General features: G+C 38.7%; 9 protein-coding genes across 13 annotated transcripts in view; 5 read left to right on the forward strand and 4 right to left on the reverse strand.

Moving 5' to 3' along the window:
• edn3b (endothelin 3b) overlaps window positions 1-790 on the reverse strand; it is a 7,331-nt gene extending 6,541 nt beyond the window's left edge. The window contains exons 1-2 of the mRNA XM_084720020.1: window positions 303-790; window positions 1-184 (exon numbers count right to left, since the gene is read on the reverse strand). The exon at window positions 1-184 is cut by the window's left edge and continues 18 nt beyond it. Coding sequence (XP_084576146.1) covers window positions 1-184; window positions 303-339 — 221 coding nt within the window. The 5' untranslated portion in view covers window positions 340-790. The remainder of the gene's footprint in view (window positions 185-302) is intronic.
• A 9,951-nt stretch (window positions 791-10,741) lies between these two features.
• Window positions 10,742-14,830, forward strand: ttll9 (tubulin tyrosine ligase-like family, member 9). Its single transcript, XM_084721417.1, has 14 exons — window positions 10,742-10,855; window positions 11,430-11,476; window positions 11,557-11,649; window positions 11,740-11,851; window positions 11,965-12,150; window positions 12,264-12,332; window positions 12,442-12,532; window positions 12,709-12,749; window positions 12,841-12,928; window positions 13,213-13,271; window positions 13,409-13,605; window positions 14,018-14,131; window positions 14,370-14,494; window positions 14,642-14,830. Exons 1-14 carry the CDS (start codon window positions 10,841-10,843, stop codon window positions 14,710-14,712), a joined length of 1,308 nt encoding a protein of 435 aa, XP_084577543.1. The 5' UTR covers window positions 10,742-10,840; the 3' UTR covers window positions 14,713-14,830.
• Window positions 14,831-15,330: 500 nt separating this feature from the next.
• fam217ba (family with sequence similarity 217 member Ba) lies at window positions 15,331-19,630 on the reverse strand. Its single transcript, XM_084721418.1, has 4 exons — window positions 18,927-19,630; window positions 18,728-18,827; window positions 18,282-18,346; window positions 15,331-18,175 (listed from the first exon to the last, which is right to left on the reverse strand). Exons 1-4 carry the CDS (start codon window positions 19,031-19,033, stop codon window positions 16,738-16,740), a joined length of 1,710 nt encoding a protein of 569 aa, XP_084577544.1. The 5' UTR covers window positions 19,034-19,630; the 3' UTR covers window positions 15,331-16,737.
• Window positions 19,631-21,350: 1,720 nt separating this feature from the next.
• ppp1r3da (protein phosphatase 1, regulatory subunit 3Da) lies at window positions 21,351-22,881 on the forward strand. The gene has a single exon (XM_084721419.1). It carries the CDS (start codon window positions 21,406-21,408, stop codon window positions 22,585-22,587), a length of 1,182 nt encoding a protein of 393 aa, XP_084577545.1. The 5' UTR covers window positions 21,351-21,405; the 3' UTR covers window positions 22,588-22,881.
• A 2,984-nt stretch (window positions 22,882-25,865) lies between these two features.
• sycp2 (synaptonemal complex protein 2) lies at window positions 25,866-40,793 on the forward strand. Its single transcript, XM_084719869.1, is given in 30 exon segments — window positions 25,866-25,889; window positions 25,981-26,121; window positions 26,211-26,342; window positions 26,447-26,551; window positions 26,665-26,689; window positions 27,535-27,620; window positions 27,714-27,808; window positions 27,909-27,943; window positions 28,029-28,171; window positions 28,288-28,340; window positions 28,648-28,693; window positions 29,656-29,760; window positions 29,864-29,924; window positions 30,230-30,378; window positions 30,472-30,546; window positions 30,861-30,947; window positions 31,202-31,310; window positions 31,846-32,003; window positions 32,006-32,098; window positions 32,371-32,434; window positions 32,543-32,588; window positions 32,721-32,809; window positions 32,934-33,163; window positions 33,261-33,376; window positions 34,561-34,621; window positions 34,849-35,008; window positions 35,136-35,200; window positions 35,284-35,469; window positions 36,408-36,513; window positions 40,447-40,793. Coding segments are annotated over 30 exon segments (3,192 nt in total).
• Window positions 40,794-43,049: 2,256 nt separating this feature from the next.
• On the forward strand, window positions 43,050-51,115 carry LOC146325407 (synaptonemal complex protein 2-like). The gene is made up of 10 exons (XM_084720021.1): window positions 43,050-43,328; window positions 43,493-43,544; window positions 45,134-45,262; window positions 46,068-46,246; window positions 46,536-46,630; window positions 46,911-47,010; window positions 47,828-47,886; window positions 49,932-50,010; window positions 50,352-50,408; window positions 50,832-51,115. The coding sequence occupies exons 1-10, from the start codon at window positions 43,050-43,052 to the stop codon at window positions 50,886-50,888; spliced, it is 1,086 nt and encodes a 361-aa protein (XP_084576147.1). The 3' UTR covers window positions 50,889-51,115.
• A 204-nt stretch (window positions 51,116-51,319) lies between these two features.
• On the reverse strand, window positions 51,320-98,468 carry phactr3a (phosphatase and actin regulator 3a). Of its 4 annotated transcripts, none has more exons than XM_084721422.1 (12): window positions 98,175-98,468; window positions 68,975-69,139; window positions 65,466-65,633; window positions 64,042-64,254; window positions 63,177-63,405; window positions 62,643-62,896; window positions 61,228-61,381; window positions 54,801-54,856; window positions 54,340-54,401; window positions 53,566-53,706; window positions 52,433-52,509; window positions 51,320-51,962 (listed from the first exon to the last, which is right to left on the reverse strand). In XM_084721422.1, the coding sequence occupies exons 1-12, from the start codon at window positions 98,275-98,277 to the stop codon at window positions 51,947-51,949; spliced, it is 1,638 nt and encodes a 545-aa protein (XP_084577548.1). In that variant the 5' UTR covers window positions 98,278-98,468; the 3' UTR covers window positions 51,320-51,946. The 4 variants fall into 4 exon arrangements, with proteins under 4 accessions (XP_084577548.1, XP_084577547.1, XP_084577549.1 ...); XM_084721421.1 differs by having other exon boundaries at window positions 64,042-64,257; XM_084721423.1 differs by lacking the exon at window positions 98,175-98,468 and adding an exon at window positions 76,081-76,111 and having other exon boundaries at window positions 64,042-64,257.
• A 1,125-nt stretch (window positions 98,469-99,593) lies between these two features.
• Window positions 99,594-111,020, forward strand: pigt (phosphatidylinositol glycan anchor biosynthesis, class T). The gene is made up of 11 exons (XM_084721425.1): window positions 99,594-100,029; window positions 101,165-101,342; window positions 102,906-103,033; window positions 103,168-103,268; window positions 103,463-103,637; window positions 103,767-103,864; window positions 106,305-106,461; window positions 107,046-107,246; window positions 109,992-110,157; window positions 110,375-110,458; window positions 110,559-111,020. The coding sequence occupies exons 1-11, from the start codon at window positions 99,621-99,623 to the stop codon at window positions 110,806-110,808; spliced, it is 1,947 nt and encodes a 648-aa protein (XP_084577551.1). The 5' UTR covers window positions 99,594-99,620; the 3' UTR covers window positions 110,809-111,020.
• Window positions 111,021-113,530: 2,510 nt separating this feature from the next.
• On the reverse strand, window positions 113,531-115,142 carry wfdc2 (WAP four-disulfide core domain 2). Of its 2 annotated transcripts, XM_084720022.1 has the most exons (4): window positions 114,988-115,136; window positions 114,660-114,803; window positions 114,340-114,477; window positions 113,532-114,249 (listed from the first exon to the last, which is right to left on the reverse strand). In XM_084720022.1, exons 1-4 carry the CDS (start codon window positions 115,073-115,075, stop codon window positions 114,116-114,118), a joined length of 504 nt encoding a protein of 167 aa, XP_084576148.1. In that variant the 5' UTR covers window positions 115,076-115,136; the 3' UTR covers window positions 113,532-114,115. The 2 variants fall into 2 exon arrangements, with proteins under 2 accessions (XP_084576150.1, XP_084576148.1); XM_084720024.1 differs by lacking the exon at window positions 114,660-114,803 and having other exon boundaries at window positions 113,531-114,249; window positions 114,988-115,142.
• Window positions 115,143-130,516: the final 15,374 nt, after the last annotated feature.

Genomic DNA, 130,516 nt, shown 5'->3' on the forward strand with positions numbered 1-130,516 from the left:
ATGATATCCAAGTGGCAGTAGTAGACGCACTCTTTATCCTTGTAGGAATAACAAGTGCAGCGCTTGGCTCTGGACTTTGGCTCAGACAGCTGTGAACCCGCGGGTCCCCCGGAGCCAGACACCCTGCTGGAGCCCGGAGGACCTCCGGGGTTGACCGCGGATATGACCAAGGCATCGAAGACACCTTGCATTGTACAAGAAACACGTCAGAAGTAAGTTTAGTAGCCTAATAAACAAATAACTACATGAACATATAGGCTAGATGAAATAACTGTGTTGTTAAAGTTTGGTGCAGCTCTTACCTTGTAAGAGAATCAGTGCCAGTATTTTGAAAAGCATGATAGTATCCTCCTCCTAGTCAAATAATCCCAAAATGAACCATAGCCTGATGAGGATGCAGGGAACTGGTCAAATTAATCTCCCACCATCAGCATCGAGTGAAAATCCATCAAACTCAGTGCAGATGTCCATGTGCAGCTCATCTCATACGATCCAGATGTCAGAAGACGAATCGGGGGATGTTTGTCGTTCACTTGCTTTCATATTTAAAGCTCCATGTCAAAAAAAAAAAAAAACCCTACCTGTAAAACGCGCATTCAAGTGGGAGGAAGCTGCTGTTTCCTTTTCAGACTCACACAAACTGCTCTCCTGCAGAGCAGCGCGTTTTTAAAGGTGAGCTGTGGAGCAAAAAGCGCAGCGATGCTCCTCAAAGTCACTTCTGCTTCTAAAAGCCCAAATAAAAGATGAAGAGCTTTGTCGAGGTTTGAGTACACGCCCACACCTCCTTTAACACCCCCTCTATGATGTGCAGCAGCACTACAGTGTGTGTGTGTGTGTGTGTGTGTGTGTGTGTGTTCACTGAAGTACTCCACTTTTGTTCCTGCTGATGCATGACATGTAAAATATGATACAAAGATACAAAAAGATATCTTTCAGCGGCTCTTAACTGTGTGGGCCCCTGGGCCAATAATTATCGTCCCACATTAATCCAACTGTGAAATGAGGATATTTCCATTTTGTTGTTGCTGTAATTTACTAAACAGAACGGAACCACTTTATTGAAAGTACTCAGACTGATAAACACACCTTGCAATGTAATAAATCTGGTGCAAAGACATACTATATCTTAACTTAACATTTAGACACCTCTTTGTTATATAAACCTGTGCAGAAATGATCACAGCCTACCGAACGTCAGTTTAACAGAGGTGGGACCAAGTCTTTGTTCTGCAAGTCAAAAGTAAGTCTCAAGTCTTTGCACTCAAGTCTCTAGTCAAGTTTAAGTCCCAAGTCGACTGACAAGTTACAAGTGTGATATAGCGCCCTACAAACACTGTATGTTGCTAAAACATGATTGTAACATTTGTTTGTTCGTGATCTAGCGATGTTCCTGCAACATTACGCTTAAAGAGTTATGTTGCAGCAACATTCTGGCAATGGCACTGTCTTGTGACATCTTGACATTATAAAATGACATTGTCAAAACATCTCCAAGAATTGGTGGAAACGTTGGGGCAACATTTAAAATAATGATGACACTCTGGAATTTCACTGGCTAGGGTGCTACAGTGTTCACTATCTAAACAGGTTTGAATGGGCATTATCATGTATATATAGAGAAAAGAAAAAGAAAAAAGAAGACAATAGAGGGTGTTGAGTTTTTAGTTCTCCAGCAGATTCAGGGTTTTAAGAAATTGGGACCAGGTATTATGAAATATATGTCTGATTACTGTTAAATGCTGTGATTTGTTCAATTGAGAGATTTTCAGCCAGCTAGTCCAACCACTGTGCCATTGTTATTAAGTGTCTGTGTTTCCAGTTGAGCAGTATTGTCCTTTTTGCAGAGGTCGAGGTGATCAGCATGTTGTTGTGGTAATGGGTGTGAGGTCTTCTAAGAGGCAGTGGGAGGGAGAAATTGGAATGTTGTGGTCCAGCGTTTGAGACATAATGTTCTTATATTGTGCCAACAGTTTTGATTTGGTGTATATGACTATGCTGAGTGAAAGTAGATGTTTGTGGTGTTTAGGGTGAATTCGGAGCATATGTCCGTGGCTGTGAAGCCTATTAAGTGCATTCTGTGTAGAGTTATGTGTATTCTGAGTATGGTCTTATACTGAATGAGCTGTGATCTGGGGTTGCTTGTCATCGAGAAAAAATGGGAAAAAAAATTTGTTTCCAGTGGGTTTTATCTTTATTTGATAAATGGTTTTCCCAGTCTGTGGTGGGGACAGTTATGGAGTTTATGGTGCATTTTGACAGTGGTTTTCCTGGATGTTTACATTTCAAAAAGGCCTTTTATTAATGGTGGTGGTTGTAAGTTATCATGTGTGATACCTATTTTTGTACTGGGTGCGCGTTTTAGGTGTGGATCTTGTAGAAAATATTCTTTTACACATTCAAACTGCTAGATTAATTTGTTTTCAAAACAGGTATATTGTATTTTGAATTTTGAGTGTAATTCATTTGCCAAAAAAGAGACCAAACACTCAGTAAACAAAGTCAAAGATGAATTTGTGTTTTCTCTGTGACTTTATGATGACTGTACTTAAATATGTGTTTGTGTGCATGTGTGTAGTTGGAGTATCTTCACATCTACATCTGCATTTTGAGGCATTTTGGGTGCGGGTCAGATAGGGGCACAGACTCAGGGGAGTGTTTTTACTTCCCTCTTTTTCTTTTTACTCACAGGAATCCCAAAAGTAATGGAATGATTGACTACTTAAGTGCCTCACAGTCTGGTCTGAACTTGATTCTGCGCAAGTGCTTTGCTTGTTGTCTCTCAGCATGAGGACTAAAGGAGTGTCGGTGCAGGTAAAGCCGTCCATTGTGAGGCTGAAAAATCAGAATGAATCAGACAGGTGGTGACCAGATCTTTGCACCTGTGTGGTTTTGAAACTAATTGTTATAGACAACGGAGACAAACATAAATCGGTTCCAGTGATGGAGAGTGGAAAGTATGGAGGGAGGAGAAGATTGATGGCATACCACCTCAAATGTGGACGAGGAAGAGGTCACAAAACAGACGATGACCCTGAACGTGCAGGTAAAAGAACCAAGGTGTTTCATTACATAGAGTTCAGTGTGTCCTAACAGTGGAATGTTGTTGCCTGATTAAGTCAATGCTTGACCTCAGTCAAATTTAGCATGCATTTATTTTAACAAAGACCAGACTAAGGCTAATGATGGCAGCAGTTCAGGCCGGGCAGACTAGAAGAAGTGTTAGGGGATGATTGATTTGCAACAAAACATAAAATGGCAATAAAATTTTGGCGAGAACCACAACCTGCTCCTGGCACTGAAGTCACTGAAATTTATATTCCCAAAAGGACATTTAATAGGGGAGAGGCATCAATCTACCAATACTACTGATACAAAGTCTTGTTTTAAGCATTGATTCTAGCGTAAAATACTAACAAAAAATGCACATAGTCATTCTGCTGCTGTTGTGTGCTTGTGCACAGTGATCATATACATATTTCTTCATTTACCATCAAAAAATGTCTTTAAGCACGTCATTAACTGTGAAAAATACCCCAGAATCCAGAGACAGTTTTGCCCGCATATTTCACCTATGACCCCATATGTGATTAAATCTATGTCTACTATGTCTATACTCTCCAATCACTGTGTAGTAAGACTGGAACATATCTTATCACTGGATTGGCACCACTTTGATTCTATCAGATGTTTCCAGTATGTCATATTTTGAATGCCACACCACACACATCACATTTCTGAGTCCACATATTTTAAATATGGTGTGAGGACATATATATAATATACAGATATTTAACTTCATGTGTATGCAACATTAAATGTATCTGGACACAGTATGCTACGTGAGGTAAATGCCAGTCCCTCCAGGGAAGTTGTAATGTTGCAGACTAATGCAAATGTCACACATGTATGTCTCAATAAACTGTTGTTCATATTCAATTATTAATTATTACACAGGGTTTGTGATCGGTGTTGACATTTATCAGTGCTCTGTGCACTTGTATATTTTATAGTATTGTGCTGCGACTGAGTTTGAGATCCAAAAGGATTTTGCTTCATTGTGGAATACCCCCCAGGTGCATTTCTTCATTTACAAATAAAGCATGTTTTGTTAGAAGTTTTTATAATCCTGAGTCTTTTTGGTAAGGTTATTTAGAACAGTCAGAACAGAGCGCAGTTTTATTCTCTCTGGAGCAAGTTGCTTTGCGATTTTCACTTGCTCCTTCCATGAAATCAGGCACTAATGATCCAAAAAGTAAGCCTGCAAAATCCTGGAAGAACTGAAATGCTTGTCTAGTATTTAAGCTGGTATGATCCATATCGGAAAATCTCCACAGATGCTTGATCTCTGATCCAGATTCTTGTAAGAATTTAAATAAGATATTTCTGGATTCTGGGGAATTTTGTGCAGTAATGAATTGAGAATAGAAAAAGAAATGCGTCATGTTTGTCAAATTATTTGGTGGTAATATTATTTGAACAATGACAGTGATTAATTATGACATATTTTGCTCCCTAACATGATAGTTCATTAGCTGCTTTTAGCATTAAAAAGAATCAGTATCAGTATTGATATCAGTGATCCTGGCTCTAGTATTATTTCGTATCAAATTTTGTGATACCACCCACCCTTAACATTTATCATGTTATTAAAGCTAAAAGAGAGGGAGCGATCAAATGTTTGTCAAATTCATTTTCAATTTGGCTAAAAAATCAGTGTCATTAAATGCAATTCCATTTAATTGATCCATTCTGTTAATAAAACCACTGTGGAGTGTGAGTGTGTAAGTTGTTTTCAAGTTCATTGAACACAACACACACGCTGCATGAAGTAATGATGGAAGGTACTTGGGAATACCTTTGGGAATTTGACGGGGCTGTTGTGTGTACACAAAGGAAACTGACAATAAGTCTAGCGGGAGCTTTTATGCGGGTGCACCTACATTCTGCTCAGATCACTATTATGAAAACAAACATACCTCACTGAGCCTCCAACTCCAATTTCCTTTCACTTTGTGTTGCCTCCTGGGGCGATCATTACTATCAAACACCAGACTGCCATAAACAACTGGAGCAGAGAAAACCTGTTAATCTGTTTATATTGTCTATAATGTTCTAATCTGACTACCGTTTTCCCATCCCTTCTGGAAATAATGAAAATCCACTTAAAATGTACATTTCTGAAATAAAAGATTGAGTCTTCCCTGCTGATTTTAATGTACACACACAGAATTACACACACATTAGGGCTTCCCACTCACACACTCCCTGTGTGTTACATCCAGTAAATGTCCTGGATTTGTACTTGCTACAGAGGCATCCAGTAAACTTTGATGCATCTGACTCATGACTGCCCTCTGGTTCCTTCCCAAATTCCCTAAGGCGAGGGGTTTGTGCCATACCCCAGTTCTCTGGCACATTCCCCAAGCTGGGAAACAGAGAGAAATTCCAGATAAATGAAGACCATACTCTGTTTTCTTGCTCCTGACCAGAGCTATGGAGACAGAATGTTATCAGAAAGTTGACTGCATGTGGATTTTCCGGCCACACGATGCATGCATGCTCTCAAGGTATCATTTTGGGTTATTCTATGGAGGATCTGGTGCAGTGAATCTGATGCTGCAGTGTGAGTTCACATGATCTTGGGTGTTTATTTAGATTAAACAGGCCATGAAAATATAAGTGCATGGTATAAAATGCCCATGAAAATGTTGGTTTGGCTGATCAAGGCAATAAAATGCAGTGAGGTGGGAAATCTATGAATAGGCCTCATTTAAGTAGATTGTTTGTGCTTAATTCTCATTGCATTATGCCACACGTTTTACTGCTTAAATCGCTGGTGTTGTGTTCATTAGGAATGGCATTATAAAAAAATCCATCCCAGACATAACAAGTTTTCTGATATTTCCAGAATCTTTTTTCCTTCTGTTTTACTCCCAGCTTTACCTCAAGCAAGCAGACATATGGTTTCATACCATAACACATCTTCTGTATGTTCACTTTCTGCCTGCCAACATCTGCTTGTGTACTGATGAATGTAGCTGTCCTGTATCCACAGTAGCCAGCAGAGAAAAGCTCACTGGTGGACTCGAGGCTTAACTGGGAGACAACTGGGAAAGTAATACACGTCAGGGGGATCCCAGCTGCCACTTTGTCCTGTTTTTCTTGGCCTTCTCGTATGTTTTGTTAGAAAACATTTTGGGTGTGCAAAGCCTGGGGATTTGAAGACTCATTTACCTCAGGAGTGCGGTGGAGCAACTGAGGTAGAGAGGGGAGAAACAATAAACAGGTGGCATTAACATCTCAGAGGCTGCAGATATGTAAGCCTGCTGAAATGAACATGATTAGCTGTTGTCTACAGTGGTTCTACACATCTGATAAGGGTTGGAAAATTAAGCACAGAGAGTGTATTTCAACATAGAGGTACTGTTAACTGGAAAGTTTTTTCAATATAGGCAAGAGCCACACTACCTGCTCTTTATTCCTGACTTACCTTCTTAAAGACCAAGTATAATTCATTAAGATGTTATTAGATATGGCAATAAAGCCCACCATGAAGGCAGTCCTTTCCTGACAGTTTCTCAGTTATATTCAAACATAATATATTTGGTTAAAGGATCAGATTTATTTGCAGAATATGTCAAAAATGGAATATGATACCCATACACTGAAAGCCCAAATAAAACAGTGAAAGCAGTGGTTAGCATGAATGCCTCACAGCAAGAGGGTTTTGCGTTTGAATCCCTGGGGGCGGGGGCTGGGGTGTTTGTGACTGGGACAGGGCATTTCTGTATTGTGCTTGCATGTTATTTGCATGGGCTCTCTCTGGGTGTTCCAACTTCCTACTACAGTCCAAAGATATGCAGGTCAGTTGATTAATTTTCTCTAAATTGCCCATAGGTGTGAATGGGTGAGTGGTTGTTTGACCTTTAAGCGTCAGCCCTGTGATGAACTGCCGACCTGACCGGGGTGAACCCCGCCTCTCATCCAATGTCAGCTGGGATAGGCTCCAGCTCCCCTGCAACCCTTCAAGGATAAACGGTTATGAGTAATGAATAAATATTTGTTTTTTAAAATGTTAGTGCCTGGGCTGTCTTAAAATTTGACTTTGACGGGACAGAGGTAACAATGCTGCACAGGCCATTTTGAAAAAACACTGGCTCAAGATACAGCCTCTCGCATTTTGTACAAATTTCACAGTCGTCATACATTCTCCTACACGCTTGGAAGGGGAGGGTGAGACGAGGACTTTGTAATCTATAAGCTTGCTGCTAGATGTCACTAAATCCTATAAATTAGTCCTTTAAGTGATGATATGCTAGACAGAGACATCTGTCATATCACTTCTTGGCTTTATACAGTGTACAGATGATATGTATCGAGTCCCACTGTCCCTGCTACCTTGTCCTGCTGAACTTCCCACCAAATAGAACATGATTGCAAGGTGAGGATTATCGTACCTAAGTCAGCAAGATACTTCCTTTATGAGTAACAGCTGATGCCCCTGAATCCTACAGATTCCACGCTCTGTGGTCACCACTGAGGAGCATTTGGTTTGCCAGAACCAATTATTATCAGCCACTGGAAATTGTATGACCTGCAGGATGCTTCACAGTGAGTGGTGGTTTTGAGATTTATGCAAAACCCCACAACTTGATAAAATCAGCATTGTCAAAGTCAGTCAACAAGGTTCTTTCATAGAAAAATCTGGAAAAATTCTAGATTCATAATGACAATCGATCAAGTTGGAAGTTAACTTCGGAGCCATAACATGTGCTTTGTGTTTGAAAGAGACAAACCTATGGGTTGGTCCTCAAACACAATTTCCATTCCAAAATTCTATGGATGATGGAGTTGTTTTTTCCATGTTGCATAAGAAGAAAACTATAAGTGGTTAGCCAGAATCATGGGGATAATAGGTACAGCTACTTGTAGAGACTGATAGAAATTCTCTGGAGGGATAGCTGCCAAACCAAAAAATGATCAGACACAAATGCAGGAAATTTGCCTCAAAATAAAAACTTGCTGAGAGGTTGACCTCTGATTGGCTCGAATGGTTAAACTGATTATAGGGGTTAAGACATTTTGCGGAGACTGGATTTTGAAAGACATGAGTGAAAAATATGCTCTAAGGACTTAACTGTTGTCTCCCACGAGACACTAAGCACTCCATTTGAAAATGTGATTTGTAATGCTGCGGTTTTCATGTGAATGGAAACTCCTGGCAAAGGACTAGCAGTGATTGATAATGCAGTAATTTGAGTATATTGTGTTTAAATATAAAGGAGTTTGTGGTTGCCTCAAATGTTTTTACTATAGAGGTAGAAAACCCTGAGTAGCTGTGAGCAGCTGAGAAATTTAAATTTTTGGCTCAGATGCTCAGATGGTCTTTAAATAGAGGCCTTAAAGATACACTCAATAGGATCCATCTGAGCTGTTCCTATCAGGATGTCAAATATCAGTGTTTTGGACACAGCAAAACAATGACAACAAACAAATATCACTTCTATATAAAGATTATTTTTAAAAAAAGTGTGTGTGTGTGTGTGTGTGTGTGTGTGTGTGTGTGTGTGTGTGTGTGTGTGTGTGTGTGTGTGTGTGTGTGTGTGTGTGAATTTGTGATCCACTGACTCATATGATAAAAGGATGAGGTAACAAAATTTTAGGTCAAAGGTCAAATTCACTCTGGCATCATAATGTTCAGCTGTCTATCAGTCCTCTGTACTCTGTCTCTAAGTGAAGACAGCATGTTTCTCACTGGAAATTATTCACTGGAATCATACATCTACAGTGATAACTTCCATTTCGCCAACAAAATACACTTAACAGATGTCTACTAAATTCCTTCAAAGTTATAGGCCAATATAGTGATAAGTTCCATCCTAAATTCCTTCAGTCTTCAATATATACATGACATTAAATTAAATAATAAATGATATCGATAAAGTCTGACAGAAAACTGATGGCATCACAGACAGCTGTTTTGAATATGATATTAGTACTGACACATTTCACTAGATTTTAAAGTCTGTTCTAATACGCCAAATACCAAATATCCTATATGACAGCAGTTCCAACCAGTTCTTGTAACCATTATTTTGGTGATATGCAACAGCTGAAATTTCCATTCATTAAATACAAATAAAGCACTTGATTCTATAACATATCTGCATTGTAAGGTTTTGAGACTGGATTTCGCTCAGCTAGCAGAGCAATCCTGTTACACACATGCTGAGAGGTCTGATCTGTGTTCTCGTGGACACTTTGCTGGCGAGCCAAAACATGCATCCAATTCAATTTAAAGCCCCCGTAATTCTGGCCTGTTCTGATTATTTATGTCAGAGCCTAAGTATGGTTGATTGTTTGATTAGTGGTGGGTGGCTGAGAAAGCAAAAGGCATAGCAATCAGCACAGGAGATGATAATCTACACATTTGTTTATCTTTGCACAGGAATCTGCTTCAGGTACACAATATTGGTGTTTAAAACAATAAATGCAAATTATTTCAGGAACTGAGCATAGAATGAGGTGTTAGTATGTTTTATCAACCAGAAAATAATGAATTCCATACCCTGTACTCCAACCCACCATGATTTTATCACATAAACAACAACCTAAGGATCAATGAGACATCTGCCAGCTAATTTCTGCACACTGAAACAAGACAGGCTTCTGTCACCAAGAAACATAAACGGATTAGATAAAATCCAATTACTATTAGCTGATCTTCCTGTCATGGTAAATCACTGAGCCATTTGTCTCTCAGGTTTTGTCATCTTAAACCATAGACTACAAAAAAGTTTGCCGTATGAATCCATCAATATTGTTTTTGCCTTTAGGAATATCCTAATGATGCATATTATTTATTTGTGTTCGACATATGGCTTTAAATATTAACAAAACGTTTCAAGGACAAACAGTTCATGAAACAATATCAATATCTGTCTTTATTTTACGTAACATAATACCTTTGCTTACATCATAATATTACATGTCAGCAGAAATAAATCATTTATAGAATGCAGATAAATTTCTTGTTAGGCAAATCCAAGAAGGGATGGAGTTAATGGAGTAATCAGCTTTATTATGCATTTGCAGTGCTGAAACAAGCTGGCCTAATTATGACCTCAGGTCTATTTAGCTCCCATTCACACATCAAAAACACTGATAACAGTGTGTAGTGATTATCAGATAACATAACCCATAGGTAAATTGATATGTTAGTTGCTTTGATTAATGAGAGGCTCCGTTCTACTCAGTTAGGTGGGGTTTTGACGCCACTCAGTGGTGACTTCATAGTAAAGTCCTGGGTTGATGATGGGCATGATGTTTTTGCTATGTTTTAAGATATAATACATAAGGCACAAACATTTATCCACTTTAATAATACTGTTAATTCAGGTTTGTAAGCTGTGTGATATATTATTGATAGTATTATATGCTGAATGTTTTTATTTTGTATATATGTTTTATTGGTGTGAAATTGTGCAGCTCATCTGGAGATTACTCCATTCTCTTGAAAATAAAAATACAGTCAAAAAAAATACTCATGACTACAAACTTGCCTCTACTCTTTTTTAAATACATTTGTTATGTTATGTCATGTTATACTGAGAACATTAGACTATGTGGTTCATCTGTACTTTAGGAGGTTTTAATTTTTCTACGGAAGCTGCCAGACATTTCACCTTTGTCGCTTGGTCATGTCGTTACCATGACAACAGTTGTCAAACACCGCTAGGAGTGGCTAATTGCTAACGAGCTAACTGTTTCTTATTACTTTTCTATATTTTGAATAGAATTAACTATTCTAGTTTTCTAGTATTTCATAGTGTGCGCCTCCATGTCAAAGTATAAGGTAAACTGAAAGTACTGCGTGTACATTTTGTTGTCTTGTATGCTTATTCTGACATGATAATAGATGTCTTATAGCTACATCTGTGTTTTATTAGATAGCGTTAAATTGGCTCGCGACAGCAAAGCTCCAACTACTGCGTACGAATAATTCAATAAAGAGGAGATTCATAGCTGTACTAAATACTAATATCTGTTTAGGTCTTATGTAGTGGAGGAGGTAGTAATTAGCAAACCACTGGAGCTGCTAATAGACTACTAGAAGCCAAACACACGAAGTAAACACACGTGTTAACAATGATACTAATTAAAGTCCCGTTCCATATAGTGTAGCAGAGTCTTTTGACTGAATCAGCATATACACTAGCATCATCCTGACTCTGTTTGATCTGAATGGAATGGAACCTTAATTTGTATTATTGTCACACCAGTATTTGTTTACTGCTTTATTTCATGTAAAAATGGCTGCTGTTAAAAAGGTGCGATGTGTACTTTACAGCTGTTTGTAAAATGTAACTTTGTGCTCAAGACCATAGGAAATTAAACTAAACTTTGATTTGCTTTCTTTGCCTTTGCAGACATCTGGATACAACGGTTCATGTGACTACACCAAAACTGAGGAGAGGTGACTGTTGTTTTTAAATGTAAGTGTAAATGAACAGTTATTTGCAAGCGGTGGTAAACAGAGACAATGTTTCTCCTCAGGGAGGGAAGAAGTTGTGTGCGATACAAATGTGGCCTACTCAACACCATACAGGATGTCCTGCGCCAAAGACCCGGTTGGATTGAAGTCAAAGAGTGAGTACAGTTGTCTATTTATCATCACATCAGTTTCTCTATCATCATATTTGTGGCTTGAACCTGGTATCTACTCTTTTTTTCTCATAGCGATGGAGAGTGGGACTTCAACTGGTGTGATGTGGGCTGGCTTAGGGAGAATTTTGATCATTCGTACATGGAGGAACATGTAAGGATAAACCACTTTCGCAATCATTATGAGGTGAGGTAGCATAAGTCTAGCCTGGTTTCAGACCATACAATTGAGATTTTAACAGGAAGAGTCATTCAAATCAAAAGTCATATATTTTTTTCTGTTTATGTTTTGTGTTTCAGCTGACTCGCAAAAACCTCATGGTGAAAAACCTGAAAAGATACCGGAAAAATCTTGAAAGGGACGTTGGCCGCATGGAGGCATCCAAATGTGATTTCTTTCCCTGCACCTTTGCACTCCCCGGCGAATATCATCTTTTTGTAGAGGAGTTCAAAAGAAGCCCTGGCAGCACCTGGATCATGAAGCCGGTTAGCTGAAAACTAGTGGAATAAATGATGATGATGCATTTTCCCCAAAACTAAAATTAAGTTGTCATTAAATTGTATTTAAGTCATGAAAATTAACTGGTATGTTGTTTTAGGTAGCAAAGTCTCAAGGGAAAGGCATTTTCTTGTTTAGGAAACTGAAAGACATCATGGATTGGAAGAAGGTAATGTGCATTTATGTCATTAAGTAAGTGGGTGTAAATGAAATGACTAAAAACCGATATTTTATGGACACACCCACATATTCCGATTGATCATATTGTGCTCACACAGGATGGCACACGCTCAGAGGAACAGAAGGATGCAGCTCAAGTGGAAAGCTATGTAGCACAACGCTACATAGAGAACCCCTACCTGATTAATGGTAAACTGAAAAATACACTTACGTTGTTAATCCAGTTCAGAAAAATCATCAAATGTGCTAACAAACAAAATAAAAACATAAATTAATCATGGGCAAATTGTGAACAGGAGGATTAGTGAGCAGATAAAAGCTTTATACCCATGCTCATGTACTTTTTGTGCTTTTTGTTCCCACAGGCAGGAAATTTGATCTGAGGGTCTATGTGCTGGTCACATCAGTATGTACTACTAAACCTTGTAAATCATAATCTTATACACAAAGTAAATTTTGCTGCATGTCTGAATCTGTGTGTGTGTGTCTTTTTTCAGTATGTTCCCTTGAAGGCCTGGCTGTATCGAGATGGCTTTGCTCGCTTCTCAAGCACCCGCTTCTCCCTGAGCACCATTGATGACAAATGTATCCTTTTTTGGCAGTCATAACATTTTCTCTCCAATCATCTGAATGTTGACACACTTACATGATAGTCTGAGTTTTAAGTACCAGTGTGCCAGTCAATGTGCCAGTCGTCCCTTACCAAGTTGAAGCTTTGTCTTATGAAATATTCAGGCAAAGTCAGTTTTAAATAGGCCGGTTTGACCCAATTTCTGAGGCTGTTGTTCCTAATTTTGTCGCTTTCATCCACATCCCTGTGGTGATTACGCCATTCAAGCTCCCAAATTCTACTTAGTGTCTCTTTTCAGATATGCACCTCACTAATGTGGCTGTTCAGAAAACAGCACCAGACTATGATCCTGAAAAGGTGAGTAATTCAAGAACCTCACACAGACGTTAACAGATCATGTTACTGCAGATTTGTGTCATTTTCTGAAATGCATCATCTTCAGCAAATTCTATCTTCTCTTTTTTCTTGCATTTTTAAAATTTATCTCTAAATAGGGATGTAAGTGGCAGATGCAGCACCTTCGAAGATACCTGACTGCAAAACATGGCAGAGAGACAGTAGAAATCCTGTTTAAAGAGATGGATAACATTGTAGTCCGCAGCCTGCAGAGTGTACAAAAGATCATTATAAATGACAAACACTGCTTTGAGCTCTATGGGTATGACATTCTCCTGGATCACAACCTTAAACCGTAAGTGCTCGTACAGTCTACATGAACACATTCACTTACGTACACACAGGTTTGCATGCTTATAGATAAACCCAGAAGAGCACATGCACAGACAAGCGAACATTGCACACATTTGACTTGCCTTCCTGGATACTTGAAAACAAAGCAGTAAATCTGCTAGTGAGATGCTCCGGAAATTATGATGTATGAAAACCTCATAAATCTGTACACCATACTTTATCTGAAAATACTAATAACACACACGCGCTCAAAACAAGGCCTCTTTCACATGCAATTTTTTTCATCCAGGTGCTTCTGCCTACCTAACAGTCTGTCTTGGAACTGTTTGCTGTTCCTCGTGGATTGGCCTAATGCCGGCTCAAAAGGCTAAGTAAATGTTTGCTGAATGTCATCGCCCTCCATCTCTTTGCAGGTGGTTAATTGAGGTGAACGCTTCTCCGTCACACACACCTAGTAGTCAAGAGGATTACGAAATGAAGTGCCGGCTGCTGGAAGACACTTTGAATGTTGTTGATATGGAGGGAAGGTAAAGGCCTCACTCTCATCATGTATTTGTCTTTTTGTCATTAGGTGTGAGGGCTCTCTGACCCTCCATTTATTATAGACATGACATTCTTTATTGGTACTTTTTGAAGTACAATCTTTTGAGCCAGGATTATGGCATATTGGAGGAAAGAATCACCTTTGTAACAGACAATGAGTTCCTTTGTTTCTTTCTGCCATGCTAGTGTTGTGTTCTAATTATCTTTTTTTTTTCTCATTAGGCTGACTGGCAAGGAGAAAAGGGTGGGTGGCTATGATCTCATGTGGAACGATGGGCCTGTCTATAGAGAGGATGTCAACCTACAAACATTTGGCAGTTCATGTTTCACTGCTAACACACACCTAGGTAACCTGCCTGCTGCTAATGCAAAGTTTTTGGGACAATGAAGTCTGTATTTCTTGATGCAATTTGATAAATGTGCAAATGCATACATGCTTTCATCATTCTCTCATCATTGTAATTGCTGCAAATATATAAATTTCTTTGCTGCAGGGTGTTTGAATGACAGAGAGAAGCAGCTTCGTCGGCTTCTAAAACCGTTTCCTGGCCAGAAGAGGATGTAACACACTCATCATTTTTATGTCCTACCATTACAATACCTGGTATGTGTCTGGATGACGACAGGCTTCAGTGAGCTGAAATAACTCAAAAACATTAGTAATATTTCATACAGAATGATCTCTGTGTTGAGGGTTGAAATCTGAATATGCAAATGAATATAAACTACATATCCTTAAAACTACAGGAACATTGTAATATTTTCAGTTACAGAGTTCAAAGACATATATACATGTTTTCTTAAAGGCATAATATTCAACATTTTCCTAAAAAATAATGCATAGACTCAAACATTTCAATCATCACTTATGACCCACTAGAAGTGTGTGGTGGCGCCTTTATCTGCAGAGTCCCTGCCCTCTGCCACTATTTCCTTAGTCTCTCCTTAATTTGCTGTGCTTCAAATGCTCAGGACCAAACCCAAAATGTTGGTATTTATTATCCTGCCATCTTTCTGGTGCATTTACAAACAGCCTGGACAAATCCCGCTGATTCTACCTTTAAGAATGCAGTAATTGATGATTAATAACCACGTTAGTGGTTGAGTGTGTGATTTTAGCAGTGTCTCTCTAATAAAGAAGCTTGTCATGTGTTCAAAAGAATGGCCAATGGATCAATGTCTCTTGAGTGCAAAACATTTATTTCTATGCCTTACAAATACTTGCATTCAACATTGAGAAAATACATACCACAATCTTTCTGCGTGCGTGTCGACATAATGTACACATTTATAATAACATTGCCCTCCTGGCCCCTTATCTATGGCTTTGATACTTTACATGAATATTAAGTAAGGAGGTGCAATCTGTATACATATCGCATTATTTACATGAATGCAAGGTTCCCATGAATCAAGCGCACATGGTAAATCACAACAGATAAGACACTCTAATGTAAACACAGTGTTCTACAGACTTCAAGTATGCAGTGGAACATGATGATATTTATAACATTACCATGTTACAGCCTAACAGCTATGATGTGTGTTGGAATCCCATTGAATGATCAATGGTACAGCACAGTAGACATTAAGTTACATTCAGCTCTCTTGCTAAATATTTTCTTTTGTGCATGACAATGTAAACATAAAAATGACAATGATGATACAAGTCAACCACAACACTTTACATAAATATAACTATGGTATATAAAATTTGGAAAAATATGCATTTACATTCGTAGCAAACATTACACTGTCTTCAATGATATAAAGAGCTCAGCTCTATGCAAAATACAATATATTATCATAGACTACAATTCAAGCTGTTCAAACATGAAAAGCCCTTGTAACCAAAAATGTAATACCATTGCACAAATATATCTGAAACAAATTACATTACTGCGGTAACACCATCACTTGTCGCGCCTCCTTCTTTTTCAGCCAAAGATGCTTCAGCTGAACACACATCTTAAAACATGAGGCACCAAAGAAAAGACAAAAAGCAAACATCAAGTAAAGTAAGAGCAATGAAAACAAATACATTCCAACATCAAAAACTCCACTAATAACGGCGATGGTTGTATTTGATGACTAAATGTAATGACCTGTGTTGAACTTCACTATGAATTACTTACGCTGAAAGCTGTCCAGTAGTACAGAAGATGCTTATTTTATGCCTATTTCAACATTAGTAGCACACCGAGAGATGACTGTGCAGTGCAAGAGTTCAATTCACACTGAAGCTGTTTTTATAGTTCTACTAGTGTTAAAGGTCATAATGAGCCATCTGTCAAAACACAGTCCAACATTATGACTGTATATTTACTGTACATTTTGAATGAAATACAGTATGTATATATATATTCTGCTCTATTTAAGTGAAATCACTGCTGTTTTATTTCTATTCTAGCTGCTAAACCTCTTGTTAGTTTTGACCTTTTGAAGGCTGTACACCACTAACCGATTTAGACTGTTGTACAACAGTTACAACATGTTAGTATTACACAGATTACACAGAAAGCAAGCATGGTTTCAAGCTCCTGTACCAAGTAACCACTAAGTAAAGCACTAAACTGTATGTCTATAGGGGTTACTTTGCAACAAAGTGCACATTTTTTGTTTTTCCATTCTGCTTACTACTAAGTGGTGCTTTGGAGAGAGACTGAGGCTCTTTAGCAGCTCTTTTCATGGCAGTTTTATTAGAGGCCTGACCTCCCGCCTCTGTCCTCTGCCAGTCCTTCTCTACTACTCTCTTGGAGGTGACCTCTCTCTTGCTTGCAGCAAAAACACGTTTCTCTGCACCAGCTGCTTTATTGCAACCAGGCTCCTTTTTAACATCCGTCTCGGAGTTAGCTCTGACACGGCTTTTCCTCACCTGACCTCTACCGTTGGGGTTAATTGCAGATTCCTGGGGTTGCTTGCGGGCATTGCCTGCGGCCTGCATGTGCTTGAGGTGACTCCTTCCAGCTGAGGGGCTAACTGGGGTCTGGGCACCTCCTCCTCCGCCTTGAGCTCCTGGGCTCCTGCCTTCTGTGGAGGTTGCTCGGGTCTCACTGCTGCTCCTCTTCGCCGGTGCCCCAGGTCTGGCCCTGCGTTCGAGCAGTGGGCTGAGCCGCGAGTGGCGCTGGTAGGCATAAGCAGAGCAGCTTCCGTTGCACAGCGGGTAGCGGATGTGACAGTGAGGGCAAACTGGGAAGCGGGAGTGCTGGTGCTGGGCTGAGGCAGGTGATGGGGGGTTGTTGACAGGTGTGAACGGGAAGGTCCGCTGGCTGTGCCGCAGGCCTTTTGGGGAGTTGAGTCGTGACGGTGGAGCTGTGTGAGGCCTAGGTGGGTGAGCAGTGGTAGCAGAGGGGAACCCCTGTGGTCTCGGACGGCTCCCAGGTGGACGGCTGCTCTCTGCTTGCACTGTTTGGATCTGGAGCCACTCCAGTTGCAGCAGCCTCTCCAGGTACTTCTCTAACGGCCCTACAGGCTTGGGCCGGGGGGCACCGCGGCCCTCCGTGTGAAGAAACACGGCCAGCTGCCTCAGGCTCCAGCTGTTGAAGGGAGGAGGCAGAAAGTCTGGGTAACTGTAGCTGGGTTTCTCACTGTCGTCGTCATCACATCCCACAGTCCCGCGAGGTCCTGGGAAGTCCGGGGGAAAGTCATTACTGTTGATGACCTCAGCCCGGAGGTTGAGGTGAGGAGGAGTGCAGGGCGTGCAGGGAGAGGGCAACACGGGCAGCCTCTCAGAGTCCGACAGATCACTGGCACTATCTGTGTCAACATCCTTCTGGTTGTAGTGCTGCTGTAGTGCCTCTGGAGTGGGGGCTGGGGAGTGCGTTAGGGGCTGTGCTGGCATGTGTCGTAGCCCCGATATCGGGGAGAGAGGCAGGGAGAGGTCTCGCCGATTCTTCCCCATCCCCCCACGATTCGGCTGAAGCTCATTGCTGCATTGTGACAGACGCTGATTTTGGCGTTTCTCTTCTTTCCTGTGCACGGATAAGTGTTTGCGGAGTTGAGGTCTCAAATCTCCTTCTTCTTCAGGGCTGTAAAGAGACAGACGAGTGTCAGGAAAAGCTGTTGGGGATTTGGGGGATTTACTGTACGTAAAGCAAAGCATTCATAACACTGCAAACCCCTCTGCACACATACCTGGAGAGTTTGCTTGTGTTCCGTGTGGTGCCAGATTTGACCCTGCAACCTTTAGACTGTGCACCCTGAAAAACAATCATGATGGAAATTGTTTGATTATTTCTGACTTAAATATTACTTTTTTTCACAGCAGCCATATTGGAATGAAATAGTAGGGTAAACACAGATGTTACCAATCATTCTACTTAAAGTCCTGTTTTATTTTGTGTTGCAGAACATTTCCACTGAGCCAACATGCTCAATAACAGCATCTTGACTCTGTTTAACCTGAATGGAACAGAACCTTAATTAGTATCATTAATAACACCTGTCTGTCCTACCATTTCATCTAAAAACGGCTGCTGTGAAAAACGTCTGTTATGAGGAACATACCCCTCGACACACGCTGCAGCGTCATGTCAAAGGACATTAATGCTGAAACATTATCTCTGATGCCATTCACTCACCCTCTGCACTGCTGTCACCGTGTCCTTATCCTGACCTGGTCCTGGGAGGCCATTTTTCACTTGGCCCACTGCTTTCTTCATCTTGTTACCTTTCTTTGAACTGTAGAAACACGATAGTGGTGTGTCAGGCTCGATCTAACCCATGTCAGAGACGAAATATGACAACTTTAATTCTGTCTTACTGTAAAATGAGGCCTACCTGGCTACTGGTCCGCTATTTTCAGTGTTTTTTACCCGAATCTTCTCTTTGGAGACGACGCGTTTCAGTGTCGTGGATGCTGTGCGCTCCTGCATGATGGGCCCCATGTTGCAGGTCGCCAGAGGGGATGATGTTGTGAATCCAGCGCTGTCAAATGATACGGTAGCTAAAGAACCCAGCCGACATCTCGGATCAGATACTCTATTCTGAGAATGAGGCTAAAAACACCCATTTTCTCAAAAGTGCTGCAATGCATCATGCGCAGAGATGTCGACAGTCGTGTCTCCGCTGCAGGTTTTAAACTCGTTGTCCTCTTTGCCGTCGACTCGCCTCTCTGTTATTTAAACAATTAACAATTCAGCGGGTATTTTTTTTTAAAGAATTACTGACAGCAGACGCATCTTTGTTTCGACTGGCATCTTCACCGCCATTAAAAATGTAAGACGGGCAGGCAGCGTATACGCTTTGTTTGGCTCGCTGTCCCAGTCAGATAGGTTTGTTTACCTGCTGCTGACTGGCTCGCCGCTTGTGTCAAAGTAGGTATGCGCGGTGCATCATGGGACTTGAAGTAAAGACACGCAACTCGCCCTTTCAAACGGCACATGCAGACGGCCTTTTACGAGTATATTACTATTCATAAACAATGTATAATAAAAATGGTAAAACTACTGACGCGGCATTTAGGAAAATAATTTAAAAGAATTAAAACAACTACAGCTGCTGATCATAATTTACTCAATCTCCCATGCATCGTCACTTACACTCTGGTGCGTTTGCAGCTTCCTGTTAACTGCGCGCATGTAAGCAGATCTCCATACTTTAATCATGTATGTATGTTGCAGAGATGTGTCGGTGGTTATGAAGTACAGATCAGATTATGTGATTGCGGCCAATTGCGGAGACTCCGCGAAGCACGGAAACGCGTAGTTTCAGTAAACACTACATTAAATGGAGGATCAATGTGTAACTAACGCTTCATGTCTTTACACGGTGAGGAGATGTCAACGTTGTATTTTACTGAGGTACATTAAAGAGTTTAAGTAAACACTGTTAAGAGAGTACATAGTGGGCTGTATGCATTCAGACACGTACTGTCTCAGAGCACACGCCCTCCCTGTTCCTGCTCTGACTGCGTCTGTTTGTATACATTTACACCAAGAGGATAATTTTCTGTGTCAAATGTGCAGCACGTCATGCATTAGTATGTAAATAGTGTTAATTAATGTTACAGCTGGGTCATTATGCTTTTTACATATGGTACATTTTGGTGGGGATTATATATTGTGATATGAAACTGGGTATCTCTTAGATTTTGAATATCATTATATCGTGATGTGGCATAAGTGTCGTCTTGCTGTTAATTTTGACAGCAAAGTTTGATTTACTTTTGTCACTGACTTGACCAATATCTCATTTACTTTCAGTCATGTATTAGTCATCTGAATTGTTTTAGTTTTAGTCAGGGCTGCACAATTAATCATATTATTATCAAAATTTTTGATTAAGGAAAAATGTGTGGCAAAACATAATTATAATTAAGCACCGTAGTACTGCAGAGATGCATGGGCCTACAAATCGTTTTTTCCACAGGCAGTACAGACCCCAACAAATGCAGAAACATCATAGTTTGAATATAATTGCAATATAATTTTTCCCCCCCCATATCGCACAGCTGTAGTTTAAGCCTAGATTTAGTCGACTAAATATCACAAGATTTCGTTGACCTCTTTGAAATGCAATGCTTTATTTAAATGTTTCTTTAGAATTTCCAAACTCTACTTCTGGAAGAAACCTGCATTAGCCTGTTATTAACAAGTATACTGCATTTCTGCTCACTTTGCCAATGTATGTTTAACATTAAGTATGCTATACTTCTTCAAATGTGGATTATTCTTGTTACATATTTGTTTCATACCTATGAGGGCTAATTGCTAATCTGTGGTCAGGCCTATATATATTGGGTTAAATGTTCATATAGTATTTATTATAGACCTGCCCTTCCCAGTGTCCATGTATTCTTTTAATAATAATTCCAAAACTACAAACTATGATTTTATCAACACACCATCTCCAAAAACATTACTTCAGTAATTCAGTCTCTTTTTTGCTTTGGGCAGTATCCTCCTTATGGGCACTGTTATGTTCTGTAAAGTTACAGCGGGATTGTGACTTTTTTACTTTAACTACAGAGCCACTGCGGTTGTGTTTTTTACAAGTATTGCACATTTTATACTAAACAATTAACAGTTACTCCCCTACTGTTGGGTAGTTTAAGCTATAGTAATGCATCATCCTCTAGAGTATCATATGTTTGCTATTTGAGAATTTACTGTATGTTATTTTAGAGAAAATGTGTAAATTGAGATATATATATATAGCCATATTATCCAGACCAGATGCATTTTAGGAATGAATGTGACATTATTTTAATATGTTAAACTTTATTTATAGGTGAGCAGAAGACCAGCTCTCACACAACATGGATAGAGGGTGGTTTATTGGATATGAGAGGATTCCCAGAACAAACTCTGAAGAGCAGATGTCCAGCTCTTGCAGTGGCGTTTCAAGGCCCTGCAGGACTATAAAGCTGACTGAAATGCTTCAAGCTGACCAACCCAATGCAGCAAAGAAACCAGTTCCAATCCGCCCCCCAAGCCCCAGAACCACTCAGCCACAGGGACAAGAGCTCCACCGAAGTCTCTCCTGCGAACCCACCCATAAAGCTGTGTCACACAATATGGATAGAGGGTGGTTTATTGGACATGAGAGGATTCTCCCATCAAAATTTGAAGAGCAGATGTCCAGCTCTTGCAGCAGCCTCTCAAGGCCCTGCATGACTATCAAGCTGACTGAAATGCTTCGAGCTGACCAACCCAACGCAGTAAAGAAGCCAGTTCCAATCCGCCCTCCAAGCCCCAGAGCCCCTCTGCCACGGGGACAAGAGCTCCACCGCAGTCTGTCCTGTGAACCCACCCCTAAGCCCATCATCCGACAACGGTCACACTCTCTGCCCTCCCCGACAGACAAGAAGAAGCATTGCAGAAATGTTGGCGTCCGGTTTGTTGACTCTTTGGGGGTTGACCTGGAAGACATCAGGCTTTTCAAATCAGGAGAGGATCCATTTGTACCACATCATGTTACCTTTAGGTTGTTGATGGGTGCAGAGTTGGCAGACGGAAGGCATCAGGAGATATCTTCGCCATACCTGAAGCCGGTTTTTGCTCAACAACCTGGTGACCAGCCAGGATTCCTGCATCGTCTCCACAAGCAGAAAGTGTGTCTGGAGAGAGTCTTGTGTTTTGAGCTGGGTGTCATCGGAATCACCCAGGTTCTCAATTTGGACTTTGAGAAAGATGTCACAGCTCGATATTCATTTACAGAGTGGAAGAGCTGCACAGAAACAAAGGCCTCATGGGTGTCCACTGTCACCAAAACCTGGGAAGGAGGAGGGGGCCAATTCAGCTGTGACACATTTCGTTTCCACCTGCCTGTTCCTCCGGTCCTGCAGCCAGGAGCAGTTTTGCAGTTTGCCATCCAGTACAAAGTCTGTGGGGCTGAATACTGGGACAATAATGATGGAGAGAATTATAAGTTAGTTTGCCATAACTACAAGCTCACTGTGCCAAAAGAATGCGAGGATAGTATGGTGCACTTCATTTAAGATGCTGACTAAAAGTCGAAGAAATCTAGTTAGAGCACTTTATGACTGTTATCAGCAAGACCTATTAAAACGTGTAACTACATTGTAACATAAAATGATCATTTTGTTAAACTAGTGCTTACACAGGGTGTCTTTGAATCAAGTAAGGTTCAAGATAAACTGTCAACTCTGAACAGACCTAGCCAGAGTAACATTAACAAACACTAGTGCACTTATTTCTGATGCCAACTTCGTGCAAATGTTTTATCTTTGTGTTTCTTTGTAAAAAAAAATTGCACTGTAGTATTGAATTTTCTTGGCTATTTTAAAAAATGCACTTTATTGTTGTAGGAACACCTGCTGAAGTGATATCCACTGAGTGTTTCGTAAATATTCAGTGAAAATTGAAATGAATGCACCTTTTCTTCCAGCTGTGTATTTGACATAGAAAATAGTTTTGTACAATGTAGGAATTTGATCTACTGAAATATTTTGCTCTGTATTCAAAGTTTATTTTTGAGTCAAATGTTGTCAAACCAAATGTCTTGGCCATGCAATCAACACAATTTGAATATTTTTAAATGAATCAGAAATGAATGCTTATTTTGTTTAACAATAAAACACAATTGCACCTAATATTCAGATTGTTTTATTATCAATATTTGTAATTGTCTAATTTTTAAACTTACTTAAAGCTGATGTCGTACCTCCTCTCCTATCTGTCATCTACAGGAGTTCCCAAAGTTTTTATGTTAAGGACCTACACAAGAGATGCACATGAGACCACAATTTGGGAGGGTTTTGTCTTAAGGAATCCCTGCTGAGTAATTTATTTTCAGGTTTAAATAAAGATATTTATATTTCTAGTATTATTTTTGAATGTACCAACATACCACAACAAATTCCTTGTAAGTGAAAACCTACTTCGCAATAAAACTGTCTCTGATTCTGATATCACAGTACTTTTCAAGAAGGTGATTGAATGAATGAAAGACAGAGGCTGAGTTTGCACGCTCCACCACCAGTGGAAAAATTTAAAAAAAAAGTGGACGTAATTAGAACATGTACAGACTGTAATGGCAATTTCAAGTTCTTGTTTCTTGGTGCTGAAGCTGCTTGAGATTTCCCAACCTCCCACTGAGTGCACCAAGATACCAAGTCCTTTTGTGTTTCAAATTATCATGTCTTGACCTCTTAACAATGGGAACATCTGAACACAAAGGCCGGCAGGATGCTCCTTATGTGAGACACACCCTAGGGAGTCGGTGCCGGTACCTGACAAGGGAGTGTGAAAACACCCCTGAGCAGGATGCTGACACCCGCGGCAGACAGAGGGGTGTGAAACACACCCTAGAGGGCGTTCTTCAGGCATAAATGTTCAGGTTTTCCCATGTTCTGGGTCTTTCTACACTCTGACCGCTGGTGTGCTGATTGACCTTCTTTTGCAAAGGAAATAAAAACCTTGTCGGCTGGCAGAAGTCTCTATTTCATTATTCACCAGCAGCAGCAGGAGAAAATTTCTACAACAAGACTCACAAACAGACACTTACTTATTCAGAGAACATTCAGCATTAATTTGAACTCTGATAGATGTGAAATGGCCAAATGAAAACACCTTAAAATGTTTTTTAAAATGCTTTTTTAATGTTTAAGATTTGAAAGCGCAATGAATTGATGAAATAAATTAATGTTTGTGATTAAAAAGGTGTCTTCATTTTACAATATATTATTCAACAGTTATTAATTTTTAGTATTAAAATTAATACAGTGATGCCTTTTACAGTCATTGAATTAGTGTTGTGATAAACAATGCAGCATCTTATAATTACTGTAATAACACTTACAGTACTGTGGTACAGAGATTAGATCTACAGTAATCATGCTGTGAAATGTATTAACAGCAATTTACGAGCTAATTGCTGCCAGTAAGTTACTGTACATTTTACAGTATTCCTGTTAGTGTAATATTGCCTATTTAAGGAGTAATGTTTGATGAGATTGATTATCAGAAATTAATAGGTGTAAGAAATGCATTAAGTAATAAAATGTCTCTGCTATGGGTTTTTTGTTGTATTTTCTACATTTTATATATTCTAAAAACAATTTTATTTTAATGTCAATATTCACATAAGATTCTACACAAAAATATGCTATTTAATAAATTTTGATTTTTGTTCCTCACTCTGTTCCATTTAGATCAATTTATTCTTTGACCGACAGATGGCGCAAACTGTTTGAAAGGAGGAGGGACCGTAGTGGAAGCACTGTGGTGTGAATGTGTGGCAAATGTTTACATGGCTCTCCGGTCAGATCGGGGGGTCCCTTAGCAGAATTTGGACTGGCTCTGACAGCTGGCACACAGTGTCGTCACATTAAGCATAATTAATTAATTAAGTCCAACGTCAAGACAACAACAACAAAAAAGCTGATTAATAGAGACGCATACACATCTCGCGAGAGTTTCCTCAATCCGCGTGTTGAAGGAAAAGGCTTCCCGCGGTTTTCGCTGGACCCGGTTTGTCAGAGCTGTCAAATAACGGCATCGTGTCATGTTTTCTGTTTTCGACATCACGGTAAGTAATGTTGATGTCACAGTATGAAAAAATCCTATATCGTGTCCTTAATTATTTTAGTGACTGCAAGACCGGCTGCTGAACATTAACTTGGAAAATTAACTTCAGTTAGCTAGTAGCTAGGGGTAGAGCTAACAGTTAAATTTAGCTAACATTAGCGGCAGGTATTGTTAAATAGACATTGTTACCCCCAAACTACCAAGAGTTGATGCCATAAATGTGGCCAAGCAAACCTAGATAGATGTTGAATATAAGCAACCTAGAAATTGTTTAAGGTTAGGTTGTATCAAACTGAATGTACAATGGTAATTACATAAAGATGTAAAGTAGATTAATGTTCACAGTGTGAGACAGATGTGAGGGTTCAAGTGTCAACGGCTAATGTGCGAATCATCTCAATGTTACAAAGAACACTTCAGCTGTGCCAGTGTAAAGTCAAGTTACATAGTTTGGAGTTTCATAGACTATCTAAGTATGTAATGTTGACCTTCACCTATCAAGTCATACAAGATCAGTGATGGCGTGAGTACTGGAAAGCTGTCCTGAAGTAGAAGTATTGTTAAATTAATGAAATATTATTTATCTTAAAGTTAGAAATATTAACTAGTTACTTTTTAACAGCTGGCTTAAAATGCATCATCATAGCAGGCCTTCAATCTGAGCTTTACAGTCAATTAGAAGACAGCAGAGGCCAAGTGGCTGTAAAGCTGTTCCCCACAGGGAAGAATGGCACCAAGTCAGGACACACAGGTGGGGATGCAAACATTACAAACATTACTGTCATTATTGTTTTTGGAGTAATGGTGAAAAGTAAGCTTTGATGAACCCTTTTTATGTGCAGCTGGAGAAAGTCATTGATGACATGTTAAAGAGTGGGAATGGCCAAATACTGAATGCATTCTTGCAATCGGACGAATGTGAAGGAACCACCACAAAATGTTCTCAACAGTTTCTCACCAAACTGGACAAGCTTGTCAGCAGGGTAAGATGCAGCCCAGTGCACTCAGTGAAATGCTGTGATGCTCTGCTGCTAGTAGATTTCATGAAACCTTATCTGTGTTGTTGATGTAGGGTTTAGATGAAGAAAGTTCCAAATCAGCCAGTTTGGGCTTTGCTATCCTCTACAAGTGTGGGAAAAACCTGAAACTACCTGGTTGTTGTCAAGGACTATCAGGACTAATAACTCAAGGCCTTCTTAAAAAGATAAGTATACATCCAATGCATACAGGCACATAGCATTTGAGTAAATGTAATCTGTAATGTGTAAAAGTACATGTCCGTTGTTAATTGAACCTGGTTTTGTGCACATGGTGCAGTGGTTTGAGAAATGCAGGCAGCTGTGGATCAAGTGTGGCCCGCAATGGAGTGAGACCTTGTTTAACCTCTGTGAGGACTTCTTTAATGCCTTAATGGTAAGCCAATGTCTAATTGTTAAAGACACTTTGTATAATGAAACTGCTGGAACATGTACTACTCAGGTTAGTGCCCATAAAGTTAAATAATTTTTCTTTCCTCCCTTTTACAGGCAGTTCACGAGTCATGCAAAGATGGTACAGTTGTATATTTTTTATTTGTATTCCATCTCTAGTATGTATCGTTCGTCTTCAATTAGCCCTTACAGGAACCAAGTGGAAATTAAAACTAACATGCTTTTATTCCACTTTGAATCACTAAATGTTTAGAAAATTCATTATTTATCAAAACAATAGTATAGTCTCAAAGACACAGTAGTACTGGACACAATATTATTTATAGGCGAGTGTTAAATTTTTCTCACACTGACACTAGTGTCAAAATTTGTAATTTTGATCTCTATACCACCTGTTTGAGGGCACAATCACATCTGATGTTCTTAACATAATTTTGAGGTAATTCTGTTCCTGATAGACTGAAAGATTGTAGGAACAGATTCAGGTGGAAAATAATGGGAATTCATTATTAGGGCTGCAACTAAAGATTATTTTCATTATCGAATAATCTGCTGATTATTTTGATGTTGATTATCTTATTATATGAAAAAAATCTAGAAAATGTAAAAAAAAAAAAAAAAAAAAAAAGAAAAATGCTTACATTTCCCAAAGCCCAAAGACTCTTCATTTACTGTCATATGCGACAAATAAAAGCAGTAAACCTTACATTTAAGAAGCTGGAACCAGAAAATGCTTGACAGGTTTGCCTGAAAAATGACTGAAAGGGTTCATTGATAAGCAAAATAGTTGTCAACTAATCTTCTTTTGATTGATAAATTTACTAATCACAGCAGCTCTATTCATCAAAATGAGTATAAATATAAAGCAAAAATTTTAACACTTTCAAGAATCAAGAATCTCAGCAAGAAAAAGTTGTGCCTCCATTCACAGTATTGCTGCAAACATGTTTTTTATTTGTTTTGCAGGAACATACAAAATCACTGAGTCCTTTCTGTATCCTATTGGTCAGTTGGCAGTAGACCCCAGAATCTACATCCTCATCCAAAAAGAGGTTTGAAATAGTTGTATTGTTTTTTGGAGTAGCATTGAAATCATTGAGTTGGGTGTCAGCTCATAAATTAACTTGCTAATAATGTTCTAACAGGCTATTCATGAATTTAACTTAATTCTGGATGAAATCCCAATGGAGCTCAAGGAAAAGAAGAAGATCCTAACATCACAGGAGGCCTCAGATCTCATGTATATCATTGTAGTTTCCTCACAGTAAGGGTCATTATTACTCATCCTTTACAGTAGCCACACATTGTTGAACCTTCTGTTCCTCGTCATATGTCTGCAGGGTCAAGATGGCTGGTCAGATATTGGAAAGTGGTGGTAAGTTTTTTCCATGAATAATTCCATCTCTCTTCACCCAGAACTGTACATAGACAGAAAATTTCCAACACTCTCTTTGTGTCAGATTATGACCTGCAGATAGCCCTGATGGAGGCATTGTGCAGAATGGCCACTCCTGCCCAGAGGAAGGAAATGGCAGACCGATGGTTCAGCATGGAGCATGTGGCCACTGCCTTTGTCAAGATCCGTGATTCTGAGTTTGAGACGGTAAAAAGGTGTAATTTATCCAAGTGCATGTAATGTAACATAATGTGTTACAATATAATAACATTTAAACAGGTGCTCAGCTGCATAGAATTGAAAATAAATGTGTGTGATTTCAGGATTGTCGCAAGTTTCTGAACTTGGTGAATGGGATGCAGGGACACAGGAGAAGGTACACACATACCATAACTTAGTGCATCTTGAGACACGATCTGGGGAACTGTAGGGTCATTGGGGTTCCATTTAAAGTTATATCACACCCTTGACTCTAGCACAGTGAGAGAATGAGTATGAGTGACTGTTCTTGTCTTACCAGTAATGTCACAAACTTTTATTTTATTTTTAACATTATCTTTTTATAAAATTGATTTAATGTATATGGTATTTGGACTTTTATAGGACAAAGAAAGAGAACACTTAGGATGGAAAAAAAATGCACATTACTGAAACTGAATAACAATGTTCCCTCTGTACTATAGAGTGTATTCCTACCCTTGTTTGGAGGTTTATCTGGGCAAGTATGAGGTGAGTATCAACAAGATTTCTATAAATCAAAGAAACGTAAGAAAACCCCCCCACAAACTATAAATAAGTTACACTACTACTACAAACAGTAGTGAATGTCCAAAGACACACAGTAACAAGTACAGACTTTGTCTCACTTTGTTTACACCTGTGATCAAAATGTAATCTGTATCTTGAAAAATACATTACTTAGATAACAAGTTATCCGATCTTGCCTTTGTGTTTACACCTGGTATTTTTAATGCAGTCTTAATGTCCTCATTGAGATCAGGTCTCTGTCCTCCAGACCAAAACCTGTGACTGAGTAATTAAAAAATTAGTAAAAAAGGAACTGAACAGTGCTCCCATAAACATTTATTAATATACCACTGTGTGTGGAGTTTTGTAGCTTGTTGAGATATGGGACATTTTTTAGAAACTTTGTGAAACACTGTTTATGACATATTCTTAATTTTTTGCCCCCTTTTTTTAAATTGGCAAATGTAAGACATTAAGTTATTCCTTTCTTTGTATAAGAAAAAAATGTGTCAGTTTGCCCATGTGGGTTGCACTACTGTGTGACTAGATAAATTACATGCCTTGGTAACAGCAAATCAGCTGCAGATGAGAGCAGCACATATTATTCATTTCCCACCCGCATTGCTTTTCATTTTTCATGCAGTTGTGTTGAATAATGCATCTTTTGCTGCTTTCATGGCACAGAATAGATGTATAATTAGTAATTAGAGGCATGTTGTTTATGGATGCCAACACTTGTATGGATTGCATTTACACATACCGTAAGATCCTTGCATTAAGATATGTTTTCCCTTATTTGGATAGTGTGTACTGATACAGATCACTATTTAATACTATCCATTTTAAGTGTTGATGTACTGCATTTAAGATGGAACTAAACAAACCATAATTTACTCCTAGGTGTATAAGTAGATGTGTTGAAAGTATTGTGGTTATGTTGTCAGCTGCTGATGCCCACTGATGAGAATCTGGAAGACTTTTGGATAGACTTCAACCTTGGCAGCCGCAGCATCTCCTTTTACTTCTCTGTAGCTGATGAAGAAGCGCAGGTACCTCAATATCATTAATGAAAGTGAAAATCAAAAGGTGCAAGATTTGCATAATCAAATGTTGATATGCAGTACATCATGGAGTTGTTTCCACTTCAATTAGGACGGCCACTGGAAAACGATATGTATCACTGAGAATGACGTCCGAAGCTACACTGTCACAGGTAATTCAATCACAAATGTATTTATATTTACTGCAACTTTCACTCAAACACAATTGTATGTAGTTTATTATAGTATTCAATGCATCCATCCACACATGGATAGATAGCATTTATCAAAGCACAAAACCATATGCATTTTAATAGATTTTTGTGTTCTAAAGTCCTTTGCTTTAGTCAGAAAATGAGCATAACTGGTTTATTAACTGTGCTAAACCTAATGAAGATAATATCCTCTTTTGATGTGCATGTGACTGGCCAAGTATTGCTTCTGTTTAACAATAATACAGAATGTTCTTGATCTCCAGAGGAGGGAAAGAGGCACGTCTTGCACTTAACGCTGTCGAGTGTGGTGGTCGTGGGTGCGGTGGAAGGATCAAGTCTTATCATCCACTTCAGCTCCTTACTGGACATCTTGCAGGCTGCTCATAGTGTCTATGGACACAACAAACACAAAGTAAGATGGCTTATTCACTCCATCCTTATTGGCCACAATATTAATAAGAATTTTTATTTGGCAGTTGCATTAACAAGTGCCTCTTCCTGTTAGGGCTTTGTGGGAAAGACAAGTGCATCTGTAGTGAAGACTATAGTTAAAATCAGAATGGAAGAGAACAGCTCCCAGGTAATCAATTATCTCTTAACATAGCGTAAAATCATTACAAATGCCAAAATGTACTAAACTGGAGGCAGTTGGGACACATGCCTATTTATGGATGGAATAGGCTCTTTTTTGAGATTGACTAAGATCAAGTTGTGTTCAGTAAGTGGAATATGTCTACAGGCACAAAAAATCTCATGGCTGGTGTTTGGCCGTAGAAATAAGGTTTACATTAATGTGATATTATTGTATCAGTGGTGCATTAAAAAAAGAAAATGACGAGCAAACCAGCTGTTAAGAATTTTTGTGTATATGTACTACATGTCACTCTCCACCAGGTTGTTCCAGAGACTCAGGTCTCCTTTGGTGAAAGTGAGAAAAATACGGTCCCCTACCTTTTACCTGCCACGTCTGCACCTGTCCAGGTGAGAGTTTTGTACTGTTTTTGAACAGTTGTTTTGTCCAGTTTTTACACTATTTTGTATAAAAAGATGTCATTGAATGATACAGTACATGACACCAATATGCTTTTTGCAATAAAAGGTGACTAGTGGATTGTAACAACCACATCAGGTTCAAGTATACGAATGAATCATTCATTCGTATACCATTAATGTCATATAGAAGAGATTAATTTGAAAAAGTAATCATTTGAGTACCACATTTAACTTTAATCCAGATGGTGACTTCAGCCAAGATGAGGATTTCAGAGTCTACCAACATCATCTGCAGCAGTACAAGAGGAAGTGTGCATGGTTCCAGTTCCCTCTCTGCTGTTATGCCATCAAGTAGGCAACTCTAGAAATTATCAGGGATTGGTGTCACATCACATTTTGTGTTATTGTATTATCTTGAATGAATGCACGGTTAATAACAATAAGCAAACATTTATTTTGCATTAAATCCCCTTTACTATACTCTTAATATTACATGTTTCTCATTATAGAGCCGCTTGAATTTTTGGTTTGGTTTAACATGACCATGTCATGACAATAAAGGCCTTTCAATTGTTGTAAAAGACAACTAAAATCACAAAAAAAAACTTTTTTGTGATTTTAGAAAAAACAAACTCATGAGATGATAATTAACCAAACTAAGATGTCTTCAAAACTATTTTACTTGACCAATGACTTTTGTTGGCCTATGTTTTTGCTGACTTTTGTTGACAGTCAGTTGAAATGCATAGTCTTCATTTGACAAATTCATTCTTAACAGCATGTTCATATTCACATCCACAATATTGTAGCCTGGAATAGGCAGTTTGTCTTGCCTGACGGAAACCTCATCATGCTCAACTGTGCCATTGTTTTGTCTCCGTTTTAGACACTGCAGCCGAGGTTAAAGGAAAGTCGTCTCTGGAGATGGTACATTCATCTGATAGGAAAGGTGAATGTTACCTGGGAGAGTTAAAGATGACTGCTAAGACTGGCACTCATGGCACAACACCTAACAGCACTATAGCAGGTGGCATGACAGAGCAGGTACGCCATTGAATATACTGCATGCAAAATGTGATAGTGTACAGAGCACAGCTTCCAAACAGGCCAGCAAGAATAAACTTGACAAACACGAAAAGGTATAACGACCAAATTATTATGTGCGTAAATAAAGTTAAGTGATTATGTTGTGTCTACTTTTGCACTTTTTGAACTGTTCTCAGTGTATGATGGTACAATAGGACTAAACTATGAACACATTGAGATTTTTAATGCTTACTTGTGTTGACTGTTAAAATTAAAAGCGATCGCCCCTTTCCCTGATAATATTTGAGGCTGTATTTGGACTGACAGTCCTGCATGTATTTTACATGTTATTCCAGCATATTTGTTGTCTCTGCTTGTCCTACAGCACATACCACTGGCAAAGGCAGCCAATACGGTTCTAGCTGGACAGGGAGGAGAACAGTCTCTGGGTAGTGCATTGTTATAGTAACTTTTGACTTTGGCATATCTCAGAAATACAGCTACACTGTTAGTCTTCAGAGGCTTTTAACCCCACCAATGTTTTTTCTTACTTACAGAGCCTAGTTTTGTACCTGACACCCAACCCACAAGTGGGAGAAACATGTAAGCATAGTGAAAAACCTCTACACTGTCATCTACTGCCATCAGAGCTCAGATTGTTAATGTTATGTGTACTTCTGTTTACATGTGTATGTGTATTGTATAGCTAAACATGTTTATTTATTTAAATTTCAGATCTAACTTAAGCAAACTGTCAGTTTCTGAAATGCTTATGATGCCCACACAGAAAATAAATTATCTGCCAAGACCTGGTGAGCAATAAAGCCATCAAATATCTTCACTATCTCTCACTAAATATTTTGCATATCAAAAGCTAATAAAATAGACAAAACATGGCTAGATGCAAAATGTGTGTCATCTGACATTTATTTTGTTTGCCTTGTTCAGATTTGTCACAACAGCAGGAGCACCGGACCTCAGCACAGAGATTATCAGTTCCAGTTCACGGCCCAGTCAGCCAAAAGCGACGCCAAGCTGAACTCACCCAGGAGTCACTGAAAGTAGATGCTGCTATAATCAAAGCTTCAGCCAAGGCCTCCACAGCCAAAGTTCTGCAGGAGAAAACACCACCTAGTGTTGTGGTTGAAACTAACAGGGCCCTTTCGAGCAAAGAGAAGGTAAGAATTCTATAAGCGTTAAGAAGCTTTATATCACTTATAAGGTTGTTAAAAGTTGTATATTGGAATTTTCACACTTTCTGCTGTCACTACTCAGAGAGATGCAGAGGTTACAGGCAGCATGGTGAAGCTCATCTCTAGTCGATATGAGTCCAGAGCAGGAGATACTGCAGAAAATACCTTTCAGCGCAGGAGTCCTCCTTTTATCAGCAGGTATACACATTAATTATTGTAGAGCTACACAGTGTGCTGCAGGAATGAGTCCTAAAACCTGAAAATGAGTTACTATATTCATGCTTCAGTTCCCTTGTCTTGAAGTCAGTGAGTTCTTTGAATAGATTTTGATTAGACAGTTGAAATAAGGTTTGTGGTTAACACAAGCTTGAAAGATTTTCACATTTTTTTCTATGGCATAAAATACATCAGTTAATACCCCACTTTTCAAGGTTTTATGTGTCTTTAAAAAAAGGTGGTTGCTAAGAAGTGGCTAAATGAGACTACAGGTGTAGTTAATGTGTAGCCAGATTTTAGTTTTTTTATTTCTGGCATTTGCATTTGAGCAAAAATCATAAAGGGGGTGTCCTGAACAAATCATATAGGTATCCAATTTTTCCTTATTCTCGGCACTAATCCAAAATCCAATGGAAAAATCCCATTGGCTTTTTGTGGAGGGAACCAGAGTGATGCTGGTTGGCCTACAAAGTACTCTATTACATTGCACAGTTGTAAATAAAAGTTGCAACTGGCACCATAACTATGCCACTTCTTGGCTGTTTGTTTGCTCTTGTAATAGGTCGATCTTCAATATGAGCTGGTTACCAACAGCTAAAGTAAGTACTCATTACTTGATTTATGGTGAGGAGTAACTTTAAGTCACCTTTCTCTTGCTTCATTTACAAAAAAAGATCTTTATCTGCTATAGAAAGAATCATCTGGGGTTGCCAGCCTCATGAAATCCTACAGCAAGACTGCAACAAGCTATACAAGGCAGAGGTAATATAATTCAGATAAACTGTTTGGATATTCCAGTGGCTTTCAGTATATTTAAGGTTGTGTTTAATGCCCTTTTTTGTTGTACAGAAAAGATATTTTTGCATTCAACATTGAAGCACCGAGTATTGGGGTAAATATTACTGATGTTAGTTGTTTTATATATTTGGATAGATTATATCTAAGTATTCGGTATGCCAGTGTAGTGTTTAAAGCCTGTTTAATTGCTCATTAGGGAAAAGACAAAACCCTCATCAACACTTCTTCCATATCAAGCAGGTAGGTCAGACAGTTGAGAATGGCCTGTAGGTGTATTTGTCAAGAAATGCAACTTTTGAAACAGTGACATTTTGTCAAGAATTTTTATAAAGACTGTGTAATTTCATATTTCTCATAATGTTTGACAGTGGCATCCATGACTCCTTAGTACCCCTCAGCACAACAAAGAAAGGACAACCTGTGGCAAAGGTATGCTTTCATCGTACTGTTGTGTTTATTATTGTCATGTGCATATGCTTGCTGCATGTGTGCTCATGTTCGCTCTTGTCAGAATGTTTCGATTTTAAAAAGTTATTGTTTAAATCGGGTGCAGTTACACTGTAAAGATTTAAGTGCACCGTGTGTTAACCAATAAGATATCTTGCTGTCTTTCTATGTACCTATCACCTTGTCCTCCACTACCTTATGTGTTGCAGGAGAAGCGTTATGTAAAGAAGCATCTTTTCAGTGACACAGACCATGCCATGACAGAGGTCAGCTGGCTGAGCGAGTCAGGCAGGAAACCCAAACCCAAAGTTAACAAATACTCCAGACAGGCACCCATGAAGCCTAGAGCTGCGTCACCTCATGCTTCACGTAGGCCATTAGAGCTACACATTCATGTAGCTCACAGTCTGAAATTCAACATATTAATACTTAACATTTGCAGTTATTTAAACATATTAGTATTTCCGTAAACTGAATGGTCTTTCTTTCATTGCAGCTGAATCCCCAGCTTTATCCCCACAAACTGAAAATCCCATTAAGGGCAATAGAAAGTCCAATAAGGTAAAGTATTGTTGTATTGTAAATAATTTTACTGTGATGCACTATCTCAGTCAGCCACTGTGTGTCATTGTTGTTTTAATCAGAAGAAGCCCAACGTGAAGGAGAGAGTGGAGCAGCCAGAGAAGACAGTGAAGCCCACAGCAGCACCAATCAGACCACATGCAGCCAGCAGGAGGCCCCGGAGAGCTGCAGCCACCTGTACCAAGAGCTACAAGGAGCCGGACACTGAAGACAGCCAGTCAGAATCAGAGAAGCCACCTGTTTCCAAGGCAAGAGACTTCCTTACTCCCTATATCATATGCCACTTTCTCTTTTGTTTATCCACTTGTGAAACAAAGAATAGAATTGTTCTTATTATGATTGTATATGCCAATGAGACAAGGGATGCTAATGCTGATCAGAATATTTTACCTCCAATATCTATTTGAGCTACTAATTATTGTAGATCTGCCCATACCAATTACCATTTTGGAACTTTAAAGTAATGCTACCAACCAGTGGGGCTGCATGATAAATTGAAAATATACTGAAATTGCAATATGGTGCAATATCCACGTCACAGAAGCTGCATTTTTTTAATAATGGAAAAATGGCCTACAAATCATATTCTCCACATGGAGGAAAACATATTTGTCTGGTATGGACCCCAACAATTGTCACATTATAGTGATTTTATTATGCAACATTTTCCAGTGAAAATGAAAACTGGTGCAGAAATGATAGTTCCCACTAAATGTGAATCATATCACAATTGCAATATCTGTCAAAATAATTGCAATATGATTCTTTAACAATCTTGTGCATCCCTACAGACCAGATTGATTAAAGTCAGCATTACATATATAACTCCAAGAAATACAACAAATATTCATACTATCTGTCATGTAGTCTGTAGTGCAGTACAGTAAGTACTGTACAAACAGTACACCAGAAGTGAATGGTATGATATTACTTTGAAAGCCACATACCTTAAAATGTATGAGTATAGTATGACTATGATACATAAGAATTTTGGTTGGGCAGATCCCACATCCCTAGTACAATGCACATGAGCAAAAACAGAGATGGAATTCACTCTATGTCATTGGGTGAACACAGTTAACTATGTCTTGTGCAAAATTTCTATATAATATTAGAGAGATGGCAGATAATTACAGGGCTGTTGCAAATAAACAAAAATAATACTGTCTTTGTCAACTAACAATAGCACTCCTCCACTGATCATCTGGAGAATGCTGAGAGAACTCATGAAGTGGCTCAAGAGACGAAGAAAAAGACTGTCCGTAAACTAGCAACCAGACGCTATGTGAAAGGTGGGAGCAATCCTCATAGCAACCAGACAGAGTCAGTGTCAGAGGAGCCATTCACTTCCAAGGTAGAGGTCATTGAGTTTATATTATGTTATTCTGATCAAGTGATTATCTATTCTGCATACCATAAAGCATTGGTATGACTTAATATATCAGGAAACATATCCATATAACCACATACTTATGTCATCAGCATAGTCAGCAGCTTGCACTATTTTTACTGATCTGAGGCTGTGTTTGCATGTGAAATGTTCCAAACAGGCACACCATTTATTTTATATGACTTTGGTTGAATTTCATAATGTTACAGGGTTTTAATTAGGCTACAAGTCAAGCTAGAGAGCATGTATTAGGTAGCATCCATCAAGAATTGACAAAAATATTAATACAACTACATCAGAGCTCACTGAACATTACAGATGGATGGAGTTCTTCAAGTATCATATACTGTTTTGAGAGCTAATGTTTTTGACACAAAATCACCAGGGCAGGAAAACAACAATGGGTAGAAAATGGCAATGGCTGAGAAAGGTTCAGCTGTAGGGCAACTTTTCTCAATTGTGGAGCTTGTTGACAGACCACACATCATCTTAGTCTACCTTACTGAGCTCTGTACAATGTACAAAACTTCTTGTAAGTTGCTGATTATGTTGTTTGTGGTGTGATTGGATAGTAATATACATTTTTAATAGGGATGCACTGGTACCGATACCAACATCAGGTATCGGTCCGATACTGTACTCACATACTTGTACTCATACTCATAAAACTTCTCCAATACCTCACACACAATACCACGTCATGAAAAGTAGCTACTCGACACAAGTAAACATCTAAAATACCACCATGACGCAGAGTTCTAGACACTTACCCTCTTTTTTGGTCGCGTCGCAGTCCACATGGTATCATCCACTAATGACCTTGACAACTTTGGAAACTGTCCATAAATTTCCATGTAAGTCCATGTAAAACAGAAATAAATGCAGAGAATGCACCTGTAGACCGCAGCCAGCCGCTGTCTAGTAAGTCCCAGTGGGTGTAAGCTAGTTAATGCCGTGACTAATTAATCCAAAGATGAAGAAAAAACACTGCTGTCACCAGTCTGTAACCCTCTTTTCTTTGTGATAAGCTGCCACAACTTCTCTTTGCATAGTTACTCTCCACCAAAACTGTCTGACAGCACTGTACATGCAACTTTACTCTTTGGGGTCCACAGCAGGGTAAACAAAACTGCTGCACATGACACCGCACTCATACCTGTCCCCCCTAAAACAATGGAAGGTAGGAACTAATGAGCTCTTAGACAAGAGGGACAGGAAGAAGAAACTGTGTAATTAAAATACTAGTTAAAATGCTGTAAATGATAATGAAATAATTATCATATATAACATCATTTGTAAAAGTAAACTTAATTCTGCAAGTCCATAAAATGTTGTGAAATTATTATACTGAAATATATAATGTATACAGTAAACTACAGCTTAATAAGGAATACAAAATCAGTAAAGGAACTTACTACAAATAACCCCAAAATGTAATGTGTACAGTAACTATGGTTACACTTGTAGCAGGAAACAACAATGATGATTTGTTATATTTTGAAAGTGAAAAAAAAGGTATCAGTGTATCCCTAGTTTTCAGTGTGGTCACTGTGGGGATCATAATTGTATTTATAGTTGCAGAAACATGCCATTTCCTTTTTCTGCCAGCAGAAATATTTTGTAGTTCCAGCAGTGGAGAAGAGAAAAAGCACCTCCTCTGAGCAATCTGCAGATACCTACAGGAGACAGAAAAACAACAACCAGTCAGATCTGAAAAAGCTATCTGGTCTAAAGGTGGGAGCCCAGCACTCTATTTGGGTCACTCCAGCTTATTGTTAGAAAAATATTAGGCTTTGTGAATTAATTACATCTAATGATACTAGATTTATTGTTATGATTGACTGTTAGTGATCTCATTAGAAAATCTTAGTGAAAAAGAGTGTCTAAAAAATATAAACAATACTAAAAAAAAGTGTTGCCATTCCAGCGAAGATCTTATACATATCTAGATGCAGCATATTGTGTATAATGTAACATGGTGAAGGTGGAATAATATATATAAAGATGTTATTTTTTCACTATTTTATTTCTGGGAATGTGAACATTTGCTTTGTGATCCAGAATAGGTTTCATGGTTCTTGATCATGATATATAACAGAACCACTTTGTTTTTCAGCAGCAGAGGCCTGACAGTCTTGTTCCAGAAACATCACAGTTAAATAAGAGAAATGCATTGAAGGATTGCTGGGCAGCCTGCCAGACCTCTTTTCGTCCATGCCCTCCTTCCATCGAGAGGATGAGATGTAAGACTGTGGAAAGCCTCACACAGTTAGATAACAGTCATTTGACTCCTATGACATCAGCTAATGTCTGTTAGATCTTTCATGGTGGATGAAATGGTTTGTTAATCACATCATCATCATCACCATCACAGTGGCCACATACAGTATATTGATTGATAGCCCTCTTGACACTAGAGTTCCTAAACTTGTTTCCCACCCTCTTTGGACAAACAATGGACCTCATGCATGAATGTTGTCCTATTTGTCTCTTATATTTGTTCGTAAACAAAGCAGTAAGCAGAAAATACGAGTCCTATGTGGGATTCATGAAATGTGCACTGAAAGCCAAGTTTATTCTTACCCACCTGAGCGTTCTGATGAATTGCATGCCATGAAGTTTGCAAAAGCATATAGACACACCCCAATAAATCCGTATAAGGGCAGCAGATTGAAGTGCCATGTGCAAACGACAAAGCAACAAGCCACTGACATTTCACAGGTGATTTTAAAGTCAGAAAAAAAGAGGAAAGAAATGGAGAGGAAATGAGAAAAAAAGAAAGAAACTTTTCAACAGACATGGAGGAGCGGATTGGAGCAGTTTTTCTAATATTTCACAGCACAAAATACAAGTTGGCTTTTTTGTATACTGGCTTATGAGGGGTCCAGGTACATTTTGTTCATACCTTAGAACAAACGGGAAGTGTGAAAGTATTGATGAATGCCACAGAAGTTCTAAAAATTGTTAGCATGCACATTTTAAGATAAAATCAAAAAAATTTTGATAGAACATGTTTGAAACAATTCAGTCTCTGTTAATTATAGTATCAAAAATACCAGAGCTACTAAAAAATTATCTAAGAATTCATTCAAGACCTCAGTTCAGTCTTTGTTGGATATTGAAATTTGGCTTACAGCAAGACAGTGTTCTGTAACTTTTTATGTACAAGCATTGTGTACAGGTTGTTAAGTCGATAAAAGGTAAAAAAATAAAAATCCCATTTTGTGTGCCTTTTTTCTGTTTTTGCTTTGGTATCAAAAGAGGTATTGAGTATTGTTTTAGTATTAAGTATAGTAGATTGTATAGCAAGATAGCTTTTGGTTTTCTTACATAGTATAGTGCCCACTGCATGTTTATTTAGTTAGGTCAAGAGTGAATGAAGGCACTTGCTTTTGGAGATTATTCAGACTGATAGGTGGCCTCATTTCAGTCAAGTCCTCACTATTAGCTTTATTTTCGAAGGCCAGAACAAGAATTTGAATTTATCCAATAGATACATCTACAAAAGAAAATTCTTCACCTAAAACACAAATTGTATTTTTTTAATTTATTTATTTATTTTTACTTTGCCTGATCATTTTCAGTCATGAGATATTTTATATTAACTGCTGAAAAAGTGTAAAATTTGCAGATTAATCTACACTTGCACTAGATGTATTTTCTCATCACCTTTATGCAGAAAGTTTTTAACTGTTACATAAATGACCCTATTGCTCTCCAACCTCTTAGCTGTAAATTGATATTTAGAAAAGCATGTATATATTGACCTTCTACTCTCTGTCCAACTTCTGAGGCCAGCTGTTTGAACATCTGTGCTTATTTTGGACCCTCACAGCTGCAAAGAGGTCAGCCCCAATCATGGATCTGACCTGCTCCCCTCTCCTAACCCCGCGGGGATCCCCACTCCCTGCCTCCCCCGACCCTCCCTGCCAGGACACCCCCTCACCAATCCTGCTGCTACCCAAACCTCACTCTACAGTCAGCAGTAAAGGAAACTCCAAGCCCTTGTCCTCCTACAGTGCAGAGAAGCAGCGCAGCTCATCCAGGATTCAGTCCATCCATTCTGTCTCCACTCTGTCTTCATTGATCCCCATGGACACTGGACCTACTGCAGCAGAGGTAAAACAGCACCTCTCTGACACCTTACGAAGGCCCCATGGTCATATGCAGAGCCTGTGTTAAAGGTTAGATTTTAAGTGTAGCATAATACCACATGCTTCTGTGATACATATCTGGGCTGAGAGTATTATATATATATTATATGGATTCGCATTATCTTCTAGACATTTTAACGGTCTTCCTCTTTTCTACTGACTGGTGGGGAGTTCCCTGGTATTTAACATCTTTGAGTGATTCACACACCTTTACACTGCATGGAAGTCATTGACGTCACCTAGCAGTCATGTGAGAATGACATGAATGAAGGTGTGAATTATTAGACGCCTAAAGGCCTTCATAAACAGTAACCTAGAATTTCAGGAAGTAGGTCTGTGACCTAAACATTGCTGGTTGAAATTCCCAGACCAGCTGAGAAAATGCCGGTAGAGAGAAAAAGTAACACTTCTCTCTGTCAATAAACCATTTTTGGGTTTTGATGGTCTCCCTTTAAATTAATAATTTGAATTATTTGAAGGGGGGTTTATGAGGTACTTATCCATAGTGCGTGTATTACCTATGCTAGATGCCAGTTCAATAGCCAGTTGAATAGGAGAAGCAGAGAAGCGTACCTGCATGGACGTTGAGCAATGTTCTGTTGTGGACAGATTTTAGCCACTTAAGAAAATGCACATCAGTTTAAGTGCCCACTATATTTTCAGCATCAGACAGCCTGTTCTGACGGGAATATGCTGTTGTATAAGCCAAAAATCACTTTTTTCATTATGCTTAATAAGAGTCCATCAGCAAAATCAGTAATTTGCCCTTGCTGAACACAGGAGCTGACAGTCTACCACTGCCTCAGTCTGTTAATTTGGTTGTGTTATTGTGTGAGTTTGGTGTTTTAAAAGGTTAGTTTGAATTCACCAAAATCACACAATAACCCAAACAAACTAACAGATGGAGGCAGTGGTAGACCAAAAACTTCTGTTCTGCGAGATAAAATTACTGATTTCGCCAGTGGAGTCTGGTTCAAGGAAGGAGTGCAATATTTGCCTTAAATTTCAGTCATTTCTAGTCAGAAAAAGCTGTGTGACAGTGAAAATAAAGCAGTGAAAATATTCTAAATATATCATACACAAGATCTGATACTGATTTACTGTAGGTAATATGTTAAATATTGATAAGTACCAGTGTTTCCTCTAGGATTTTTTTCAGCAGCGGGGGCAGGCGTTCCGTTTCTCTTAGAGAAATATTTCAATAAACTCATCTGAAAAATGCAGTCAATTGTTACATAATGGCGTGTAGATATTAACGTTAGCCTAATACTATCAATTAGTTTACTCACGTTAGCGACACTGAGTTGGCACCGGGCCAAATTAACTTAAACTACCGATAAGTTATGTAACGTTAGCTGGTCATCAACATATTGTGAACGTCTGTTTAACTTGTAAAAATCTATGTCAAGTTATCTCAAGCTAATAACTTGACTTGACAATAATTTACCTCTTCTCCGGCCGGTAATTCGCTGCTTTATTGTTTATTTGTAATTCGGGAATTCGCTTCTCTGACTCTGCCCTGTCGCCTAGGTGCTTGACGTGCTTGACGACCACGCCCCCCAAACAACGCTAGCATCATGCAAATGAGCACGCGCAAGTATATTTCCATACTGAGCAAGATAGTTATCTGCAGTTTACCTTAGTGCTCGCAAGTACCCGACAGGAGTCTGTTTTGAAGGTGGAGAGATGCGGCGGTGGTGTATTTGCGTCAACAATAAAATAAAAAAAAAAGAAAGAAATTTGAAGGAGTGGCGGCTAGGATTTAGGAGTGGCGGGCCACCACTCCTAAATGAATGTAGAGGAAACACTGAGTACCGTATACAACCCCACTTTGAATAATCCACACTACACTGTCACATTAAGCAGTTTGGTAATGTTGAATCTCTAACTGCTCAATCTGGTAAGAGTTGTTCGGGGTAACATTAGAGGACCAAGGTTATACCAGGGCATTCTCAGGGGTAGACATGTGTAACCATGAGTGTGAATTTAACTTTCCCTGATAAATACATTGTATAATTATGTAGATAATGTCAAATTGCACATGATGATCTGAATGACTAAGTAGCATGAATGAAATGGCCTATATAACTCTGGGCAGAGCAGATAATAGTTCTGCAACACTTCATCCTTGTAATGCATCTAGAAAATGTCTTTATCATTTTACTGTCACTAATCCACGACAGACAAAATGATTAGATTACCACTAAATGAGGTGTCATATTTCTTCTTGTCCATCATTTTCTTATCACTTTCTGTCCCTCTCCATTCTATTATTTGTCTCCAGATGAGTCCAGTCCAACAGCCCTCACCACCTGGATCTCCCCTGACTCTGTCCCCTATGCCACTGTTGACATCCACAGTCCTTGAGCTGGACAAGCCAGCCATGCCCTCCCCTCCTCAGTCACCATTCCCTGAGGACACCATCAACGACGGCCACCATTACGGTTTTAGTAGAGTATCCTCAGTATCTCAGGTTTCACTGAGCCTGTCATCCAAACGGTCATCAGTGCTCAGTGATAGAGTTGAAGACAGTCCCACTGCTATCTTGGCTATCACAACAGAGGTAGGACTTTATCACACTTTGTGTTTTATGATTGACTGATTGATTATTATTGGATGTATAGATGGATGGACGGTTGGGAGCACTGAAAGACCTCTAATTATGAGTTATCAGTTATTATAATTTTTGAATACATGTGACTAATATAATAATGTCCATCCTGACAGACATCACCACCTCCTAACAGGGATGTAAAGCCTGCACAGCTTCATGTCTCAGGTAAAAGAACTTTTTGTGTTCAACTGGATTTTTGCAGATGCTACAGTTATGTTCCCTCTAGAACTAAATTTCATTGCATTAGTCAAGTACAGATTTCCTCAAGTGGGGGTTCCCCATTCAAAACACCAATCTGTTTTAGAGGAAACCCCTGTGTTAAGAAACAGTCGTACAGTATACTGCAGTGATTCCCATGTCGGCAAGTACAAGTACTTACATTTGGGTGCTTGCCGATACCGAGTACAGATACGAGTACTTAATAATACCATTTAATTTCTTACAATAACTTTAGAAACATGTTTTATTTTCATATTATTCATGATCATAAAAAGTTTTTATATGAAGTCGACACTTCTGTCCATATTCACACGCTCTCTCCCTTTCTCTCTGCTATGAGCCTGTTTTGTTTTGTTTTATTTTTTACTTTTACCTGGTTTCAGTCCATCAGCACTCGCTCATCTCCCTCCTCCTGTATTTCTATTTCTTTGCACTGAGCCAGTTGCCTAAACAGACATGCCTGCTTACATTGTTGGGTGACAGAAGCTCTCGTCTTCACGACTCTGATTCATTTCCAGCTGCTGATTCAAACTATTGGTCAGGCCAATAAGAACATGCGGTAATCACGCATTAAAAAAAATTAGTGGCGTTATTAATGCGTTAAGTTTGACAGCCCTAGTAACAAATCATTGTTGCTGTTTCCTGCTATAAGTGTAGCTATAGTTACTGTACACATTACATTTTGGGGTTATTTGTAGTAAGTTCCTTTACTGATTTTGTATTCTTTATTAAGCTGTGCAGTTTACTGTGTATGTAATATATTTCAGTATAATCATTTCACAACATTTTATGGACTTGCAGAATTAAGTTTACTGTTACAAATGGTGTTATATATGATAATTATTTAATTATCATTTATGGCACTTTAACAAGTATTTTAATTACACATTTACATGTGTAGTATTTACGTTTCTTCTTCATGTCCCTCTTGTCTAAGAGATGATTACTTTCTACCTGCCATTGTTTAGGGGGGGACAGGTATGAGCGTGGTGCCATGTGCAGCAGTTTTGTTGACCCTGCTGAGAACCTCAAAGAGTGAAGTTGTGTGTACTGTGCTGTCAGGCCATTTTGGTGAAGATTAAGTTAAGAAGTTGCAGCAGCTTATTACAAAGAAAAGAGGGTTACAGACTGGTGGCAGCGGGGTTTTTTTCTTTTTCTTTGTCTTTTTTGATGTTTGCTTGTGTTGAGTGGCTACCTTTTGTGACGTGGTATTGGATGTGGGGTATCAAATAATCACAAACTCTCTACAGGGGCATCATATACTTTAAGTATTAAAGTAAAAAAAAAAATCCATGAAGGGAGAAATAAGATCAAATGAACTAACATATATATAAGCTATAGGAACATCCTACTCAAGTGATCTAGAGGGAAAGAATGAGAGAGAAGCTCAAACCTGCTTTATAAATGTATGACCTGTATGTTAAATGTTACTGTGATCAAGTTGTTTATGAAATTAAGTGTTATTAAATAGGTTATTTGTCATTGTCATAAAAAAATAAATAAATGACAGAGGTAACTGTTGTTTCTTGTTGCAGGACCCAGTCGCAAGCGCTGTGTCTCCACATCCAATAATTCTGAGGAAGATGAGAAAGAAGAGAGGAAGAAAAGCAAGATTAGAGGACAGCATTCTCCACGGATGAAACCAAGGAAGTTGTTCAAGTCCTGTAAGACATGTTACTTTTATCAAGTAAAATAGTAATTCAGTCTGACATTTACAAATGTCCTGGTGAAATAATGTCTTGAAAAATCAGTTTCTTGCGGGCAGAGAAATGCACCCGTGAACCTCGGGAAAAAAAATGCATTAATCACTCTGTCTCTGTAATTAAGGTCAGCAGGAGCCCATGAGGGATTGAGTGACAGATTACCTCACCATTTACATACTTAATGTTGCACAGTTAACACACTGCAGAGGTCCTTAAATGCATTGTTAGGTACTAAAACATGGCCACTTTTCATTGTTTTACCTCAAATATTAGCAATGACTCCGACATGGGATAATATGTACATATATCTCCTCAGCTGGACCTCATGGTCAGACCCAGAGCTGGAGAGAGCAAGGCAGTTAAGGAGAATATGGAAACAAAGAAAGCAGGAAAAAGGGTAGAACCTTCAAAATTACCAAAGAAATAATATCAATATCACAAATCACAATTTGCCTCAGGGGTTTTACAGTCTGCACCGTATGTCTGTACAGTGTGTGTACAGAATCCTATTGTGGAACTGCTGTCCACTCATCATTAGTAGTGCCAAGAGCACAAAAGGTTGAGTTGTCTGAGAATAGAAGATGTGATACATGTTTTATGTATTAGATTATATACAACAACCAAGAGCAGAAAGTTTTTTTTTTTGAAGCAAACCAAGTGTCTTTATGATAGGCCTTGTAATACAATGAGGATGTTTATGTTTCTCTCTGTAACTCTCTGAAGTTATCCTCTCTAACGGGTCAGTGGATGTGTCTGTTACCCTCAGTCGCTGAGAGTGAGGTGAGCCGGGTGATGTCTTCCCACACTGTGAGCTCCAGTCACTGGGATGCTGAAGTTGGGGATAGAGACATGGACATGGAGGAGTATATGGAGTTGCCAAAAACTGCTGTAAACCCAAGTAACCTGTGCCAGCAGTTCAGCTCAGAGCTAAAGAAGAAGTTCCAGGTTAAACACACAACAACACACATATAAATAGTCAACAGTGCAGGAAAATACTGACACGCTACATTATGTTAATGCTTTTTTTCTGAAGTAGTTTCAGAATGCACACCACTGAAAATTATATGTGATTTGTATTGGGTATGTGGCTATGTGTGTTTTTAGATTTAATATATTCTCACAACCTCTTTTGTATACTTCATACTCAGATCTGTTTTCATAATCTTGAGCCACTGAAATGGTGCTTAATGATGGCCTTACTGAACCACTATCTATTCAATGTGTTTGTATTCAGAACCGTCATAAGATGATGGAGGTTTACAACAAGCAGTCTTTAAAGATGGTCCAGCAACACATCTCGTCCCTCAACACGCAAGTTACCAAATACAGGTCAGTTTATATGTAGTTAAATAAATTTTCCATTCACTGGTCACCTTGGCTAATTGCGCATTTTTTACCATCAAGATAGAGTATATCCTGATTTGATGGTGGGTTTCCCACATGTGTGTCTTAAAGAAAACGTAAATCCACAATCAGGACTCTGTCCCAAGTTTACTCTGATATTACATAAATAATATCAGATAATTATATCAGTGTCGTGTCCTGCAATCTGAAAACACTGTGTGCTTTTTATTTTAGATTTCTACTTAATTCTCTCTCCTCTGTACAGGACTCAAAGGCTTGAACAGGTTCGAGAGGTCCTGTTGGAAGAGATCAGCAAATTGGAAAAGGGTGACACTGTGCTGAAAAGCATGGAGAAAGACCTGACTGTATGTGACTCTCTTAGTTTGTATCCCTCTAAGACGCTCACCCTCTTGCTGTGTAACATTTTAGGGAAGAATATGCAAGTAATATCATCAAGAACAAAATATCTCTTCATACGATATTTTCTTAAAGGAACACTGTGTAACCCTAACATTCAAAAATGAATACTGCCGTTCAAATAGGAAGTTGGCCCCATAGACAATATATTAAATAGGTTGAAATCCTATTTAATTCACAATCTATGGTTGAAGTGAGTTGTTGTAACAAATGACAGTGAGTCCTACACTGTAAGTTGAGCTGCTGTTTATAACTGTCAATTGTCAATGTAAAGCTGAGCCTGTCAACCTGAAGACAGAAGCTCTAAAAAAAAAAAAAGCAGTGCTCTAAAAAAAAAACCACACACACTTTGCAGATGGAGTTCAGTAACTGCTTGTCTTACTGCCTACCAGACCCTGTTAAGATATTTCTCATTTGAAGTGTCATAAAAATCTGCTCCTTCTAAAAGATTATTAATGATTTCTTTCAGCTCATAAACAGACACTTACTTATTTAGCGAACATTCAGCATTGATTTCAATTCTAATAAATTAAATAAAACAGACGTTCTGGACCAGAATGGAAATTTAAAAGGAGAATAAGGTAGCTGGATGATAGCATGTTTCCTTAATCTCTGATGACATATTGTAGTTCTTTTATGATTTAATAGTAGTAGTAAATATATTACATATTTGTCTTTTAAATGAAACTCTGAGAAATACAATATATGCTCTTTATGTTGATTTGACCAGTGTCTGATCAGTGTTTGGTGTCTGTCCTCTCCCAGATGCACTGGAAAAAGCAGATCACGGCGTTCCATTCTTACAAGGAGCAAGAAAACAGGAGGTGAAATTTAGGCCTATGTGTGTATTTGTGTTTGTGAGGTTGCTGAAAGAGTCACATTGTTAGTTTGATGCTATTTTTCTACCACATTCTGATCAATGCTGTTGCCACGGGGTTAAACCCATTTACTCTGTGTAAGGCTGAATAACACACTTGTTTATTTGGTGAAACAGAGATGAAAAATATTGACTGGAAAATGCATTTTTTCCTCGATGTGCACCCAACAGGACAAGCTGTTTTTTTTGGAGGGATGTGGCCAGTGTATCATCATATGACTAATCTCATGACTAAGTTCATTGATGCTTATTTAGCAAGCTTTCCCCGACCATTATCCAGCCAGTCAAGGCTGTCCTCACTGCAAAGGGCCATCTTTCTATACCCATTTCAAATGGTATAATATCTGAATTCTAGTATTAAAAGTACCAGAGCTACAAAAAAATATCTAAGTGCTCATTCAAGACCTCAGTTCAGGTCAGTCCTGCCTGAAATTTGGCTTGCAGCAAAAGCACCCAGTGTTCATGACTTTTTCTGTGTCAGCACTGTGTGCAGGTTGTTAATAAAAAAAAGCTAGGATTTATTTTTGTTTTTACTGTGGCATTCTTCTCCTTTATACTAGTATTGTGTCAAAATTTAAAATGTTGGTATTGTGACTCTAATTCTAAAATTTGATTACATTACTGTGGATTTTAAAAATGAGTGAATGGCCACTCAAATTCAAAATCATCAACATGCCTCACCTCTCTCCATGCTTTAAGATGTATGATCCAAGTAGTGTCCTGTCAGACATGCAAGTTGTTAACAAATCTAATCTATCTGTCTGACTTTGCTCAAAATATGCAGTTTTTGAGTTGACGTCATTCGTTGTTCCCTCTGTCCATATATGACTGTCAGTTCCTTCTGTTGAAAAGCACTACAAATATTATCGCATTGCCTCACTGATTAAGAGAAGTGTGTTTATCATTAGATGGTTGAGCTGTGGCCTCTTTTTGGCCACTCTGCCATACAGCACAGATTTTACATGACATGATAACAGGATTGACTGCTGTCTCTGTGGCAAAGCCTTTCACCATATGTTGTCATCTTGCTGGGTAGTTACATCTTGACTGATTTTGTGGTCACATAAATGGACAGTGTAGAATTTATTTCTTATTTATATTTTTTCTGCTTTGCTTGACAGTGACTATGTTTACATGCACATTTATTTTCCACCATCACAATATTCTGAATTTAATACGGGTCACGTAAACAGCATATTCTGTTTGGATATTCCTAACTAGTCTAGTCCTAATCCTAAATGTAGCATTTTCTGATTGAGATGTGGGAGGTCCTGGTGTTATGCAGGTTTCAAGACCATTCTTTGGACATGTACACAGTGCATCTCATTTGGGGTTTTTAACCAAAGTTTGCAATACTCTTGCCTGTTTACAGTCAATTCTGCATTATAAACACACCAATTAACCAAAAGTCTGCAATGCTGGTGTGGAGATGCATGCACAAAAGAAAAGCCTTCATCTCTGGTCATCCTACTTTTAAGCATCAAAAACTTTAACATGTACTTGCTTTGTATATGATACACAATATAAGCTGTGGGATTCACATTATTATGGTATTTGGAGTATGCACAGCTGCATTTCAACAGGAATATTACTGGGATATTCATTTTCATTAGCCATGTAAACAGCTTAGTGGGACAAAGTAAGGGCAAAAACTGGAATATTTTGTGCATGTAAACATTCATTTTTATAAATGTGTTTGGTTTTCGGTGGCCTGGTAGCTCAGTTGGTGGAGCGTTCACCCCATGTACTTAGGCTGTGACTCCTCTGCAGCAGATGTGGGTTCAGCTCCCACCTACAGCACTTTGCTGCATGTCATTCCCCGACTCTTTCTCCCACTAGTAGTGGACTTTCAAATGCCTGAGACATTTGATGACAAAGGAAAAAGGAGTTTTTACATCAGTGTTTCCCCTTTAACCCATAGTATAGTTACATTTTTCCTTTACCTTCATCTTGTGTATTCTCCCACCTTCTTGTCTGTCTCCATCCTTCTAGAAATGAGATCCTGACTAGTGCCCTCGAGAGTAACGCGTCTCACAGCTTCGAGTGTGAGGAGAGAATATTCACATCGCAGGTCTGATCCTCAGGCTGAACTTCACAGCTGGCATCTAATGTGTGCTTCGTTGTGTTGTCCAAGTGTTAGACTCGTAATTAGCTGTGTGTAAATCCAGAGCTTAGTAGCTCTGAATGAAGAATCATCATTCACAGTTCATCTAATTTCGAAAAATAGAACATGTCACCTCTGCCTGTCAGTCTGTCTGTCTGTCCAGTCATTTTTCGCTGAGTGGCTTTTGCAACATTTTGCTTATCTATCTTGTTGTCTCATGTATCAACTTGTCCCCTTGCTTGTCCTGACTGTGTCATATTGTATGTTACCACCCCTGAAACCCCTGCTACTCTGCCTGCTGTTTTCAGATGTTGCTGATAAGGAAAGACATGAAGTCAGTTCAGGACAGACTCCTCAGTCAGATGGTGAGTAGACACGACATTAAAGTGACACTTCAGCGAGGATTAGAGCGGAACAATTAGGCCGGGTTTCTGTCTGCCTTTCATTTGGTGACCTTCGTCCTGTCAGCAGAACAATGCCCTTTTGAAAGCCTGTACATAACGTACAGTCTGGAGAGAATTTATGACTCAGATGATGCTTTGTACAGTTTCTAACTTATACTTCCCTGTCTTAACTTCTTTTTCTATTTAACTCTTAAATGTCATTTTATATTACCTTATATTACTCTTATATTGTGTTGCCTTTGGTTTGAGATATTTTGATGCCTTTTGTTTTATGTAAAATGCTTTTAATTGTCTTCTTGTTGAAATATGCTCTGCAAATAAACTTGCCATATCTTGCCTTGCCTTCTTTCCTGAATGTCTTTGTGCTTGTGTGCCTTTTTATAGCAAGAGAGAGATATCCAGAGTGTGAAGAGAGGTCTGCATGCTTTGTTTTTTCCCTGATGGAGCCAGGTTTTCAGCTGAACAAAGTCCTGCCAAAGGTCTCTACACTATCAACAAGGTTGTGTATTTCACTACATGATGCATGCTCTGCTGTGCACTGATTTCATTTCAAAGCGTTCGCCTGAAGTGTTGATTTTTGCAGGTTCTGCTTTTATTGAATGCTTATGTGTTTGGCCTATGGATGTGTTGTTGCTACATGTTTGTTTTTATCAGAAATGTTATGTTATTTATGTATTGTGTTCTTTGAAAACAAGTACAGAAGTTTTCTCCATGTGATATTTTAATACAAATTCCTGATTGATTTATATAGGTAAGTTAGATGCTGAAAAACTGAATACTTAAAAATGTTAAATGTATCAGTTGCTTTTCAATACCTCTTCAGTCTGATTCTTAGTTGAAAATAAAAACGGTTTGAAAAATGAGACAAGCCATTCTTAAAAAAGACCTTGTATTTTGAAGACAAATAGTGCTTACAAAGGTATTTCTCTTTTCAGTGAAGACATTGACGGTCTCATTCAGATCGACATACTGTATGTACAGTTAATATCAAATTCTTCCCCAAATACCACCTCCCCCAGACTGCACAGTCTTTACACAGTCCAAGTGACACATTATTCATCAGTTAAGAAAAGGTGAAGCTGGTCACATGCACAGCTTCCCTCCCACTACACGGATTCACACCGCCTTGTCAAAGGAGTCCATGAAATAGTACCAAAAAAAACCCAACACTGACTGAATGACAAGATTGTTTTTTTTCTTCCTCCTCTCTCGTCCTGAGAATCGGAGGCTCCACCAAAGTCCTCTTACACCAGCCAGCTTCCACGCAGCGACGTTCAGTTGTCTCCAGGACACACTGCCGCAAATATCATCGTCATCTTCTCTCCCACACCCGTGCCCTCACGCTGCTGATATGATAGTCAGGGGTGCTGGAAGAATGTTAAAGATGCGCTGAAGAAGAAAAGGCTCCAGGCTCTTTGAACTGTCACCGCTGAGCAGCTTCTAGCAGCTTCAGAAAATTTCCATGCTCAGCATTTCTTCACAGAAGAAACTCCCTGCTTTCACGGCCGGTGGAACCTGGAGAGACAAAAACATGCAGAGAGACTGTGTGAAAGGGGGAGAATTGCAAACCATGAGAGCAGAAGACGTCTTTGTCATCATACCTGGCTATTATTGCAGTTATTAATCATTTCTGCTGGGCTATTTTTAGCTCAGATAGTAAATGCGCTGAGAAGCTGGACATGTACTTGCATCCCATCATCCCTCTGGGTCACTATTACAACTCACAACAAGAACCCCTGCTTTCCTAAACAAGCTCAGCCAAGGACATCGTGGCATTTTATCATTTCTCTCTACAACCTCTCCAGAGGACAGCCTCCCCTACAGTACCGCCCACCCACCCCCAGTTAGAAGCACTCCCATCTATCTTTAGTTCAGCGGTGCTCTCTGGATGAGCAAGGAGAGCTAAATTTAGCCTGCTGCTGCCCAGAATAGAGCCAACACGCATTCCGAAACACATACTACACACACACATGCACCACACTGACCTCGTTAGGTGTTTGCTTGAGGCGTGCACTTCCATCTCGGTGCTTTTAAACTCGTTCAGCTCTTTTCGGATTGCAGCCTGTGGGGAGGAGGAAAAACAGCATTAGTGCATCCTTAAGTACATCCTGAGCCATCGGGGTACCTCAAACTCTGGACAGCAAAGTGACAGCAGGAGGAAGAGAAAATTTAATTAGCAGCATAAAAAACTAAAGAGGAACGGGATTTCGATCTCGATGGGTAAATTGGTAGGTCAGAAAATTTGGGGAACTTTGGAATCAGACTGGCCTAAACAGTGAACTTCATTTGCTGATAAACGTCACCGACATGACACGTCAAATAGTCTGACATGTTTAGTAGGGCTCAACAATGTTGAAAAATGTCCCTTTTGTGATTATTTTGACTGATGTTGCAATTCCAATATGATTTGCGATAGAGGAAATGATCATTTTTACATCATTACTCTCATTTTTATTAAATAATATTTAAATAATTATGGACTAATTTTGTGAGAATCTGTACCAAACAAAGATTTTTCATAAGTCTCTAGCATATGATGTGTTGGTCAGTGCATCTCTGCAGCCTGAAAGTACTTAAGCACTGCAATGATTAGATGATTAATTGATTACTTGTCAACTATCAAATTAATGGCCAACAATTTGATAATTTATTTATCAAGTATTTTTTAATTTTTTTTTTTTTAGAAAAAAATGTGAAATGTGAGTATTGTCTGGTTTTGTAACTCTTCTGTGACAGTAAACTGAATATTTGTGGGTTGTAGGTAAAATAACAAACATTTTTCAACATTTTTTTTTTTTTTTTTACATTTTCTAGAATTAAACACCTAATCCATCAGTTGAGAAAATAAACTACAATGAAAATAATAGTTAGTTGCAGCCCTACAATATTTAATTTAAAATAGTGTTTTGGCTTACATTACCTTTAACAAATATTGCACCTCCTGCAATTTGAAGACTGCAGTATCCTATATTGCAATTTTGATAAAATTTCAATTATTGTTCAGCCCTAATATATGGCTTTTATTTCAAAAAGTTTCTTTATTTGTCCACACAAATACACACCTTGTCGGTGTGCTCCCATAGCTCAGTTGGTAGAGCGTTTGCGTAAAAATACACACCTTGTCTGCTGCCGAGAGCCGAGTCCAGGGCTTGTCTGCTCTCCTGTCATAGTCCTGAGCTTTGGCCACCTCCACGTAGTCGCTGAAGCGGATCAGAATCTTTCTGTCTCGTAGCTCGTCTACTGTGGGCCGCTGGTTGAGCTGGAACACAAGACATTGGACAAACATTTAGAGCCTACTGCTATTCACTGTGAATTAACCACATTCTCTCATGTGCCGCATGTGTACAGTCATGGCACAAAATTAGCACCAGCTACCAGTCAAATGGCTGGTAAAATATGCAAATGAATGGTAGATTTGCAGCACTTGCCAGCCAATAATCACTAAAAATCACTAGCCATTTGGGCAGTGGACAGAATTTTTCACCCTGCGTACAATGTTCATTTGGTTGACGTTTTGGTGTTAGGCATCAGACACAAATGCTTCTAAATTAGCACTGTGTATTGGCAAGAATCTGGTGATACATATAATGTGATACTGTAAGCAAGGTGATATATTGCTATTTTTTTTTAAATCAAATTTTAGGAAATCTGTCATAGTATAAAAACACACCATTACATGTATGAAACCTGAGTTAAAAAAAAGTAGGGAAGATAAATAAAACTTTTTTGCAGGGGTTTAAACACAACACAAAATGAACCACTGCTTCATAAATGTGCAGGTGTCACGATAGTGTTTTGAGAATCGGTGCAGTATTGCAAAACATAATATCGCGATACAAAAGTGCATAGATATTTTCCAACACCCTTATTCTTAATATATGAAAATGTGTACCTTTCTGTTTAGCCGCTGTTTGATCTCCCTCCTCTCCTCCTGCTCTGTCTGGTCGTTTCTCTCTGGGAAAAAGAAAACAGACAAATTAGAAATTTGTTCCACTGTAAATCAGGAAGTACATATTATTATAAAGAACATAAAAGATACACCATGGTATTGTTTATTTAAATGATTATTGAGAATCACAACCTAAAATGTAATTAAATGTATGTATAATTTGTACATATATTTATGCTTGATTTAAATTCGTTTTCCAACAGGTTTAACTGTGCACTCATGCGTTCTTCTGCTCCTGAATAATGTACTACACTGGGCAGTCTGTGTTATTATTAATGCACTATCTTGCGATGTTGTAAGTTTTTTTGATCGGTTTTTTTCATGTATTTTTAAAATATATTTTTAATTTTAAATATTAGTAGAGAGTGTAGTTTGGGCACGTAAATCGGAGTGTTTGAGCTTACGTTTCAGGATGTTCCGACTCTCCAGCTCCTCCACATTCGGTCTCTGGCTCAGCCTCCTGCGGAGAAACACCAGAACCACGTTTTGAACCATTTTGACTCAAGCTGTCCCTGTCCTGTCCTCTTTAAACCGGCTGGAGTTTCTTCACTGTGCGCGTTCTGGAGAGGAACCCCCTATGTCTCCATCTCGCATCCAAACCGCGGCTGTGCTGCTTCGGCAGAGGCGCTCCCCACATCTGGAACGGTCGAAGTAGCGCAAATTCTCCCGTTTGAGAATCCTCCACCAGATTATTTGTCGGTTTCGAGCTGCTGCATCTCAGGTGCAGCCGCAGTATTTCGTTGAGTGTACACCAGCCGCTGCAGCTGGGCTCAGGCAGCTCCTCTCTACTACCCGCCACACACTACAGCCGCTTTTCAACTGGGTCGTGATGTGCTGCTGGGGCGCGACTTCCCTAGTTTCCCTGGTTACTGCATGCATAATTAGTAGGAGGCGGAGCCTAACGGGCTCACGGCATCCCCAGCCTCCCCCTGATGGAGATGTGCACTGGGCTACTGGCACACTCATTTTACCCACATTGTTGTTGTGCATCATTTTATTTTTAGTCACGTAAAGTACTATTTTTGTACAGTAAGGGAAATCATCTCATTCACACAGGGACTAAAATATATATATATTTTACCATAAGACTACCCTTACAAATGATCTAGAAATGGTTTAGAATTAGTTTATAAAGGAGGTTGAAAATATAAGCTGTTACAACACATTAGATAAAAGGACCCATTGCTTGCCAAATAGTGACCCCACATTTATCTGTATGGTCAGATCTCTTTGCTTACTCAAGCTTACTTCTCCACTAGACAGCATTTATGGGATACTGAGCTACTGGTACACTCGTTTTACCCATAGTGTTGTACCAGTTCATTTGAATTTTAATCACGTAAAAGACACATTTTTTAAAAGGAAGGGAAAGCATTTATTTAAATAAGGAGGAAAATGTGCATGTATCACTTTACTGTAAGCATGCCCTTATAAATGATATATAAATGGTTTATAATTAAGTTATTGTTAGGTTGTAAACCCTTTATAAATCATTAAGAAGTTGATAAACTACGGAAAAAACAAAAAAATTGACAGTGAGAAAAAACACAAATGTTATATCTTATTAATTATTAATGATTAATTGATTACAAGCATTTTCAACTATCTGTTAAGGAAAATGCACAAAATTTACAACCCTAATCCTGCTTCCATTACTTTGCCACAAGTGTCTGATAACCATTTAAGGGATCTTAGCAAAAAAAATGTGTTTATGTACATATTCTATTCTCTTCTGTATTCTGTACAAAGGGCATTGGTTGATATATTGATAGCCACATCTTTTACTCCCTAATACTGGCGTCAGCCCCAAAAATCCAAATAGCTTCATCAGATATTTGTCTCTCTCATTTAACCACTGTCAGCATATCTTAATAGTCAAAAAGATTCTTAAGGCTCCCTCTTGTCAGTTACAAATGTTAGTAACTCATTAGTAAGATTATTTTAGCAAGCAGTAACTGGATCATGCCAAATAGTGTTACAACAACAACTGTGTTATAACTTCTTTATAATTGTTTAATAATGATTTAAGTGTTTACATCTGCCTTCATAACCTAATTATAAACCATTTATAAATCATTTACAAAGGTAGTCTTATTGTAAAATGGCACTAATACTTGATTGATTCAAAATAATGTTGCCTATTTTATGATCTTATACAATTTCAGTATCTTCAGTATCTATGACGAACTTTAAACCTTCAGATCACACATCGTACATTTATTTCAAGCTGTCACGTTCCCTCGCCATCAAAGCACCTGAAAGGTCTCCAAAATCCAATGTTTTCCCGGAGTCCCCTGTGCGTGTGAACTATTCATGCTTTGTATAAATAATAAATGTGAGCTGCACAGCAGGGCTCAGCCCCAGACAGAAAGTGGCACACCCCGCAGCAGCACACCTCCAGAGGTAGAAAAGGACAGAGAGGGCAGAATGCCGCCACGCAGCAAGACTCTCTTTATCCCTTCACCCAAGGTAACACTGGACACTTTATAGTTGTGTCCTGTAAGAGATCAAAGTTAGGTCACATGGACCGAGACCTGGACACCTACAAACATGAGGCCCACTCGGGAAGATGGGCTCATGAAATCATTTTAATCCTCTAAACCGTGTTAATACTATTTTACTAAAGCCAAATTTGTGTCACAACAGAGGCCACTGTTTAAATGGAAAAGGCATCAGTAACCGACTGTATTACGTAATTAGAGTTTGTCTTAGGATTGTTCCCTACATCTCTTTGTGAAGCAACATTAGCAGAGGAAAGAAGCGAAACCACGCTTCTCAAGATATCTTTACAGTAATGAGCACAGACCAGCAATCAATCTATGTTAATTAACACACGCATGACTAGACGTCCAGGAATAGCACAAGGAATAATTCAATACTTTAACACTCAAGTGAATTCTCTTCTGAGAAGTAAAATTAAAATAGGAACAAAAACAAGAAAGGAAGTTGTCTAGAACATAGGTTTTGTAAGACTGTAGCCTTCCTCTCTGACAAAGCTCAGAAAAACATCAGTTTCACTCGATTCCTGGATGCCTTTGGGATCATGATTACATTCACTGAGGCTTCCCTGAAACTGTTTGAAAACCTTTTCAGCATTTTGCACATAGTCAGTCTTTAAGAATTTGAATCATTTCTATTTGCATTAGTATCCTTATCCTTTGTCAAAGGGAACCCTTTAGTAGTCTTTGATTAAATCAGGCAGGTTTCATGCTGCTATTCTAAAATATCATTAGGTGAAGAACAGCCCAACACTCAATTCCTGGATGCCTTTGGGATCATGATTATGTTTTTTGATCCCATAAACACTCAACAGTTAATCCAGGATAGCCTAATATTGCTGGTTGATATAATTCCAGTCTACATCAAATGCATAATAAAGGTCTGACTAGGAAAGTTGGAAAAAAAAACAGTACAACTTCCCCAAAACTATATCTCTGAACTATCTCTGTAACTAAATAATGCACATCTCTTTATTTCCTTTTGATAACTAATTTGTAGTTTTTTTTCCACGTACATTCACTGAGGCTTCCCTGAAACTGTTTGAAAACCTTTTCAGCATTTTGCACATAACCAGTATTAGTATCCTTGTCCTTTGTCAAAGGGAACCCTTTAGTAGTCTTTGATTAAATCAGGCAGGTTTCATGCTGCTATTCTAAAATATCATTAGGTGAAGAACAGCCCAACACGACTACTCTTTGGCCTCACGACTCTTTGAATACACAAAACGCAGAGACAAAATGTTCCCAGAGCTCTTACAGTATTACATTTTAAACAGATGAAACAGAAAATCACTTTCAAAGCCCCAGCGAATACGGCCATCCGCCGTATTATTGACCTGGTCGCCACGTTGCTTAGCAACAACACTTGGTATCTTTGAGATAATAGAGTCCTCCCGCAGAAATTCTCACTTCTCCCTAGCAACACACTAATGGAGATTTCACTATTACACACAGAGCAGTGTGTGCTTCACAGAGAATCTGTGGCTATTTTTAGAAACAGACCACCTTCGTCTTCATCGGCGAGCTGAATAAACCAGATATCACTGTCAATATTGAATACTATTTTGGTAGCAAAGTCAGATTTTCTTCTTTGTGAGACCAATGAATCACAAAACTTTATTACTCTGTGTTGATCTCAGGTGACAGATGATGGTTTGTTTTGGATAACAGAAAATGAGACAACACATTGACTCACTGCACCAGATTTTTCATGTGCCGCTTGCTATATCTGGGTTTAATTGCTGAAATAAGAGTATGAACGGTATCCCCAGAATACCATGATGACGCATAAAACGCCTGTTGGCATAAGGGCTCCCATTTCCCGCTCAGGATGTTCTGTAACAAAATGAGTTAGAATAGCAAGTCTGACTATGCCAGCCAAGGGATGGATGAAGAATCCAAACAAAGGAATAAAAACACGAGTGGGTGGCAGAGGCTTTCAGTCTTTTATATCAACTGCCAACTGTGCGAGGAGACGAAATTGGCCATTGCCATCTTTCTTCCATTTTCAAGAACTGTAGCAGGCCCCCTCCTGCTCTTCCTCCCCACCATTATTTCTGCTGATATAACTCCCTGACAACACATTTGTGGAGAGAGGGGGAGCGCACGGGGAGATGCATTATTGAACAGTGTCAGCGACTAAGATTAGAAACAGCCGAGTGTGGCTGCGGCGCGAGTGCCAGGCTGGGAGTCTCTAAAGATAGAAAGGTCATCTGTCACTGACACAATAGACAGACAAGGTGTCATTATCCGCCATAAGTCCTGATGGCGTTTTCTGCTTGATCTGCAGCAAATGCAACCGTAGCTTTTCATTGTGAGCTGCAGAAAGGATGGAGGGAAAAAAGGAGCAGATTGAATTTACAGTGGGAGTCACCCGGAGAAATCCAGAGGAGGAGTGTGATGGATTGTTTTGTCATTCAGTATGAATTCCCAGGGGAAATGAGCTTTTTTCCCCCCTCCTCTTCACCAGTCTGAGCTATATTTAGCCAGGGTTTCCTTCCAAAATGGTGCAGTGTGTCTTCAATTTATTCATATACACTACTGGAGGATGAAAACAGATTTTCTTAAATAAGCCTGACACTGTAGGTGAATGAATAACATTTAAATAACTTATTTAGAGCCTCAGGCTTATTGAAGTGATAATAATTCCAGACAAACAAGCAACAAACTTGAACCGCTGCCTTTTTTTGAAAACTTTTTCATTTTATACAGCCTATAAAATCCTGGAGCAGTGTAAAGGTTTTCCAGTATGATCCTTAATCCTCCTGAGATCATTAATTTATTATGTCCTTGTAAAGAAATTTAAGCAGCTATAAATCAATTGAACCCAGGTCTAGTGTTTTTATATAACAAGCACTCTCACCGCTGTGCTACAAGTGGACCCCAAGACCCTGCTATAGTAACTCTTATGCAAGCTCCAGTCGTGCTCCATCCTCACCTTTACATAAGCTGTTTGGTTGTGAACACCTATACATCTGTTCTCAAATAAACAATAAGAAATGTTCTTCCAGTTAATCTAAGAATAGACTGGAGAGGCAGTATTCTTAGTTGTCTCACAGACAGACGATAGATTTTGTTCTCTCAAAAGTGTGGGTGGCGCTCTGTGCTTGGCTGTGTTATTGCACAGCAGGTTATGTAACTCTGGTGTGTGCCCCAGTTTGATACGCTAGTGTTAAAGAACCTGGGTCTTGTGACACATTCACACATGAAACTGCTGCTGTCAGTCTTTGGACATTACATTTCTCAGTTGTCATAGAAAAGCCAGTTCTAGTAATGTACTGGCAGAACGGCACAGATGAAAACACCTGTTTGTACTTGTTGCACTCAGTCTATGGTTCTTTGAAAGCATGTAGGAATTTACTTGAAGATATAGTTTGGAGTCTTTAAAGTGGGGTTATATGAGGTGCATATCCATTTTCATTGTATCGCCTACAGTGGATGATGTTCGGCATGCCCCCTCTTAGCTGTAGCAGCATAGATGAGTGCCAGCATGGAAGCAAAGCAATGAGCTGCTGTGGACAGGGTCAGCAACAAAATGTATTTTAGCCACCTAAAAAAGACCCATCTAATGAAGATTAATATCACTTAAAGTGTACAGCTTTTTTCCAATGGGAAACAACCGTTACATAAGCCACGTATACCTCTCTCCAAACCAGACAAACTCTTTTGGTAAAAATAGTAATTTTACCTTGCAGTACATTGCTTAGTTTCCTACAAAAGTACTCCTGCTGCTTCTCCAAATTGTGGGTGTACCGAACACCATATACTGTAGATAATACACTATTCTTAAGTACCTCATACAACCCCAATTATAAAAATTCAAATTACCCCTTTAACATGGGTGTATTGTGCCAACTGTGACTTTATTCCCTTTGGATTGAAGAGATACACAATTTCCTCACACTGGAAATCTTCTTAGCTTTCAATAACATGGTTAAGTGCTGTGCTGGAATATAAAGGAGACGCCTCCCAGTAGGAGGGTTGGCCTTGAGTAAACATTAGTACACCCAGGCAGTCTCCTCTGAGCAGTAGCATCTCACACAACAAGTCTGTTCAAAACAATCAGTTAATCCCCTCAGATCCAATTTTTTATCTCACCTCCTCCAACTGTTGGCCATTATGTAACTGAAGCAATTAAGTATATAGGTTTACCCTGCTAAAATTCCCTACCCAGGTCTGTCCTGGATGTGCATTGTTTACACCATGATTAACACTCAAATTATTAACTACCTGCAGAGTGATATGAAGGGATTGTACTTAGGAATGTACTTCAACAAAGGCAAAGGGAGATCATAGAAACTGATAGAAATGTAGAGAAGATTTCATTACTTACTTGGCAAGTTTCATCTCAATCTGCTGGCGAATTTCTTGGCGCTCCTGGTCGCTCCTTGCTGGGAAGATATTCCTGTCCTCCAGCTCCTGCTTGCTGGGCCTGTTTCGTAGTTTGACAGCCAGCAACTCCTTCCTTAGCCTGCGAGGAAGTGTGCCTGCAACCACACATATACATATTAATACACATTAGAGTCTAACCTTTCCCTCGTCCCAAATGCCAATGACCACTTCATATTGACAAGCATCCGCATTAAGTGATTGTTATTTACAGTACAGTTTGGGGGTATTTCGACAGAGACACTTTTCATATCGTCTTTGCTCTGCCCTGCAGCAAGTTGGAGTTGAAATGAGACAATGACGATCAGGTTAAAGTCAAAGTCATTGCTCTGCTTTGGTCTCTGCCTAGCCTGGGAACCAGATGAATCTGTGAGCTCGTGTTTCATGTGCTGTGACAGATGTGACTGGTCACCCTCCTGTTCAGGGAAGTTTCCACCAGTCTTCGATCTCTTTGGGTCAGTTACAACCGTTTGATATGATGTCTGATAGAGGAGCCTCACCAGTCCAGATTTGAAAAGTCACATGTTTTGAGTGCAACACACCAGCCTGACAAAACTCAGGCCAAACGGTCTTAACTTGGCAGTACTAATCAAATATGAATCAAGACTCTGTAACAGCATTTCTTGCCTCAGATGTTTTCAGAAACACACTTTAGTGTAAAGTTAAGCTGTAATTTGAGAAAGTTTGTCCCCAGGACACCATTTTTTCCTTCTCAAAACCAGACCAAGTCCTGTTGAACTGAACCCTGGAGCGCAAGAGTTGGAGTTATCCAGGTAGAAACTGAGCCGTTTGTCATCTTTATACTGACTGACTGTCTGTGTGACCAATAATCAAATGGCATTTCCACCACATGACTTGTGTTTTTTGGACCATTTCAGTTTTGCTTCTGTACACGCAAACTGGGCCAGTTGGAAAATTAGAACAGTCTATCAATCTGGCATTGGTTCGATTCAGCTGCTGAGATGGATGTGTGGGTTTTAACCATATTTATTTGACCCTTTGTTAATATAAAAACATCAATTAGTGCAGCTTTAAAATGTGCAAATTCCCAAAAAAGTTTTTGTTAATTGGTGTGACAGCAAACTTGGGGCCTGAAAGTATTTAAGACAGGAGTACTGGTTGGTCTTGAGTGGTCTAGGCAAATTATAATTAACATGCTGGCAATGAGTGAAACAATGGCAGGGCTACATTTCCTACACTCACGTGTAAGCACACTCAAATTAAAGCAAACAGCACTTTAACTAAGGCAGTGTTTCATTTTAAATTCAACGTGTAGAGTACAGTGGCAAAACAAAAACGTGAATGTTGAAAGGCTTACAAGCCACCCCATGAATCACACTTTCAAGCTCTTCAACCCACCAGATATGACGGATTCATTCCAGCCGTCCAAGTCAGTGGGGAGGCCTGAGGTGTTGGAGAAGCACTGGTCCAGCCGCACATTCTCCTTATTCTCCTCCGCCTCCTTCTTGGGCCAGTCAGACCCACCGCCTCCCACACAGCCGCCACCCAGAGATGACGTGTGTTGGTTGTCAGAGCTGCAGGAGCGAGAGAGCCGGCCATCAGAACACCACAGCCGCGGGGGTGATGAGCCCTGCTCACACCCATCGTGGACACTGAGGAGACACAGGGACGAAGACAAATTAATATGGAAGTAGGAGGAGCTATGGATAACATCTGGAATTTAGATGTATAAGATTTTAAGGATGTTACTCTACAAAGCAACACTTCATATGCAGTATATTGTCATCATATCCTATAAAATGGGATATAAGCCAGCCTTAGTTTTAACACCAGTGATACAACAAACAAGGCAAAATATTTGGTTTCCTCAGTCCCACTACGTCAAAGTGAGGCTTACATAAACAGATGTATGGGGTCAACCTGAGGACTTACCTCTCCTGTCTGTTCTTGGAAGCGAAAGCTCTCTGCAGTTCCTCCATAATGCAGCTAGGAGGCATGGGAGGGTGCATCATATTACCTAGATGCGGGGACCCTGAGGAGTTGGCCAGGGGCCCTCGTAGCGGCAGGGTCATTGAAGACAGGCTTTCGGTTGCCCTGGGTGGAGGCTCCTTGGGGAGGTAGGAGTTGGGCAGGTGAGTGGGGAGCGACACAGGGCCTGAATCTGAGAGGGAGGCATGAGCAGATAAACACTGGAGGTTAATTAACAGAATCTCTCTTTCATCTTCATCTTTGTTTGCAGGTTCATGCAGGCTGGAGTTTATCTTAGAATACTGAGGTGGAGTTTGGGAAACACATTGAGTTTTCTTCTTAAGAGAATTTAGACTTCCAGCACGCTTGATTTGCACAGCTGTTTAATATGAGAGGAAATTTGAGTACCCGCAGAGTTTTAGGCCATGCACCCCCTTCAACATCCAGACTGACGAACCCCAAATTCCCCACACCTTAAACAAAAATGCATTGATTCTCTGCACCCCCCTAGAGGCAGCTAGCGCACTCCACTTTGGGAAACCCTGTACTACAGAAGTGTGGCTCCACCTGCCTTTGTCAAACTACAGAAGAAAATAAACAAATGACTAGAGAAAAGTTGATAAAATTAATACAAATTTGTGTAGCAGAACCTTTTCTTTTTTTTCTTCTTCTTCTTTCTCCTCCCATTAATCTTCTCATGACCCTTCAGATTTATCTTCAGAACCCCAGCTTGGGAACTGCTGGACTAAACTACAGACTACTTCCTTCTGCATGGTGATTCAGTTGGTGGATGTATTTCAATAGAAAGAAAATAGTTGATGAAGCTCACCATCTCCAGTACTCAACTGGGGCAGAAGTTTTGGAGGTACTTGTGGTGGGGACGTTCCTGGAGGAATCTCCTCCTCTGGTCTGTCTTCCAGCTGCTCTCCCATGTCCTGCAGCCCCTCAGGTAAATCCCCATCAGGGTGCAGCTCCTCGCTTCCGTCTTCATCCGGTAGCGATACATTCTCCTCCACCCGTTCACAGTCCTGTAGAGGGGCAGCTACTAGAGAACATGAATGAAGGGAAAAAAATTAATGAAATTAGTTATGCTGCACATATGATTTTTTAAAGATTGATTTTTATAGCATTTTTTCTATAAAAATATAAGAGACATAAGAGAGATGGAGAAACAAATTAAGTACCCCCTACCACTCCCCCACTCACAGCCCTGGTATGGTGAAAATTACTCCCTCATCCAACAATTGGAAAATAGAAAAAATAAAATACAATTTGATTTAAAAAAAAATGTATATATATTAATACAGTATATATTAGAACATTTAATGGCCAATGGGAACACAGGAGCTGTAAATTCACATTTTGCAGAATATAGATATAATGTAACTATTAAAAGTTTGACAACGGGTGGAGACAGCATGTGGATTTTATATTTAATAATAATAATGTAATAATACTATTTGGAAGATCAGGGCGGTTATACAGCAAATACTGAAGACAGTTGGGTTATAATTAACATGATTTTTCAAAAAAAAACAAAAAAAACACCAAATTTAATCTGATATAAAACTTAAAAAAGGTTTGGGCAGTAATAACTGCAATTAAAAACATGGGAGAGGTAATTTAAGCATAAATTGCAGATTCTGTTTTCTGAAAAGTGGATGAAATTAGACTATTCTGAATGAAACAAACAGTAAAGCAATTTATAGCACTTTGCCAAGCAGCACCGTTTCTACTGATGACAATTTCTACACTGTCCAGCTACACTGACATGCACTGTATTGTACTGGATTTGTATGTACAAATACAGATATTGTAGTCAGCAGATGAGAGTGGAGGCAAGGAATGTCACTGAATTGTCTTTGCTGCCCTCTTATGGTTGTAGAGGACTGATTCACAAGTGTCTCCGGGTTTCTTCTGAGAAATAAACTTAATGGTTTGCATAAATTATGTACACAATTAATTTGAACTCTTACTTATGATACATACATATCATTAATCAAATTATATCCTAACAGCAACAGGTTTTTTGTCAACTTTTGTGGCAAGAAAACAGCATAAAATCCAGACCAATCAGACTGGTTTCAAGCATTTTATCAAACTGATCAGAACAATCTTACACACACTCATATTGATCTACTATAAAGCTGAGGGAAAGACACCCAGCCACTTTACTAATCCATTTTCCCTCATCTGTTGCTTTTGCAGCTCTATAAAGTTCATTGATCAGTTGACAGAGAGAGACTGTCCTACCTGGAGGGTGGTGGTCCTCCTCAGGACCAAGGTATTCCACACTACTGACTGTGAGGTTTGGGTTCAAAGGTCCCCCGAATCCTCCGAGCAGGACTGCACCGTCTGAGCAGCAGCCCTGGGTGGGGGAGCTCGGGTCGTGGCATAGAAGACCGCTGGATAATGCTACATCTGGGAGAGGAGAAGAGGTGGAGAAGGATGATGGATGCTGTACCTCCTGTTGCTTCATTTCTTATTTTTCTCCATTTTGGCTGATCTGTATCTTTACAATGAAACAACATTTTGAGAACATTGTACAATATATTTCATGCATCATATATTTCATTTGCATAAAGTTAAAATGCCTTTACTTTATATGGCAAAAAAACTTAAAAAAAAAAGAGTTAAAAAATAACCTCTATATCTTTACAATGAAACAACATTTTGAGAATATCGTACAATATATTCCATAATTCTATTTTAGTTAGAGCAGCTACTGGAGGGATGCGTTGGGAAACACTGCAACAGACCTCTGATGCGACCATTTCCCTGAGTGACTTTCTTCATGTCACCTTGATTCAAGAGCACTCTCCATTACAGCAAGAGCATCACATTTAGCCTTGGGTTCAGCAAATATAATGCTACACATAATGTAGATACCTGCCAAGACTGCTTTTAAATGCAGACATACAAGGTGACTGTGAAAAAAGTCAATATTACTGTTTCAGTGGAACTGATCATATGCATTTCGTCATATATTTATTTATATACAGTATACATACATATCTCTGATGTACAACCTCTGGTGTTCATTCTGTCAAATAATATGTATTCATACTGTGAATTCCCTGCTTGTATCCTGTGCAACAAATCTTGCAACTATCCATTTCACAAGGCCATATAATTTATATTTTTTATTTCTTACTATAATGCTGTGTGTATGTGTATTATATGTGTGCAATTATTTTGTACAATTATCCCTAAATCTGTATAATAAAGAGGTGTATATTGTAGTTTGTGTATCTAGCTTTTTAATCTATATTTTATACTTTTTTTTTAGTTTTTTAAATTCTATTTTATTTGGATTTCTCTCTCTACTCACTCTTTTTCTAACTAACTTTTTGCTTTTTATCTTTGAGGTGCTGTGACAAGTGAATTTCTCATGTGGAATCAGTAAAGTTTTTTTTATGTTATTTTATCTTATCATTAATATCATTATCATTTTATAAAATTCAGATGTGCAAATTAATGATTGGAAATGAACTATAATTAAAAATTAACATATGGAATTAAAGGGGTTTTGTTTTATAGCTTTCTCTGGTACCATTATATTCCTGTTGCAGAGCTAAACATCCAAATTTTCAGAGAAATAAATACCAGGCAATGTTTGAAAAGCCCCAGAAAGTCATTTATCAAAACTTACTGCTGTTGTGAAGGTATTTCCAGGTTCCTAAATGACTCATTTACCATCTGGACAGGAAACTGTTTACTGCACAATAAAATTTCTAAATCTGTTTCCAAAGTTTTGACCTTGTTTTCCTCATCTATATAAAGACGGAAGCCAAATCATTGCTCAGGTTATACAATGTGAACTAAACTTAAAGCACTTTATTATCACTTGTATGTTGAGGTAATTTTCTATTAGTCTATATTTTCCAGCAGAATAAGACGTTCATATCATGACTATCAACCCTCCTGATTTTCCCAGGAGACTCCTGTTTTTCTTTTCTCCCTATTTATGGCAAATCTTCACAACTTTTTTCCCTTTTCATGTCACTCTACACTGTGTATAAGCCCGTCCTCCTCAGTGTGTGAGAGACGGGGAGAGAAATGTTGAGTACTAAGAGAAAGAAATACTCAAATTTCAGATGTCAGTTTTAAAGGAAAGGGGCACATTTTTTCTAACATATCCTTAGAAAACATTTGTAAAATATCCATTTTCTGTGTTACTGTAATCAAATTTAACATTGGACTAGGTAAGGCTAAATGCTGTGGTTCCACTGTTTTCCAGCTAGTGTCACTTACAGGTCATCTGCATTCTGAAACCCAACATGTTGGTTTCAAAACATCCTCCCTATTTTTAAGGTCTCAAGGTTGGCAAGTATGATTCATATTTTTCTTATGTTGTTCAAAAAAAGCAAAGAAAAAATCATTTCTGCCTTCCTGGAAAGGAAATGAGTCACCACTTGAAAAACTGTTTGAAAATACTTTTTATCTTTAAGCAGAAATATATATTTTTTTTTTATCCAGAAGGTTAGACGAGTCCTCAAGGATTCTGGAAATACCTTCGTAACAGCGGTAAGTGTAAAAATCAAATAGCACCAATTTCTGCAAATCAAAATTAAAAAACATAACTCAGTGTTGAGCCAGCAAGATCTGCTTGATTGTTTCTTCTCAGCTTCTCAGCTCGGGTGTCATTATAAATTGATGAAGACGGACTTAATTTGAACAGTTGGAACCTGATTTACATCTTTTCACATCTTCTCCTACTAAAGTAATTCTTTAAGCAGTGGTTCCCAAATAGAGGTCTGTGGCACTCTGCCAGGAGGTCCATGGACAGTTTTCAGATTCATTCATTTAAATTATCACGATATAAAAACATGTGTGTATTCACTTTTTTCAAAAGGCATATTATTCAACAAATAATATTTTAAATCTATTATAGTTCATAGATTAGATTCTCATCTGACAATCTATAATTCTTAATAAATATATGTATATGTTTTCCCTCCACCAGTCAAACATGTGTCACCCATTATTGGTGGAAACCGGCTCTCTATACATTTCTCTTGGGTTGTTCTTTCACACAACTAAGTAGAAGTGTAAAAACAGGGATGGAAGTAACAAATTACAACTATTCATGTTATTGCAGTTAATTCTTTCCTTTTAGGAACGTGTGCTTTTCTGAGTATTTTTTACAAGCCTCTAATTTTACTCTTCCTTAACTATGCATTACATTAAGTAATCTATTTACTTTATTTCAAATTAATTCAGTTTGAATTAATATCCAAACCTTTAATCTGCATTTTTGTAGCCAGAAAGGCCATCTGACCAAAAAATGACCAATGGAAACCAGGACATACAGACAAAAAAAAAATGCCATAGCTGGCACAATTTGAAGAGGTGACCACTGATGCAGGAGTTGGGAGTAATTAAATTTTGGAGAAACAGAAACCCCTTTTGAATGAATGCCTGCTATTGATAATGCATTAAACATCAACAGTTAAAAAGTAACTAATACTCTGAGTATTTTTGGAGATGAATACTTTGTACTTACACTTAAATATTTTTTAACACCAGCAGTTCTACTTGTAGTTGAATAAGATTTTTCAGGAACGTAACACTTCTACTTGAGCAGATTTTCAGTACTGTTTGATCGTTCCTTCTCATTGTTTAAATCTGATTATATCTCATTATATCTTCTCACCCTAATTCATTAGAGGAGATGAAGAGAAATGTTGGCATGTGAATGTGTGTGCATCTGTTTGTGGATGTGAATGTGGTAATTTACAGCCATCCATCAGGCTCTATACCTGTTGAACTCTGCTTGAGCTTCTCATTTTTCTTTTTCCTCCACTTCCAGGGCTTGAAGATGCGCCCCAGGGTGGCCAGCTTGCTGTTACGTCGGATGGGTGGAGTGTGGACCCCCGTCACCAGGCAACCGGTCCTCAGCACCCTCTGCTGGTCCACCAACTCTACTACAGGGACAAGGGACGTGGAAAAGAAGCCCAGAGGAGGGTCGAGAGTTGGCACAGGAGGATGAAATGAGGTGAGGAATGAGTGGGGAGGAGGAGAAGCAGGAAAAGAGGGGGCAAAGAGTGTGATGCAGTATGGAGGTGGGGATGGAAGGACCAAACACACAGAAGTAGACAAGAGGAGACAGAGAAATAAGGAGAGACAGAAACCAGAATACAATTAGTATGCTCACCTTACTGAATAAACCATGATGGACTCCGAGTGCCGTGAACAGATTGAATTAGAAAGACTAATTTGATCACAGCACACTCCCTCACGGCTGTTATTTCCCAAACAATCTCCTCCTACCGAGCCATACGTCAGGTTTCAAAATAAATAACTCTCTCACAGTCTGAATTTGGAGGGAACATAAGAGCGCACAGACACAGACAGACCTCAGAAGACTACAAACGATGCTTTTCCCCGGAGACCAACAGGTGTGCCAACCTCACCGCTTTCCCAGAAACACCATTAGACTCGACTGCCTGGTAAAACAGGGCTGAGTGTTTTACTGTGTCAACCTTCATTTTTCTAATACAATTTTTCTGCTCCTCTGCTACATGTACGTATATGTTCTCTGTCCTATAGCTCTGCTCACACACAAGTGATCAGTGTTTTCAGGAGGTGCAGTATCTCTGAAATATGTTCCATAATACAGAACAGGCACAAACCATCTGTAGCATACGGTGAATTTCACCATTTTTCATATTTTCTTGACATTTTATAGAACCAAACAACTTATTGATTAATTAAGAACATAATTAACAGTCAAAATAATTCTCAGTTGATCCACTTGTGTTCATGTTCATGTTGTGTTCTGCACGCAAGCAAATCTCAGGATTAGATGCATAATCTCATTTTCAACAATCACAAGTGGAAAACAAAACAGTATAAGACACAATAATATACAGTATAACATAACATCAACAAAACAAAAATAGCAAATAATCAAGCAACCAAATAACCCATGTCATGATGTCCAAAAAATAATTTAATCCGGCCCACAAAGTTATTTTTAATTAATTAATTCGTTTTTCTAGTTGTTTCATAATAATAATAATAATAATAATAATAATAATAATAATAATAGTCATTAGTCATTTTTAGGAAGAGTATTAAAGACAAATTCAAAGTGTCAGAAGAGTTGCTGAGTCTGTGTCCAGCAGGGCTACCTAAAGAAATGTATAGCAACTAAGTGTGATGAAAATATGTTAGAAATGGAAATTAAAACAGAATACACACATATATATGTATGTCTTAAATATTTTCTGTATATATGTTCAAGATGAGAAAACAAAACATTTTAAGTAAACAAAATGATGACAAAGTACAGATATCTAGAGATAACTTATTCCAATCAGAGGGTGTGCTAAACATAAAAGCTTATTTGCCAATATCCTTAGATACTTTCATAATTAAATTAAATTAAATTAAATGAAATTAAATTAAATTAAATTAATTTGGTGTCCACATGAATGCATCTAAAATAATGTGATAATATGTAAAAAAACAAACAAAAACAAGACAACCTAGAATAAATCTGCAGAGTCTGGTATATATGTAACACTGAGGAGACCAAGATAAGTTTAAGACGCATTATGGTAAACAATGTCAACATAGTCTACATTGGTAGTATCAGTTGTGAAACAAATCTCTTTGTAACACTAAAGGTCCAGTGTGTAAAATTTAATGGCATCTAGCGGTGAGCTTGTAGAACACCTCGCGTCATTCTCCCCTTTAAAGCACGTAGGAGAACCTACAGTGGCCATGAAACTCACGCAAAACGCAGAATCTGTAGAAGACCTCTGTATATAAACAGTAAAGTAATGAAAACACAATGATTCCTATTTTCAGTTGATTATACACTGATGAAACCATACTTATGAATATTATATTACATTTCTGCTATATTCTGACAGTGAAGCTGTGTAAACCATATACACTGGACCTTCAAATGTAAAACAAGGACTGGAACAATACAGCACACCAACACCAACGTACGTGTTTCATCGCATACACACATACAACAAGAGTGGTTTAAAAGTAAGTTCAGTCAATCTATACTTTCAATTTGGCCCTACTTTCTGAAGAGAACTACTGTCATTACAAGTTAAAACCAAAGAATTGTATTTGGAATATGTAGAATGCTTATTTTAGTCTTTTTTGAAACCACTTTAGCTCCTACAAAGCTGAGGTCTTCATGGATCCACCTTAACTAATCCAGTCAACCAGATCCAGGTCGGATACTCTTTTATTACCATGGGTCCCTGCTTTGTTTAACATTATATGTTGTACCCACGTGGGTCTGAGAAGACCTGGATGTGATCATAACAGATGCTAACAAATTAGCAATGCTAACATTAGCAGCCATGGCAACAAACAAGCAATCATTATTATAGTTCAAAAGGACAAACAGTCAAAGTTATCTTCAATGTTTGATGCCACAAAAACTGCACAGCTGATTCTGAACTCAAGAAATATAAAAATAAGTTTCAGATAAACAGAATTAGACCAAATACAAGAGTCTGCAGAACTTTATGAAAAGTGTAGATATTCATTTATCTCTAAGACTGTCATAAATGAGCTGATCCCATTCCTGCACAGAGAGCCTTTCCTCTCTTTAAAGGAAACTTGTATTTCAATGAATGATGGCTGTGACTCATACCAGGCTGAGTGTGGGTCTACAGATCTGTGTGCGCACATCGCTGCTGGGTTGCCCGCATGCAGTCACAAAGAGAGCCAAAAAAGAGGAAATGTACAATAAATTCCATGTATTTAAGAGCTACATACGTCAATGTGACAAAAACGCAGCAATATCTGCCTTCAGGAGGCTGATATCTTTGTTCAAATATTCAGCTGAGGAGGAGGCAAGGATTTGTGATGGGGGAGGTGGTGGTGGTGGGGGGGGGGGGGGTTGCAGAGTGGCTCAGGGTGTGATATGGAGTACAGCGATGGAGGAGGAGGGAGGATACAGCTGACTCCTTTTCATGCTTTTTTTACATTCTCTTGCTTTTTTCTGAAGCACATGGGTAGGGAGTAGAAAGAGGATGGTGGTTATGATTAAAGGAGGACAGGAAAGGAAAGAGGGGAAAGGAAAAGGGAGTGAGAAACAAGGAAAGGGAACCAGGAAAGAAGAGGAGAGGTGAAAAGGGGAGAGAAAAGGAAAGAAACGATATTGTCAAGAAAAGAAAAAAGAAATTAAAAGAAGGCAAAGCAAAGGAAAGGAAAATAAAGAAAGAATGAGAAAGGAAAGGGAAAAGGTCAAGGGAGCCAGAAATAAGGAAAAGAACCAAGAAAGAAGAGGTGAGGAGAGAAGGGAAGAGAAGAAGAAAGGAATGGTAAGGAAAGGAAAAGGAAGTGTTATGGCAAAAGGGCAGGGGAGTAAGAAGCAAGAAAAAAAGAGAACCAAGAAAGGATGAGAGAGAGGAGAGGCAAAAAAGAGAGAGAGGAGAGAGGAGAAAAGAGGAGGCAGTGACAAGATGAAAAAGGGAGGGCGAAGCAAGCAGACAAGAGGGAATGAAAACGAAAGAAAAGGAAAGTGAAAGTAATTTCCAGACAGAGAACAGAGGGAGAAGTAAAAGAAAACAGACGAGATGAAAGGAGGTAATTTCCAGTTTGGTGTTTGACCGTAAAAGTTGTGGGAAGCGGGTCAGTTGACCATGCACACCCATCTCACCGTGTCATCATCACTTCTGTCACACATGCAGCGTGGCAGACGCAGCGCTGCACGCCGAATCCAGGTCAAGCTTGAAGGAAACGCACCCAGTCGCACAGAGAAAAAAAAAAGCTTAAGAGAAGGAGAGGGGGAGTAGGATGGGTAGAGGCGTTGTGTTTGTGTGAGAGGGAGAGAGAGAGTAAAGAGAAGGGGAGAGGAGGAGGAAGAGGTGGGGTCAGGCCCGCTGCTGTTGCCATGGCGACCACATCCAGATGCTGCCGCAGCAGTGGGAGCCAGCGGGAGGAGCGAGCCAGTCTGTAGCTTAGAGGAGGAGAAGAAGAGCCCCCTTTACACAGACACTGCCTGCCACATCTAAAGCCAGTGGCAGTGAGCACCCAGTGCATTGTGGGTAGGGGGGTTGAAGCCACATGGAGGATGAGGATCTGTCTGCATTTTGAAAGAGGGAAAGGAGATGGTGGGGGGGGGGGGGTGAGGAGGAGAGAAGGGGGATTCCAGGGAGAAGAGGCAGCAGAGAAGGAGAGGTGGGAGGGGGCTGTTGCTATACGGAAGAGCTTGCAGGAGAATCTGGGCTCGTCCAATCACGGATCAGCTATTTATAATGCATATCAAGTAACTCTTCATTTTTCATAGAAGGGGTGGTTGTTGAGAGGAAATGACAGGAGTCTGGGCAGAGCTCAGGAATTAGGTAAAAACACATGCATGCACATGGAAATTTCTTTTTCATCCGCCGGATGAGGATGTATCAAAATGTGTGTCAGATAAGCTTGAATGGACTACATGCACCATGTGGCGGTGAGGATGTGCGCTTCTAATTAATATGCTAATGCAAAATAGGATTTATTAAATCCATGTGTCATACTGAAGCAGTGGACCAATCGTCTGTTTGCTGTACGCCCATAGTCCTCTCCAACACACTGTAATTCCAATCGGGGGGTGGCGTTACAGCTTTACACAACATAAAAGATTAAATTCTTAGTATAAAATATAACATAATTCATAAAATATCTCGGGACTGCAGGCAAATGTAAACTTTGTCTGCTACACTCTGCTGCATTAGTGCAGTGTGAACTTTGGAATGATTTAGGAGTGGAATAAAGCAGGCAATATGATAATGTGACTTGGCAAGAAAACTCCAACAGAGAGTGTTTGTGTGCCACCAGGGACCACACCCCACTTAACCAGCTTGTCAGCACATTCAGGAGCATAAGATCTCTCTCCACGTGTACACACTGAGCACATCCCCCCTTCCAAGTGCCTATAAGGTGAGCTAACCAACAGGAATCTCTTGTATTAAAATGTAGGAATCTAAACATGAAAGGCAACTTTTATAGGGTCATTTTTCAAGGTGCATTTTTAAGCTTTTCAAGCCCCGTAAATTACATATTTATATACATATATCTAAACGATTACTTCACTTCTTCATCACATTAAATAAGACGTTATTGTGCTAGAAACAACCAAAATGTTTTGTGATAGAATTTTATAGAAGGTTGGCAAATTAAGGAAAATACAACAAAATTCCATGCTTCAAAATGTGTCACCTGTCTCTAAGTAGAATTACCATCCTATATAACCTGGCTGAGCCGATATCCAACTGATTTTATTTCTTTATCTAAAAAGTAGGTCTTCAACTAATAATTATTTTCATTATCGATTAAACTGTTGATTGTTTTCTGGATTAATTAATTGGTTGTTTGCTCCATAAAATGTCAGAAAATGGTAAGAAATGTTGATCACTGTTTCTCAAAGGCCAAGATGACATCTTCAAATGTCTTGTTTTGTCCACAACCCAAAGATACTCAGTTAACCGTCCTAGAAGAGTGAAGACACCAGAAAAATATTCACATCGAGAAGCTGAAATCAGGGAATTTGGACATTTTCTTCTTGAAAAATGACTCAAAAGATTAATCGATTATCAAAATAGTTGACGGTAAATGTAATAGTTAGGTGATCAACTAACCAACTAATTGTTGCAGCAAACTAACACTGTTCAACTCTTGAAGTGATCAAAGTAAAAATTCAAGTGTTGTCAAGGTTTTCCAGCACCTGCACAAACTCTGCTTTGTCAGTGATGAATTGCAAACATGCACTTCTCTTGCTATGTTGCAACACTGACAACCACAAAGGCAAAGAGTGTCAGTGAGCAACAACTGAATCTGTGACCTTTTCAGATTTTGCAATGAAAGGGATTCATACTGACTGACAGAATAATATCAACAGCACAGTTAAAGCACTGAGGTTGTACAAGGCAAAGCCTTGCTTTTCTGAATCACGTAAATGATCTGATGAGTGGGTTTGTGTTTTTAAAGCTCTCCGTAGTATTAAAAGACAAATGAGAATAAAACAGCACTCCAGCATTAATCTAGTCATTGGCTGATACATAAAATAACAGTTTGCATTGAACATTCAAGTATTTATCATGTGACATCTTATTTTACGAGCAGGTGTTTAAACCTCTCAAACACAATCAGCCCTCAGATCTGTGAAATATCAATGCTGAAAAGCCCTTGGAGGCTTGTCAAGTGAATCAGAAAATAGGCTACTATTTGTCCTTCAAGTTACGGTACAACATTTACAACTTAACACAGAGTAGAGAACAGTCTACAGAGCAGTTCTATTTTTGTTGATCTGTTAGCTGAGTCAGACAGTTTTAGAGATTCTCCTCATCAGCTGATCATAATTTATTTTGTAGCCATCCTAACAGCGGCTTTAAGGACATTAATATCAGTCTGTTAGTCCCTCACTTTGGACCAGACTGAAATATCTAACAACTGTTACAGTTTTGTACAGACTTTCATGGTCCCCACAATCAAGTCATTGGCTCATTAGGAAGAAAGCTTATGACTTTAGTGATTCTCTGACTTTTCCTCTACACCCACCAGCAGCTGAAGTTTTCTCTCATGCTGTCAAATATCTCAACATCTACCTGATGGATTGGCACAATTTTCGATATTCATCGTTCCCAGAGGATGAATCCTTAACAACACTGGCTATCCACTGACCCTTCCACTGGCACCACCATGATGTTGGCATCATTGTGAGCATATTTGTGTTAGCATTTTACTCAAAGGACCTGTATATATAAGTCTACAGTGTCAAACAGCTGCTAGCATGGCTAACTAGTCTTGTTACTATAATATACTTGTTGCAAACACCTCTAAACCCACCCGGGGGCTAATAACAAAAAATATACTTTTCCTACTAAATAAATAAATAAATCAGATTGACCCTTGACTCCCATCATCTCTGCACTGCAGGACCCCAGAGCCTCAGCTCCTCTCTCCAGCCACCCTGCTCCTTCCACCCAGGCGACTGACAATGTGCCCTTGGATGGACCACCTCCTTACCCGCTGCCACGCCAGCTAACCTCTTCACTTTACCCCCCTGGCTTTACAACTGTGCTGCCATCTGTCTGTAGCCCTGATGCCTCAGGGGCCCGGCCACAGTCAGGGCACACAGCTAATGACTCACAGGGAGAAAACGAAGAGGAGCAGAAGGGCTGAAGAAGCAATGTAAAATGAAGAAGAAGAGCGCGAATGAGCAAAGAAAGGCTGAGATCAGGAATGGTGGTGGTCGAGTATAGAGTGATTTATTAGAGGACAAACGGAGAGAATAATGAACACCTCCACAAAATGACTCTATTCAGGCTCTAAGAAGAGCAAAGTCTACTCAACATCTGAAAGCCTTTTCTCATAAAGACTTCATTTCTTCTATTATTTTGTCACTTCCCTAAACCTTGTCTGAGAAAATTACCCTATGCGCAGATTTGCATAAGCAATCCCCAATATTCATCCCATTGAACTGTGATTTAACAATACATAAATAACATGATTGCTTCTTTTCTCCAGGACAGTTTTATTATAAAATGCATGGATGATTCTGCTGCCGTAAATTCATTCATTCAGAAGACCATAATCAACACTGAGGACACAAAGGTCATGTCCTTGTTTCTGTAATTTTATCATGTTTGTTCATTTCCATTTCTCATGACACAATGTACTTCATTAGGAGGGGAAAGAACAGTCATTTCAAATGAAAACTCAATCTAGACAACAATATTCTCATTTTACAACCTACTTTGAATTAAATCACTGACATTAAATAAAAAAAGCCATACTGTTCACTCAAGTGAGTGTTCTGTATTAACCCTAATAAATATGTTCTGGACTAAAACCAAAACAAGCTGTTTTCCTAAGGTACACGTGTGAAGATGACTCATCCTAACATGTATGTTGTGTTTGGGAATGGAACAAATTTCTGGGAAGTCAGGGTATGATGTTGTAAGGCAGCATTAGTCTGCAAAGGTCAAGTCTCCAGATCATCAAAGTGATTACAGCCCAAGTGTGAAACTCCAGCATGTGGGCTACTGGCATCAAGAGAGTGAAATGATGTCAGTGAGGCCAGCAACCAATAGGAAATGCCTGAGGCCCTTGTTTGTTACCATATGTTGGTGTTGAGAATGAGGACTAGTGGGTGGCTCGTGTGTAAGCCTCGCTGCAGCATCAACAAAGAAGAGAACTGAGAATCTATTAATCTCTATTTTCACTTGTCAGTTTGGATTTGCATGAGAGCAAGTGGACAGATAGATGTCGGGATGAGTCGGGGTGATGACAAGAATGTTATCTATGACAATGTTTTATGTTGTGTAGTGTCACATTTTTAAACAAAACAGTCTAATATTAAAAAGGGCAAAGATTTTATGCATCAAGGTTAATTTATTTGCCATGAAAGTAAAGCAGCCTGTGGAGGGCTGTTGGAAGAAGTTGGCCTTCAAGGCTTTGTGACAGAAAGCCCATCTTTATTAGGTTTGGGGGGGGGGGGGGGGGGGTAAGTCGGGTTAAAAAAGCAAGACATAGCAATAAAGCCTTACATGCTAACTTCTCCCATGTGTCTAAGGGTCACATGGGTTCGGCTGGGAGATGGAAAGCACACACACAGATCTTCAGGACTAAGATGACTAATCTTAATTTCATGTCATGTCAACAAACACACTAATGTTTCAGCCTGGTGGCCTTCATCAGAGCATTGAGGAAAATTAGCATAATTTATGTGCAAGAGTTGGCAGGCGATTGGCTTAAAGGGTCACACAGTAATCAACTTTCCAATTTTTATATACATGTATCTCTACATGTATACAAGTATCTCAGGTCTAAATGTTGAATCTTGCAATAAAGCAAATAATCATTTAGTTATTTTTTATTTGTAACTAAAGCCCCGTAAAAAAATGTTGCCAAGCTGGAGCATGGATGTATGCAACATCTTTTACCAACATAGCCTCACCCGTCAAATATCTAACTGACCTGTGATTGGCCAAAGTCCCTTGTCATGAGCAAGATTTTCTAAAGCCAGAAAACAAAGCCAAGAGGAGGAGCAAAATCAAAATTGAATCATATAATGCTTCAATGTTATTATGGACCTTTTGCCCAATGATGTACAAAATAAACTGCCTGCCTCAGCTTTAAATGGACAATAATTTACCATGAATGTTGAAAATGGATCCCACTGCTTATATACAATTACTCAACATATGGATGATAATTCCTCGACACACACATGCACAAGTGCATACACACAACACATTCACACACAGACACGCCTCTGCATTTCAACCAAAAAAAGACAATCTATCTTTGACCATCTGTGAAAGCCTCGCTGCAGCAATCACATCCACCCAGTGGGCCGAAAATGTTCCTGCTAAAAGTGCTTTTCCTGTCACCCACACAATAGGGTGAGCCTCAGAAAATGCCCTTCCAACCTGCTCTCCCAACAGCAACCACCAGTAAAAGAAGAAGAAGACCTTGAATCTGTCCAAGAAGACTTCCGATTCATAGTTAAGTTTTGGGATTCATTCTCATTATAAGAAATCTCATCCTATTCCATCAAAAAGCTCCATCCAATCAGGTAATGGAAGTCTTGATTCACCCTTCGTACCTTGTGCTGTTCCTGCAGTCTATCACATTAATCTAACAAGATGCTGCAGGATTCATATTGACTCATTCAGCTGCTTTTATATCTTCAAAAGTGCTGCTTGCAAAAGATTCACCTCTTCACAGAGACAGTTTAATTATAAAATTACACTTTTAGACCCTGCTGTCTAAAAAGTGGCAGGCGTGCTTGTGTTTACAGACTTTCCCGCCAACAAAAAGGTCACAAATTCATTCCTGCAGCAGCCAATATATCTATCAACAACTTTAAAGGTGTCCTTCAACAATATCCTGAACTCATACTTACTAAGTCTCTTTCAATTCCTCGAGATAACGGCAAATGTAAGCTGCCAGGACTCCCTGGAAGCAGCCAGTACTCTCAAAGTTTATGCACAGGTGAGTTAGCCGTGGGTCTTCAATGGGATGTGGGTGTTTGCAATCAGCGAGGCTGGTTATAGACTCCAGTATCAAGAGTCGGGTGGGTGAGCAACAGTGGGTAATTTCTTCTTGTTATTTCCACTGATTTAGGTCAGTGCCCGAAACATTTATATAAAGCAAACTGAGATAGAGAGTATAGAGAGTATTCACTGAATCCATAATGTGTACAAAATACACTGTAAGTAATTTTAAACTTGTTCAACTTAAAAATGTATGTTCACCTGCTGGTTTAAAAATGCATCTGAACATGGGTTGAATAATTTGTTAAATGTTGTCTGATGAGTTTGAAACTGTAAAACCAAATGAAAATTAATAAGAAATTATTAATTATTAATACGCTCATGACTGTTGAATCAACTAAATGTACAGGGGTAGAGAATGAATTTGATAATGGTTAGCATTGTTTTCATTATTATAGAAAGAAACCATCTTGATTTATCATAAAGACAAACAGCATGTTACTTCAAAACTAACCCTAACCCTACAAAACAGTGTGGTGTGAAGACAGTCAAACAACTGCATGCTGGGAAATCTGCTAATATACCAAACAAGTTTATTTTGAAACTTAATTTAATGAGTTGAATGAACTCACATTAATTCCACTCAAAAGAATTCAATTCAGAACAACTTCAGAAATTATACACAAGTTTGTCTGAGTCTTTTGACTTGGAATGATGAGTTGAATGAAAATACTGTACAAAATTCAATGAACTCATTAAATCAAGTTTCTCAAGAAACATGACCAGCATATTACAGTATTAGGGTTCCAATAGAGTTTTGAGTTGAGTTGAGATTTTACTTCGAACCCTTTTAATCCAAAGAACCATTTTTGTAAGAAAGAGTTTGTAAAGGGTTGTTGAAATCCTTGAGGAACTCTTCCATCAGGGGTTTGACAAGGGTTCTTTAAGGGTTCTCAGTAGAACCCCCTGTGTTGTTTCTAAATAAAACCAATGGAATATAAAGGGGTTCTTCTCTAGAATACCCACTACAGGTTCTAGATAGAACCATTGGAATATTCAAAGTTTCTCAATAGAACCCCCTGGGAGGGTTCTTGTTAGCCCCCTTACAAGGTGGACAGGTTCTGGGTTCCAGTAGAACCATTACAACATTGAATGGGTCTCTTATCAGGGGTTCTGACTGAAACCTTTCAAAGATGGTTGTAGGTACAACCTTATATGTTGGGTTCTAGGCAGAACTCTCTGAGATGGTTCCAAGATGGTCCTCTATAAAAGGTTCTACCAGCAAGAACCCTTCATGGTTCTAGTTAGATCCTTTATATCTAGTGCAGTGAGAGTTTAAGCTCTTTGTGTAAAATTAAAAACTGAGAAGTTGTAAAAGGAAATCAAATTTATTTGTAATGTTTATCAGTATACCTGAACAGCCATTGATTCAAGTTCTTACCTTAATTTTATTGAATATGTTGTCTCAAGTGAAATTGATTTATATCAAGTTTGTTTTTATTTGCACTAGTTTATTATTTCTTAATCATTACAAAATTATCTCATGTTATCTTTTCAAACTGTCAACTCAAATTTGTAAGGCAGCCCAGAGACTAACTTTTTAAGCTAAAACAAATACTTTACTTTTTACCGAGCCTGCCTGTGTGTGTGAGTATGTGTTCATGTCTACACTTGATACAGAAGCTGATCACATATCTCAGTTCCAGTGGGCTCCCATTGCTCTGTGGGGGGGAGAGCACATCATGGTCTCCAGGCAGGAAAGACAATGGGAGGTTCACAGAGGAACAGTACAAATCATCAGTGTTAGCACTGTAATCTCCAAACAAGCTCCCACAGCAGAGACGCCACTCACATTTGGATTCCCTCAAGTGTGCAGCAATGCGAGTGTGGGACAGTTCGAGCCTATTAAAAACAACTTCATGTAGCTGCTCAAGCAGCAGCTGGAACTAGAACAGGGAGTCATAGTGTACAGTAGTGAGTGCAAAGCTGCCACTCCTCAAGGGGAAACACAAAAGAGTAAAAATAGCATGACATTTGTCACCGAGCTACTGTCCGAAAAACTGTGTTCATCCCATGTACTGGACCTCAGATAGATCACGGCTGGCCAGGATGAACAGTCGCCAACAGCTCATTCTGTGACGCCAGACACTATGGACACGTGTCAGTGCGCTAACTCTTCACTAACCTCATTTTTCATGGATATATGGATATACTTAAACAGGCCAGACATTACATGCATGGTTGTATTTATCATTATAGCATGTAATAACCATGTCAATAACCATTTCATGCATGTCAGTATAGACATACTGTGGACATGAGGTCAAACAAATACACTGCCTGCTGGTTCTATGGAGAGACCACAGGTAGAGAATGTCTAAAAGCAGTGCTCGACTGATATGAGTGTTTCAATCGTCAGTGTGTGTTTTTCAATGGTCAAGGTCAATATTTCGACAGCAAGGCAGCTGATGGTGGATATATAATGAAATCAAAACAAAGAAAAATCACACATCATTATTTCATGCACATTACAGTGTAAAGCTAAAAGGTAAAGTTCAAATTCATTGTAATTATACAAACATATGGAGTACAATTATACAGTCAATTTCATTCTCTGCATTTAATTCATCCCAGTATTAGGAGTAGTGAGCAGACGCTGGACAGCATCCAGGGACCAACTGTAGTTCTGAGCGAGCACCTCAGTCAGTGGTACTGAAGGGAAAATTGACTGAGCACACATGCTTCTGATGGTGGAGCATGGTGGAACGTGAAGGATCTGTCTGAACCAGAATCCGAACCAACGACTATGAGTTGAAAGTGTGTGCCGTCCAATCTCATATACATGTTATCTTAGACAGCAACATGTTGTTTTAGATGGAAGTTTTAGTTATTAATAAGCAGAAAAATAAATTGGGTTACACTGCAGATTTCAGAATGTAACTGGTATTTCTGGGAGAGCAGGGTACATAATTATACTATATTATAACATAATATATATTTAACCAGAATGGGATTTGTTAATCTTCAACATGGGGGATGTAACTGGTTCATTTCAAATATCCACAACCAGCAAACTGACTCATGAATGTCTCTTTTGGCCAGCAGCTGTATAGTTTGAAGAATATAACAGATCCAAGACTAAACAGACAGAAGGCAGGGACTGAGAGTAAAAAGGCGCAATTACCTGTCAGTTATCTGTCTGTTACTTCAGCACCACAGACAGCACCATGGATTTATAAGTGCACAGTTACTGAGCCATGGTCGGGGCCATAGATTCTCTCAGTCAGATAAAGGATCGATGAGTCAGGCAAACTAGGCTAACATGTTCGATGAAACAACCCCTAGAAAAGATTATGGTGACTAACAAAAGTTAGGCAACTGTTATAGCAGCATGCATGACAGTTATAATACAGGGCACCTTCCCAAAACTCACCAGGGGGAGCACTAACTTCATTTTCCAGCAGCCACACACAACAAGGCTGTCTGCAGACAATTTTTGTTTGTCTGCCTTGTGCTGCAGGCATCCGCTGATGCAGATTATCTCAACATGCGAGAAAATTGGCCTGATCAATCAGCCGACCAATTAATTGGCCCATCACTACCTAGAAGTGGATCCAGATTAATATGACAAGCCAGATTCTGTATCTCTTGTGTGAAATTATGTCAATAGAAGAAAATGTTGCTGTTTTGAAAATTGTTTTGGTGTGACTACAGTCGAGTCTGTTGTGAGAGCAGCAGTCTGGGACTGATGGCAAACAGGAAAACTGTCTACTAAAGATTTTGCCCAGTTACACAGACACATTCACTTGTGTGACCACACAGACTCGCCTGCAGTCACTTTGTGCCAGAGGGCTACTGCTGTGAAAAAGACATTATCTGGTAGTGGAACATAACAGGTTTGTGCCATACGATGAATCAGTGTCAGTGAAGAAGTTGCTAGAAGCCACTCACTCATCAATGATGAACACAGACTCTCTGTTCTACAGGTTTGGCCTCAGTTCTAATAGCAGATTTAATGGGATTGGATTGGAGCTTTTGGCTTACATGGATGTACAGGATGATTAAATTAAAAGGAATTTGTGCCTGGATCTGCACAGTGTGCTTTCCTCATTAATGTGTCATCGGTGCAAAAAAAAAAAAAAAAGTATTGCTGTGTTTCTTTCCCAGCAGATCAAGAGGACCGGTTTAGTTGCGGCATTTGTGATCCAGGACAGACTCATCAGCACTCAGAACACGGCTCTGGTCGGTCCGGCAGCCTGCTGCGATGCAAAGGCTGCTGCTGTCCATGGTGCTGAAACTCACTCTGCTGTAATGCAACAAGGACTCAAGTCCAAAATCACTCCCTGCTCACACCCTACTGCAATATATCTCCTCTCCAACAAACTCTCTGGTGTGAGAAATGATGCACTATAGCGCCCTCAAAAACTCTCTGTGTCTGCAACTGTCACTTCTCTATATTCATTAGGTAGTGTATTCAGCTGCAACTATCTTTTATTATGAATTAATATGCTGGTTATTTTCTAGATTACTCACTTAATTGTTTATTTCAATGGTTTTTAATATTATTAACTTTTATCACATTCTTTGGAAGATGGACCAACAATGGAAGAAACAGAGTTACCCACTTTGATTGATGGTAATTTATAGTGATCCTAGTATGATCACTGATTAATTATGAAGACTTCCTTAAGGTGGCTCGACATGAAAATGTTTGTGAACCCCTAGTTTTGAATAAATAAAAAGTCGTGGGAAAACAGGCCAGTCTCAAGGAGTCCAAGTCTCAAAATTACTTGTTTTGTCAGACCAACAGTCCAAAACCAAACTCAATATGCAAAAACAGAGAACACAAAAAGTAGTAAATCCTGAGAACGTTTTTGTTTTTACATTTTTGCCTGAGAAATGACAGACAAAAGTTGAGTCACAAAAGCGGCACAAGGAAAACAAGGCGAAGCATGGTCATACATCACACAAAAGGTCTTATGAAGCCAGTATTTGATTTGTTCGTTCTGGGTTACTGTAGAAACATGAAGGTCCAACATGGCGGCCTCCATGGAAGAAGACCAGCGGTCTCTGTAACGGCTCATTCTAAGGTAATGAAAATGCAACAATTCTTATTTTCAGATGAATATACACTAATGTAAGCATACTTATGAATATTACATTCTATTTCTTCCAAATTCTGCTAACAAATGCCCACCAATCAAGATAGATTTAAAAATATAAACTAGTGAGTGTTTATTGTGTAGTAGAATATTGAATGGAATTATTCTGAACACAGCCAAAGACTCTCTAACCCTTCACTCACTCTCTTTACCTCACACAACATCAGCCCAACAACACAATGAAAAGCTTCGTTTCATTTCCTTTTTATGGCAGTATACCTTCTAGTACAGTTATCTGATCTGGCTATGTATTTAATTTACCCTCTCCAGAGAGGCCCCGGCGGAGATGTTCAATAATACTGTAGTGTAAGTGCCTATCAAACAGTCACTCTATGGAAGGCCTCGCACCACTTTCCCTCATCTCTGTGGTGGTTTAATGTCTGTCAGTGTGCTTCATCATACCTCTCCTGCCTGAGGTACGTGAGCTTTCCTCCTTCTTTTCCTCTCTCCAGCCTGAATTTGCACCTCCCTGGCTGTCCCCTATGTTTCTCCGTCCCAGACGGGAGCGTTTATCTGAGATGGGACCCAGGACTCCCCTCTGCCCTCTTCATCTATCTCTGACTGAATCTGGCAGGTTCGTTACAAGAGAGGGACGCTACGGCTACAAACAGGTGAGTGGATACAAAACATCGATTTATGAGTGTCTCGGTGTGTGAGATAGAGGAAGAAAGACAGAGAGGGATGCTGGGAGTGCTGCTGTGGATACTACAAACACACAGACTGGGAGAGGTGGGAACAAGAAGATAAATAGGACTTTTTTAAACCTATAAGATAGTTTTTGGATTTGTGATATACAGCCTAACATTAAGGAACCATAATTAATATTTTTATATTTAAATGAAAAGAGTTGCATACAATGAGAAACTCAATGGAGTTTTATGGTGTCTTTCAGTTCATTGTTTTGGTTTTATGGCTCGCCATTTTACTATTTTTGTTCATTCTCAACACTCATATAGTATTTTTTAGCAGCAAGAGGCAGATTTTCAGCAAAACAGCTTCAGAGCCCAATGTGCATTACATGCTCATCACCAAACAGCAAATAGCAACTAGCTGGTGAAGACAGTGGAGCATTTAGCAGCTAAATTGCCTGATATTTTTTTTCTCAGGAGCTGAAAGAGACCAAAAACTATGGAAGCCCGTTTCCGCCACTGAAAGAAAAAAATATCCTCAAGGTAAGTCATAATTATGAGATAAAAAAGTCGAAATTATGAGATAAAAAGTCGAAATATTGAGATAAAAAGTTGAAATTTTGAGATAAAACAAGACTTTTTTATCTCATTATTTTGACTTTTTATCTCATAATTTCGACTTTAGACACTAGTGCTAAAATGATTTGTTCATTAAATCAAAGAGTCAATAAACAGAAAGTTAAACATGCAGTTAGCAATTCTAGAGAAAGATAGATTATTTAGTCCCAGGTCATCAAATAATTATGTTTTGGCAATGAGACTGAACAATCAGCTCTCTTACCACCCTCTGACTGGCCAAAGTCTACTGTCATGGGTTAGATTGTCTACAATCTGAAAACAGATGAAGAGGAGGAGCAGAAGTCTAGTGTTCTTGCAGACCACTTAAATTACATCATGCTTAAATGTTATTATGGAACTTTTGCTCAGTGATGACAAATACAAACAGTCAACTCCAGTTTTAATCCAACAAGCTTTTTAAAAAAAGGAAAAAAAAAAAGCTGAACTGTTTAAGACATTTATCATTAACAAAAATTTGTAGTCTCTGCAAGTTGATTCTCATGTGTTTATTGGCATGAATGTCTGCCTCGAAGACAGAAATCAATCTAAAAAATACTGTATAGAGTAGAAACGTCAATTGTGGTCCTACAGCCAATTAGCAAGAAAGGTAAATGAGGAAAAACCCTGAGGAAAAATTATACAGATCAGGTAAAAAAGAGGAATTCAGTATTCATGCTTTAATTACATCACTTTAGGCTCTATATAGGATCCATGGAAAAACTGGTCTGGTACTCTGGAGCTCGTGCACAGGCTTCCTAAATCAGACCCACACAGCCAATGCCTCTTTGTTAATGGTCTCCTATAGACCATCCATCATCTCACCGTGGCCAGTTAGCAATAAGGACAACTTTTTGGCTTTCTTTCAATGAAGCCGACCGCCTCCTCATCTCTCTCTCTCTCTCTCTCTCTCTCTCTCTCTCTCGCTCTCTCTCCCTCTCTCTCTCTCTCTCTCTCTCTTCCATCTCATCTCTGCTTTACTAATTCAGTCTCCAGATCCTTTTCTTCTTCTCCTTTCCTCCAAAAAATGTCTCCACTGTTCTACAGACTCCGTGCCCAAAGGACTTTCCTCTCTCAGCTCTTCACCCTTCACAGCATAGAGCATGCAACTTCCTGAACTCAGTTTAACCCCAGCCTTTAAAGGCTAAATAGCTCCATTACATTCTGCTTTTATGCTGGGGTGTCTGACAGGTGTTCAGGGTTGCTCTGGTCTTCATTCTCTGTTCTCCAAGGGCTGTCTGTATGACTGCCTGACTGTCTCATTCTAGCATATTCCGGCTGTGATTCTTTTTTTTTTTTTTTTTTTATTGCACGAGTCTGCACAGACCTGCCAGTTCTCCTGCAGATCAATGCACACATGGATGCACACGCCAGAAATCACGCAGACACGCAGGTGTACGCACGCAAACAACAGCCGCAGCAACACATGGCTCAAATGCTGTCAAATGCCTAATCTGCTCCCAGATCCTCAGGGAGCAGGCATGATGTAGGGTTTTGTGTTGTTGGCGTCATTTTTGTGCTCCATTTTCACGGGCGGCCGAAAGACAGTGAAGGCGTCCACAGAGAGCAGAGCTCAGCAAAGCGTCCAGATGCAGTTTATCCCCCATTCACTGCTCAGTGGATAAGCATCCACAATGTGACAATACAGTGATGTTACAGACAGAGAGGAGAAAGGAATGATTACGACTGACACAAAGAAAAAATGTCACATATGTTCTGATTCCAGCCTCTCAGATGTAAGGGTTTGCTGCTTCTTATCATTGTAATTTGAACGTCCTTTGGTTTTGGACTGACTGATTGGACATTTGAAGACACTTTTGTGATTGGATGATTGGTGACTAAGGTACTTTTCACATTTTTTGACATTTTACAGACTGAACAATTGATTGAAAAAATAACAGATGTAGATAAATAAAAAATCTAAATTTGTTGCATCCCTATCCATGTGACAATGACAAAGAGATTTGTCATACAGTAGATGCATTGCTAATTTTACTAACCTATTCTATGGTGGAATTAGGCCATTGTGGGCAGTGTTGCAAATCATTGAGCCGGACTGCCTTATGACAATACTGAATTTATTTATTCTCTATAAATATGATGAAGTGCCAAGACTATCAAATATTTAATACACTCTATTAGCCAAACAAACACCTTCACAACTTGTTATTTTCACTGTTTTAAACAATGTTGTAATTGAAATTCCAGAAGCCAAACAACATCAATAATCAGATGACAAAATTAAGATAAAACCAACTAAAAAAGTAAGAACAGCTTCGATTCTTTTTGGCATAGATTCTCCAAGAATCCAGCAGGAGGGACAAACACCATTCCTCCAACAGATATTCTTTCATGTGTAGAGAACGCTATCCAGCACAGTAGTTCAAACATGGGGGCCGAGACCTCTAAAGCGGTCACAAGACAATCTCTGGATGTTGTCATATGGTTCTGAGGAATAAAATGGGACAACATTTTGTGGCGAGCAGTGTGCAAATTGAGTGAGCAAGCAGATCTTAGCGATGTCAGGCCCTTAAAGACATTCAACATGAGGGCAAAGATACACCCAAAAATACACAAAATACAGGTCAAGAGGCTCAGACCCCAAGAAATGTAACTTACTAACCAGCTTACTTACTGGAGTACTTACATACTTACATAGTACTTACTTACTATGGGTTAAAACTACAGTGGAACCTGCTTCTAGTGAATCTGGTTACAGCGATCAACCACTTATAGGGATCAAAAATCTTGGGACAGAATTAATCCTAGACAAATGCTGTTTGGACAATTCACTTATAATCAACTATTCATACCATATGGAAAACTAGGCTTTCTTAATTTTTTTTTTTACTTTACTCGCATGAAACTTTGTCTCACTATAACCTGTCTGCTCCTTGATCCTTGAGAAAAAAGACAGTGATTTTCTTTCAGTGAAAAATGTTTTTTTCCTCAAAGGTTATATATATATCATCCACTTATAGTGAACAATTTGACCCTGGCAGGTTTCCACTGTAAAAACCAGCAGAAAAATGACAGTTCTGTTATTGTTCAGTTCTGAATAATACAAAAGCTAAAAAACAAAGTAATATTTGCGTTTTGTAACATAAAATAGCAAACTTAATAAACTACTCAGCAAGCATGAAGTAGGGGCTATAGTTTAAACTGGGAGATGTTTTTCTTTATAATACACCACCTGTACCAGTGATATAATGTACGTTTGATAGCTTTCACGTGTTATAAAGTAATTCCTAAACAAAGACAGACAGGTGGTAGGGGTCACAAAACACCGACTTGATTTTTCTGAGTGTCGTGACAAGCGGTGGGTGATATGGTTGTAAAATAATATTACAATGTTTGAGGATATTCTGCAATAAAAATATTGATATGATATGACAAAATACGGATGCTTCTGCTTGAGGTGGTGAAATTAGTTTGTAGTATCGCTCCCTGTCTTTGTTACAGCCTTCCTTCACCTCTTACATACTACTGTCGTTTATTGTGCATTTAATCTTTTGGAAACAAACTATTTGCACACAAATTAAGTTGCTTTCTCTTTGGAAATTATCTTTTCACTTTCAGCCATGCTTATTGTTGCTGTGTGTACTCATCCTGCCCTTTATAAAAGTATCTGCGTCATGTCTTTTGACTCATAATTATTCAGAATTTTCCTTTAATTTGTCATCAATCTCTAAAAGTATAAGATAACATTTCTATTCATATCACCCACTCTTACCAAGTACAGTAAACTATAAAATGTCTGAATGAGTCAGTGCTGTAGTCATACACTGACTGATATGTATCACTGTCTTAAAATGTAGGCTTTAAAATATACAACAGTTTCTTTTGGAAGATTTTGCTTCCCACACTCGCAACTGCATCAATTAATAATAAACTACAATAAACATTTCATGATGGTGAGAGCAGATATTTTGTCAGCCTCTAGATGGCTGAGTGTTTCTCCTTGGCCTCTGTGGGGACCTCTGTGCATCATGCAGGAGAGAAATGAATAGCTCTCCAGTGGCTACTACTAACAGGTGGCCTTGACTGACTCACAGTCCCTTAAGGCTGACCACGACGAATGAGTCGTGACTCTGCCGTGAATCACAGCTCCGCCACTGACAATCGGAAGTAACAGCTTAATTAGGCTGGGCTTGATGTAGGTGCAGGTGGTTCTTCTGAAGACCAAATGTAGGTACAGCTCATCCTGATTCTCTTTGTGTGCATGGTTTGATGCGATGTGTTGATATTGATGAGAGCTAAAAAAAAAAAAAAGCAACTCAAAAACAAAAGAACACAAGTACAGGAGATGTAAGTTTACTTGTTAATCATAGTCAGTGAGCACTGATATGAGGCCCAAAAATTCACTGTGAGTAATAGGGCTACAACCAATTATTGTTTTCATGGCCAATTAATCTGGCCATTATATTCCCAAAACATTATTTTTTTTTGTCCTCAAAGTGTCCCAAAATAGTGATAAATGTTCACAATTCACAATTTCTCAGAATCCAAAGTTTTCATATGTTTTCAGTGATATAAAGCATAAAAACAGGAAAATCTGACATTTAAGAAGATGGAAGAGTGATAGACTGATTGGTGAGCTGGTTAATCTTTAGATTATCTGGTATTTTGAGATAATCGGTGTCGTCTAATGCCTACGCTCACATCACAGATGAACAAAAACTGTCTGCAGACATATCTGCAGGCAGTGTCGTCAGTGTTACTGGCTAAAATAACAGAGCATATTAAATTGTAATGTCCATGGAATAATGGGATTATACATGACTTTTCTTTGTTATGGCCATTATATTTACTCTCTGGATATCAGCATTGGCATTGTCCATTAAATATCATGCATCGTTCAATCACTAGCTGGAACCAGTGAATCTCTGGCATTTTTGCTGAAAAAATTACTCAATTTATTAATTATCAAAATAGCTGCCAATTAATTTTGATTGATTTGTTTTGCAACAACCATCCAATTTTAAGACAACTCAATCTCAATCTGTAGAGATTTATGCTTACTTTGACAAGAAATGTGTTCTGTCCAAGGTAATTAAATAAGAAATGTCATCCAAACAGACACTTAAGCTTTACTTTATTTGGAAGATCACTTTTAATTCAGAATCTCACCTTGAACACTAATAAAAAAAATTTTGGCAAATACTTTGGATTTCTTGGCTCACTCGGTTTTGTTGAGGTGTATTTCTGCTTAGTAATGCCTGATAAAAGACAGCATGATGTTATACTAAGATATTTACAGGTTTGAACTGTAATAGCTCTTCTGGTGTTTGATTCTCACTTCTTTCCACTTTTTTAGACTGAAAAACTTCTCACTTCTCAGTCACTGTTGCACTCACTGTTGTTTTATACACATGTGATTATAACAAGTTCACACCCTGTCTCTAGACTGTGAGGGTGAAAATCATTCAGAAAAACTGAAGCTGGATGGATGGATGGATGGATGGATGGATGGATGGATGGATGGATGGATGGATGGATGGATGGATAGATAGATAGATAGATAGATAGATAGATAGATAGATAGATAGATAGATAGATAGATAGATAGATAGATAGATAGATAGATAGATAGATAGATAGATATCTTCCGGCGCAATACAAGCGGTCATGAAAATGCAACTCAGCAGCAACATGGTTTGACTTGCACAGACAAAAATCAAATACATTAACCAAAAACAATGACACATATTGTCCAGAAAACCTCAAAGGCACTGCTTTTGGCATAAAAAAAAATGTGCTCAAATAATAACATGACAAACCCATTGGCCCATCAGGCACAGATGAGAATACTGACCTGCTCAATTTAACATTAAGGCCAAAACGCACTAAAAGCTTCAACAGAAAAGTCAATTGTGGCTTCTATGGTTCACTGCAGACTTCACATTTAAAATTCCAACACCACAGAACCAGCAGTATTTCAGGAAAAAGTCACTATTTTTATGTATCTGTTCATTTTTTTTAAGCATTATTATTGTTAATAATAGTTTATTTCTTTAATAAAATATTGTCCCCTGAGGAGAAAAATCCTCACCTTTATTCAGCTCAGTCTATGTAATGATGAAACGGTGCACGATATCCATGTTTTTGTATTAAGGCAGCAGGATCATTTATATCAGTGTCACTCTGACAATTTACATCTGTGAGGATGTTTTAGACCACAGCAGACAGCAAACTTGCACACTGACACACAGGAGAGGAGATGAAGAGGAGAGACTGTCTTGACTTTTCATCATGACATTTTGTGGGGGAGACAAGCATCTGCCAGTTTGGATTTTACAGAGACAGATACTTTAATCTGTAGAGTTTAAACCACAAAACTGTACAGTAACATCAGGATTCATGATCAATAAAGTTTTTATATTGGTTGGCACTTCATACACACGCTCCCCCTCCCTCCTCTCTGCAGCTCGTCTCTCCTCCCTCACTGTTGTGATCAATCGGCATACAGTAATTAAGTATTTAAAAGTACACAAATCGGACTTGGAGTAAAAAGAACACACACCTCAGAAGTGTACAGTAACATTATGATTCATGATCAGAAAATGTCTGTATATCAAGTCGGCACATCTGTCTACATTCACCCTCTCTCTCTGTTGTGGGTCAGACTTATTTTCACTTTCCCTGGTTTCAGGTGGAGCTGCAGCTCGATCAGCACTCGCTCATCTCCCTCCTCATATTCTGTTTCTTTGCCTTGAGCCAGTTGCCTAAACAGACGAGCCTTCACATTGTTGGGTGACAGAGAAGCTCGTTTCTGATTCAAACTACAGGTCGGGCCAATATAACAGAACTTGCGTTAATCGCATGTCAAAAAAATTAATGGCGTTAAAAGGAATTTGGGTTAACACGTTATTAACGCGTTAACTTTGACAGCCCTAGTAGAATCACATCCTTATTTAAGTTTCATGCTATAGCAACCCCTTCAAATCTTAAACCAGCTTGTTTTTCATTCATTATTTAAGGAAATCTTGTGCCAGTAATATCATTTTGTGTACATTACTACCTCTTCATTTTAAACAAATCCTTGTTAAATGGGGAGCACATTATATAAGACCTGCTGACTCAGAATTTCCCATATTTACTCATCAAGGCCTGAGCAAGGGAGGTATTATGTTCCAGACATCGCTCTGGTTTGGGGTGAGTCATTGTCACGGCTCAATATCAACTTTCACAGGGTTTGATACATCTCCTCATTCATTAGGGGGGCTCGACTTTATACCTGCAATCCTCAGAGATTCTTCTGATGTCAGATCTGAGAGGATTATCCAGGTATCAGTGAGACAAGCAGAGGAGGATGAGACCTAAAAAAGTACTGATCAGTGGACACTGCTGGTAAGAGACACTGTCGTATAACTGAACAAATTGGGTCTGACTGTTCTCGGGTTTAAGCCACCATGTAAGCGAAGATCCACCATGTTGAAGTCGCCTTAAGCAAGATAACATATTCCTGTGATCTCTATGGACTACGTTCGTACATTTGCCTGTCCTAAAAGTGATTTTCTCCATTAAATATTAGAATTTTTTTTTTTTTTTTGAGAAAGCTGCAATAGTTGATCATTTGGACCTACGAGATGCTGAAAAGATTAGCTGATTAATCAAACAATTGATAAACAAGTCAATTTGTAATAACTCTGACCATTAATTTCTTCATTTCATTATTTAGCAAGCAAAAATGTCAAATATTTGTCCCTGCTTCTCAAGAAGGATGCTGCTTTTCTCTGTTTTATATCATTTCCAAATTAAATATTTTAACATTTTGGACTGTTGGTCAGACAAAACAAGCAATTTGAACACTTTGCCTCTGTGAAATGGTGAAGTGCATTTTTTTTTTTTTTTTTACTTTTTTATGGCTTTGCATAACCAGTTACCAATTTAATCAATTACTGGTTCACTGGTTTCACTTTTCAAGTAGAAATGTCAAACTTTTGCTGGTTCAAGCTTCTTAATTGTGACAATTTGCTGCTTTTCTTTGTCATTTATTTCACAAAAGTAAGAGTCTTAATCTTGAAAATAATCGACACATTAATCGGTAATGAAAATAATCATTGCAGCTGTAGTTGTGTATTTAAACAGAATTAGTACTGAAATTCCTATTCTGCTCTCTCCCGATATGTATCCAACATAATTCTTTCCAAACTTCATTTTTAAATCTTCCTCACCGGTGCTGTTCTTGCTGTGTACATCTTTCTATAGGACAGAGGAATTACTTTATGGAACAAAGCCACAGGGACAGCCCTGCTTGGACACGCTCCCTGTCCGCAAAGCTTCAAGGTGTCCTCTCCACACCATTACCTTGGTCGACACTCTGCAATGACTAAGTGGAAGTTTGAGTGAAAGTGACATTTTATTAGCAGAAGAATCTAAAGGGTCGTTGTTTGAACAAACTCGCTGAACAAGTTTTCATACTGCTGCTCCTGTTACTGGACTTACGCACCTAAATAACTCAGAAATATAGTTGTAAATCAGCAGCTCAAAGAAGATGTCTCCGTTTGGAAACTGAACAAGACAAGCACTCAGAATAAAGAATTAGAGGAAACACTAAAGAGATGATATAGTCAACCTGAGGCCTGGGGAATAAAACAATAGTGATATGTACTGGAAATAGATGCTTCATAAATAGCAATAAGAAAATTGTTTAATAAAATGTTCAATAGTTTCACTTAAAAATGCAGACTGGTATGAAAGCACATACTGAATATGCCCTAGTTCATAAACGGCCTATCATATCCCCTGATAATAACGTTTGTTACTAGCCAATCATTTAACAGGTGTGTTGTGCCATCAGTATGTGACACAACAACACTAACAACATGGAGGGAGAAAAAGAGTACAGATGGTGAAGAAACTGACAGGTCAGACATGTCTGTTAATTCTATTACCCATGTGCCTTGATTAATAAAGTGGTTAAATTCAAAGTAAGGCAGGTAAATTCAAAAGTAAAGGAGAAATCTGTAATATATTTACTTTAATAAATCATAAAATGACCACAACTTGCCATCAGAGATTATGGAAACATGCTAAGTTGAAAGACTCGCTTCACAGACAACAACATTACATCCACGGTATGCTCCTTTGAAATTTAGATTCTGGCCCATAACTTGTGCTTTTGTTTGCCCGTTTCACCTCAGTTAGAGTTCAAATTCATGCTGAACGTTTGTTGACTGAGTAAGTGTCTGATGTTTATAATAATTAAATTAAGCAATATAAGGCAGGCAGTCACTGAACTCAAACACCAGTGTGTATTTTCAGAGCAGTGGGCTTCTGTTTTCAGGATAACAGATTTAACTTTACATCGACAGACAATTGACAGTTATAAACAGCTGATCAGCTTACAGTGTAAGACTCTTCATCGTTTGTTATTGTTCAGTCTGGTAAGGAGGGGGTTGGAGAAAACAACTTGCTTCTACCATAGACTATATATAAGTAAGATTTCCATCTATTTAATATACCATGGCTCCAACTCCCCATTTGGACAGCTGCACTCATTTTTGGATGCGCAATTGTAACATATTGTTTTTCAAAAATAGGTCAAGACCATTATCAATAATTATTGATGTTGACTTAAATGGAACATTATTTTTTTCAGCCATATCACCCAGCCTTTGTCAAACCCAAATGAAATGTTATTCCTCACACTTAGTAAAAAGTAGGACTGAATTGTTGGACAGTTGTAATGAGTCCTGTCCTGACTTGTCCTTCTCTGAGGCTCCTGCTGAGTGATTACTGAACCTTCATTCAGGAGAAAACATTGCTCTGATTCTGTGTGATGGTCAACTCTAGCCGCTGTCTCTATTGACTCTCCTCCCCAGTGTTGAGTGGATGAATACAGTGTCAGCCTCTGCAGCTGCAAGGGCCACTGTGTTGGGGGAAAAAGGCAGTCTCCGCCAAAGTAATCCTTTGGCAAAGACTGGTGTCCCAGACGCTAGCGCAGTGATGATCCACACAGAGAGGGGGTGGGTAATGTTTGTGTACTTTAGGTCACCAGACACTGACATTGTCCTTGCACAGACAACTGGTTTTACTGTGTCTTTAGTTGTATATTCACATCTGAGACAGCGGTGCGGTTGTGCATATTCCAGCTTTAGGGGCTGATATTCAGTGTCCTCTATTAGCTTTAGTGCTCATCACTAGCACGGCTGATCTGTTGAGCTGCTGCGTTGTTTATTCAGGTGTGTCAAAGACTCAGTGTGACATTATCACATCCACCTATGTGTGAATGAAATCATCCATAGGAGGATTGAATTCAGCGCAGGTCCATTAAAAATGTGCCATGGGCAGTTGATGAGTGCAGACAGGTGTGATCTCAGAGAAGTGAAAAACACAAGGCCTCATTAGTGAACGGTTGAAAGGTGAATGACACTATTTTTTTTCTGAATCATTCAGTCAAGCATTCTTCATGTGCGTAAAACTCAGCATGTGTGGGAGTAAGCAATGACTCTTTCCAGCCCACACAACATGACCATAAATAGCCTCACTTATATAAAAATCAAACCATGCTTCTGCACTGGTGGTAGGATAGACTGGAGACAGTTGCAACAAGTCTTATGCCTCCAATCGGAAACACGCTAGAGTGATGGCACTCATACTGCACATGCTCAGTTATGTGTCTTCTGTCTCCCCACCAGGAAGTCAGAAGACACATTCAATACCTTCTGCTGCATTTATTGAAAAAACAAAACAAAACAAAACTTGTTTTGGAGGTATAACAGAAAGTTCAATTTTTAAGTTCATGAGGTGTATTTTTGTCACACTTCTCTGATATTTGATGAATTAATCAACACTTTCTTAGTTTGAATCTTCGTTTTGTTGACTTCTACGTGGCATATTTAGCATGTGTCCAGGGCAATGTGTCTAGCTAGTGTATAGTGTTCTATCATGGCTGATGGAGTGGGGATTGTGTCATAGTTGCATCAATATGTTGCAACTATCCAAAAGCTAAGCAGACCACACAACAGTATTTCACCATAATTCCTCTGTCCGTGTATTGCTTTTTTCAACATACACAGGTAACGGTGATGTAAATAAAGTTGTATAAAAAATAGTTCACACACTGGAGCGTAACAACAAGTGCAGATGCAGATTTGTACGATAAATGCATGTTTAGTGAAGGTTTGTTTCTTTGCAAATTGTTCCATGCATCTTGTCTTACACTGAGATATAGAGATTGAATAGCATTAGCAGCATCTGCACATTTGACTCAAGGTAAGCCCTCTACGCATAAACAAACAAAACTGTTATTTGATAAATATTACTAAATAAATAAACATTACTGTGCTTTTATTGTATACATAGATGCATATCTTCAGAATATTATATTTACTGAGATGAAAAGCAAAAGTTGATTAGTGAAATCTAATGTATTTTTAACATGTTACAACCATCCCCTGGTTGTTTTGCAAGTGTCCCCAGGGACCCCAGTTGGGGTCAGTTGTAGCATCTTCTTCTTCCTTTCGAATGGTATCTTTGATGATATGTCATATGTAATCATCTTTAAATAGTATGGGTAATTAGCAGACAGTCTTAAGTTCAATATTTAAAGATTTGGTTGGTCTAGTCCAAATAGTCTGTGAATAACTGAGAGAACTGCAAAAAGTGTTGTCACCATCCCCAGTTTCCCCTATATTGGTAATTTCTAAGAGCAAGAAGCATCACAAAGAGGTCTATTTGCAGGAGTTCATCAGAGCAGTGCAGAACATGACTGCTCCCTGGTGTTCTCCTCTTATTAATGAAAGATCAATTCATTATTCCATATGCAGAGGGGGATGACTAACAGACCACACAGATAAACAAGGGCTTCATGTTGGAAAGCAAAGCGCACCTGCAGCATCCATGAACTGGTGGATCGATGTCTTTGTGAGTGCATAGCTGTGCTGAATTGGGGATATTTCCACCTATAGGCTACATCACGTGGACTGCCCAGTCATTGATCACAACAGTGATCAGTTCAGTATGGGGGAAGAGGGAGGAGAGGTGGGGGTGACAGAGCTGTCAATACCCAGGGCCGAAACTATATAGGCTAAATACAAAAAGATGTGAATGTGCATTAAAAACCTAACGCCAAATAAAGCCCATGTGGCTGCTGAATAACGAGGCTATAATGGTGGCTTAGATAAGACAACAAATACGCTCAGGCTGGCATCATGCATGCGGATTTTCTGATAAATATATGCGCTGAATCATGCAGAAAGCAATATATATTGTACATTGTGCACACATTAACATCATATTAAACGGCCTACACGCTGATTCCTAAATACTACTTGCAACCATAACAGCCTGCTGGGCTACAGGCGTCTTTATAACGCGCAAATCTGAAGGGGCATGCAGCCATTCATAGGCGCTGATATGGCACATTAATTTTCAATTTGCAGCTCTAAGATTCGGCGTTACAGTGTAATTTACAGTGTGTATTTTATGTCCAAGGATGGAGGCATATGCGCTAATTACCCCTTGGTGTTCTGATATCCCACCGGCAAACCAAAGGATGCCTTTTGGAAACCAACCGCTGTACAAGCTCCCGCAACATAAACACGTTTATAGCAAATAAATATCCAGACAATGACGCGTCTTTCTTACCTGTGCCGTGAGCCAAATCGATGCCCGGTTCGGTGAGTATGTTCGGGTCACTTTGAGATCTGCCTCGCTGCAGACAGCCGTCTAGTCCATCCGATGTAGCCATGGGGAGACAGCGCAGGAATCCTGAATAAAATATTGAAAACCCAACCAGAGGCAGGCAAGGCAAGGCAAGGTCAGGAGGAGGAAAAGCAGCGAGCGAGTGCAGATTTAATTCGCTCTGACAACAGCCGCTTTGAGCATCTATCAGGGAGCCATGGCTGAGCAGAAATTCTGTGTGTGTGTGTGTGTGTGTGTGTGTCTGGGCTGTGTGTGTGCGCGATGATGTGTGGATGTGGGAGGGGTGATATGCCCCCGATGATGCCCGTCCCTGTCCAGCAACACGACCAAATATTCAACACAACAACCAGAACGCTGCACACACCGATACATCTCTGGAGCTTATAAATTAATATTTATGTGTTTTATGGTGTTTCTTTTTTCATGTTCTCTCCTTTGCATCGTCTTTTGGGGGCTAGATGCCTTATTATTGGTTTAAAAGCCTAGGTAACGCTATTAAATGGCATATTAACTCAAACAAGCATTTTAATAGGCTGGTTTAATTGAGAATTGATGACATTGTCTGCAATCGGTTAATTAGTTAGAATGCACCAGTAGACACTAGACATCGGCCAACTGATGATATAAGATACATTTGCTGTATTCTTAGATATATATGCATAAATTAAATTGCATCGATCAAATTGTAGTATTTAGTTATTTTACGTTGCAGTTTCCGTATTGTTTCTAACTTTAGCACAGTATATTTAAAAATAATGCGCAAATATGTTTATTTTATTTTTGTAAGCCGTGATTTCAAAAAGTTATTACGTCAAAAATGCTGCAGACATACTGTTAAAAGCATGATGAATTAATAATAAAATGCAATAATAATGATAATAATAATAATAATAATAATAATACAAATAATAATGAAAGAAATAAAATAATCTACAATTTTAAAATAAATGAATATATGAAAAAGCACAATGAAACCCTCAACTCTCTTTGTCTCTCTTTTTTAAAAAAATCATTGAACATTTCGTCACTAAGGCTAAAGAGAAAAAGAGAAAAAAAGCAAAAGCAATAGAATTGGATTTCCTTAAAAAATATAGTATCATATTCACTATATGAGTGCGTTTCTCGTTGTTTAGAAAAAACACCGCCTCCACATAAAAATGTAAATAAATGTATCTAAATATGTTTATTTTTAGAATAATTACTTAAAATAAGGTAGATAATGCTTTTATATTGGTATTTACTCGTAAAATATAAAAATGGAAATATTTTTGTGTTTAAAACAAAGCAGGTCCTTATCAGTGCCACAGAATCAATATGGAAGCAGCTCATTGGTTGGATTCACGTATGACGCGCAATGCGGAAGTGAAGCAGGCCGGAAGTGAGAGAAAAATGGCAGCTCGCAGGTGCAGCTACTCAGCTGTGCTGTTTATTATTTGTAGTTTGTCTGTATTAATTATCGCAGGTAGTCAAGAAACGACACTAACCGATGCTCAACATGCTACTGCGGCAGACAATCCACAAACAGTCACCGAAACAACGGAACAACCGGCCGAGCAGCCCGCGGTGGAGGAGCGGCGGTGGGAAGCAACTGAGGTTGTTGAAGAGACGACTCCGAATAATGCTGCAGCCGACAACCAGGACACTTCTGCACCTGAAACCGTGGACCTTTCACCGGTACCACAGCACAAAGACGATTTTCAGGAGGAGCTGGTCATCAGGCCGCTGCACTCAGGAGATATTTATGCCAGCTTCCAGTTCCGCACCTTGTGGGAGACTGACTTCATGAGAGGAAACAAAGGTGAGCTAACTGTTAGCACTCATTAAATATGCTGCCATTCATTTGGTAATATGTAAAGATTGTTTCACTGAATGGAAATTATAAAAGAAGTTATGGAATGTTAAAAATGTATACAAATCAAATGCGATATATGGGTAGAAATTAAGTTTTTTTTATGTTCAATGTCCATATTTTCAGAGGTTTCTTGATCTACTAGTGATTCAATGTGAAATTCAAACTCGGGATGCACCACAAATATTGGGCCCCCCAAAATATTGACGATATTGGCCAGTCATCGCATAGCAGCATATATTATGTGATAAATATAAGCTATAATAATTATCTATAATAATAATAATCTGATTTGACAGGTTATATCAAAACAGCAAAATGCTCTATAAAAGCTGAAGTATCTTTTTTGATTAACTTAACCAGGAAAACTAAATGAACATGTGAAGAGTATTTTCTTTGTTTTTGTTGTAATAGTGAAGTTAGATTTGGTTCAGTCAGAACTGAAATCTTAAATCATTCATCTTTGCTCACCACATGAGCCTTTCTTACCCATAGGTGTGCTGAAACTATGTTATATGAACCTATTTTAAAATACAAAATTGTTAAATTGTAGGTTATCATAGCAGTATCAGCCAATAGAAGCAAGTAATTATTGGTTATTGTATTGACTGAAGAAAATCTATATCATGCCTTCCTACTTAAATTTGACTTTATTTTCTCTTCTCACTGACATTAAAAGTTATTAAAAGTCTAAAATCTTAAATTGCAGCAACATCATTCTGCACAATGGCGAGTGTCTGTCTATGAATTAGTCACACAGTTTTTTAGGATTTGATGACACAGAAGTACTGCTGGTGTAATGGTATGAGATTTTCACAGTATGATAATGTCTCAGAATTTTTCAGTATGTGCGTATGCAGTATTGCACAATTAGTATATTTATCAGTTACTGTAACAATATGTCCTATATTTTTTTTTAAACCTAAATGGTAAAATTTCATACCCTACATAAGCAAATGTACATGGTATAGTAAGCATCAATTTTGAGACCATGGTACACACACACACACACACACACACACACACACACATACATTTGCTCACCATAATTCTAACAGTGTCATATTTGTATTATGTTTCTCAGTGTCCCACTATCGGCTCTTTCCCAAGTCTTTGGGTCAGGTCATCTCCAAGTTCTCAGTGCGAGAGCTGCACATCTCTTTCACGCAGGGCTACTGGAGGACCATGCAGTGGGGGCAGCCCTTTCAGCCATCCCCTCCTGGGGCTGAACTCTGGGTGTGGTTCCAGGACTCTGTGACAGAGTAAGTACTGTGCGGCCCTCTGGTGGCTGCAGAGCATCAGAGCTGAAATAAAGGTTCTGTATTTGTCGATTTATGAGAAATTGTTTATCTTCAAACAAGCACCATTTTCCCCACTTGTTTGCATTACTGGCCAGACATGGATGACTTTGACATCACCCAGTTCTGCTAGATTGATGGCAGAAAGTTTGAACCTTCTATAATTGATATCAGTCCTGCAAGAATTTGCAGGAAAATACTTTTTAGACACATAATTTTGCATCATCATACGAAGACAAATTGGCTTGCTTGCAGGGTGCAAAATTAAGGTTTTTGTCCACAGGCCATATGGCTAGTGAACATTCAAATTTTACCAGCCACTCAATGGATTGCCATTGTTTTTGGCTGGTGAGTGAAGCAAATTTACCAGCATTCAGCCAGTACTTATTTTGGACCCTACTTGCTTGATTTTTTTATGCCCGTGCTCAGACTGAAAACAGGCTCACTGGAAGTTGACAAAAGTCATGGGAACTGTAAATGTATGAAGGGAAAACTTGCTTCAGCAAAAAAGCAGAGAACCATGAGAATCCAAGTGAATTCCTTTAACACAGGGAGAAGAAGACAACATAGGGTTATGCATCTGCCGGGTAAATCTGACTCCTCTGTTAACCAGGAGAATGTGCAGTGAGTAAATTTTACTGTCCAAATAAATTGTTGGCTAGAGAAACAGTCACTGATGGTGTTGAATTTTGGAACACGATTATGCTTGGCACAGAGAAATGTTGGTTAACTGGTCTGTTTGCATGAATCAGTTAATGAAACGGTAAGATCTAATATAAACCCAAGTTAACCCTCTAAAAATAAACTGCAGGAACCCAAAGCAACGAGTGAAGATGAAGGGTTATATTTAGAAGGAATATTTAACAGGAATAAAGCTGAGAGAAAAAGACGGGTACTTACAGTTTTTCTCAGTCATTTTGGTACATCTCTCATATCAGAATTGAAATTCTCAGAACTACTTGTTCAGCCTCCACATCACCTAGTGACTTGTGCTGATCATAAAAGTGATTTCTCTTTCTTTTGAACAAATTACAAATGCATTGGTACATTCATGCAAATGATCATACAGATCATTGTGAGCTGTTTTCTGCATTATCAATTGCTGATGTCATTGATCAAAATGTTTTATCATTGTACTGTTTCTCTGTCTTACCCCCCAAAACATCAGTCAGGTTTCTACATGCAAAATAGTTGAACCAGTTGTCAAAATCTGCCATTTTTCAATACATTTCTTTTAGGTTTTTTCAAGAGATCTGCGACTGAGAAATATTGTAAAACAATGAAGAATTTGTCTGTTTTAATTACAAGAATATTTAAAGCTTTTAAAGCTGTATTCTAATTTCAATATAAATGGATGTAATAATATATAATAGATGTACACAATTCTGACAAATTCCAGAATGAAAAACTCAGAAATACATTTTCAATACAGTTTTATTCATATTTAGCTATATTCTAAAAGTGCTTAACTGTCTAGTTTGTAATTTTCATAAATTTTTTAATATATCCTAAAATTTTTCTTTTTAGTGTGGATGGCACGTGGAAGGAGCTGACAAATGTTTTGTCTGGGATCTTCTGCGCTTCATTGAACTTCATTGACTCCACCAACACAGTTCAACCAAGCGCGTCCTTCAAACCACTGGGTATAGGCAATGGTACAGAGAGGCTTCTTCCTTCTCCCTTTGCATTGTGTGAATTTCTCCAGTGATGAGCATTTATAAATTCGGTCAAAGATGCATTGCATTGGGATACATAAAGAATGATTTTGTTTTGTGTGTTGAACTTGAAGCGACGGACCACCGCTTCCTTCGCTACGCCACCCTCCCACGAGAGATCGTTTGCACTGAGAACTTGACACCCTGGAAGAAACTCTTGCCATGTGGATCCAAGGTAAGTGTCTGTGCGTCTGTTATTTATGTAATTTTAAAAAAACACACATGTATGATTCACACACTGATGTCAATTATCTTATATCTCAAACATCTCATATTAGGTAGAAATACTCAAGGTCAGATTTTCACTTTCAATGCTTGAATGTTGGTGGCCAGTGTCTAACTCAGTTTCTTCTGCAATTGTGCTTGCAGGCTGGTCTCGCTGTCCTGTTGAAATCAGAGAAACTCTTCCACAGCAGTTTTCATTCCCAGGCAGTGCACATCAGACCCATGTGTCAGGACTGGGAGTGCAAAACCACATCCTGGGAGCTGAGACAGACGCTGAATGTGGTCTTTGACCTGCACACCTCTGCACAGGGCAAACGAGGTGAGCAAAATGCACATCCTTCCTGCATTCAACCCACATTTAAATTTGGAGAGCCTGAAGTTTGTTGTGTTGTAGTAGAAAAAAAATGTCTCACTGTCCTTAGTTAACGTAAGCTGTTTGTTCCTTCAGAGTGGTCTCTGTTTAAGATGTTCTCTCGGACCCTCACAGAAGCTTGTCCTCTGGCCTCCTCCAGTAAAATCTACATCGACATCACAGACAACCCTCAGGTTTGAGTCCCTCATCATATGCCATCATCCACTCTAAATGCCTTCATGCAAATTTCACAGAAAGTAAAGAAACCTAAGTTTTAACTGTCAAAACTGTATCAAGGTGGAGATATTTAAAGGTTCCCTATGGAGTTTTTGACCTCTAGTAGCGTGTTATAGATGTTTATTTATGAGAGGAGGGTTCTTGTTTTGTTGATCTCATGCACAGACGCGAGGTATGCTGCAACGCACCAACACAGCAGTGATGAAGAAGTGCTGCTAGTAGGTAAACAAGGCAGTACTTAAAATACTTAATTAGAATATATTTACTGTAAAAAAAAAATCATAAAATTAGCACATAATGTTATCAGAGATCAAGAAAACTTGCCAAGTCGAAATACAGGCTTCTCTGACATCAAGAAATGTTCTATTCCGGGACAGAAGAACAGTTTGTTTTGGGGTTTTTTTGCCTGTTTCACGTTAATTAGAGTTCAAATTAATGTTGAATGTTTGCTTAATGTGTAAGTGTCTGGTTGAGTCATAACAAATCATTAATAATAGGAGCAGACGTTTATAACTGTTAAATTTAGCAACGTGTTAATGGAGTCTAATAGTCCAGAGTGTGTATTTTCAGAGCAGTGGCCTTTTGTTTTCAGGAGAACAGGCCTAGCTTCATTTTGACAAATATAAACAGCTGAACAACCTACAGCGTAGGACTCCTGGTCACTTGTTGTTGTCAATTTGAGATGTTGCGTACGTCCTGCACTTTTGCAGTGCTTCTGCAGCCTGCATGAGCTTCACTGAGTCTGGGGAGCAGGGGGTAGGAGGAAATAACTTGCTTCAACCATAGATGATATATATTGAATAGGATATCAACCTATTTATTTTACCGTCTATGGTTCCAACAAGCAATTTGGATTGCTGTTCTTATTTTTGTACATGCTGCTACATATTGCACCTTGAAAAATAGAATGTATCTTTGTTGTGCATCAGGGTGGAAATTTGTCTTTGTCTCAACAAACACAAAAAACAAAAACAGCAGTTAGCAGAACAAGGATATGATCACATGATACATAAAATATTAACCATCAAACATTAAAATCAGTTCATGTCATTTCTGTGGCTTAGACCTCATCATCACGATGGATAGATAAGAATATTGATGCCATTTGGGACAAAGGACCTCTTTAATACTGTTTCGGATGCCGGAGAGACTCTTTAGCGCCTCCCAGAGCTTAAAGGCTCAAACTGGCTGAAGAGAGTTTGGGAGCTATCTACCAGGATGCTCCTCGCCTTCTTCTTTGTCCTTCTTGTAAAAAAGTTAAGGCAAGGGTTTTTGGAGTTTGCCAGTTATTTTGCTTGTTGTTGACACAATTACAGAACCTCGGTGTTAGTCAGTAGATTTTGGAATTTGTGTACAAAATTATTGTTGAGGTGGTTTTGCAAATGCTGTTGGAGGAAGAAAATGCATTCAACACATTTATTAGAGCTCAAGCATGGACACACTGTTTAAGTGAGTAACACTGAACGTAAACATACATTTAAGAAAGCTCCAGTTAAATTAAAACACATGTAGAAGATTACCTGATTTAACAGGAAGCCTATGTATAGAGATCTGCAACATTCATTGGTAAGATAGATTCTTAATTATCTTTTCCCAAGGAAAGTTGTTGCTACAGTCTGTACAGACCCTCACATAAATACGTTATAATCCAGTGACACTTATTCATAACCATCACTGATAAATGTTAAATTGATGGTTAATTCAACTGTAGTTAATTGTCATTTCAGTAATGCTGTAATTTGTTCTATTATCATTAGTTTGTGTAATATAAAGTAACTAGTTTATAAATTATATATTGTATAATTGCTGAAAAGAGAAAATCATAATTACATTTTGATTGAATGAGTGATTTGTCAATGATTACCAAATGATTTGTAAACTTTTAAGAAATCATTACATAGAGACATGGATATTTGTAACACTTTGTTAATAGTTAATAATTAGTTTCTAAAAGGTCTAGAAACACTATTTGGATGTCTGTTATAAAGTTGAAATGGATGATTATAATACCTTAGGTGCACATGCAAAACTGACGCTAGGATACATTCAGTGTCGTAGTTTGAAGTGTAGGGTCACTGACGAAGCTGCCATATATGGTTATTGCAGAGTTGCAAATGTTTTTAAAAAAATAAATGGTTTATAAAGTGCATATAAACCTTGATGTTTGTTAACAGTAGAATATTAACAAAAACTTTTAATAAATTACCATTTATTACTGATAGTTATTATAAAGTGTTACCTATAAAACTCAATGTAATTACTTAAAAGACATCAGATGCATGAATATTTGCACCCACACACATGACCATTACTATTGTGTTTTGTTGAGTGATGCAATCCTCCTGCCGTCCTGCCCATTTTCAGGCCAGCTAAGAGAAATCTAATGTCGTTTTGCAGGGGGAGCAGTTTGAGATAAGCCCGGCCACTCCCCTGCTGAGCCAGGCAGTGGTATTGGGGGACAGACGAACCTTCTCCGTCTATGATCTGACCCAACAAATCACCTTTGGCACTGTGCGCTCCCTCAACCTGCTGATCCGCTGGAAATCCAGCGAGGGTGAGTGAGAACAGCAGAACAGGACAAACAGCGTGGTGTAAGAGGCTGGACACATGCTAGTCTTAACAATTAAAAGCAACAAGAGAAACTATGAAGGAGTTAACAAAAATGTATCAGCTGCATCTGTTCTGCCCCTTGACAATATTCAATAATGTTTTTTCGTTTTTTGATCACTGAATCTGCAGTTTGTTTCTTTTGCAACCTGCTGTGTGTTTTGGGACAGAAACTCTTGAACAAGCAGCATCTGAAGTCACTTTCAGATTGCAACATGTGTGACCATTTTTAGGAAACATTTTTTCAAGCCAAAAAAGCAAACAAGAAAACACTAGACTGTTGTGTTTTGTACCAAAGCAACACTGTCCCTGTTTGTTCCTGTTATATAATCCCCTGGTAATTTGTCAAACATTAGGGTGACACTTATTCAGTAACAGATGTTTTTAACAAAGACAAGAAGGGAAACATACAGGAGGCCTGATTTGCAAACAAAGCACAGTCATACATCTTATTCTACAATGTTTAAATTTAAACATCAGCTGCAATGTTTCCCACAAAGTCTACTATTAACCTCCTTGTACAACCTGCAGGTGACATGCTGCGTCCCCTGCTCCATGCTGAGCGTTACGTGGCTGGTTACGGGCTGCAGACGGGAGAGATTCACACGCTGATGTACAACCACCACCCATACAGGTCTTTCCCTGTGCTGCTGCTGGACTCGGTGCCGTGGTATCTTCGTCTCTACATCCACACCCTCACCGTCACCAGCAAGGGAAAGGACAACAAGCCCAGTGAGTCACTTTAGAAAGCACAGAGGGATGCCTGTGCATACAAGATTTAAACCAGAGTCAGAAATGGACAAGTACACATGTGCCAAATGCTGGAATATTTTTTTTTTCTACAACTGACAACAATGAGTAAAACTGGGTTTCTAAGCAAAAAAGTGGCTTGTAACTGTACCACATGCAGACGTGTGTGATAAAATCAGTTTGAAAGAAAACACTGCAATGTCTTTGAATTGCGTTCATATAGTTGTGGTCAAAAGTTTACATACACTTGTAAAGAGCATGTATGACAGTTTTGAGTTTCCAATGATTCCTATAACTTATGTGATTGAAACACGTCATTCATTTTTGTTCTTTCATAAATTTATTACAAGTCTTCTGGAAATATGACACAATCTGCCGGGTCAAAAACGGATACAGAAATATTAATATTTGGTTAAATGTCCCTTGGCCATTTTCACATCAATAGGGCACTTTTGGTAGCCATCCACAGTTTTCTGGTTGTATCTTTAAACACTCCTCCTGACAGAATTGGTGCAGTTCAACTAAATTTGCTGGCTTTCTGACATGAACTTGTTTCTTCAGCACAGTCCACAGGTTCTCGTTGGGTTTAAGTCAGGACTTTGGGAAGGCCTGTCTAAAAATGTATTTCTTGCCTGGGTGATTCTCTTGTTGGCATACCAAACTGTGTCCAAGACACAACCTTCTGGCTGATGATTTTAGGTTTTTCTGAAGAATTTGGAGGTAATGTTCCCTCTTATTTATTTCATGTACTTTCTGTAAAGCAGCAGTTCCACCGGTAACAAAACAGCCCCAGAGTATAATACTGCCACCACCACGCTTGACAGTAGGTGTGGTGTTCTCTGGGTTAAAGGCATTACCTTTTCTCCTCCAAACATATTTCTGGTCGTTGTGGCAAGTAGTTCAGTGTTTTTTCATCTGACCACAGAACTTTCCTTCAGAGGCCTTTTCTTTGTCCATGTGATCAGCAGCTAATTTCTGTCGAGCCTTCAGGTGGATCATGTGTAGTGGATCATAATCACTCACAAGTAGTGAAGAGGCCATGGCACCAAGACAATTTGGTTAACACAACTTTCTACATTAACAAAAGTGATAATTCACGTTGCTGTATGTGTATTTTTGACCCAGCAGATTTTTATCATGTTAAAAAAAAAACTGTAATAAATTTATGAAAGAACCAAAGTCATGATTGTTTCTTGCGACAAAGACACATGTCTTTCAATCATTCCATCACAGAAAATTAAGAGTAATAGGAATCACTGGAAACTCAAAACTGCTGTGATATACATGCTCTCTACGTGCTCTTAAAGTGTATGTAAACTTTTGACCACAACTGTACATAGTATCAAAAATAACCAAATATTATCCTTGTCAGAACATTTCTGAGTTATGCAGTGCAAGTTATCAGAAGTTATTTTTGGATAAGGAAAACATACTTATATGGCTGCATTTATCATTCTTCCCATGGACACAGTGAATAAACATCTGCACTAACACTGTGAAAATGATATTACTTAAATATTTGTCAACTAATTTTGGTTCCTCTTCATTCTTATTAATTTATGTGACTAAAATTATGGGGGGAACAATATTAAAGCATTATTCATTCAGTTTAATAAAAGAACATAATATGAGTATAGGTACCACCAGTTAGTTAAATTCCTCTTTGGGCAGAGATATTTGACAGTGGTATGTTGTCCAACTTCCTGCGTAGGAGTGTGGCCACAGTGTAAATGTAAAAATTTGCTTAGGAAAATCCCAAATTTAAAGCCTCGTTGGCTTAAGATTCCAAATGGGAAATGAAGTTTGAAAGTGAAAAATCTACAGAGAATTCTGTGAATTTTAGTCTTGAAAAGTATGGATTTTTGTAATGGCAAATGTGTAGGAACCCTCATAAATCCACTCATAACTGGTTACTTTTTGAGATTATATAAATCAGATCAGCCTTATATACATAAAAAAAGTAATAGCGAAGTTTTCCAGAGCTTGGTTTTATGTTCCAAATGTTAGTTTAACACACCACCTGCCTTGTACGTGCACAAATTAATTCTTTCTTGCAGCCAAACTTTGTAAACTATGATCTGGATACATTTCTTTTTCTAAGTTAGTTTGCATTGCTGTGATCATAGATCACACAGACCCACCCATGGCTGTTTCTGCCCAATATTCTAACATTTTAACTGCAACTAAATGGTCAACAATCTCATGATAAGTAATTGTCTTGCAATTATGTTAACTGGTAGCAAATACCGCTTTAAAGAGAAGAGGCTGGTTCACTGTTTTTCCATTTCTAATCTTGTGGAAAGTGTTTCTGCTGTGGAAGTGCTTTGTGTACCTGTGAAAATAACATTTTTGAGAAAGGATAATAATGCACTACTATTGTAGTATGTTTTTTTTTGTACTGCTGTACATTTCCAGTTTCCCTACAGGAATTATTGTTTTTATGTAATTCCATGCAGGTGCTTCTTTTCACCAGAGGGAGGAGAACATGAGTCATATTTTGTGTGATTAAGCTGTAGAAGATGTTTTTGTTGGTCTACCTGTCTATCTTGGTGTTTGGTTTCTGCAATATTATATGTAGATTTTATTATATAAGTAGTATTTATGCAGTATTGTCACATTTTATCATATGTTTATTTAACTTAGAGCTACAGAGTAAACTACAAAGGGTTGTGGTTAAACATTAAAACAGTTTATCAGTGGTCATTCATGTTTTTCTTCCTCTGTCAGGCTACATCCACTACCAGCCGTCTAAGGATCGTGTGAGGCCCCACCTGCTGGAGATGCTCGTTCAGCTTCCTCCCAACTCTGTCACCGAGGTCACGGTGCAGTTTGAGAGGGCTCTGCTCAAGTGGACAGAATACACTCCTGATCCAAACCATGGCTTCTATGTTGGGTATGCATGTAGAGTTGCTGGAAAAAAAAGAAGATGCACATATGTTGCTTCTCATGTCCCTTCAAAATTTATAGCTGTTGTATGATTTTTGAGGGGTTTAAGAAATCTGTGAAAAATCTGTGAAAGGTTTTATTTTGGGGTCCTTTGCATTTATTGTTGGATTTTTCATTTCTTTATGACATTCAAAATAACAAAAATGTGTTTCTTCAACACTTAGGTCCTCAGTTATCAGCTCTCTTGTACCAAGCGTTGTCGCCATGGATACAAACAGCACTTGGGAACGCCCACTTTTCAGCAGCTTGTGAGTATAGAGTTGTTTGTTTTCTGAGCAAATTACCTGTTGCTGCTGATCATTTGTGCGTTGTTTGAAAAGTCAAATCACATTTCCCATCTTCCTTCAGTTTTCCCTGTAAAGAGGAGTCCAGCTATTTTATGCGCGTCTACACGGAGCCTCTGCTGGTCAACCTGCCCACTCCAGACTTCAGCATGCCTTATAATGTCATCTGCCTGACCTGCACCGTGGTGGCTGTGGGCTACGGCTCCCTCTACAACCTACTGACCCGCAGCTTCCAGATAGAAGAGCCCAGTCCAGGACTGGCCAAGCGGATAGCCAACATCATCCGCAAGATGAGGGGCGTGCCGCCACTCTGAGGCTGGACACGCTGCCAACTGGCTCTACTTTTAGAAATGAAGTTTTCCCTTTGTTGAAACTGCTGGTTAACATGTGATATTCAGGGAAGGACTGAGTCAAACACTGGTATGAATGTTTTTATAACTTGAAGGTTCTGGTTTGTATTCAGGATAATTTCCTGCAGGTGAAGGACAATGCAAGAAAATGAAGACATTTGTCTACTTGGATGGAAAGTCAGCAGACTTTAACAAGCAGAGGGAACCAAAGCTGTGCAGTGTGTTGTGATGGTAACTGGATCACAGTGTTTTTGGTTTGATTGTTTGTCTTTTGTGGATGTTTGAAGCCACTACTACAGCACATTATAATATAGCCACGATGTCTCTGGCATTTTGTTGCTGTGAGGAAACTGTGGTTAAATTTCCACAAATATGAGGCTGATGGCCTCGGAGCTCGGATGGAAAAAAGATGATAACCTTTGTTCTCATACTGCATTCCTGACCTGTTGATTATCTGTCTGCCTGGAAAGATAAACTAACTCCGTCAGAATGTCATGTATCCTAAAACCTCAGTTATGTCAGGATTTTAAATAACTTTTAAATACTGGCTTTCCCACATCCAGCCATAAATTTAAATTCTATCAAAGTGTAACCGTAGATTATTCAGAAGCATGCCCATTTTATTTAATAATTCCTGATTCTTTTGTATTTTCTAAAACATGATATAGTAGTTTTAATATATGAAAAAGAAATACATGCCCACAAAAGTCCTAAAAAGTTACCAAAACATTTTTTTTCTTTTGTAGGTCAGAGATAAGCATGAGAAATACGATCACGTCTGGATCTACCAGTTCTATATAAGACAAATGTCCCTCTTACCAAACGTTTTTTTTGCACATATTGATTGCTGAATGCATGCTTGAATGTTAATTGCGGCTGTCTGCTGATGTCTTCAAAGCTAATTGTCCTCAGTCTGTTGGGTTCTTAACTTATTCATTCATCAGTTCAATGCCGTTTCAGTGTGTCTTTGAACAAACGTAAGTCTGTCATTATTGAAATTAGGGCTGCCATTACCAGTTATTTTCATTATCGATTAATCTGTGAATCATTTTCATGATTAATGGCTAAGTTGTTTGGTCTATAAAATGTTCTCCAAAAGCCAAGATGACGTCCTTAGATGTCTTGTTTTGTCCACAACACAAATATATTCAGTTAGAGGACGAAAGAAACCAGAAGATATTCACATTTGAGATGCTAAAATCAGAAACTTTGTACATTTTGCCTTAAAAAATGACTCAAACGATTAACTGTCAAAATGGTTGGTGATCAATTTATCGACATATTGTTTCAGCTCTAATTGAAATTACCTTCTGCTACCATGAAATACTACCATGCAAGAGCAATCCTGTCCTCTGTTATGCTTGTCTGCCTAGAAGCCCGTTCTCTACCACTCCCTGTGAAAAAGTGTGCTGAATGGGAATGTCTGAAGTCATTCTGTGTGTGTGTGTGTGTGTGTGTGTGTGTGTGTGTGTGTGTGTGACAACTTACAATGTTCTTTATTGCCTTTTCAATAAACTGATAAACATCTTTTTGTCATTTTATTCAAATTGCTCGCTGTGAGAGGAGGTCCACTGCTCTAAACTGAACCAGAGCTGTGTTAGTTCCCACTGAGTGCCCACATTTTTGTGTAAACAGACTTGGCCCCACTTCTGGCAGACTCTGGGAGAACAAACACAGACGTCTCTGTATTTGGCCGGTCAGCGATTCTCACCCCTGCACGTTTGGCAACAACATGGAACAAAAACAAAGGGAAAAAAAAAGCAGCATTCCACATATGATGTTCATATCTGGTGGCAAACTATGTTATCTCTGCAAGAAAGTGGACCTACACCACAGAGACAGCTGCGCTGGCTCAGACCCTCAGTCTGTTTCAATGATAAGTGGCTTGTCACAACTCACACTGACATATGTTTGTGATTAGCTTGATACATACAGTTTTAGTCACGGTGACACTTTTGTAAATTATAGAATTAAATGTGTCTGTTTTATATAAAAAGCACTTACAGATAAGTGAGGTTGTGGTGCAGCAGTGTAGAAATCTTGGGGCAGCAGACGTTCTTGGCCACCTCTTTAAATAGTCTCGTTCTCTGCCAGTAAGCACTTTCCATTCTTGGCATATTTCATCATTTGTTTTTTCAGCCAAGCTCTCGCCTAAAAAGCTCATAAAAGAGACCGGAGAAACCAGAGACCTATAACCAGTAAGGTGATAAATACATACCACTTTTCTAGTTTCTCAAAACATGTTTTATTGGTTGAAATACAAAGAAAAGTAAATTGTTTCATACACTCAAACTCTACAAGAAACAGATATATAAGTACAGTACATTTTTCATCCATCAGAATATACTAGAGTATGCAGTATTACTACTCATACAGAGGGGCAGATCTAAAAAAGTATGCAAAGGGTGACTGAGACTTTAAGGGGTGGCTATATACATACATATATATATGTATACATATGTCGACTTTGCACACTATCACATAAATCAGTATTTGCTTGGAAAAGCAAAATTAAGATATTTTACTTCAAAAGCCTTACATCATCATGGCACATGAGTAAGGATTTAATAGAGAATTCCAAAGGTGGCATTAGATATCAAAAAAATATTTTATTTCCAAATCTTTAGACATTTTTCCAAATACATCTTTTTTTTTTTTTTTAAATCACTTAACTTAAAATGTGTCCAGAACAGATATTAAATTATATCCATTATAGTCTCATCTCTTGCTGCATTCACTTGAACCAACCCCAACTTTTCATCTATATATTTTGAATTATAACTGCCCAAAACTGGGGTGACAGCTGCGGTGGCAAGACACCCCATGCTACCCCTCTAGATCAGCCCCTGCTTATATTTGATTACTTAAGGTGTAAACTCATCAGGTTCAAATACAAATGCACTGCAGGTGTTTTGAAGGCTAAGAATGGCACCCTACCGACTAGTTTCCTCCTGACTGTCATAGTAACCAAACAGCACATCATTCTACAGTTCTTACTTGCAAATGTAGATTATAAAAAAAGTATTCACAAGAAATGTGTGTACTTAGAGTACATGCACATACAATGTCTCCCTACTATATTAATTTACTTTCTCCCCCAAATAATCAGACTTTGTGCAAACCAGTGCTCAAATGTTGGACCAAAGTGTGCCACTGTGCTGAGCTGAAAAGGTAAAAGTGAACATGATACAGTTTCTCATTGCTTAATCTTTTTTTTGTGTCGCTGAAACCAAACAAGTGCATACATGTAACTGAGCTGCTGGGTGTCCAATCAGCAGGGCTCACTGCACGCGTGGCCACAGGTTGTCTTGCAGCACTTCTGCTCTCCTGGACACTGACCGTCATGGTAGCAGTACTCAGCACACATGGGGGTTCCCTGAGGCAGAGCACAGCGGCCCCGCTTCACTGTGGCACACCAAAGACAAAAACACACTCAGTTACAGAATACACACATTGATGTGATCACACAAACCCTGGTGGAGCCACATATCGAACCTGTGTATGGTGCAATGCACTCATGTCCACATCCATTGTGGCAGCACTTCTCATTACTGGGGCAGTCGCTGTCATTAGAGCAGAATTCAGCACACAGTCCTGCACCCCAGCGCCTGCGAGGACACACTCCTGGCTTAGCTGAAGGGACAAGAGACATGAATACATACAAAGGTGGCTAAAAGTTAAATTATCAACACGTCTTTTGATTGGAAGGGACTTTCTGTTGTCCATCCATGGTCAGTTCAGTCACTAAGGTGGTTTAACCAAAGATTTAACAGCTGCCTATTAAGAGAAAAAAAGTTCAACTTTGTAGCTCATACTGAAAGCAGGAGGGACACAGACAGCTCCACAGTCAAAGACACAGCATTTGTGGTCTGCAGGACAGTCTTCATCACACACACAGCCCTTATGTGATGGGACAACATTAAGGAGACGTGGGCAGTGGCCTGGTTTTGGGAGAATCGCTGAGAGAAAGAAGCAGTGAAGCAGAAAAAGAGAACTGGGATTACATTAATGAAGGTGTCTGGCTGCCAAATCACTTGGTTGTGGAATGAAACAGGCAAACATGCACTTTTTTTTCCAGAAGTAAACAGTAAATTGGCAGATTATACATTAGATTAAACACATATCTGAGTAAAACATACGTACCTGTTAAATTGCCAACAGCTTCAGCAGCAAAAACTAAAGCACTGAGTGTTAAAACCAGTGCACAAACCACAGACCAGTGTTTCTCCATGTTAACTTCTTGCTCTCAAGAATGTACTCCTGTTTGGACAAATATCCCAGTACACAATCTGAGCAGCCCAGTCACAGGATGCTGGGTCCTTGTGCCTGTAGAGTTACATTCCCTCTCTGCTTTCAGAGCTTTTTGATTGGATGTGACAGCAGACAGTGTCCCCAGTCAGCAGCCTCTTATGGAGTTTGTTTAGGAATTAATGGTGGACAGTATATTTTTTTAATTATGTTATGGTTTTTGAATCTTTGATGCAAAAGCAATCATCTGTATTTCACTGTGACAAAAACGAGAAACCTCAAAATCGTTCTTTAAAATAGCTTTGTCACAGAAAAGCTCTGGATTACTTAAACCTTCAACATAGTCATACCTGCAATGTGATTATTGCAGCAGTTCTGTAAGGGTTGTGGAGACAATTCAAGTACAGCATAACATAATAACAACATTTGTAGTCTTAGACAAGTTATGGTAGATAATGATGATGACAGTTTTATGGATAAATCATCTGTTGCAGCTGCTATTATTATCTTTGTCAGCCTTAACAGGCTAAAAAAAAACAGTCATTATGTGTTCACCCTCATGCTGATTGAAGGTCAGGTTTAGGGTTTTAATTCACAAAACTCTGCTGGAGTTTTTGTTTGACAGGAAATCAGTGTTGCAGAATCTCCCAAATAATTTAAATGACTGCTAAACAGTTTTCAAATTTAAAGAAAACAACTGAAAAAACAAACAAACAAACAAAAAAACAAAACATAAAATGCCCCCATACTGCTTCTCTGGTGTAATCCAAGACTTCTTAAATCTGAACATGCCAAGTTGCCTTGAAAGACATCATTTACACCACGTTTTTAGCCTGAATCTTCACCGTCGATCCTCAGCTCGGAGCCACATTCACATGTGCGCGTCCACCATCTGAACTATCCCTTTAAGTCTGGAGGGGATTGTGCGATCACTTGCATGTGTGCGTGTGTGTATGTGCGAATATACGTGCGTGTGAGTGCGTGACCACAACAACTGGAGCTTGTCTGCAGCTTATTATATAATATATTTTGTTCACATTCATGACTCTATACTGAATATCTGTGAGTCACAATTTTTGGAAAAACCTTGAGGAGCCTTTATTTTGCCTCCACATGAGCGACAGCTGTGACCACAGGTGTTACATTTTCATCATCACATTCTTGCGAACCTCAAGAGCGCCTTGAGGGAATTTCTTCAAACTTGGCACAAATGTTCACTTGGAGTGAAGGATGAACTGGTTAGATTCTGGTGGCTAAAGGTCAAAGGTCACCGTGACTTCATGAAACACATTTTTGGCAATAACTCAAAAATCATACGCTAATTACTACAGATTTCTAATAGGAAACGTTCAGTGCTGGAGAGTAACTACTTACATATTAACTGGTTTCATGTAATTACATTATAAAACAAATGTAATTGTAATCCATTATAGTTAAAGATACATGACTAATGAAAATGTTGGTAAATACAAAGGGATTACATCCAAATGTTCTTTTTGTGTTACGTGACTGAGATCTACACTCTGCTGAGTGACCACTTCTAGTTGGTCATGTTTCTGCACTTCACCTTAGTGCTATTCTTTTAAAATTATAACTTAATGCAGTTACATTAATGTGGCTGCACTTCACCAGCATTTCATATGTTATAATGTTTCTGTCTGTGTTGCCTTATTTTCTGTGCTGTGGTTTCAATTGATCATTTTATGCAAAAATATCACCCGATTTAACCTCGATTTGCGGGTTTTAGTTAACATTATGTCATGCAATTAATTGTTCACTCTGGATAGTATTTGACAGAGGAGAGTGATTGTATTCTTCCTTTCCAAACACTCCTCTGCAACATGATCTCAGTGTTCACAGTCTGACTCTGTATTGCCATCTATTGGTATAATCAGGAGTTACATGTGAGCTGTTAAAGTTATATTCTCACACATTAAAAACACTGTTAGTGTTTTGGTTATGTCCTTAACAAGACAACACAGCTGTTTCTAAAACACATTGTACGCTCATATTCACGATGTATTTTAACAAGTTACCTGTCTCAAAATTGAGAAATGACAAGTTTAACTGTGGTGATTATTTTCACACTACTTGTCCAAGTATTTTCTGTCTTAAATGGTACCTTAAAACTTTGGATGACACTTGTCAAAACAGGTTTTTAGGGACCATTCAGGTTCATTTTCAGTGAAACTATTGCTCTTCCCAAATGAAGCCTAATATGCTGACCATTTTGAGGAGAGGGAGACAATTATACTCTTACAAAAAGAGCTGCTCTCATAAAATCTAGATTCAAAGAAAGTTTCATAAGCCATTACACCTTCCTTGTGACTCAGCTGTGTGTTATTGTGTTTCATTCACCATCTTTTGTTTTCCTTCTTACTTTTTATATAGATCCCTGTGTCGCATGTCTTCTTCTGTCATGTGTATTTTTGTATCTTTACTCATTTCTTTCATCTGTCGTCACAGCTCTCATACTGAACAGTTGCAGACAGTAGTTTATATCTCTTCTGACTCTTCTTTTCTTGTGTCTGGTGTGGATGAAATCTGACTTCTGTCCCAGAGAACATAAAAACAACACTGTGCCTATTAATGTACCTGATAGTGGCACATTAATGAGATAGTCTGCACAATTACATTTGGTTTCTCCACAAGACAGTGTGTATTTGATTTCAGTTGAGTTTGGCCGAGCACCCTGTGCTGTGAGACCGGAGTGTCTATCTGATTCAGTCCCCTGATCCTGATAAGGTGCTGCCAATGTGCACGTAATCTACTGTGCTGTGTCACGGTGCACCAGCCAGTACAGGACAAACAGATTAATGAAAGGGCCGGCCAAAAAAAGTTTTCATTTCAGCAAAAAATAGTTCCAATGAAAACTGTTCACAATGATGACTGAGTGACAAAGACACTAATTCTGATAAGACCTGCTGTAAATTGTTTTAAATGCTGTGAAAAAACATTCACCTCCACTGTATTCAGATCTGTTAGTGTTGCTTACGTAAGAGCACTAATACCACAAATTAAAATACTCCATTAAAATTAAAATCATTAACACATCAGCAGCATTTTAATGTTGTAGAAAAAGTTAATTTAAATGACTCTGTAAATTTTGGATAGATGAATCTTTATCAGTGCATCACACTCAATAGTGGGGATTAGTCAGTTACATCAAATTAAACCAGCAGTTTAACTATATTTTGCAGTAGCTTGCTGGTTCATACTTCCATAGTGAATCAAGAAGATAATCACGTTTGCTTGTACTCTTTGTTTTCATTTTTGTGTAGTTTACTATTGAAACTAAAACAATTTGGGCCATAAAAGGAAATTAATTGTAATTATAAATTAATTATTTCTTTTTACTTAACCATTCCTTTTGGACAGTTTTGGACCAGCCCCGCCCCCGTGAAGGCATGTCCAGACCGCCATCACCACAAACCTGACCTGTGAAGTGACTATGCTTTCAAATTGGCTGTCCCAACACTGGTCATATTTTATTAACTGATCACATATTTTGTAGGCAATCTAATCTGTATGTAACTATAGCTGTTCAATAAATGTAGTGGAGTAGAAAGTATATTTCCCTCTAAAATGTACTGTGGTGTGTATCTCCGATTCCTGTCAATCCACAGTGCACACACACATCATGCACTCATCAGATGGCTGCAACCAGCCAGAGAGCAGACAGGAAAGAAGGAATGAAGAAAATAGTGTTTATTTATGTAAGAACTACATATTTACATTTAAAAACTGACAAATTGTTATTATGATTTCCAAATCCCAACCGCTCCCTTTGATTTTTTCTCTTGTTCCATCACAGTCAAGTGATAAATAGTAAAATAGACTGATTTGCACCTTTACTGAACTGCAGTACTCAGATAAAAGCAACTTAGATACAGTCCAAACCTTCAGAAATCACAACGACACAGGAATTGTGTGCTATAACAGCCCAGCTGTCCTTACACACTGTATCCTTATTGTCTCTGTAGACTGGTATGAGAACAGCAGTGCTCTAATCAGGGTGCAGTACCATGCATCACCTCTGGGTGGGGGTCTCACCTCGAAGATCTCAGCAGCCTGGGCCTGTTTTTTAATCCATTCATCCCACAATCTGAACATTATTACTGAAGTCAGATAAGTTCTATAATGAAACGTGATTACAGCTGCACAGAAATCACCTCCTCACAACAGACACAGATCAGTTTAATGTGATTATGTATCTTTACGTCAAAATGATAAAATCTGATAATATCTTACATTTCTTGGGTCAAAATCTGATCTTTTTTGGTAAAATATATCTTTTTGAGTGTCTCTCAGATGTTGCAATGTAGTGTAACTATGTAAATGTATTCTGTCTGACTTTGATTTGATTGACAGCTATCCCCCAAACTCTCAAACAGGGAGAATCCAGAGGGTTATTATACAGGGTGCAGTGAGCAGTGAGGAGTAATTTTACCCCCAGGAGCGGAAAGGCCATGCAATTTACATGTCCAACTGCATTGCTTATAGCCAGCTCAGTAGCCAATGGGATCGTAGCTGTGAGCTTTTTATGATTTAATATCTGTTATTTTCACACACTATCTGACATATCTGACACTTGCAAGGGTGTCTTTTCAAATACCTGTCTGCTCAGAGCACATGTATACGTACACAAGGTTACTGTTTTTTCATATTTTGCTGTTTTATATATATATTTTATGTTGCATTCTCACCACACCAAACCTTATAGGAACACCTTGCTCCCGCTCTCTCCCCTCCCTTTCCATTTCCCCATTTTCCATTTTTTTTTTCTTTTTTTCCTCTTGTCCTTGGGAATTCAATCATGGAATAATGTTGCTGGAAACCTTTCCTCTATGTATTCATGTAACAAGGCTGGGCTACTGGGTGTTATTGTATGTCCTTGAAATGATGTAGATGCTATCAGTTTCACTGCTAGCTGTGAATGTTGAACATGTGAATGAGGTGGGAGAAAAAAAACGATGGTTCAGTATGACTGTAAGTGAAAGTTAGAGCACGTGTAGCGATGACTGAAGTTGTGGGAAAATGTTGAGTTTTAAAATAAGGCAATCTTCCCGTTTTTATGGTCTCCTTGTGCCTTTTCTATTGTCGCAGGAGACAGGCTCGTAGATGGAAGATGGAGATGAACAATAGCAAACTGATACGCTTGCATAATAGAAGCAAGGAATAGGAAAATATGGCTGACATGAAGTAAAATGAAGACGTGTCAGCAAGTATTAATAGTTGACTGCAGTTTTTTAGCATGACTGGCTCTCTAAAATTCAATATCTACCTCTTGTGTGACACCTTAAAGATGACAGCAAATATTAAAGTGAATTATGCTTTTAAGGTCATTGGAAAATAGCCACACGTCTTTTAAAGAGATGTTAAATGAATAGAAAACACCCTTTTCCAAAAATAACACTGTAACATAGTGTATTTCAGTAGTAGCTTAAATTATGTAATGTTTTAAATGAGTTTCATTCAGCTTTCTGTTTTGTTATGGCACGCTACTTTTGTGGATTATTACAGCTTGAAATGACATCCTGTTCTCTGAACCTTCTTTTCTTATTTTAGTAAAAGCAGGTACGTTAAGTTTCTCTTAGTTCCGTGCGTCCAGTGTCATGGCCTCCACGTCTCTTCCAGATTTTCTCTGTGCAGTTGAGTCACCATTTTCTCTTTTATTTCTTGAGACAGAATTATATTTTGTGATCAAATAATGTATTATGTCAGACATAAAATGGTCCACTTGACTTGGTTAAACTATGTTGTTGATGTTTTGGTAAACTCACTGAACCAAAGTAGCTAATGTTAGCAATTATATTAATTATATTTAACAAACTAAAATAATGCACCAAGGTTAGGCAACAATAAAAAAGACTACTTTTCCTTAAACCATTACATTGTTAAGGATTTAGTTTTGGGTAAAGCAAATAATTGAATTGGAGAAACATTTAAGTAACTTATAATTTGAACTTGACTGTGACTGCAAATAACTTGACTGTAAGTTTTAAGCTGAGCTGAAGCTGAGCAGCGAGAGGACATCGCTGGGAAAACCAGAAAGCATTTTCTTCATAAAACATGATTTAGTTTCACTCAAATCAGTGAATAAAGTCATTACATTGTGGTTTTGTACAAGTTATAACGTTCTGGTTTTTTGTTTACAGTAATGTTAACCAGTGAGGCCTGAGATATTTTCTTTCCCAGGATGGAGAAATCAAGTTTGAATATTTAATGTGCATGAAACATTGTTAATCAAATTGTACCGAACAGACGTTTTTGACATCAAACCTTTTAAAGACCACACGAGGAAGTGGCCGCTACTCACACATTAATCAGAAAGATGCTAATCAGAAAGATGAATTGATAGATATATGACTATAAGATGGCAATAAATTGACATGGGCCACTGAATATAAGATGGGATGGTTATCTTCTTTGGTGAGAGCCTTTTCAAAGGTGATAAGGAAAAATATTCGTTATTCCATATTTGCTTTGCTGGCGGGCATGAAATGTCAGATAGCAGTGTTGCTGTGCTACTCTGAGTAGCACACTTTATGAACAGTCAGACACGGGGGCTTAGTGGCCAAAACAGAGGACGTTTATTCAAGTGACTGGGGTTTGAGTCCCAAGCATGTGGATTTTCTCTTCTGTCTTTCAACTGAGAAATTTGGATGTAGTTATTTAGTGAAGCTGCAAAGTGACAATAGGCTATTATTTGCACTTTGTGGGGGACGAAAAATGTCACAGTTGCAAATCTCGCCGAAATATGGGCTAAATGTGAACGTGCAGTCAGTGTCGGTAAACACGAACTGCTCCTACAAGGACAGAATGAAAAGCACATTAAAGCTTTTTCATTGTGAAACACGCATTTATGGGATCAGAATTATTCTGACTTCTTCAGCTAATGTTTCTCTCCTCCTGCAGAGTTCACCTTCTCTAAAAGGTCTAAAAGGCTATCAAACAAATCAGGTCAGATCAGCCTCCTCTCTTACTGACAGCCTCACTCATCCCATCATACAAAACTGGCCTGTCTGTCCCTTCTCTCACATATTGCATATAAAAATAATAATCACTAAAAAGCACTGCTCTGCTGTATTTTAACAATGAACAATCAGCTTGTTGAGCTTTGACATTAAAAACATCTGTTTGCTATGTCTGGATAAACAATAGTTGGTGCTCATTAAACGCTCAAACCTGCATTCGGCATTATGGGAAGAAAAAAAGGAGAGGCCCAGACCCCAGCCCACTGTATGCTCCATGTAGTTAACATTCGCTAGCTTCTGAAACAGTCCACTGTGAAATGGTTGCCGCACAATCTACTGTTGCAATACTAAGTCCCAAAACTTAATAAATTCTTGCCCATAATCACAGTATATTGGTGAGGCAGAACAAGGTCTGTGGTGGCAAGCATGTCAGATGACACACCGACATACCATATTCCAACAAGCTGTCTAACTATTGAATCAGATTTAGTGCTCTAAAAGGGTTAAAAAGACATTTTTTATTTAATCTTGACTTCATCTTTTTGAAAAACCTAGTCAATTTGTGAATGCAGCAGTCCAACAATTCTCTTTTTTCAGTGAAATTATAGTATAATACAGGCATCTTTTAGGCCAAAGTCATATGACAAACATGATAAATGGGCATAATTCCCTACCTCATGCTCATATTGTTTCCAGACTGACCCAAAACATGTCTCAACACCACCCCTTGACCTCATGGCCCCTCCCCCCTGGACTCCCATAGTCAATCATGTATTACATTGTGCATTAACCTGCCATTGACCTCTGTATGCTAAACCCAATTGCCATATTATCTCCATCATAATGTTCTACTCTTAGTTATCTTCCTAGGACTGAATCAGATTTTGTGTCCCACTTTACCCTCCGGCATAAAAAAAAATGTCTCAAATGACTGCTAGGCCCCATGGAGGGAAGTGAGTGGGGTTGGGGGTGGGGTTGCCTCATCTAAATCACCAAAATGGGATCTGAGATAGAAGCTGCATCAGGAAAGAGGGCAGACTAGTCCTTTTTTTTCTGGAATTGAGAGTTTCAGGTTGTTTTTCCATTAGAAATAGTGGATTTTTTCAAATGTAGCTCTTTGGGAAAGTCTCTTCTGACACTTTAAATGTCTTTAATTATCTCCTACTGGCTTGAACAATTACTACTTTTGTTATTACGACCAAATACGCTTGACCAATGCTCCCACAAATGTGTCTACTTATCCAGCTAATACAGGAATAATGATAATCCTGTGATAATGTTTTGAAGTCAAAATAATGCTAATGCCACTAATGATGAAGCATGCTCAGAAATCCCTCCCCGTCATCCCATTGTCTCCCATGGCGGAGGAGCTGGCCCCCGCAGCCCCCTGGGAAATCTGTAATGTATTCAGCCAGGCCTTGGGAGTAAAATGAAAACAAATGTGGTGTAATAAAGGAGAGAAGATGAAGCGATTCTGTGATGATGCTCTCCACCAGCCTTATAAATCAAAATAAAAGTGGAGCAGGTCATATGTGCCCCCACCCTCACTGGGTACACACACACACATACATATACAGTATATGTATACACACACACACACACACACACACACTCACACACATGCATACTAATGCAGGAGTGAGAATAGAGGAAGAAGGCAACGGAGAGTACAAGAAAAAAACTGTATATTTGTAACAAACATGTTTTATCCCCATGTTACTGTTTCTTTTTGCATATTTGCATGCATATCAGTCATTTATTTACATTATATAATTGCAAAAATAAGTGTTTATACTGGTGCCTAGTTCTAATCAAATTTCTTAATAAAGGTTCAGTGTGTAACATTTAGAAGGATCTAATGGCAGAAATTAAGTATAAGATCCATATAAATGTTTCCATTAGTGTATAATCACCTGAAAATAAGAATTGTTGTGTTTTGTTACCTTAGAATGAGCCCTTTATATCTATATAGACCACAAGTCCTTATCCATGGAGTCCACCATGTTGCACCACCATGTTTCTACAGTAGCCCAGAGCAGGCAAACTAAACAATTCTCGATACGGCCTTTCAGAGTTTTGCAGCCACCGTAGCTCCTCTTATACGCTTGGCATGCAGGTTGGTTGCAGTCTGCTATTTTACTGCTCGTTGCCACTAAATCTTACGTACTGGTCCTTTACATACTTGCCAACCTTGAGACCTCAAAAATAGGAAGGATTTCGAAACCAAAGTGGAGGCTCGTCTTCCTGATAAATTTGAGCTTCATAGACTTTGTTTCATGCATCCTGGTGACTTTTAAAGCCTGAAAATAGCAAAATAATGAGCAAGTATGAGCAGTAGGTAATTATTTTACCTGCGGATGACAAATACTAGCTGGAAAACACAATGTGAATACAGCATTTAGTCTTACCTTTTATCCAATTTTGAATTTGATTTGGGTACAATAACGCAGAAAATCAGTATTTTACAAACGTCAAAGAGTGTATGAATTAGACTGCTTTAAGAATAAATGTGTTCCTTTCTTTAAAAACATTCCATAAAAAAAGACAGAAAAATCTTTAAAAAAAAAATGCATAACTGTTTTTGCACCTCCTAAAATATTTTGCAAACCATTTTATTTTATAATCCCTTAAAGGGGTTTCATGTAGGAACTACTTTTATTTAAGAAAGAAAATACTTCCTGCACGAAACTGCTCAAAACAAGATCCGTGGTTTATCTTGAGTAACCAGGTCATGATGTCTGAGAGACACTAGTGTTGAGTTTTCCAAATGTATTTTTGGCACTTTGAGCACAACAAGCTGAGTGCCATCTAGTCCCATTATATTTGAGAGAAAGCAGACATCTCTACAGCCAATATCTCCAAAACTCTGCAACTCACACCACAACAATCTAGGTAGATAAAGAACACTACAGGAGCTGTCCCCTTAAAAGTAAGCGATGTCTGCTTGTTACCCGTCTTCACAGTTGCATAATATGTGTCTGTGTGTTATAATCAGGTCAACCACAAAGTGCTTTTTGTGTGTGTGTGTGTGTGTTTTCCTGTTTTATTTGAGTATTTTTAGAGCTGTGGAGAGGTAAAATATTCTAGTAATTCACAAGAAAAAACACAGATTAGAAAAATATCTGAAAAAAATCATGCAGTATAAAGGCTTTAGCCCATTAATCATGTCATGACCTTTCAGATTTGTTATTGCAGGGGCCCCTTTAACACTCAACCCCTGGTTTGTACACCACTATTACTGTAATTAAACAGGGTTGATGCTGAATGCTAGTACTGCCCTGCACCTGTAGGGGCTGCTGTGGTGTCAGTGTACTTACTGCATGAAGCCAGTTGTCCCAAACAGAGAGACAGGAGGTTTGCTGATGGTACAGTGGTGACGGTACTCATTATACAGAAAAAACCCAGAAAATTAAAATGGAAAAAAAGAAATCTCACAAACAGCTGGCTATCTTGGCCCAGATTTTAACACAGGCAACTGAAGACCGAAAAGATTTATTGACACGAGGATCGGGGTTGATTTGAAAATTGTCTCTCTCACATATGCATGGTGTGTGTTAGGTTTTAAGGTCAATAACAAGAGGCTTTTGCATTAGCGCTGTGAAACAGACTCCCTCAGTCCCTTCAAACCTGCAAACTTTGAAGGCGGATTTGAGACTTTTTCTCTGACAAGGTGGCTGCTTATTACACAGAGAAAGAATAGTAAACAGAGAGTACAATAAATAATTGATGCCTAATAAGTTGAGGGAGAGCGCGCCAGGGCTCCTTTTTTTTATTTTCGGGCCAAGAATAGAGAAAGCCTCCTGAGTTGTTTATTTCCTCCATCCTTTCTTTCTTTTCATGTCCTTCTCATTTTACGAGCCATGAGTCAACACAGCACACGTAAATGATATTTTGACACAGAGAGCCATGAATAATGCATTTGAATTTACTTTTATGCCAGAGTTAGACCCCTCTCAGCACCCTTTCTCTCCCTCCCTATCTCTCCTTTTTCTCCTCTCCATTCCCCCCCTCCTCTCAGTCCCCCCCTTCCTCTTTACCCCACCCTCCTCCTCCTCTTTTTCCTCTTCCTCTCTTCACTATTCATCCTCATCAGAGCTCAACCTCATTTCTCCTCTCCTCCTCTCCTCGCCCCTCCCTCCTTTCCTCCTCCTACACCTCCGTCAGACGGCAAAGAGGAAACGGTGCAGGATCAGACTGGAGATCTCAGAACTGAACATCTACTCTATCAGTGTTTATTATACAGGTTTTGCTCAGGTGGCTGCTCACTGACACAATTTCATAATCACGAGGTAGGAATTGGGACACAGACGAGATATTTTTGAAACAGGTGTGTGTAAATATTGACTTACTGGCTTATTTATTGATTTACTATGGGTTGATGTTCTGAAATAAGGTATTAACCTAATAAGACATAACTATCTACCTTTTATTAAATTACACAAAAATATAAATAATATGTGCTTAATTAGTCAGTAAACAAACACAGCTCTACCCTATTTGGGCAACATTCACCTAACAGTATACTGATAAGATGTAACAAGCCATACACTGTATAAAATTTGTTGAAATCTAGAAATAATATCTTCTTTATTTGGCATTATTAGACCCTTTATTAGACTTTAATAGAGGGTAATTATCGACACATCATAACAGAAGTGTACTGTAACCTAAAGTGTATTATTTGCCTCTGTTAGACCCTGAATAGACTTTATTAGAGGGCAATTATCAACATATTACCAAAGAAATGTACTGTATCTGTCTGCAGTATTTTATTGTCTGTGCAGTCACCAGTACTGTTTTTAAAATGGGGAAGTAGCCGATGTGTGTTTTTGCTTTTGTTTACAGTACAGTCCTGTTGTAATGTGTCCTTGATCACCTCCAATAGAGTCTAATAATGGTCTAATAGAGGGTCTATTATTGTCTATTAAAGAACACATTATTTCTAGTTTTTGTCTAATTTGATTCAAAGTACAGCTTGTTGCATCTTATTAGTGGACTGTAAAGTAAAATGTGACCAAATAAGAGTTTTTAAAAAAAAAAAAAAAAAAGTAGAAATGTGTACAGATTTAACTTTGACTTGAAAGAAAAGATGTTGGGACTGACATGTTGTTTTTTTTTTCTTAAGTAATCAACCACTTCAAAAGCAGGGGAAGCCTTTTACATATGTGTCTTTACACTACTTAATGAAGGCCTCTGAGGTCAGCGAGGCCCTGATGAAGCCAACGGCACGCATTGATTTGGTGTCTAAATTAATCATCCATAACTTGATCTGTTCCGATAAAGTCATCAGCAGCCGGCATACTGCATGATCAGCAGCAATCATTCTTCCCCCTGCCATGTCACTGATGTTTAGCCCAGGGGCCCACAAACTGCCCGACACGGCCGTGTGTTAAAAGTAAATTAAAAACATTTACTCTGCTGCTAAACAGCTTACTTGTAGTCATGACAAACAGAGGAAGTGAGGATGGAGGATGAAGTTCAGGGAGCTCTGACTATCCCATCTTCGTCATCATCATCATCTCCGTTACCGTCATTTTCGTGTGGTTTCTGCTCATCTGCCTACACATCATTAGCATCGTCATCTTTAGGTGTTTTCCATGTGAGGATAATTATTACTTGCCTTCGTTGTTTGTTTTCCAGGTCATCAGAGAAATGACAAATAGCTTGATTTTTTTCTTTATTTCAGCAGGTATCCATCTAAACATGTGGTTATCATGCCACTACTGAACTGTCATCATCTGTCACTGTGTTTGGCCTTTTTCTGTGTTAAACCACACCATATAGACCCCTTTTAGCTCCAACGTCATTGATTACATCACAGTGTTAGCTGGAAGCAAAACACAGGAAAAACTGAAGGCAAACACAAATCACCTCAGAGGTGGCCGGGCTCAGGCCACAAACTGAGCAAAAATGTCATCTTATTGTATTGTTGAGTGCCAGAATCGAAAGAGTAATGGCTCAAAATTGAAGTTTTATCACATACCAGCTGCCACTGCCAGTCTAAAAAAATGAAGACAAGTGTGGTGAAATATGATAAGACAAAAGCTGGGAGATGTGTTGAGCTGTGACAAAATAACCAAGATGAACTCACAAAATGTCAAGAAAGGAAATATTTTCCTTAAACAGAAAAATACAACTGATCGCCATCTGAATTCAAGTTTCTCTGTTTTAGCAAACTACGACAAGCTTTAATGCCTTGTTAACTCTGTAAAACACAGCTTTTTAAACTCAAATGAGGGAAACAAAATATAACTGAACAAAAACTCCTTGTCCAGTCTTTCCACCGTTTCAACACTCACCAACTCTGGCTTTGTATTTCACCACATTCGTACAGGCTGTTTTCCTCTGACTCTTCCTGCGGGCAGTGGGTGTGTTCTATGCTGGTGAGCGCATTGCATAGCAGCGCCTGTTACTTGTGCAGACCATTAAACTTGAAAAATAAAATTACAAAAATTGCACCCCCCCCCAAAAAAAAAAAAAAATCAGCCGATATATATTTGTTCAATCGCCTGACCATTTAGCAGCTGTGGAAAGCTGGTCCATCCGCTGAGCGTGTACAGTCTGGTCTCGTTTGTTAATGTGAACTTCTTCAAGCAACGCTTGTGGTCCATGGGAGTGAGCGACCGTATATGTTCAGAGGAACTCATATTTTCTTCAGCAATTGTTAATAAGCAATCCAACAAAATTTGATAGCATCATTAAGAAATTCTGCAATCAAGATGGCTAGCTAGAGGAAACACAGAAGCTTTCAGGTTTCTGTGCTTGGATAATGCATATTACATACAATGATTGCCTTTCATATTTGTTATGTACCAAATCTAACATGCCTGGATTGCCTTTGAATCTCATATTTTAGGGAAGTGCATAATCTTATCCTCCTTCAGTAGAGGAATGTGAAAACACCTCTCCAGTGGGAAGCTTTGAACAGATACAAGTCAGTACAGTGAAGGTCAAACATTTTAAGGGACATAACCATCAGAAAAACACATGTTTTAGTAGAGGGGATCTTTAAATTAAAAGAATATATTTTAAATGAGATATGCAGTGACAGTGATATTAAATACTCAGCAAGACCCCAAAAATGAGGAATGGTTTAATTTGTTTTTTTTGTTTTGTTGTGTTATGGCTGGGATGCTGGATGTTGTATCCAGTTCTCCTTTATACAAATTACAGATTTCTGTGGGTTTGAACATTGTTGAAAATATTTGGGGCCATTTAAGCACACAACTCGACAAAATATTCCATATGCATAGTTATTTTTAGACATTTTATTGCAGAAATGTTACATATTTTGAATTTAATCCACACAGTGTAATATGATGTTGCATCCTTGCTGTTTTTTTCCTATAAACTGTGTAATTTTGGCCGGGACTCTCTTATCTCAGAGACTGTCCAGGTAAAATAAAGGTTACATTTAAATGACAAATAAAAACAACATCAAGACCTACAGCGAAACAAACCTCCACAGAAGCTGTTTCAGATAAAATCTTATCATGCAAATGTATATCGATGAGCAAGTTTTCATAAAAAGTTTGGGAACCCCTGATCTCGACCTTAATCCAGATGGTGATACCAGTCACTGGCTGCGGCCTGTAATCTACTTACTTTACACTTTTGAGTAATACAGTCCTCATCCTTCTGGTGTGAAATCCCTCTGCTAAGAAGTGGCATCGAAGGAAGCAGGGATGAATAATCTGCATCATCCTCATCGTCCACAGAGTGGTTCTTCATTCATAATTTAACACACACCCCCATTACATCTGATGAAAGCCACTGACCTGAAAATACAGAGGGAATGAGCTCCTTCAAGTATGGCGTTAACATTGTCTGTGTCCGTCCTGTACATGTTGCCAGCAAACATCAATAAATGAGTCCAGTGTCAACACTGGGATCTGATGTCGCTTCTGTTCGTCCACATGGGAATATGACACTAACCAGACTTCCACACAGATATCTTATATTTGAATGAGGCAATCAAATATAATGCACATTAAAGGGATCCTAAGAGTATAACTGGATGTTTCACAGCAAGATACACAAATAACTGCACAATATTAAACTGTGAGATGTGATCAAATGTTTTAATAACACAGTAAATTTAGACTAAAGACCACATGCAGGGCTGTTTTATAAGTGTGAAGACATCAAAGAGTATTTCCATCATCATGCATCATATACAGCACAGTACTGTATGCATGTGTCCATGCAGTATTGGAAAGTCAAATGTATTAAATGCATTTCTCTGAGGCTCTTTTTTTCCCATGCTATGACCCAGAAACTGCATTTTCCCAGTGGTATTTGAAAAGTGCAAAGATACACAGTATGCAGTTACATTTATTTAAAATGTAGTGAGTGCATATGGGTGTGTGAGTGTGTGTGTGTGTGTGCATGTGTGTGCGAGACTGAGAACACATTAATGGTACGTTTCCTTCTGGCCACGCATTTTC

This window comes from Lutjanus erythropterus, chromosome 6, assembly GCF_056507025.1.
Source record: "Lutjanus erythropterus isolate fLutEry1 chromosome 6, fLutEry1.hap2, whole genome shotgun sequence".
NCBI lineage: Eukaryota > Metazoa > Chordata > Actinopteri > Lutjaniformes > Lutjanidae > Lutjanus > Lutjanus erythropterus.

Excerpts from the sequence above, each read along its gene's own strand:
- ttll9 (XM_084721417.1), top strand. Across the intron at positions 12,151-12,263 it reads GCACCTGGATCATGAAGCCG|GTAGCAAAGTCTCAAGGGAA; the intron begins GTTAGCTGAAAA and ends ATGTTGTTTTAG. Across the intron at positions 14,495-14,641 it reads CACTGCTAACACACACCTAG|GGTGTTTGAATGACAGAGAG; the intron begins GTAACCTGCCTG and ends TCTTTGCTGCAG.
- fam217ba (XM_084721418.1), bottom strand. The coding sequence starts at position 19,033 with ATGGGGCCCATCATGCAGGAGCGCACAGCATCCACGACACTGAAACGC. Across the intron at positions 18,828-18,926 it reads AATAGCGGACCAGTAGCCAG|TTCAAAGAAAGGTAACAAGA; the intron begins GTAGGCCTCATT and ends GTGTTTCTACAG. Across the intron at positions 18,347-18,727 it reads CGGTGACAGCAGTGCAGAGG|GGTGCACAGTCTAAAGGTTG; the intron begins GTGAGTGAATGG and ends ATTGTTTTTCAG.
- ppp1r3da (XM_084721419.1), top strand. The coding sequence starts at position 21,406 with ATGGATAGAGGGTGGTTTATTGGATATGAGAGGATTCCCAGAACAAAC.
- LOC146325407 (XM_084720021.1), top strand. The coding sequence starts at position 43,050 with ATGAGTCCAGTCCAACAGCCCTCACCACCTGGATCTCCCCTGACTCTG. Across the intron at positions 43,545-45,133 it reads TGCACAGCTTCATGTCTCAG|GACCCAGTCGCAAGCGCTGT; the intron begins GTAAAAGAACTT and ends TTCTTGTTGCAG. Across the intron at positions 47,887-49,931 it reads AAGGAGCAAGAAAACAGGAG|AAATGAGATCCTGACTAGTG; the intron begins GTGAAATTTAGG and ends CCATCCTTCTAG.
- phactr3a (XM_084721421.1), bottom strand. The coding sequence starts at position 98,277 with ATGGCTACATCGGATGGACTAGACGGCTGTCTGCAGCGAGGCAGATCT. Across the intron at positions 54,402-54,800 it reads GAGTCGGAACATCCTGAAAC|AGAGAAACGACCAGACAGAG; the intron begins GTAAGCTCAAAC and ends TCTTTTTCCCAG. Across the intron at positions 52,510-53,565 it reads GGCTCTCGGCAGCAGACAAG|GCTGCAATCCGAAAAGAGCT; the intron begins GTGTGTATTTTT and ends TCCTCCCCACAG.
- pigt (XM_084721425.1), top strand. The coding sequence starts at position 99,621 with ATGGCAGCTCGCAGGTGCAGCTACTCAGCTGTGCTGTTTATTATTTGT. Across the intron at positions 103,269-103,462 it reads TCTTGCCATGTGGATCCAAG|GCTGGTCTCGCTGTCCTGTT; the intron begins GTAAGTGTCTGT and ends TTGTGCTTGCAG. Across the intron at positions 107,247-109,991 it reads GGGAAAGGACAACAAGCCCA|GCTACATCCACTACCAGCCG; the intron begins GTGAGTCACTTT and ends TTCCTCTGTCAG.
- wfdc2 (XM_084720022.1), bottom strand. The coding sequence starts at position 115,075 with ATGGAGAAACACTGGTCTGTGGTTTGTGCACTGGTTTTAACACTCAGT. Across the intron at positions 114,478-114,659 it reads CTGTGTCCCTCCTGCTTTCA|CTAAGCCAGGAGTGTGTCCT; the intron begins GTATGAGCTACA and ends TTGTCCCTTCAG. Across the intron at positions 114,250-114,339 it reads GTGCATTGCACCATACACAG|TGAAGCGGGGCCGCTGTGCT; the intron begins GTTCGATATGTG and ends GGTGTGCCACAG.